General features: G+C 35.5%; 15 protein-coding genes across 19 annotated transcripts; 10 read left to right on the forward strand and 5 right to left on the reverse strand.

Annotated features, from left to right (window-relative positions):
* The first annotated feature begins 2,323 nt into the window (after positions 1-2,323).
* Positions 2,324-7,851, forward strand: LOC120782291 (aminopeptidase N). The gene is made up of 7 exons (XM_040114494.1): positions 2,324-2,929; positions 3,006-3,164; positions 4,166-4,465; positions 4,547-4,733; positions 4,866-5,113; positions 6,281-7,402; positions 7,465-7,851. The coding sequence occupies exons 1-7, from the start codon at positions 2,457-2,459 to the stop codon at positions 7,754-7,756; spliced, it is 2,781 nt and encodes a 926-aa protein (XP_039970428.1). The 5' UTR covers positions 2,324-2,456; the 3' UTR covers positions 7,757-7,851.
* A 5,091-nt stretch (positions 7,852-12,942) lies between these two features.
* Positions 12,943-17,738, forward strand: LOC120766341 (aminopeptidase Ey-like). Its single transcript, XM_040091765.1, has 7 exons — positions 12,943-13,459; positions 13,518-13,676; positions 13,738-14,028; positions 14,091-14,277; positions 14,361-14,608; positions 16,069-17,193; positions 17,265-17,738. Exons 1-7 carry the CDS (start codon positions 12,972-12,974, stop codon positions 17,566-17,568), a joined length of 2,802 nt encoding a protein of 933 aa, XP_039947699.1. The 5' UTR covers positions 12,943-12,971; the 3' UTR covers positions 17,569-17,738.
* A 2,668-nt stretch (positions 17,739-20,406) lies between these two features.
* Positions 20,407-30,125, reverse strand: LOC120766525 (probable serine/threonine-protein kinase clkA). The gene is made up of 6 exons (XM_040092095.1): positions 30,018-30,125; positions 29,744-29,859; positions 23,074-23,156; positions 21,533-21,678; positions 20,658-20,987; positions 20,407-20,588 (listed from the first exon to the last, which is right to left on the reverse strand). Exons 2-6 carry the CDS (start codon positions 29,811-29,813, stop codon positions 20,468-20,470), a joined length of 750 nt encoding a protein of 249 aa, XP_039948029.1. The 5' UTR covers positions 29,814-29,859; positions 30,018-30,125; the 3' UTR covers positions 20,407-20,467.
* Positions 30,126-34,060: 3,935 nt separating this feature from the next.
* On the reverse strand, positions 34,061-35,825 carry LOC120782702 (bursicon). The gene is made up of 3 exons (XM_040115108.1): positions 35,617-35,825; positions 35,435-35,559; positions 34,061-34,383 (listed from the first exon to the last, which is right to left on the reverse strand). Exons 1-3 carry the CDS (start codon positions 35,774-35,776, stop codon positions 34,117-34,119), a joined length of 552 nt encoding a protein of 183 aa, XP_039971042.1. The 5' UTR covers positions 35,777-35,825; the 3' UTR covers positions 34,061-34,116.
* A 1,947-nt stretch (positions 35,826-37,772) lies between these two features.
* Positions 37,773-50,216, forward strand: LOC120781222 (zinc transporter ZIP13 homolog). Its single transcript, XM_040113357.1, has 6 exons — positions 37,773-38,362; positions 47,939-48,444; positions 48,504-48,611; positions 48,680-49,087; positions 49,150-49,305; positions 49,362-50,216. Exons 2-6 carry the CDS (start codon positions 48,222-48,224, stop codon positions 49,538-49,540), a joined length of 1,074 nt encoding a protein of 357 aa, XP_039969291.1. The 5' UTR covers positions 37,773-38,362; positions 47,939-48,221; the 3' UTR covers positions 49,541-50,216.
* A 774-nt stretch (positions 50,217-50,990) lies between these two features.
* Positions 50,991-52,252, forward strand: LOC120775962. The gene is made up of 3 exons (XM_040106376.1): positions 50,991-51,402; positions 51,488-51,725; positions 51,788-52,252. The coding sequence occupies exons 1-3, from the start codon at positions 51,254-51,256 to the stop codon at positions 52,088-52,090; spliced, it is 690 nt and encodes a 229-aa protein (XP_039962310.1). The 5' UTR covers positions 50,991-51,253; the 3' UTR covers positions 52,091-52,252.
* Positions 52,250-54,482, reverse strand: LOC120775952. Its single transcript, XM_040106366.1, has 5 exons — positions 54,048-54,482; positions 53,477-53,986; positions 52,954-53,421; positions 52,676-52,864; positions 52,250-52,607 (listed from the first exon to the last, which is right to left on the reverse strand). Exons 1-5 carry the CDS (start codon positions 54,327-54,329, stop codon positions 52,296-52,298), a joined length of 1,761 nt encoding a protein of 586 aa, XP_039962300.1. The 5' UTR covers positions 54,330-54,482; the 3' UTR covers positions 52,250-52,295.
* Positions 54,483-54,809: 327 nt separating this feature from the next.
* LOC120775969 lies at positions 54,810-55,958 on the forward strand. The gene is made up of 3 exons (XM_040106389.1): positions 54,810-55,219; positions 55,272-55,400; positions 55,462-55,958. Exons 1-3 carry the CDS (start codon positions 54,926-54,928, stop codon positions 55,657-55,659), a joined length of 621 nt encoding a protein of 206 aa, XP_039962323.1. The 5' UTR covers positions 54,810-54,925; the 3' UTR covers positions 55,660-55,958.
* A 179-nt stretch (positions 55,959-56,137) lies between these two features.
* Positions 56,138-57,694, forward strand: LOC120777270. Its single transcript, XM_040108477.1, has 5 exons — positions 56,138-56,232; positions 56,294-56,469; positions 56,529-56,576; positions 56,851-56,991; positions 57,046-57,694. The coding sequence occupies exons 1-5, from the start codon at positions 56,229-56,231 to the stop codon at positions 57,349-57,351; spliced, it is 675 nt and encodes a 224-aa protein (XP_039964411.1). The 5' UTR covers positions 56,138-56,228; the 3' UTR covers positions 57,352-57,694.
* A 170-nt stretch (positions 57,695-57,864) lies between these two features.
* LOC120781534 (mitochondrial dicarboxylate carrier-like) lies at positions 57,865-59,553 on the forward strand. The gene is made up of 5 exons (XM_040113768.1): positions 57,865-58,129; positions 58,276-58,476; positions 58,533-58,770; positions 58,830-58,962; positions 59,048-59,553. The coding sequence occupies exons 2-5, from the start codon at positions 58,311-58,313 to the stop codon at positions 59,357-59,359; spliced, it is 849 nt and encodes a 282-aa protein (XP_039969702.1). The 5' UTR covers positions 57,865-58,129; positions 58,276-58,310; the 3' UTR covers positions 59,360-59,553.
* Positions 59,554-59,658: 105 nt separating this feature from the next.
* On the forward strand, positions 59,659-60,610 carry LOC120782863. 3 transcript variants are annotated; one of them, XM_040115402.1, is made up of 4 exons: positions 59,659-59,739; positions 59,806-60,177; positions 60,267-60,478; positions 60,539-60,610. In XM_040115402.1, the coding sequence occupies exons 2-4, from the start codon at positions 59,835-59,837 to the stop codon at positions 60,566-60,568; spliced, it is 585 nt and encodes a 194-aa protein (XP_039971336.1). In that variant the 5' UTR covers positions 59,659-59,739; positions 59,806-59,834; the 3' UTR covers positions 60,569-60,610. The 3 variants fall into 3 exon arrangements, with proteins under 3 accessions (XP_039971336.1, XP_039971335.1, XP_039971337.1); XM_040115401.1 differs by having other exon boundaries at positions 59,659-60,177; XM_040115403.1 differs by having other exon boundaries at positions 59,659-60,177; positions 60,273-60,478.
* A 36-nt stretch (positions 60,611-60,646) lies between these two features.
* LOC120776965 lies at positions 60,647-62,433 on the reverse strand. 3 transcript variants are annotated; one of them, XM_040108069.1, is made up of 8 exons: positions 62,200-62,433; positions 61,909-62,139; positions 61,678-61,815; positions 61,459-61,614; positions 61,083-61,394; positions 61,000-61,020; positions 60,877-60,936; positions 60,647-60,812 (listed from the first exon to the last, which is right to left on the reverse strand). In XM_040108069.1, exons 1-8 carry the CDS (start codon positions 62,413-62,415, stop codon positions 60,675-60,677), a joined length of 1,272 nt encoding a protein of 423 aa, XP_039964003.1. In that variant the 5' UTR covers positions 62,416-62,433; the 3' UTR covers positions 60,647-60,674. The 3 variants fall into 3 exon arrangements, with proteins under 3 accessions (XP_039964003.1, XP_039963995.1, XP_039964012.1); XM_040108061.1 differs by having other exon boundaries at positions 60,877-61,020; XM_040108078.1 differs by having other exon boundaries at positions 60,877-61,020; positions 61,909-62,143; positions 62,200-62,374.
* Positions 62,434-62,768: 335 nt separating this feature from the next.
* On the forward strand, positions 62,769-64,308 carry LOC120766190 (ATPase H(+)-transporting accessory protein 2). The gene is made up of 4 exons (XM_040091547.1): positions 62,769-62,883; positions 63,061-63,413; positions 63,482-63,733; positions 63,793-64,308. The coding sequence occupies exons 1-4, from the start codon at positions 62,841-62,843 to the stop codon at positions 63,976-63,978; spliced, it is 834 nt and encodes a 277-aa protein (XP_039947481.1). The 5' UTR covers positions 62,769-62,840; the 3' UTR covers positions 63,979-64,308.
* Positions 64,309-65,263: 955 nt separating this feature from the next.
* On the forward strand, positions 65,264-68,727 carry LOC120772009 (exosome component 10). The gene is made up of 8 exons (XM_040100374.1): positions 65,264-65,465; positions 65,528-65,709; positions 65,775-66,155; positions 66,223-67,213; positions 67,306-67,539; positions 67,605-67,790; positions 67,885-68,454; positions 68,520-68,727. The coding sequence occupies exons 1-8, from the start codon at positions 65,343-65,345 to the stop codon at positions 68,592-68,594; spliced, it is 2,742 nt and encodes a 913-aa protein (XP_039956308.1). The 5' UTR covers positions 65,264-65,342; the 3' UTR covers positions 68,595-68,727.
* LOC120772017 (glycosaminoglycan xylosylkinase homolog) lies at positions 68,559-72,290 on the reverse strand. The gene is made up of 5 exons (XM_040100386.1): positions 70,574-72,290; positions 70,144-70,483; positions 69,493-70,070; positions 69,202-69,402; positions 68,559-69,135 (listed from the first exon to the last, which is right to left on the reverse strand). Exons 2-5 carry the CDS (start codon positions 70,429-70,431, stop codon positions 68,928-68,930), a joined length of 1,275 nt encoding a protein of 424 aa, XP_039956320.1. The 5' UTR covers positions 70,432-70,483; positions 70,574-72,290; the 3' UTR covers positions 68,559-68,927.
* Positions 72,291-141,417: the final 69,127 nt, after the last annotated feature.

A 141,417-nucleotide genomic window follows, 5' to 3' on the forward strand; every position in this document is an offset into this window, starting at 1 on the left:
GGGCGGCAGAACATCCTTGGCCCCGGGCGCCCGAAGTTGTAGCTACGCCACTGGATATCACATAATCACAAATAAGGTCTATAAAGCTTTTTATATATTTTTAAATATTTGCTCACTGATAATTAACTGTTTTGCCATAATTGACGCTTCACTTAATATATTGCTCATTTTCAAACAATTTTATTACCTTCGGATCTACATATGTCTGTAAAAAATTGGCCTGCTTATCACCTGTCATCGATAACTAGATAATTTGTTTATTTGTGCATTTGCTCTTTATTGCCGAAATTGTCATAAAAGTGGCATATTTTACTATAAATAAGACAACAGACGCAATAAAACACAACTACAAGCAAGCATGCTACTGAAAATAATATATTGGGTGTAATCGCATTAAAGAACAGGGGCGTAAGCGGGGCTCTTGTATTGGAGGAATTTACAAAGAGAGGAGAGAATATAAACCAAAATGAAAAAAGTTTTCTAGATGAACCTTTTCTCGGTTTGTACATAGCATATATATAACAGTAGTTTCTTAAACATTTCAGAAACTTCCCTAGACATACGATTCGAAATAATACTGTGATTGGTTTGGATCGGAGAAAAATTTGTTTAATGACTACTTGGTTTTAAATATGCTGAAACTTTTCAAAACGCCAGAAGTCAACAAGCGAAGAATTGCTTTAATATTAGTTTCATTGGTTACTTACTCTCACTCGATTTGCGTCCACATATTCGCATTCTTAGAGATATATGTATGTACTTCAGCGCTCTTGTTAAAAGATCTTTGAATTGTGGTGAGCTAAACATCATGGTGTTTCTAAAATTTCATTTCATTTCTTTCATTAACAACAACTAAGCTCTTTCATTGCCTTCTTTCGCTTACAGAGAATGATTAAAGTGTTCAGAATCGATGTTCAACTCAAACATGTTTGAACTTTTGACGAGCGGACGTTGAAGTTAACTCCTTTCAACAGCTACAAAACCTTTTATATCGATTTTTTTTACGTCTCAGATGCTCCATCCGTTTAGTCCAGTTTTCGATAACTGATGTTTTGCTCCAAGGCCGGAGTTAAAGCGGAATTGTCCGCATAGGCTTTAGACTTCACATATCGCCACAGAAAATTGTCTAACGGTGTGATATCACACGATCTTGGCGGCCAATCTACCGGCTCAGAATGTGACACTACCTGCTCACCGAAGTGTTCTCTCAATAAATCCATTGATTGATGAGATTTGTGGGAAGTGGCACTGTCTTGTTGAAACCAAATATCGCCGTGACCACGAGCTTCAATTCTAGGTATCAAATAGTCGATTGTCATGACACGATAACGGTCACCATTGACAGTTATGTTCTCATCGGCATCATTTTTCAAGAAATCACACCAAGAGAAAAAAAGCGATGTCGCCTGGGAAGGTCGACCGGCTTCAGTTCTTGCACAAGCTGTATTTTGTACGCTTTCAATTTAAGATCTCAACGAAAAAGTCGTTCCATATGTCAGTCCGAGTTGCTGAGAACCGCGCCGAATCGACCGAATTCGATCGAATAGATCCCAAGACGGGTGATTGGCTTACGAATTATACACTCAGTAGGCCGATTATGTTGACCATAAGTTGAACGAAGCGCGCGAAACACCCATCTACAACACCAACCCTTCTTGGATGCCAAGGAATATAGGTACCAACTTTCATCAAGATATGTGCATTTTTACTGCAGTTATCGTTTCCATGAACGGACGGACGTATGGACTGACTTGCGAATTTCAACTCGCCTCGTCATCGGGATCATTCAAATATGTATACATATATATAAACATATATCCATCACGATAGGCTATACGTAATTATTCTCTGTGGCAACATCTTGCTAGAGTATAAAAATGTTGGAAATAAAATCGTTAAATATGTTAAAGCAGCCTATCTCGATTTATGTTATAACTTGAGATATCCAATTACGGCTCTCGACTTTGTAATCTATCGTAAACAATCGCTTAAAAGCAGAAGCTTCAAATCACAATAAAATAACGTAAATGGTACACACAGAGTTTTAGAGAACAGAGAAAGTATTTATTTATTTATTTACTTTAACTAAAATCGATTTAAGCCGCTTTAACTTATTGACACATTCATATTTAACACTTGCTTTACTTTTATTATGGACGCGACTGTTTTCGCAAATAAACATGCATACGGTTATTTATTTTTGTTGATTGTTATTTATCTCCGCTAAACAGCTATAGCCGGCCATAAACAGGTGGGGGATTATATGAAAACTTGCAGAACGCATTCAACACTCTCAGTGAACAGTTTAGCGCGAAGGGGATTTTTCGTAAAAATTTTCATTATTTTATGTTTACTTTTTAATTTTACAATTCGTTTAGTTTTAATTGTTTATATTGTGTTAAAAGCCGATAATTTGTACCGTATAAATAGTGGCTGTGTTTGAGTGTATATATTTAATGAATCTTTTAATAACAACGTTTCTGCTGCTACTGGGCTGCAGCGCTGTCATTAGTGATGCCCCAGAACCGTCTTATCGCCTAAGCAAGAATGTTACACCCATATCATATGATATTTGGCTGAGACCATATCTCTTGGCCAGCGATGGAGAACGCCGATACACTTATATTGGGGACGTCAACATAACATTACAATACAGCAAAGGGCGGGAAATCACTTTACACAAAAATATTGTTGAAATAACTGCCATTTATCTATACAAATACAACAACAATACGCCTGTAGTCATACAGACATTTGGTACAAGAGAATTGACTTACGAGAACATAACACAAAAGTTAACAGTGTCTTTAAGAGATGAGCTAAACCAGTACGAAAAATATATGTTACGCTTTGGGTTCAAGGGACAAATACGCGATGGCATGCAAGGCTTTTTCCGCGCCAATTACACTGACGAAAACAAGAAGGAAAAGTGCGTGCAACTTAAATTGATAAATGTTGATATTTTTTGTGATCTCTAAAGCATAATTTATTGCATCAAATTACAGATGGATCGGCGTAACACAATCCCAGCGTGTCGATGCACGCAGCATATTCCCTTGTTTTGATGAGCCCGAATTTAAAGCTACATTCCGCTTGGAAGTGAGTCGGCCAACCAAATACAGGACAGTGTTCAATGCAGAGTTATTAGAGAGTATACCAGATGCGTGAGTGCTTGAAGATATGCGATTCGCATTTCATAGTTGTGTAAAGAGCATGGAAAATAGAATGTCGAATAGAGCATAAAAAATATGGAATATATAATTTAATTAGGAATATATAATATAGAGTATATCATAGAATATAGAACGTAGAATACAGAATGTAGAATATAAAAACATAGAATATAGAATGTAGAATATTGAACATATAATATAGAATTTAGAATATAGAATATTGAACATAGAACATAGAATATGGAATATAGAATATAGAATATAGAATATAGAATATAGAATATAGAATATAGAATATAGAATATAGAATATAGAATATAGAATATAGAATATAGAATATAGAATATAGAATATAGAATATAGAATATAGAATATAGAATATAGAATATAGAATATAGAACATAGAATATAGAACATAGAATATAGAACTTCGAACTTCGAACTTAGAATATAGAATATGGATTATAGAATATAGAATATAGAACATAGAACATATAACATAGACATAGAACATAGAACATAAAACTTAGAATATAGAATATGGATTATAGAATATTGAATATCGAATACAGAATCGAAAATAGAAAATATAAAATATGGAGTATAGAATACGAAACATAGAATATTGAACAAAGAATACAGAATATAGGAAAAAGAAAATAGGGTATTGAATATAGAGCAAATAATATACAGTATAATTTATAAAATAGAAAAACTAGGAAACATAATGTAAAATACAGAAGATAGGATATAGAATGCAGAATGCAGAATATCTTGAATATGTAGGATTCAGAATACATAATATATAGAATATTGAATATACAAAAGAAAATATAGAATACAGTATTTGAAATATATAAAATAAAACAAGTTAACATAGCCAATTTAATATAGAATATATACTACAGAATATAACATAGAATTTTTTAATACACTTTCGCGCATTCCCAAAACAAAATTTCAGTTATACTATACCATACATATGCCCTTAGTTCCAGCCGTAACCGCTATTTGGACATCTTTGCTGCGACACCACCTATGTCCACATATTTATTTGCATTTATGGTTACTGAATACGCAACATATGGCAATGATGATATTAAAGTAATTACGCGTGCAGAACATCAAAATTATACACACTTTGCTTACGAAGTGGCAAAGCGAACTTTAAAAGCTTACGACGCATACACCCAACTGCCATACAAGCAATTAGGACTGCCTCAGCTGCAAATTGCTACATCACCGAAATTCCCACATAATGGAATGGAAAACTGGGGTTTAGTTATTTATAAGTAAGTGATCTTATGCACATATAGTACACCATATGTATCTATCAACTTAGTGTCTTGTAATCACTTGCTAATAATATTTAGAGAGGAAGTGCTAGTACACCTGCCTGACTACAACGATGGCTGGTTGGACAAAGAGTACACGATCACCATAATTGTGCATGAGACAGCGCACATGTGGTTCGGCAATAGTGTGACAATGGAGTGGTGGAGTTACTTCTGGTTAAATGAGGGATTTGCGCGCTACTATCAGTACTTCATGGCGCACCAGGTACGAATTATAAATGCATTATTAAGTGATTTATTATACCTGTACTTTATATTTTGTGACACTTAAAAATTCTTTGTGTCTTGGATGAACACTTATACTTATATATTTTATGATATGTTTATGATCTGATAGCTATATCCGGAGTATCAATTAGATCAACAATTTGTTATAAAACAATTGCATTTGATATTTGAAATAGACGCCACGAACGCTACTCAACCGTTGACCAGTCTGGCTACAAGTGTAAATAGCCCAGCAGAAATCGGTGAAAAATTTAGCAGCATCACTTATGTGAAAGGCGCCGCTATTCTGCGTATGATAGCCAATTTAATGGGTGTGCATAATTTTGATAACGCCATACGCGATTACCTAAGTAAATAGTAAGTATATTAAAGATGACTTTTCTTTTCTTTTTTGGTTATTTTATCGCGTCTTATTGCATTATGGGTTGGTAAAACCATTTATCTTTAACTTCGATTTGCCAAAGAAGCTTTCTTCCTGTTTCAAAGAAGTAGAAAAACACTCGACTTTCTTCCCAATACTGTTTGGCATATCATTATGACATTCATATCTATTTGAATTCGAGCAAACCTCTGGACGTGTTTTTTTCATGAAAAATCTATTTAAACAATTCATTAGCCATTCGAAGCTGGCGTAAAAAGTATAGGTTCCTAAGCTAATACTATTTTTTATTCACGTTCTAATTTTCACATCAAAGTTAAAGAAACAGTTCTTGAAAGCCATTTCATTTGCATCAGATATAACAGAGAATCTTAAAACCTACTTTGTATTGACTCATTGACATATGTATTTTGCTTAATGTTTTGGGTAGGAAGCATGCTAATGCTAAACCTCCAAAATACCTTAATCTTATGCAAAAACAACGTCAAGTAACGTGACATGGGTTTATGAATATGACGTAGGAACTGTAAAAAATTTTTAGACTAGCGTTCCATCGCCATGAGCCGAGACCGAACTAAAATTTGCTGAAGGCGTTGAAAGCCATCCCAGCCTAGACTTATAACAAAAGTTAAGAAATTTGGCGTAAACATTGGCATGCCTATATTGGCTGAAAGGAGCTTAATGTGGAGACGATAATATTAAAACCCAATTTTCGACGATTTTCAAGCATAAATCGGCCGATACTGCTATAATTTCACGTTCGATATCGTACGCAGTTCAACAATCGTCGCTGGCTTGTTTGCATAGACCATAGTCTTGACATAGCTCCACAGGAAATAGTCTAACGGTGTCAAATCGCACGACCGAGGCGGCCAATTGACGGGGCCATTTAGTGAGATAATACGTTCACCAAACTCAGTTTTCAATAAATCAATTGTGACATTATCTGTGTGCCTTGTGGCGCCGTCCTTTTGAAGCCACATATTGTCTAAGACCATATCGTCCAATTCGGGCCCACATCGACATCGTTTGCTGTCCCTATCGGTTTAATTTTGCAGCGTATAAATGTCATAAAACTATTTATATTTAAAACATCACTCTATTTCACTAAAAACCCATTACCCACCCACTTTTTTGCTTCGCAGTCATTTGAAAAACACCAAACCAGAACAGTTATTTAAACACTTGAAAAACTATTGGCCTTCCAGGCCGCCAGTTCATTTAGAACAGTTCTTCTCCGATTGGACCGAACAAGTCGGATATCCGGTGCTGTTAGTCAATATCATTGCTAAAGGTCAAATCCATCTAACTCAGAAGCGTTTTTTGTTGGATCCCCATGATGCTAAGACTGACATACTCACATATACTATACCACTTACATATACTACTGACATGGAACGCAATTTCGATAACCTCACAGCACGTTATTATATACAAAAGGACAACGACATGTCTCTAGTTTTTGACAAACCTTACAAATGGATACTCTTCAATCTACACCAGTCCAATTATTATCGTGTGTTCTATGATAAATCCTTATTGAGGCTACTTAAAACGGCGCTGTCCACAACAAATCACAGCGGCATACCAATCATAAATCGCGCACAGCTGATCGATGATTTATTCCATTTCGCACTCGTCGACATGGTGAGCTACGATGAGGTATTTGAGTTTACGGAATACCTGACATATGAAACCGAATATTTGCCTTGGCATGCATTTTTCACGAACGTGCAACACGTAGCAAAGCGCTTTACATTGGAACAGCAAAAGTTGTTTAGGAGTTACTTACGATCTATTATGTCTAATATATATAAGCATTTGGGCGAAACACGAAGCAATGACACAGTACTCGACATTTACAATCGCAATAACGTCATCAACTGGGCATGTAAATATCATCTGTTCAATTGTGGTCGGGAAGCATTTGAGTACTTCACTGAATTATTGGGAACCTTTTCTAAGGCGCCAGCAGATTTTCGTGAAACACTCTACTGTAATGCTATAAGGGATAGCCAACTTTCCTATTATGGAACCCTTAACAAATGGTTCAATCATGAGAAAAAGGTTAGTGAAAAACAGAAGCTCATGCGAGCAATGAGCTGTACGAAGTTTTTCCATGAAACACAATACATCAGAATACTCAACGGTGATATACCCAATGAATATGCCAGTATGAGTATAACGGAAATGTATAAACAGAATTACGAAAATGTGGAACATATCTTATACATGGTCACCACTAGTATTGAACATTTGGTACTCAGGTATTTATTTTACGATACTTTATCGTAATCTATCATTTTGTTAATGTCTCATTTTGACTTAGGGTTGGTGGCTGGGCGAACCTTGCTGACTTAATTAAAGATCTCGCGAACTACTTAACCACGCCAAAGCAGAAACGAGTACTGGAGGATTTCGTGGAGGCGCAGGCCTTACATTTCGGTTCTTCTGTTTCAGTTCTTCATGAAGCCATTGCTAACGTCAAAAATAATCTTGAGTGGGCGAATTTGCACCTGCCAAAACTAATCCAATACTTAGAAAAGCGAAATGGTGCTGGAGTAAAGAGCATAACTGCGATTTTGCTGATTTTCGCGAGCGTTGTGCATAGGTTTCTTTAGGTTTAAAGCTTATTAATTTATTTAGCAAAGTTGGTTGTTAAACTTGTAGATTTTGAAAATTGTGTATTTAATAAAAAATTGACGAGTCTAGTGCATGTAATAGTTATTTAACTAAAAGTAATTTTGAAGTCTAGGCAAAACCCAAAAAGCGTGTCAGTGGAGAAGGAAGTGTCTAGATATTTGCTTCCTCTCTAAGATTTTGAACCAATAATATGTCTAGCCGCACTGTAGGTCTATACTCTAGGGCGAATTCTCATCGGAATTTATTCATTCTAAGCACAAATATGAACCGTTATAAGGAAAACACGATCTCTCAATTTTATTAAAATAACTCACACGGAAGTTCTGCTTTCTCCAGAATTGATAAGGAAGCAAAGAAAATGGGTCTGTTAGTAAACGACTGCAAGACGAAATACATCCTGTCATCAAACAAATAATCATCGCTCACGCCTCTTGGCTCCCACTTCACAGTCATAACTTCGAAGTCGGACATAATTTCGTCTATCTTGGAACCAGTATTAATACCAACAACAATTTCAACCTAGAAATCCAACGCAAAATCACAAGTACCAACAGGTGGTACTTCGGACTGAGTAGGCAATTGAGAAGTCAGGTCCTCTCTTGACGAACAAAAACCAAATGGATGAATGCTCTGAAAGTATTCGACGCAGTAGCTGACCGGGGAAGCAGAGGAAGAGCAGGACCTCCGCTCCGAAAAGGCTAGATGGAGAAGGACCTGACTACGCTTGGATTCTCCAACTGGCGCCAAACAGCAAAGGGGAAAAACGAATTTAAAATTTTGTTATATACTTGTAGAAAGTAGGTGTAGGTGCCCGATTTCGATAATATTGAAATGTCAAAGGAATGCTATGTGCCGAATTTAGTTGAAATCGGTTGAGTAGGTCCGAAGATATGTGATTTCACCTAAAAGTAGACTGTTTTAAAGCCTTATCTCGTGGCATTGCTCCGATTACATCCACCTACGAACTCATCCTTACTTTTTTGCCAAGGAACGCGAATACCAAGTTTCATCAAAATACCTCAATTTTTACTCAAGTTACCGCTTGCATGGACGGACGGACAAACAGTCACTCGGTTTTCAACTTGTTTTATCATCTTGATCATTTATATATATTTAACTCTATATCTTTCTTGATTAGTTTAGGTGGTACATACACAAAACTATTATACTCTGTAGCAAGAAGTTGCAAGAGTATAAAAATGATCAGAATGTAAGACAATTAGTATTCGGATTTTCAACCATCTCATCGATCCTCCCAGCATTGAGTCGATAACTTGGTTAAAAATTGCAATAGAATTCTTCTATTCCTTGCTACTATACTAAGATTGGTGTTATAATTCGAAAAAGTCACTCATAAATTTCAAAGGTGAAAGGGTTGCAAAGAAATTCACATTGTAAGTACGGTTTTAAAATTCTTGAAAAGTTTACAGCAATCCGCTCTGAAACTAAACTCGCTGGAAATTTTGCATTTGTCCATTTGATACCACAGTGTAAAAATATGCTAAAACTCTTTGTGGTTGATGAGATGGGTCTAGAAATACATATTCTTATCTTAGAGTACTGACCAATCGATCTTCAATTATTAGTTAAGAGAGAAATGCAATAAAAAATGGATGAAACATGTTTATAACATTAAACAACTGAGTCCACCTAATGTGTAGAAAGTCATCCGAAGCGCCTAAAATTATAACAGTCGGTTCACTTTGGCGATTAATTTTTGGGATGCATATGGAATAATTTTTTCCGACTACTTCGAGCACAGTACAACAATCAACACTGTGCGTTATTTGAACAACTGGACATCGAGATCAAAGTTAGGTTATGGACTTTTAAGTAAGTCATCAACAAAGCAAAAACCTGTAACAATTAATGCTCCTGACCAGCCCTTTAATAAAAATGAGCTGTTTCGTCCTTACGGTTGACTCTACTCATTATACAAGGTACATTCCAAAGTAAACAGAACTTTTTGAATCTAGCGCTCTTTGGTAGCCCTATCTATATGACTGGTGTGTTAGAATCTGCTTTACCGAAACATTTCAATTGATGAAACAAGTTTATGGCGATGATTGCTTATCCCGTAGTAGAGTGCACGAGTGGTTTCAACGTTTTCAAAGTGGTCGTGAGAACATAAATGACGATCAACATAATTAAAATCCGTGATCAGCAGAAATTCCATCGAAACTGTGCGTTAATTCATCAAAACTCAGCCGAAATCATCATTGAAATTCATCGAAATGGATTTGAATATCTCCAAAACATCGATTTATCGCATTTTGACCGAACATTTGGGCTTACGAAAGGTGTGTGCACGGTTTCTTCCGCACAAATTGACTGACGACCAAAAATTGCTCAGAATCTAACACTCGAAGGACATCATTAAACCGATTATTTGAACAAGAATCACATTTTAACCATTAAGCACTGCCCGTATTCACCTGATATGGCACCGTGCGACTTCTTTCTTTTCGGAAAAATGTATTTGCCCATGAAAGGAAAACGTTATGCAGACGTAGAAGCCATTCAAAAGGTTTGCACCGGCATACTAGCGGCCATACCGGCTAACGAGTTAAAACACGCATTCGACATGCTTTTGGACCCTGCAAAATGCTGTATTGCAGCAGAAGAAGACTATTTTGAATAAAATAAATTGATTTTGCCGAAAAAACCATTTGGTCTGTTGTTTTTTTAAAGTCCTGTTTACTTTGGAACGCACCTTGTACATCGGCCAATGGAAGATACAGTTTCAGTTATTTTAGAAGACCCCCAAATATTATATATCATATTTGGGATTTTTGGTTTTCTACCAATACCGTTGTTTGACTGGATTCCAAGGCAAGTATTTTTATTTGGTCAAATATTTTAAAGAATACTCGGTAGAAAAATTATATAGCTTAAGCATAAGCTAAGTGCTTATAAGAAATGGACTTAATTGGTTTAAAATTTTAGCTAAGAATTAAAACTGGTTTTAAGCCAGACATGTTTGAAAAAACATTTTACAAACAACTGAAAATATTTTTAACTCAATACATTTCGCCCGACTTCCTGATCACGTCTGAACAAAATTTTTATCGGAGGTCTACAAAATAGGCCTTCGTAGCAATAATAACATACGAATTTTAACCCAAACTTCTGCCGGTTTAACGTTTGGAAACAAACCATCTGAGGCTGTTCTTTTTTGGAGTTCAGCTATCGAATCGGTCTAATAATTCCACATAAACGAGACCATTACCATTTTGATCTTCACTAAGTAGTTGAAGTTGATCATATCATATCCCAGGAAAAGATGGTCATTATATTTCTCAATGATGGGAAGGTCTTGGCCGACAGAACGTTATGCCTTGTAAAGTTCAGTGTTTCAACTATTCTCTGGTGTTTAATGATATATGTTTAATTGAGATCACAAAACAACAAACAATGCGGCAACTTCTTTGGATTGCGCTTAAATAGCGCCACACAGTGCTGTGAAGTGAGCTCAAGGATATGACCACCATGGTCTTTTGGATATTCCACTGTTTCATCTGTCTGGCAAACCTTCGGTTTACCTGCTTCCAAGGCCAAAACGTTTTGTTTTCTTCTTAAATTGCTTTCAAAGCACCCTGGTGTGGTTCATCAACTGTGCCACTACTCGTTAAAAAACTTTAACGGTCACTTACGAAGATGAAGAGTAGGACACATCGAAGCGCTTCTTTATTTCACTGCGCGAATTCCCTTTCAAAAACGATTTGGCTAAAATTTTCACGGTTGACGCCAAAAAAACTATACTACACGATAGTAAATTTTTCTGAGTAACAGGTGATCCAAGTAGAGGTACTTTTTTCAATAGTCTTTTTTTCACAGATCCCACGTGAGTCGTGCCAAGCTAACATGTTATTTTTGTCCAGTATTATTTAGCATTTCATCATGAAAAGACTTACGCCTGAATAACGTTTACAAATCGTTCAACTTTAAAACGATAATTGACGTTCTGTAAAGAATGTGTTTCGCTCATTTCACTCAACTTATGGTCAACATAATCGGCGTATTGAGCACCACCATCACCAATCCTGAGACCCAGCATACATTATTGGATAACATTCGACCGAATAGACTAAGTCCAGCACGCTGTGAAGAAAATGTAGAAGAGATATCTGAGAGTGTACACGAAGACCGTGGAGAGTCGATTCGGCGCCGTTCGCAGCAACTCGGACTGACATATGGAACGACTTGACGCATTTTACGTTAAGATCTCAAATTGTAGCGTACAAAATACAGCTTGTGAAAGAACTGAAACCGCTCGACCTTTCCAAGCGACATAGCTTCATTCAGAAGATACGACGATCTGGCTCAATGGATACGTAAACAAGCAAAATTGCCTCATTTGGGACGAAGAGCAAACGAAAGAGATTCAAAAGCTGCCCTGTCAACCAGAAAAAACAACAGTTTGGTGTGGTTTGTGGGCCGGTGGTATCGTTATGGACCGTTATAATTAAAAAATGATGCCGGTAAGAACGTAACCGTTAATGGCGACCGTTATCGCGCCATGATAACCAACTTTGATTAATTTCGACATTTGGCGACATTTGGTTTCAACAAAACGGAGCCACTTTATACACGTCACATCAATCAATAGATTTATCGAGAAAGCACTTCGGTGAGTAGATTATTTCACGTTTTGGTCCGGTCGATTCCCCCCCAAATCGTTCGACCGCTTCGATTCAGGTCTTAGAGCAAAACATTACGCGTGTCAATCAAACTCAAGGAATGGACCATCTGAGATATAGCCGCGGCCTTCATTTGAAACATTTGAAAAATATAATTTTCGAAAACTATATCCCAAAGAATTATTTCAAATGTTCATAAAAATTCCTCATTAAAGTTGAAGTTTCTGTGTTTTTTCTTAAAAAAAAGTGAGAATCCTTGAAATGGATCACTCTTAACTTATTGAACTACCCTCGTAATGGTTGGTTCTGCTCCAACTTCGTTATCCTTGCCTCTTTTCTCTTCTTTTTTATAGTATAAGTTTTGTTGCTCTGTTGTTGTTATTTGTCGGTAAATAAATAAACAGTAAAACATATGTAAATATAGTGAAAGACATACAGATTATAGATATAACGTTTTTAAGATTTTGCGTGTAAAAATTGACAAAATATATATTTTTTCTAAGGTGTTGTGTTTCTATGTTAAAAAATTAAATTTAGTTGTATATATAGTATAATGAAATTATACGTAAAAACTCTCCTGCTGCTTTTGGCGTTAGGCAACATACTTTCGGTCAACGCTTACAAAGGCGAACCTGTCTATCGCCTGAACACAAACATTCGGCCTGAGTCATATACAGTCGTATTGAAGCCATATCTCTTGGTCTCGGATGGACCGCATCGTTTCACTGTTGATGGTGAAGTTTTCATAACAATAAGAGTGAGAGGCGAGAACGTAAGTGAAATTACCTTGAATGCGTACCAACTTGAAATCACAGGTGCTTCGCTATCTGACAATGGCATAAATGCCGGAAGGCACATACAATCATTTGGTAGCGCCGACTTGAACTACGATGAAACTGCACAGAAGTTAACACTGAAGTTGGAGAAAGAGCTGACGCCGAACGGGTTGTATCTCCTACACCTCGAGTACATTGGTCAAATACGCAACGATCAAAAAGGATTTTTCCACGTCAATTACACTGACAGCAACGGCGAGGAAAAGTTGGTGGAAAATAATTTTAATTTATACGAGAACTAAATTGTTGGCATTACTTTGCAGATGTGTCGGTCTAACACAGGCGCAACCCATCAATGCGCGTATGATATTCCCCTGCTTTGATGAGCCCAGCTTCCGAGCGCACTTCAGCTTGGAAATGAGTCGGCCAGCTAATTACAATACCGTTTTCAATACTGCATTAATGGAGACTACGACAGATGGGTGGGTGTGTGGGAAAACAGATTGTTGTTTGGAAATAAAATTTATTTTTTGGCATTTTCAGCGAAGAACGCTTTTGGGATCGTTTTGGTTCATCTCCAGCAATGTCTACTTATTTATTTGCATTTATACTTTCTGAGTTCGTTTCTCATGGCACTGATACTTACAAAATAGTAACACGTGTCGAGCATGAAAATAAGACCGACTTCGCTTATAAGGTGGGCGAACGTGCGACGAAAGCGTTTAGCGAGTACTTTCAGATACCTTATAAAAAGTCGATATCTTACATGCAGCTGGCAGCAGCGCCCAATTTTCCATTTAACGGCATGGAGAACTGGGGTTTGATGATCTACAAGTAATTGCTACAATATTATGTTAATTGTCCATTCTTGAGTTTTTATAAAAAGATATTTTTAGAGAGCATGTGCTGGTGCACGAACCAGCCTACACCGATGACTGGTCCAACAAACAGTTCACTCTCTCGATAATTTTCCATGAACTTGCGCACATGTGGTTCGGCAATAGTGTCACATACAACTGGTGGAACCATTTCTGGTTAAGTGAGGCATTCGCGCGCTACTTTGAGTACTTTATGGCACACAAGGTAGTACAGTACAACTCAACGCACTAAGTTTTATTATTCTAAATAGTTGCTATTGTATTGCCATAATTTATTCATTATTTTAGCTCTACTATGAATATGGATTAGCTGATCAGTTTGTAGTGAATGAAATGCATTTGGCATTGAGTTTAGACGCTTCTAGAAGCACACAACCGTTGACTAGTCCGGACGAAGAAATACAGGCACCATCGGAAATTGGTTATAAATTTAATACTATCACCTATACAAAGGGTGCATGTATAATACGTATGATAGCCACTATTATGACGCAACCGAACTTTGACAAAGCCATAAGGGATTACCTTAAAGAATTGTAAGTATTTGAAGGAGAGCATTTGAAGACAACTCTTTAATTTATAACGAAAAATATACATACATATAAAGGATGATGCATTTCGAAGTTCCCTATTTTTCAAAGAACTTATTTTTCGAAAGAAATTTATTTGTCATTTGTTTTTTGAAGATTGTCTGTTTCAAATGTTGGCCGCGGCTATGTCTCAGATGGTCCATCCATTGATTCCAATTTTCGATTACTCGTTCGAGCATTTTGACTGGTAACTGGAATGACATGCGTGATATTTTGCTCCAAGGCCTAAATCGAAGCTGGATTGTCCGCATAGACTTTACATTTTACATATCCCCACAAGAATGGTGTGATGTCTCATGATCTTGGTGGCCAATCGACCAGCCCAAAACCGGCCCTAAATTTCAAATTATCCTTCTCCTGTCAAAATGGCACATCAAGTGCTAATTGAGCCCGATAAGGCTGCACTCCTACCTACCTATCCTTCTCCACCTGGTCTTTCTAACGGAGTGGAGGTCTTACTCTGCTTCCTCCGACGGGTACTAAGTCGAATACTCTCAGAGCTACAATGTTTTCATCCATTCGATAACATGGCTTAGCCAACACAGCCGTTGTGAGTGCGCAAAGAACCATGAATCTTCCGCAGAATTTTTGTCTCGAAAACTCGTAAGGCCGACACATTAGCTGTAGTCATCGACCATGCCTCAGCACCGTATAGCAGGACGTGGATGATGAGTGACTTGTAGAATTTAGTTTTTGTTCGTCGAGAGAGTACTTTACTTCTCAATTGTCTACTCAGTCCGAAGCAGCACCTCTTAGCAAGTGTTATTCTGCGTTAGATTTCGAGACTAATATTGTTGTTACTGTTAATACTGGTTCCAAGATAGACGAAATTATCTACGACTTCGGAGTTATGACTGTCAACAGAGAAGTTGGGACCAAGTTGCGTGTGCGACGATTGTTTGCTTGATAACAGGATATATTGCGTCTGGCCCTCGTTCATTACCAAACCCAACCTGGGTCGGGCATGATTTCGTCCGACCATATTCTACAAAGAAGCCGATGTATGCTCCTTATGAATTCTTCGCCGCCGTTTTTGAATAGCTCGGCCTTCAATCTATCGGCTCCCGCCGCTTTGTTGTTCTTCAGACGGATAATTGCCACTCGAACTTCACCTGATCGGTCAATGGAAAGTGGGCTCCATGGTCATCGATTGGGGTTATGTTTTCACTGCCGTTCAGCAGGCTGGTGGTTCTATAAAAGTGTGATCAGGTCGTCAAACTTTATGTTAGTCGTCGGATCTTTTCATAAAATTTCAAACACTGCCCCTGTCAGCCAGCTTTTAAATGCGTTTTTTTTTATTCTTAAAAACCATATGTCCCAAAAAAATACCCTTTATAACTCTGTATTATATATACATATGTATGTATGTATACATATGTATTTATATCTTTCATTTTCATGAATAGTCTATATAAAAGCACCACGCCAGCAGACTTATTTAAACACATCGAAAGTAATTGGCTCACCGCCACGCCTATAGATTTGGACCAGTTCTTTTACGATTGGACCGAACAGGTTGGATATCCAGTACTCTTCGTAAACGCCAGCGTGGAAGGTGTCGTTACGCTGACGCAGAAACGCTTCCTGTATGACTCCGGTGATGGTAGTAACAAGTCACTCACCTATGCCATACCAATTAGCTATGCCACAGACCATGAACGAGATTTCAGCAATTATAATTTTCCACGTTTTTATTTCTGGAAAGTCGACAACATGACCATTAGCTTTGACAAGCCCTTCAAATGGATCATCTTCAATCTGTTTCAATCCAACTACTACCGCGTCTTCTACGACAGAACTACTTTGTTTAATATTAAAGCGGCGCTAATGGAACCGCATCACAGCGAAATACCAGCCGCAAATCGTGCGCAGCTAATCGATGACTTATTCAATTTTGCACGCGTCTCCATGGTGGACTACGCGATGGTATTTCAGTTTTTGGAGTACTTAGCGAATGAAACAGACTACTTGCCCTGGCATGCAACGTTCACGAATTTACCGCGTGTAACACAACGTTTAACGCGACAGCAGCAAAAGGATTTTGCCGAATTTCTAAATGTCACTATGGTTAAGGTCTACACACATTTGGGATTTACGCTGACTAATCTCACCATCCTCGATACATATAATCGGAATGAGGTCATTAGCTGGGCATGTAAATATCATTTATTCGATTGTGATAAGCGAGCTCAGTTACTATTTGATAAGTTCAAGAAGTCTGGCACAAAACCGGCTCCAGATTTCCGCGAAACATTCTATTGCAGTGCGACGAGAGAAGGAACATTTGCCTACTATCAAACGTTGAAAAACAGGTTCGACGATGAAAAACTGATTAGTGAGAAGAAGAAGTTAGTACGCGCCATGGGCTGCACTGGACACTTGTACGAATATCATTTTGATAAGATTATCAGTGGCCTTATACCAAAGGAATACGCTATGGATGCAATTACGTCGATGTATACACAGAATCCGGACAACGTGCGATCTATATTCATTATGCTCACTAACTCCATCGAGAAGATAGCGGAAATGTAAGTTTCTTTTATAACAATAAAAAAAAATTAAGCACCATCTTTTATAATTTATTTTCTTTATCTTATAGAGTGGGCGGCTATTCGAATGCCGCCAATTTGATCAGTGACATTGCAAATTACCTAACCACACACGAGCAGAAGAAATTATTGGAAGATTTTGTGAAGACCAATGGCACACTCTTTGAGAGCTCCGTACCGAAACTACACCATGCTATCTACGTGGTGGATACTAACTTAAAGTGGGCGGAGACGCGTTTACCGAGACTAATCAAATACTTGAAAAAATCGAATGCGGCGTCTATAAGCAGCTTAACTGCTTTTTCGTTTATCGCCATAAGTCTTAACCATGGACTTTTCTACACGTGCTGTTAATTAGTTTTTTTATGTTGCTTTTGTGTTTATTTGTCGAAGTTGACATTTTATTTTTGTAATTTACTTGAGACTTGACCTTTTTAATGTAATATTATCAGCTCACAGCTTCGTTTTCATAAAACCGATACTTTGGGTATAATTTGAACTGTCTGAATATTTGTTCAAATATATTTTAAGCTTTTATTTATTTTTTATTATTTCATTCCGTTCTTCTTTATTTCCTTTTAACTTAATACAGTTAACGCAGCGATGTTCCAGCTCCTTTAATCCGCCTAAAAATAGCAGAAAAGAGAAGAGTGAGCCGGAAAGTACTAAAATGGGGCAACATTTTGTAGCCTTATTGAAATAATTTAGTCGAGCGTATGGTAGAGATGTGAGCAAATGTGTCGTCATAGTTTTTTCTGAAAACCAGCAATTATACAAGGTAAAGTTCTGTGCTCATTTTCTCCTTCTCCAACTAGTCATCGTAAATAATGTCCCATCACAGTAGCCTTATCATACCCAACATTTCATGTAGGATATGACATACCCACCTAAGCTCAACTATCTCACGCGTTTTTGAAGCAAAACTACGACTCCGTGGGTTAGGTTATGTTAGTTTGATAGCCTAATGAGATAAGCATAGACCAGCTGGTCCTTAGCGATACCAAATGAATTACAATACCAAATGGAGTGCAGTTATGTAGTCAATAATAACCTGTCATTCTTAAAGATGCCTGAACCTGAGTCGAATTTCAATAGAAAGACTACCTCACTAGCGATACCTTGCCAATACGGGACAAGTACACAAGAGACGCCCCATTGCTTCCCTGGTGTCTTGCTCTTGACATTTCCTGCAGTCTCCTCGATCTATCTGCAGTCATGTGCCGCCACCAAACTCTAACCAGTGAGAATTTCATTCATGTTCCTAACATTCCCTCTATCGAATACCAGTAGGAGCTTTGTATATTTCTGACCTAACGTCTTACGTATTTTCCAGTTTTGCGATCAAGAAAGATTGTTCCATCGATTTTTAATATTCCTTGCCATGCTTTTGGCCAAATCGTCGGGTAGACATTGCACGGGTTTACTTATGTCCATCACGTTTTCGGGTGGCAGTCGCACACCACCCTTAATAATCTCGTCCCTATCTTATTGCCCCCGTTACCTTTGTGACCTGACAGTAGAAGTGAAGTCCACACTCTCCGCTCCGGGCTGATATGTAAAGCGATATTATATAGTACATAACATTGATTGCCGTTTGGCTGTCCACTTAGATGCTAAATCTGGAATTAAATGCTGACTTCTGCTTGAAATATATTGCACTTAAAGATAGTCGATGAATATTATACCAAGAGCATGCCGATGCTATCGTTGGCACCGCTGCCGCAAGTGGGAGATATCCGCCTGCAACCGGGGGATGCAGTGAAATATCTAGGGCTCATCCTTGATAGGATGCTTTCATGGAAGCCGAATATCGAGAAGGCATTGATTTCCTTATACTGCTGCAGAAGTGGTCATCTGAGTGGTCATCTGAGTCTACGACATCATCAATTAATCCCACTATGTTCTAGGGAGTATTTATGTGGTGGAAAAGACTTCACTTGCAAAGAAACTCAAGAGCGTTCAATGGGCTGCGCTCATCAGCATGTGTGTTGCACTAAGGTCCACTCCAACCATGGCACTTAACGCCATCTAGCACACAGTGCCCGTAGACATTAACGGATGGTGTATGGCTGCGAAAGTTTCTATCAGACTCAGAGAATCTGAGTTTCTAAAATAATTCTCAGAAATCCTCACACACTTATACTTCATGCCGTATCACTTCGATCATGGAGTCGCCAAACTGAGCTTTAACGGCTCTTTCTTATACCGGCGAGAGAGATGTGGCTAGGAAAAAGCCGTTTGAGGAAAGGGGGCAAGGAGCTTCTTTACGGATGGGTTAAAGCTTGAAGGTAGGTTGGTGGAGAGGTGGAATCAACTCAACACTTCCTTCTTGACCACCGAACTGGCGGGAATCGAAATTAAATGCCTGTGTAAATTTATATTGCCTACAAAGCGTATTGCTAATTTATAAGTTCAAACACAGTAGTTCTTCTTATCTAAGGCTTCACAAAGGACTGCAGTCCACGAGCAATCTCTCTAGATCAACCATCTAACCTAACCTAACCTATACTAAAATACTGATGCTATAACCATTCTAGCCGATCTTTATGTCTTTCTACGCTTTGGAATCGCTCGGCTGACTGTCGATTGAACTCCGATGTGAACTGATAGAGCCATGTTTCATCCATTGTCACATATCGATACAAAAATTCAGTTTTATTATATTAGAACAGCTTCAAACACTCCTCAGAATCATCAATTCATTGTTGTTATTGATGGATGGTGAGCTCGCGCTGCATCCACTTTGCACAGAGTTTTCACCAACACCTTCCTTTGATATCTTAAGAGTCTCAGCTATCTTGAACAACTTCATTTTACAGGCATCCGAAATTATTTTGGGTAGTTTTTTGATGTTTTCATCGATAACTTTCTCTTTAGAGCTTCACTTCATTCAAAATTATATATCTCACGAAATAATAGTCAGACAGCTATCAAATTTGTACAAGTATCTTTTAAATATAGGGGCTAACTAAAAATCATTTGGTTTTATTATTGGTTGTGCAATCGATATATCAGCCTGTATGCGAACTTTTCAGCCAACAATTTCAAACGACGACTACCTTTTCTCTCTTGTGTTCCTTATTTGTTATTTATAAAATGGTCAAAAACAATATCTGGTTACCAGATGCTTCCGTAGACATTGAAAATACTTGCTACAATCAAATGTTTTCAAAATAAATCTATTTTATTGCGAACAAAATTTATGTGAATAAAAAAAATAAAAATACTAAATTAAAAATTCAATTATATTAAGTTAATTTTTTGTGGTGGTTGTCTTCGAGTGTACAACGCCCTTCTCGTCAATGTAACCGGTAGTGGATACTGTTTTGCTGACCGTTTGAGGTGTGTCATCACCACCGAAACGATTCTGAACACTTTAGGAAAAAAAATTGATATTTTTTATTAACTCAACTCAAGAATTTAAGAAACGAGGCAGCACATACTTAGGGTTTGCCTTATTCGATGTCACTGACTGTTCGGTTTTGAAGACGACCGGACCGCCGTTGGATTGCAATGATGAAGAGGCAGAGACCGATGAATAATGTGGTACAGTGTTGTAATTACCAGCGTTTGTATTGTCATCATAGTTACCATACTGGTTGCTATTAGCGTCATATTGACCATTGTTGTAGTTGTTGCTACTACTATCATATTGACCATTGTTATAGTCGTCGCTATAACCACCGCTATTTCCCGTGGGATAGTAAACAGCCGAATTGGGTGTATTGTGTGAATACGATGAACTGCCATCGTCACCAAAGCGCTGGCTTATGCTGAAAAGTATATAAGAAGCAAACAAATAAATTCAAAACGTTTGGAATTAATTTCTTCCAATAAACTTTATATATGGGGTACACATATTTTTTAATGCAAAAACTCTCAAATTGTCTCAACTACAGCAGCCCTTCTCCAAATATAAACCAGGTTGCTTGAATTATTACGTATACAGATATACTATATAATTTTATTTTTAGAAAAAATAGAATTTCCTTGAGAGCAAAGTGAAAACTAGTCTCTCACATTTATAACTAAGACTTTGATAAGTAACATTTAAGTAAAGACACTTAATTCCCGACTTTTGGGATACCTACGTCATTTTAAATCCCATCCGTCAATTTTCTACCCTGATCTTGCGATTTCGCACTGTGGATTACTTTTTATGTAGTTACGTCAAAAAAATTATCTAAGACTGACCGGTTATTTGCAAGAAACGACCGATCTAGATCTCATAACTTTGCCAAACTAATTAAGTTAAAACATCTATCATACCAAACATTAATTTCCACAAATGTTTCCCAATCAACTTGATTTTACTTACCTCACGGTTCCACTAGGATTGCTTGAAGTTGTACTAACATGACCAAAAACAATAGGACGTCCATTACCAGATGACGAGTATGATGACGACGAAGATGATGAGGAACTGAAAGTTTGACGACGCAAGCGGCGCAGATACTGAGCAGTCTGTGAAGAATAATACAACAATTTCAATGAATAATGACTTTGAATTAACGTGCAACATCCCAGTTTCAAAACTAACCGATAAAGTAATTCTAGCTTCGAGTCGTTTCCAAACTAACAGTTATTGGTAGAAATTCTTTAAAACTATTGCAATAGCATCGCTAGAAAACCAACGAAACAACTGATTTTTCCAGATCAAGAAGGTGATTTTATTAATTAACTATTTTTACAAGCAAACGATAGCGCTGAGAACTATTTACAATTCCAAAGCAAGCTCATACTGGAGCTTTCAAGAAAGAGCACTTTCATTTGCGGTGCAAGACTAAACGATAAACGTCTTCGCGCGAGCTTAAGGAACACTTATCAAAAATTAGGTTCGTAAAACAAAGGAGATTCATTGAACCACTTGCCCGCAGCAACGCTCATGTCGTCTTAACTTATGATTTTTAACTAAACACTCCGCATTCGGCATATATCTATGGATGTATACATAAGAGCGGTTTAGAGCGAGTTGATTCGCCTTAAAAATCACTGGCTCGTACCGGTTTTAGATCCATATACTATGGGCTATATTAAGCAAAGTTGTGGAGACTGATCCGTAGAACATTTCCCTCATACGCGACATTATAGAAGAATAGTTTTATTATGAACTCAAGATGCTTTGTCGATAGCTGAAAGTCTTCGATCTTTCGATAGGAGTTTTGGCATCACAAGGGTACCGTGTTTCAACTATGTAAATGAAATCTACGGGCCCGATGTCACAGGCATCAGTCTGAAACCTAACCTAACCTAACCTAACTTAACAGTTAAAGGCAAAATTAAAAAATGTGTATCATATTTTAACAAAACACACTTAAATTTTAAATCGTTATCTTAAAAATTCAGCTACTCAGCTCAATCAGCACCGTCAGTTTATCTTTAAACGGTTTTTCTTCAAAACTACATTTTCAAAATTTGCTAGAGTTATTATTCGGAGACAAATACTACATACTAAATATGAAATAATCAAATATCGATTTTTGGTAGGTAAAAAACAACCAAAATTTTGGATAAACACCGACTTTATTTTAAAACGCCAAGAGTTTATCATTTTTTATTTTTTTTTTTGAAATTGATCATGGATCATTGCTTCTGGAAAAGAATTTTTTTTAGGTTTGCTGCACAGAGAAGGCCTGTATCACCGCATCAGCGAAGGACCAGTTTTTGGCGCTTCGGAAATCGGATGCAACTCGAAAAATAGATCTTCTTTTCTACCAGAATTTTACTGTGTATTAATATACATTTAAATTAAAAAAAAAATGCATAATGTAAATTTTTTTTAATGCCAGAAATCGGCTTTTTAGACTACCACACTGGATGTGCCCCTAAAGCATTTCATGGATGGTTTTTTATACTCACATGTGGACTCACAGGATGAGGCTGTGTTTTGTGGCCCTCAGCATCGAGCGTGTAAAAGGCTTTCGGTATGAAGAAACCAGCATCTGTAAACAAGAAATGTATTTAATAACACTTTTAGTTTTAAAAAATTTACATTGAAAGTGAAAGGTTTGATTTTAATATGAAAACCTGCGTAGAGGTTATACAACAATGCGCGTATTTTCTTAACAAACGGCAGCTTATATGGATAGCATGTTACGTCAAATCTTTTAATTATAAATTCTGCTTTTTATACAAATTTTCAGCATTTTTAATGCGATATCTTGCCAAGTCCACTACCGGCTGAACAGCTTACGAAAGTCCAGAAAGCCACAAGCGCTTCAAAAGCACACACGCATGTGCGATTTTTTTATTTGCTTGTGCATATGTATGTTTGTGTTTATACAAAGTTTTTTTGCGTTTTCTTTGTTGTTTTTGGCTTTAGTTAAGCTGCTTTGCTTTGATTACAATATTTTTATGTTTTTATCGTTTTTCTCGCTATTGTTAATTAATTCTATTTCGTTTTGGCAACAAAAATACAGCGAAATACAACAAATACAAATTATAGTGTTCGCTATGTTTCGTATAAACAAAAAACGGCAAATTAAGAAGCAAAACAAAAAAGAAAATGCGAAAACCCCATAATTTAGATTTACTCATACGAGCGCTTGATACGCTTTAGTGGCGAAAGTAGCCCATCGCAAAACAATCTACAAGTTATTTTTTTTTTGTTATTTCGGTGATTTTCAAACTTTCTAAGCTCTCGAAATTTTGTCTCGGTCTTCTTGTCTTGCTCTTGGCATCGCACAAAAGTCCATGGAACATAGAAAGTTTGCGTTCAATTCATTGTTTTCCCATTGTTTCAGCGCTTAATTTGGTTTTTGCAAACATTTATAAGAATCTTTAGCAATCTACCGTTTTAATTGCACTTATAAATAACGGCATATGGCAGCAGGTACTTAAATGAGACTGAAAGAACACGAAGCGCATTTTACGATTGCTTTTTAGTGTTCTCATTACTGTAATGATTCTCTTTCTTATTTCATAGTATATATTTTAGTTTTGATTCTGAAGAATGATAGGAGACTGAACTTATTTTAATGGAACATACATATGTATATAAATACCTTATTTCAGTGGAAAACGATTTTTTATATTCTAGTTGTGCGTTGAAGCGGTTTTCTTTAAAAGCGAATTCATTGAGTTTATTCGCTGAAATGCTTCATTTTCCTTTGAATCATTTTTATTGTTTTCTATATAATCGCTGAGTAGATTTTCAAGTTTGTAATAAAACTTAGTCAATGTAATTGGCGATTAGCACGTAAATGACGTGTTGATTACACCACTGTACAGGTGTTTGCATACATATACATATGTAGTACATTAAGGTGAGCGATAAGAATGAACCAAGCTTTTAAAAATTTTTAATTTATTTTTTTAACGACATGAAAATGAGCAGTTTCCTATATAGGAGTAAATATACATATCAGTACTAAAAGTAACAGATATAAGCAGATATGATATAAGCAGAAAGATAAAAAAACCGAATTAAAAAAACGGCTTTGTTGCATTGGTACAACCTCTTTTTTATGTTCGTGTGAAGTTTGACCCCCATATATCAGTTTGTGTGTATTTGGTTCTTTGTGTACGACGCACAGAATTTGTCTGGTGATTATTTATATTGGGTTATTGGACTCATGTTACAAAAACAATAGCTGAGCGATGACTCCCGTGGGGTGTTTGGCCAAAATGAGTCACAATAATGCCAAATGTCATATCAAAATAATCATTAGTGTCCAATATATGATTTTCTGAAGTACAAAAAGTGCAATCGGCGTTTTAACACGAAGAATAAAATTATTCAACAAAAACTTTCATTAAAATTCGTGCGCAGAATCAAATTTCTGGTGCCGAAACGTTCAAGATGTTGGAGAAGACCTTCGGTGATAGTTTTGTGTCGCGAGCATGTATTTTTCTTTGGAACAAATCATTCAAAGAGGATCGAGAACGTGTTAACGACGAACCACATCCAGAATGGACATCAACATCAACTGATGATTAACACTTCAATTAAATAGAGGAATTGGTGCTTGAGAATCGACGCTTAACAATTAAAAATCTAACTGGCATCGTTGGAATATCGGAAGAATCAGGGAAAACCATTTTGAAAGATCATTTGGACCTAAGAAAGTGAAAGCATGATTGGTTCCAAACTCGCTAATTTTTTCGAAAAACGGCGTTGCGTTAACGTCTGAGAAACAATACTTTCCGACTACCAGAATGTCATGAAACGTATTATTGCAGGCAATGAATCTTATATCTATGCTTACGACCCGGAAGTGGACGATCAATCAGCCGAATATCGTGGCAAAGGTGAGCCGAAGCCGAAAACCCACGTCAAAGCGGGGCTAAAAATCAAGGTTATGTTGGTAGTTTTATTCGGTTTCCGAGGTGTGGTACACTCCGAATTCCTTCCGACCAGTCAAACTGTGAACAAAGAATACTATTTAAGTATAATGACATTAATCGTGAATCGCTATGCGTATTGCTTATTCCGGATATTGATATTACCAACTGTTTGGAGGATTGGAAATAACGTTGGCACAAATGTATTACTTTGAGGGGACGAGAAATATTGTGAAGAATAATTTAAGAATTTTAAAATTATGAACAAAGTCTTACTATTTTTTGCCTACAGTATCTCTACAATACCAGGACAGTGTTTTTCAAGCAAAGTTAACTCCCCAAACAACTTTCGTAACATTTTCAACGATTCCGTAGCCGTTATTTCATTTGATATTTCACACTACTATACAAAAGATTCCACCAATCTAGGGGAAAATTATGTATCGGTTCGATTTACGAGCGCATTGTAAAAGTAACAGTCCAGTTCAAATTGGATCTTGAGGGTATGTTATTTGATTTATAAAAGAAAATATATTAATCTCACCCTAATGAATATAGGAATTATACCAATTATTATGTAACCGATGTCGAATCGAATACAATATACTAAACACTACTTTTTCGCGTCATAATCATAATTCATAGCCAAACATAAACAAAGTTAAACTTAAAGTTATTTCAACCAATGAATATCTCAAAGCTTAACACGTTTTGCTCAATTAAATTATGAACCGGCAAACGTGACGTGGATGATGAAAATGAAATTAGGTTGGGTAACCTTTAAATGAAGTTAAATAGGGTAGTTAAGATCATTAAAATTGCAATTTCTAATCTTGCACGAAAACGCAACGTCACTCAGTGCAAATGTTAGAAGGACTTACCCTATAAACTAGTCGATCATCTACCATATTCGACAGCGGTCTCCCTAACAAATTCAAAAAGCAAAGACTTAACTTTATATTACCCTTTCCCTACATTAGCCGGCAGCGAAATGTTGGAAAGCCCTTATAAGCAATGCATTAGAGGGATATGATGTAGTAGTATTAACATTTCTTTTTATTAATGAAGATATTCTATTGCTGTCTCATGAGATACGAGTAATTGCAAATCTGACTTTTAGTCAAATAACTTATGGATATCTCTATAACTATGTATAAGGAACGGGAGCTGGTTCTGAATAGTAAATAGTAAATTTTGAAAAGTACCATCTACATATATAACCACTTGTGAATTTCATAAAATCGATTTTGTACATTTGATACATTTATTTAGATATATTGTTCAAAAATTTGAAGTTAATCCGACAAACGGTTACGGAAAAACTTGTGATACTTTGTTCTTGAACTCCTGTTTTCCTTTTCCTAGTCGCCCAGGCAAATGTCTCAGCAATGGTTTCACCGATCAACTTGAAATCATCACACGATCTTTTTAGATCTCAGGTAATGATCGAAGAATTAATTATTTTTTATAAATATTTTGTTTTTAAGGCCACACTAAATTATTTCACAAAAAAAGAAAGACTTTTTTCAGAAGCAGTCACTTTGCAAAAAATAAAAAGGTGTACAGGCAAATAACTACGGCGCGTGAATCTGTCTAACGAACCTTGAAGTGAGCAATCGCAGCTGATTCATTGATGAAGCTTAGACATTGGAAACCTCTACCGCAATAAAGCGTATAATTGTTGTTATTATCACAAAAATTATATCTTGTCATCATTCATTATCGAGTTCATGACAATATTATTGATTGAAAAATTAAATGAACAAGGTTTTTCCAAAAATCAAAGACATCTACAACACAAAAAGCTTGGTGGGCGGTAAAATATAAGTTGTAATTTACAATAATAACATATATTACGAATATATAGGTACGATAATTACCAGTTTTCTAATTAATTTCCTTTTTTAAATGAAAGGTCGGAATTAAAAAATGGAAACTACCAAAGCGATAATTAACCAGTAAGGAAGTTAATGTCGGGTGCAGCCGAAACTTTTTTACTCTTGCAATGTAGTTTAAGATGTAAAACGACAATCAGTGGATAGGAATCCATATTAAATTCTTTCTTTAATTATAATAAAAATTTTGAATTAAAAATTAAATTACGTTAAAAATATTAAGTTATATTAAATATTTAACTATTAATATTTTTATACCCTGAACAGGGTATATTTAGTTTGTCACGAAGTTTGTAACACCCTGAAGGAATCGTCGGAGACCCTATAAAGTATATATATAAATTATCAGTATGTCGAGCTGAGTCGATTTAGCCATGTCCGTCTATCTGTCCGTCTGTCTGTCTGTATATATACGAACTAGTCCCTCAGTTTTTAAGATATCATTTTGAAATTTTGCAAACGCCATTTTCTCTTCAAGAAGCTGCTCATTTGTCGGAACGGCCGATATCGGACCACTATAACATATAGCTGCCATACAAACTGAACGATCGGAATCAAATGCTTGTATGGAAAACTTTCACATTTGACAAGATATATTCACGAAATTTGGTATATATTATTTTCTAAAGCAACAATGTAATCTCCGAAGAAATTGTTCAGATCGGTTAACTATAGCATATAGCTGCCATACAAACTGAACGATCGGAATCAAGTTCTTGTATGGACAACTTTCACATGACAAGATATATTCACGAAATTTGGTATATATTATTTTTTAAGGCAACAATGTAATCTCTAAAAGACTTGTTCAGAACGGATTACTATAGCATACAGCTTCCATACAAACTGAACACATAGTCACTAACAGAAATGCATCTGTGAAGGGTATTTAGCTTCGGTGCAACCGAAGTTAACATTTTTTCTTGTTTTTAATTTTAAATAAAATTTAGGATTAAAAATTAAGTTTTAAAAAATTAAATTAAGGATTTAACTTTTAATCTTTTTTAATTTTAATTAAAATTTGGGATTAAAAATTAAGTTTTAAAAAATTAAATTAAATTAGGGATTTAACTTTTAATTTTTTTTTAATTTTGATTAAAATTTAGGATTAAAAATTAAATTTATTTGAAAATAATTTAAAATTTAAAATGTAATCAAAAGTTTCAAATTATTAAAAATTAAGTTTGTTTTAAGAATTTAATTTTTTATTTATTTGAAAAATTTAATATTTATTTTTTTAATTAAATTTTTAATTTTTTAAAGCTTAATTTAATTTTAATCCCAAGAGTAGAATTAAGAATTAATAAAATATAAATCGATTGAATATACGTATAAGTTTGCCGAACACTGCTTTAGAGTATTGAATAGGATGGCTCTAAGCGAACTGTAGCTCAAAATGGTAGAACACGCAGTACGCATGCGCACAAAAAAGGTAAAATCAAAACCATTTTTATTTTAATTTTTTCTTATAAACTTGGGATTACCAATTCGGTATTCTTGATTATATTAAAAAAAAAATTTAATTTTCTATGTGGTAATTGGGATTAGGAATTTAAAAATGAGTTTTAATTAAGATTTTCGGGTTTACAAAAAAAAAATTTATTCAAATGTTCATTCAATTAATTTTCAATGCATTATTTGCAACTCTTAAGATAATAATAAATATAATAAAGTCATAGTTAACGACTTGGTTTTCATTATACAAAGAATAAACTAATAGACTGAAGTTATGTAGACAACTGTATGAACAATCTTCATAATTTAGCGATTAATAATTAATTTGACTAAAAAAAATAATTTAAGGTATTATTTTAAATTTATGCGTTATTATTTTTATTGAAAAATAATCAATTTAATTTTAATTCGCGGTTCCATTATTAATTATTATGACGAATATTTTCCTCTGTATTATATAACAAGTTTCTATAAAATACACGGAAACTATGTGTGATTAATAATCAATACATCTCAATTATCTTAACACGCCAATGCTAATTTCTCCAAGTGTTAATACACTTGAACTTGATGAGCTTACTTTGAACTTGCTGCTCGACACGAGTACAAAGCAGCAATTGCTCAAAGGCAAAAGCTTTAAGAACTGCCTTAAACGCTGGTAAACCCCAAAAATGGTGATGATGTAATGGAGATGAGCGCTGCAGTATTCGTAAGCGAATATTAAAAGAAAATAATCCGAGAATTAAAAATTAGAAAGATAGAAGTTCTTAAATACCACTTCGTGTTATGGCTTATTATGAGGAAATTTACACAAACACACACACAAAAACACTTCGCAATAACTTTAAAAATAAATTCATGCTTTAACTGCCAGCAATGCTGCAGAGATTACTCACCGGCTTCAGCTGATGCGGTGGCAAATACTGACGCCACCACGATAATTGCGCATCCAACAAAAACTTGCATATTTTCGGTTCTTCCCACTTCAATTTATTATAATAAATTTATATATCTACAAAAATAAACAAACACGCTCATTAGATTGGCATTGGCGATTATGCACGCCTCTTTTATTTATTCTTATTTATTTTTTCAATAATTTCGTACAAAATTCACGCTAAAGTTTGCAACAATAAACAAATAGTTAAACGAAAGATTTAAGATACGAACTTGCTAATTACCACAGCACACAGAATGTGACGGCACACGCGGCAGATGAACGACTAAACTGCCAACACCGTGTACGCAGCGGCTTTATAGACGCTTCCAGCTGATGTGTCTGCCCGTAGGTTCGAGTTAAGTTGATTCTTGAACACGACCAGCACGAATGCCTAGCATTAGAGCCGATCTGTCGGTGTTCAACAAAAAGCACATATACATATATATATATGTATATAAACACACATATTGGCAAGTGAAGATTCGACAAATATTATTTATGCTCGTGTGTAGTTGTTTTTGCATTGGAGAAATGGAGTTCAAGTGGCAGTTGTTGTGCGGCGAAAGCAGTGCTCTTCAACCACAAAATTCTCAGTGCGCAGCGAAGCTCGTGTAGGCAATAGCATCAAGCGACAACCACATATGCCTCAAGCACAAAAATTAAAGATTCAAGAAAAAATTGTTTACTTGGATTTCCGCAGGCGATTTTCTCTCTTTCTTTAGTGTAGAGATTTTGAGTATTTGCTTTGTTTCGCTATTAACACGAATCACAATAATTGTTTGTTTGTCTTTGACTATCGACCGTTTTATTGCTTTATTAATTTATGAAAATCATTGTGTTTTTTTGTGTCGTCGAAACCCCCGAAATTCTTGTTTTTTATATACAACACGAGTCTTAGTTTGTGCATGATTTCCAAGTTTTGTTTATATTCAAATCTTGTTATGACTCAAAACAGGTATGAAGTATTAACTAAAGACTGCTTTATAGAATTTGGCGAAATTTTCAATTTATTCGGATGGAATAGGAACTTTTGTAACCTTTCAATCGGTGGCTATCCATTTTAATATATATTTAAATATATTTGAACTATTCATTATAATTTAAGTAAATATTGTTATTGTTAATCAGATAATAAAGGGTGATCAATTTCGAGGTTCCTTATTTTTAAAGAAAAAAACACTGAAACTTCATATTTAATGGGGAATGTTTATTATTATCAGAAAGAACATTATTTGGCTTTTTTTTTTGGAAGATTGTCTCTTCCAAATGTTGGCCGTGTCTACACTCAGATGGCACATCTGTTGAATCCAATTTTCGATGACTTGATCGAACATTTCGACCAGGGCCTGAATCGAAGCGGGATTGTCCGCATAGACTTTAGACTCTACACAGGATCCATAAGAAAAAGTCTACCGGTGTGATATCACACGATCTTGGTAGCCAATCGACCGATCACAATGCACAAATGCACCAAGTCGTTCCATACGTCAGTACAAGTTGCTGCGAACGGCGCCAAATCGAATCATGTTTGCGCCGATTTCTTTCAACCATAAGTTGAGCAAAGCGCTTGAAACACCCTCTATACAAAACGTGAATTTTCGTAATAAAGGTGAATGATTTGTAAACGTTGTTCCAGCGTAAGCTTTCATGAATTAAGCCGGGAAAACCATCAACATCGACTGCAAAAACAAAGCGATTCGGTGAGAAGACAATACTCTGTGTTTGGTGGGATCAGAGGGTGTGGTTTATCATGAACTTCTAAAACCTGTTGAAACTGTCAATACAAATCGTTACGGACAACAAATGATCAGTTTGAACAATGCATTTATAGTAAAACGACCAAAATGGGGCAGAAGACACGGCAAAGTAATTTTTTTACACGACAATGCACTTGCATACAAAGCGAAATCGGTTGAGGATACAATCAAAGTACTTGACTGCGAGCTGCTACCCCACTCGCCGTATTCATCAGACTTGGCCCCTTCCGATTACCATTTGTTTTCATCGCTGGGACACGCATTGGCTGAGCGGCACTTCGATTCCTAAGCAGAAGTCGAGAACTACACCGTATGTCATACATTTCGAACTTCGAATTAACTTTCAACTCTTTTCCTCCCAACAATACCATTATGATAAATATACCTTCCTCGGTTTTTAAGCTTATCAAGGGGTTATACGGGTTTCACGGCTTCAAAAATCGTATAATTGTTTTATTTTATTATATAACATCTATAGAATATTATCCTAAATTTTCAAAATAGTTTGGAAATACAGTTTTAAAAATTGCGCACTAGAGTTCAGCTTTATAGTCACTTAAAATTTTAAAACCTCAAAACTGTGTTGTCAGAGTAGAACTACTCAACCGATCTTAATGAAATTTTACGCATGTCTTCGGCCTTGATTTAGAAGGCCTTAAATGAAGGATTTTTTTTTTTGAAAAACAAACACGTCGAGAAATTTTGACAAAACTTTTTATTAAAGAGTCTTCCAATAATACAATTTTCACTTTTTTGTTTGTCCTTTTTCTAATACCTAGACCATAAGTCTTAATTTACACCAAGAGATGGTAAACTCAATTCTCCAATCCATGTCGATGGAGCAGACGTTTCTTTGCCCAACCCTACTCCCCCGGGTTATGCACTAGGTTTGGGAGGAAAAAACAAGAAAGATTAAAGCCCACCGTCTACAAACTGATTGGACCTTATCAGTGTGGCTTTAGGCCTGGAAAATCAACAACTGACGAGATATTCACCATGCGCCAAATCTTAAAAAAGACTCGACTCCACCTCTTCAAAGTTGCTTTTGACAGCGCGAAAAGGAGCTTAATTTATGCCTCTAGGTCCGAATTTTGTATCCCTGCAAACTAACACAGCTGTGTAATCTGAAGTTGACCAATACCAAAAGCTCCGTCAGGATGAAGAAGAACCCTTCCGAGACCGTTTGATACCAAACGAGGTTTCAGACACGGCGACTCCCTATGGTGCTACTTCTCAATCTACTTCTAGAGAAAATGATTGGAGCCGCAGATCTGAATAAAGAAGGTACATTCTTCTATAAGAGTGTGCAACTGCTGGCGTACGCCGATGGTATTTATATTATTGACCTCAACAAACACAGCATTAGTTCTGCCTTCTCCATACTGGATAAGAAACCAAAGGAAATGAGTCTAGTAGTGAACGAGGACAAGACGAAATATCTACACCAAACAAACAGTCATCGGACTCGCGACTTAGTACTCACGTCACTGTTGGCAGCCATAACTTCGAAATCGAAGATATTCTCGGAATCCAACGCAGAATAACTCTTGCCAGTAGGGGCTGCTTCGAACTGAGCCAGGTAGCAGGGGCATGGACGATGCCAACATCTGATGAGTCCGCGTTACGAGTTTTCAAAGGAAAGGTTCTGCGGAAGGCTTATGGTTCTTTGCGCTTTGGCAACGGCGAATACCACAGCCGGTGGAACGATGAGCTATCCAAGCTATACGACGACATTGACATAGTTCAGTAAATTAAGAGACAGTGGCTACGCTGGCTAGATCATGTCATCCGTAGGGATGAAAATACTCTAGCTCTGAAAGTATTCAACGCGAATATTTGATTTTTTTTTTTTACTTTAGATGATCGTTTAAAAAGTTCTGTTGTCAACGCGGGGGCACCTTTTTCAGAAAAACTACCAGAAATAACGACCTAATGGCCGAGTTTTGAATATTTTCCTTTTCAAAATTTCAAAACAAAAGTTATATAAAATATGAAGCTTTGGAATAACAAAATATTCCATTTATTATATGAAAAAGATTATGGAAAATGTCTACGTGGCCAATTATAATTATTTGAAATCTTATCTAATTTTCCGAACTTAGCTCTGTTGTTACCGTCAAGCTGATTCTTTTTTTCAAATTAGTAGTTGAAAACTTGTTTAGAAAGTAAAGTGAGTTATATTTGACCCTCTTGAGCTTAAGAACTTTGATGACAATGGACAATAATTGCTTCACAACTCATTATTCTACTTTTAATTGTGAATACTTGGTTATAAGATGCCTCTTAAGTGAAGTTTTTGGTTGTTTGATACTTTTACAAAGTCGTCTTTATTGTCCTCAATCGTTGTGAATTTTAACAGACCTATTGATGATTCTGCATCCTAATATATTTCACCATAAGGAAATTTAAAAATCAGTACTCATATACATATATGCATGTATGCGGCGAATTCTTTCCGCTATATAAATATATTTTTCTTTCTTTTTTTATGCAGTACATTAATTATTCTTCCCAATTTTGGCTAAACAGAAAATAAGCATTAAGTATGAAAAAAGTAAATTAAATATTTCACCTACTGTAAGGCAATACGACGGAAGTGATTATTTAATGGACCCTCGTCGGAATAGCCGGCTATTTCCTGTGGAACAATGCCAGATTCCTCAATGGATGTGCATGGGCGACACATGCATTCCAAAGGTGCTTTCGTCAGTACTTTCTTAAACTTCCGTTCACCGTGTTTAGCTTTGGGACAAAAGAGCGAGACAGCAGCTTCACGTTCACCGGACTCCTGACAACACATGCATGAACGTTCCATTTGCCAAATTTTGCTACCGGAGACCTAAACAAAAACGGAATTAAAATTAATTTTTTACAAAGTAAATTGAAGAGAAATGCTCTACAAAACATATTAAAGTAGCTTAGGTCATCTTAAAATAAGGTGGGTATTTTGAGTTCTCATAAGAAATCTTATTCTAACGCACGTTTTCGCGATTTTAGAAAGATTCTTATTTTTCGAAAAAATATCGCAAAGAGCACTTAGATGCAATATAGTATGAATCTTTTTCTTCGTTGACTATCGTAGAATATTGGTTAACTAGTTTCAACCTGGTATCGTGTGGGTTCTGGATGAGCCAAGCTCAGATGCCCAGAAAACAGCTGAAGATAACGTGACAAATTTCGCCCGATCTACGATTTAATTTGTGTGAAATTACTGAGATAGCTGGTTTCTTACTACATAGCCCACATCCTGATTGAATTATTAGATTAAGAAAACAATCGGCGCGATGGATGCCACATTTGTTTACCCCGACAACAAGCTTACCCGTAGACCAATTTCCTTCAGTATTTCATGCTGTTTAAGTGCAAACCGAAGGAGTTTCTGTGTCGTTTCGAAACTGTAGATCAAACAAGAATCGACTGGTAAAGACTTGGTATTTAGTCTACTGGCGAAAAAGTGGCCTTCACTGGCGAACTCACTCCGAAGAAGGCAAGATTTGCCCTTTCAGCCTGAAAAAGGACGGTCACTCTATTCTGAATTCCCAAGATGTGATCTACGTCGACTACTTGATAAAGGGCAGAACGGTCGTATGGCTCTCCTTTTCTATAATATATCACGGCAAAATTGATATAACCTTCAACATTCTCATATATGTATATGCTGATTATCAGGAGATAACGCTAGGAAGGAACTATAGTATATCCGATATAATAAACAACAACCACAAATGTACCATATTACGCTCACCTAATAAAAGGTGAAGAAGAAATTAAGGCTTTCTTTCCGAATATCCGTTCAATAAGGAAAGGGTTTACCTTAGTTCTTTTATGTCGACTACCACTAACTTGGCAGATTATAATTTATAATTAACAATATTATGCAACGCACTCACTTGTATATAGCTGGCACAGCGTCCAACACAGGCGAACGAAGGTATCGGCTTGGGCACACAACCAGGATATTGAAGAACATGAATGACCGGGGTCACTTGGCAGTCGTCGCCAATGTGGGAGATGTCTGTAAAAACCAATAGAACAGTACTACCAAAGTTATAACTGGACATTTTTAACTTACCGTTATCACCCGTTATAACGCCTTCCTCTGCTTGAGCAGCGCTCATTCTTAAGAAAATGAAATAAATACAATATAAAAGAAGTAATGCAGCAAAACGGTGATTAGACGCAGCTTTGGTCCTTGACGAAGAATGGTTGCCATTCCTGAACTTGCGTAACATATTCACTTTTCTAATTGTATAATCCACCGTTAATCTCCACTTATTTTTTTACCACTCACGTTGAGTTTTGAGCGAATAAAGGAATGTTGCACGTGCTACGCAGCATTTTATACCCGATTATAACAAACTATGGCAAAGAATAATCCAACATCCTGTCTAAGGAGCTACATATTCATACGTATGCACTTATGTATATATGGACTTAATGGCATCTACTCTTGTCAAAATGCTCGAAAATTGTTTTCTAATAGCTGCAATTTAGTGTATGCTCTCAAATGTAACTAAGCGTTAACGGTAATCGAGCACCTCGGGCAGCTCAATTTTCCTCGTGCGCATGGCATGATTCAGCTGAATGATTTGTGTTGCATAATTATGGACACAGGAATTGCATTAAGCGCTAAATGTGTGTTGAGATTTTGTGGCTGCCACATGTGGAGTGAAAAAATTTAGCGCATATTCATACATAAGAATACATATATACTGCTTACGGTTATATAATACGGTGTATACTAAACTAGAGGCTAGTGTATAAGAGTGTACGTTTGTATAATTATCACCAAATTCATGGCACACATACATAGATACATACAAACATATGTATAAATGGAGGTGTTTACATAGAGCTTTTTAAAGGGCTGTTATGACTTTTTCTTCAGTTGAGTGTTGATTTTGCTTTCTTCCTTTAGTATTTGTTACTATAAAGCTCGTCATTATCACCACACGCCCAAATAAATATACCAAGGTCAAGTTGAGACTATATATGTACATATGTATGTCGGTAGCGTATCTGAAAAGTTTCACACGTTCTTTTCTCCCCAAGAAGCTGCTTTGTCGAAACGCTTTTTTATTTGATATCTTCACGAAATTTGGCATGAATTTTTACCCAAACAGCGCTACAATCGCCAAATATGTAAATTGTTCACGTCGGAGAACTATACCCTGCAAGACGGGTAGCTGTTGGCAAACGTGTAAGCGACTTGTTATTGTTCACTTTTGCATTCGTTAAAATATTTGTTACTTTTGTTCAGAGAGTGGAAAAACAGTAACACATACATAGCTATTTAATGTGTAAAATTCAGTTTTTTTTTTATTATTTCGCTTTATTTAATAATAAAATCAAAATAATCAAATATTTACTTAAACTAATAGCGAGCTCCACGTAATGCTCGTCCTCCAAGTCACCGGTGATGCGGCTAATTGAATGGTGTGTCTTTGTTATACGCATCCAAATGCTCCAAATGATTTCTGTAATATTAAAAATTTTAATTACACACACGACATTCATTTCACAATTCTTACCTTTTTCTCCTTGTTAAGCTTTTTCGTTTACTCTATATAAAAGAAATTAATAACATATACATATACATATGTATGTATGTATATGTATTAAAAATTAATTATGAAATATCAAATTATCAAATAACGAACTTACCTCTTTAAAATCCAAAATAAAGTGCGCTTTTCGTTTTCTTCTTCTTGAAAAATTGGGCATTCGTCTCTCCTATTCTAGCAAGTTAATATTACAATATGTTGAGAATGTCGATAATTTTTCTCTGTCTTACTTACGTATTCTCCCATTCAATTGATAAATTCCAGAAAACAGTGTTACTGAACAGCTGAAAATATTTCAATGCGTTTGTGTAATCTGTAACCCTCCGTCTTGCACAATAAAAATACTAAAAAATACTTAAAAAAATGCACCTGTAAAGGATATTCTAGCTTTGGTTTTTTTTCCTAGTTATATATTTCATTTCCTATTAAATAAATGATTTCACAAAACCGTCCAAATTTGAGTTACCTAATTGCTGTAAAACTGAAATTCTTATTTGCGGTGCTCCACAATTCCTCAATTGCGTGCTGAATAATTGGAAACCTGATAGGGTGGCAACATTTCTGCACACCGCTCTTTATAAATCAGCTGATTTTCACAATTCTCCATGTTTATGCGCCTGACCACATGTTATCTGATAAAAGTAGCCATATTGTGTGTTGTTTATTCGCACGGCACAAGTAGAATCCCTATAGCAAAACAACAAAGACAACTTGTATTCGTATAGCAGCTGTGAATAGAGAAAAACGTCAACAAAAGACGAAAATAAAGACGAATTTGATCAAATCAGCTTGTGATACGAACGGCTACATTTGTACATTCGCGCTGTTTTATTCGCATTAAATTGTAGATGGAGTATCAAATTCACATAAGAAAGTGAACAAGTTTGAAAACGGAGCAACAAAAATTCAAGGATTATCGAAGCTTTTATTGAATATTGAAAAGTAATTGATTTGATTGCGCCATACATTTATTGATAAGTAACCTGGGTATGATTATAATTACATTTTACCATAAACTGTGAAGTCTGTTTTATTGTGGTGCCTGCGTAGTGTTCAAGCTGTGGAGCCACTCAGTTTCAGTGGAGGCTAGTGGATCGTGGCTATAAACTCATTTATACTTCTTTCTTTTGTGTACGCTTCGGGTGCATATATACTCGTATAAACTTACAAACAACGCCACATGAATTAGCAAAATTTTGTTTACAAATACGACTATTTCTCGAAATACGCAAAATACTGTCAACTGCAAATCAGGTACGTACCTATTTGAAGCTCAATTCCATAGCATATATGCATAAATACGTATTAGGTATACCAATTAAAAACATATGTATGTGACTATACTTTATACAATTATTTATACATTATGTGTTTGAAATTACTTATGTACATATGAATGTACAATTGGCTAGTCTTTGCACTTGCACCGCTAGTTCAAATGTGACTGATCCAATAATTCTTAAAAAATTAAAAAAAAACTACAAGAAACGTTGACATCGTCTGTACCGAAACAAAAAAACCTTTCCGGTGCATTTGTTATATTCTACAAGGGTATAAAAAGATCTCTATCTTGATTTTGATCGGCCAGTTTGTTGGCAGTTATGTATATGATGTTTGTAGATGTCCGATGTGAAAAAAATTCTTCAATATTGTAGCTTTGCGTTAGAATTGTTGGTGAAGGTATCTTGTCAAATAAAAATGTTTTATGTATCATATACGAATTTTGATCGTTCAGTTTGTATGGTAACTACAGTGGCCCGATATCGGCGACTCCGACCGAAGGGCAAATTTCTTTAGAAGAAAGAACGTATATCAAATTTCAGATCGATATATAAAAAACTTAGGAACCAGTTCGCTTATATACAGAGCGTCAATGTGATTATTAGGTAAATGGATAAATGCCCCCTTTTCGGCTTTAAGCGTTCACTCTGTAGGCACCCTAAATTGATTTAGCTGATTCATGCTGATCATTTATAAATTTATATATATACATACATATATGTATGTATATGATTTATAACGACTGTCTCCTACGTTTCCTTCTAGATGTTAAAAACTTTGGCTAACTTGATGTACCCTGTTCAGGGTATAAACACCGAAAATATACGCCTTAGAATTTTTGTTTATTTTAAATATTGGCAATTTTCAGCTAACTGACAGAGAGACTAATAGCAACGTTATATCTGTGTACATAAGTATGTATGTACATTGGTTTGTTAAGACCCTAATTTCTTTGTCTTCATATTTATATTGCTTTCGATAGCTTCTTAGTTCGAAAACGTCATTGATTTGAACTCATGAACGAATGTACTTTAGTACGAGGGCGGTCCGACAAGTACTTATCCTACTCTGATGTTACATCCACACTATTGACGAAGCGATGCTCCAAATTCGTTAACGTTTCATTCGTCTCCAGTTTCGAATGAATTTCTCAAAGAATTTTAAACAAAGGGAACACACGGTATTAAATTTAGGGAAAATCATCGGCAGGTCCAATGCCAAGATCCATGATTCATCTATAGCCGCGACACAACACAGTAACTCCGTCGTATTAGTTCAAATATATTTTTTACGATTGCTACTGTCTCGCCTATCTCACTCTTCAATCAACTCATTTACGTTTTTCTAAAATCCCGCAGACACTTCCTCTTTGAAACTCGCTCAAATCACAATTATAGTACGAGTTATAGTATATAGGAGTTTTCGCAATTTCGTAAATTTCCCCCATCATCACTCTCCCGATTGTCTAACACCTTTGAAATCGCTCGTTGCCTACCGTTGGATGACTTCAATTCCCATTAATTTGTACTCTCCCCCCAAACGTGGTCTAGATACTGCGTTGTACATATGTATGTTTACATCGATTTTTTGTAACTGTAAGAAAACAATTGATATACGACATAGTTCTACATTTAGTTCAAGATGATTTCATCATGGTAATGACGATATGATTTCACCTACGTGAATTATACGATTATTATATATTAAATATTATTGTCTCATCCTGAATATCCATAACACATTAGACGTATTTTGCGAACGAATGAAACACCACATTGGCGTTGCTATTATAATTGCCACGTACTAAGTAACTGGCGAGAAACGTTAAATTGTTAAAGTGTTGCATATCTAATAGAAAAAATATTCTTATTTTATAGCTTTAATTCTAAAAGACACCTCATATTGTTGTCACAGCAGTGAACTAATACCTATTTGGGTCGCAACGATAAAGTTAATTGTCATCGAAATCAGCTAACGGGAGGCTCAGAAAAGTATTGTTCGCGTAGTAGCAAAAGTGGGATTCATTGGGCATGCAAAGAGGTAGATAGAAAAATGCAAGTACTCATTGCATGCAGGATATTTATTTGATATAGTGAATACGATTATGGATAGGTAAAAGTTTATCCTACTACAAAATCCGCAAGTTAAGCAAGGCTGACTTTAGATTCGCTAGGCAACTCGAGCTCTTCATCTGCAAAATGTAATGAGTTGACTGCAACTAACCATTCACTGGGAGATTTTGTTAAAAGACACCTCATCGTTGTACCCCGGCCATTCACTACAAATAATACTATCTCTATTTCTCGGGAAACTTTAAAAATTTAAAGTAGTGGAGAAAACTATTTTGTAATTATCCTTTTTGGAGAAAACTCATTGATAACCACATGATATGAAGCGTTTATTAAATGACCAGGGCCAAGTATTATACAATAGCTTAATGTTTGTTACTGAACGATGCATAACCTCGCTATTTTAGTATATGTATGTATATTATATATCAGTATATACTTTTAAACAAACCGCGCTTTATTTTTCTCAGTGTTCGTCAAAAAACGTGCTTAGAGCGTTATGATCATGTCTAAATGATCACAGCCGAATTTGTTTTATTTTTCTTTTTGTTTTTCTTTTTCTCACTTGATAATACAATCGGCTGATGGTGCTACTAAGAGCGAGAGTCTGAAAAGGAATTAGTACGTCGATGCTTCTCATAGTTTGTACACATATCATTATATATATGTATATGTATAGTACATAAGTATATTCACACATGTAAGAGGCTTTAATTTGCCAAACTAATTCGCTGACAATACAATAATTCATTTCAACAAGAATATAAGCGTCATTTGATTGATATTGCAATTGTAAAAAAAAAAGGTGAAACGAAGAAGATCAATCAACCAAGCAGTAAACTACAACAATAAAACTTGCTTACTAAAATATATAAGTATGAGAATATTTTCAAGAGAGTTTTAAATTGTTGCTGTAAACATATTGACTATTTTTAATTTTTATGTTGATTAAGCGTACGTGAGATAGCTTGCGAAATCTTCCCGTATGCGCCACTAAACGTGAAATGTCAACAGTCAGTCGTCGGTGGTACTTGCGCGGAAGCTAATATATATTAGAGCTAATCTCCAGTTCCATATAAATGAATAACAAAATATTTTCGCCCATAATAATAGTCTTTAGCAAGTGAGATGGTTAGTAAAACATATTTTGTGTCATAAATATATAACATGTACATACATATACAATATAAAAAGTGCAATGATGGCAACAACACACGCGTTCACATGTACTTAGGTGTATATTTAGTCTACGCAACCGCTACAATATCGTTTCCTTGTTTGCTATTTAATAACAACAAATTTGTACAAAATGAAATGAGGCTTGTGCTATTTCTTTTTATTTACTCAACTGTTTTGTTTTGAGTTCAGTGCTCGTGGAGATGAAAATTTACCGATTTTTTTTAAATAATAATAACAATAAAATATCTTGTGCTAGTTTAGTTTAGTTGTGTATTAATAATTAGCACATAATAATAAAAAAGTTATAATAAAAACAGTCGTCTATCTAGATACATACATAAGTAAATGCTGAGGAGTCTGGTGAAATTCGAATATAAACAAAAACGTGTGAATTCGCATATTTGTTGTTGAAATTAATTATAAGTATTACTTGCGGAAGCATTCTCCGACTGTGTAGGTGCTTATTTACTCTGGAAATGAAAGTTCAAAAATAACTCGACATTGCTACATTCTACTATACAAAAACAAAGAAAACACGTTAACACCTAGTGTAGTGTGACAGCATAAAAAACATCGGTTTTCGGAAATATAAAAATAGAATACTGTATCGATTAGTTTGAAATACATGTTTCAAGAATACCAAACCATTTTTTCTTTTAATTAAATGTTTTTAGAGTTGTACGAGATCTCCGACGGCGCTACATTGAATTCAGCCTTCTTCGTGTATTAAACTTAAAAATAAAGAATTCTCGTTAAACTAGAAGATATTCACCGTACAACAAAAAATCAAAAATTGACAAAAGAGCGGCGTTAAAAAATTTTTAAAAATTGAATTTTACCCCAAATTTTGGTAGATTTTGGCAAACAAAAATTCGATTTATCATCAGATAAAAAAAACCGATAGGTATATAGAATTACATAGAGAAGAGGAAAAAAATCATAATCGGTTCATTTGTCTTCGATGCTGTTTCGAGAGAAATGCGTTTAAAGATAACTGTTAGAGCTGATCGAACTGAGTGGCTACACTTTGGAAGGCTGTAACTCAAAAAATGTTTAAAATATGTAAAATAATAGTATGAAATTTAAAGATATGGACTATCGAAATATTCAAAGATTTGAAAAAATCAAAATTTCACACAATTGTGAAGATAACTTGTGAAATAAAAAAGATTTCCATACAACGGCATGATTTCAATGGTTAAGTTTGTATGGTCGTTACATACTATCTTGAGGTCGTGAATATAAAGATCGATACTTGCTGTTATTCAAATTTCTTATTGTGAAAATTAATTTTCAATTCTTTATATACTATACTTCTCAAAACTACGGTTATTGAACCCTATAAGCTTCTTTGCGCACACTTTTGCTGGGCAGCTGAGGCAATCTACATAAATCAAACATAAAATTATCTAAAGCTGTTTTTTTCCTACATTCAGTATAACATATGTATATCTACGCTTGTAGTCATGGTGCTATAATCAAAAGAGTTATTGTCGTGGTAGCATCATTGGTCTCGCTGATAAGCGTGACACGTCAACGCTGGTGAGTGACCAATTCATTTGTTTAGACCAAAATAATGCGACGTTATAAATTTGTCGAATTTAATAAATACCTTGACTGATTTGTTGTTTTCCGTCAAAGGTGACTGGTATCTTAAAAGTTTATATCCTTTAACTATATTATATTTCTTCGACGGCTTGTACTTAAGCTATTAAATAAAAATATTATTATTAATTTTATTGCTGCTATAGTGCCAAAGTACATTCATTAATAATTTGCAAATTTTTGCATACAATTTCGTAGAAAATCCTTTTACTAGAACTTATTTGCAATACTACTACAATATGGCATTTTTTATAATCGTATGGCTTCAGACATTCATGCTGCGTACTTAGTCACATTTATTTTTAATCCTCAGTGATATGACATTGTTAATGAACTCTTAAAAATTCAGAATCACCAATGTTTTTCCAGTATTAATATCTTATTGCTGTCTGTCAACACTTTATATATGTATGTACATACATATATGTATATATTTACTAATTTTATACTGCTAGGCAAGCCTTTATCTAATCAAAGCATTTGGTAGCACAAAATTTATAATTACACTTTGATGACTTCTTCAATTTACACACTTTTCGATAAAACAAATACTTCAACATACTTAAACTAGATATATTTACATATATGGTACATATCAGCGTTGCCATTTTGGTCCGATCAGACCAAAAGTGATAGTTTCATTTGCTTTTGGTAGTTTGCTTGGCACAAGGGTCACTCTAGCTTATCGGGCCAACTCGAGCAAACTCGTGCACTATAGGTGGTGGTTTAACTCCTACTAATGGTTTCTGCGAAACAATCCCAGCAGAAACTGCTTGAAGAGAGTGTATTGTATTCCTTGAGCGGAAACATGCAGACCTCACTATGTAGGCGTTGGACAGGAGACATCAAGAGGCATCCTTTAATAGTATATTCTGATACATTTGAAGCTTCTTCGTCTGCGTTTCACTACATCCAGGTGACAATTTCAATGCAGCATACTTGATGACCGGCTGTCTGATTGCCTTGAATGTTACCAGCAACGTTTTTTTGTCCTTTACCCAAGAGCTGCTGGCTCGCAACTTGAGGATTTTGTTGCAGGTCTGTACTTTGGCATTAAGCTCGGTCGTATATGAAGAGAAGAAGCACACAGGCTGTCAAATGTAACGCCTAAAATCTGAGGGTCGTTGACAGTCGGACGGATCACAGCCATCGACTGATAATAAGAACCAGTCTGTACTCCTTCGTCAATGTCGTTAATATGATCGTTTAGTTGGGGAGAGTTTCAGACGCCTGAGAGAGATCGGTGCACAAAAATTTTCTCAAGTGGCAACACTGACATACATATGTACATATACTCAGACTTCTATATTCTACTTTTTTGGTTTAAATTGTTAACTAAGTGAGCTAAGCTTACGCATTTCACTCAGATGTCAAATTGCCGTAGTGACAGAAAAGTGTCACTCATTGTCATTGATTTGGTCTCTTGCCTAAATTATGTTTCTTTCTTCTTTTATATCAAAATTTTATTTAGTCAAATTTAACACTTTCAAGTGTCCACAATATAAGTTTATTTTACAAAACAGCAGTGATTTTGGTGGTGAGTGCAGAACTCATAAAGATTGAAATTAGATTGCGATTGCGCTGTGAATTCTTTTGAGTTATTAAAAATAACCGTTATTGCAACTAGATAGATTAGAACTAGTGATAGGAGTGATCTACTTGAAAGCACCAAGTTTACACCAGTTGGGGTAGTTAAAAGAAGATGAATGAAAAACGAAGCCAAACCCAAATTGAAAAAAACACTTATTTCATTAAATTTTTAGCAAAAAGTAAACTAGATTTAATACTTTTTTAAAAATACAATATATTTCTTGCAATAAATTGACTTTGATTGGTAATTTTGTATGACAGATATATGCTATATTGGACCAATCTAAAGATTTTTTCGGAAATTGCACCAAAGCCTTGAAAAACAAATTTCAAATTTCTTGAAGACGTCTTGTCAAATAAAAGAGTTCTCCGTTCAAGAACTGGATTTTGATCGATCAGCTTGTATGACAGCTTTGTGTTCTGACCTGAACAATTTGTTTAAATTTTGTTAAGATATATTGTCAAATACAAAAGTTCTTCACACAAGCACTACATTCCTATCGTTTAGTGTATATGGCAGCCATACCTGTATTCTATAGTGGTCCGATAACGATGATACCAACAAATAAGCTGCTTCTTGGGGAGAAAAGGACATTCATAGCTAAATCGACTCAGCTTTTCATGTTGGTAATTGTATAGGATCACCGCCGTTTTCTTCGGGGTATAACCGTTATTACATGAGCTAGTAAAGAAGTACTGATACCACTTATTTCTTTTATATTTTAATAAAAAAAATTACCAGCAAAAAGTCTAAAATATTTTTTTATATGACCTGCAAAAAATACGGTTGTGTATATCTGAACCAATATTTCTAAAAATTACATTTTTATTGTAAAATTTTCGAACACAGATTTAAGAGCTTAATTTTTATGATTTGGTATTTGTTTATAAATATTGATATTTCCTTTAAAGAAAATATGTACTTAAATATTAACCTTTCTTAACATATTAGGTACATATGTATGTATATAGGAATATACGTCTACTGACTATTCGTAATATCCAGAAGTATATAAATGCTACAGATTTCTTTATTTGCATAAAGACGGTGCAACAACCTGAAGTCATAAAACACAATTTTCTTGACAAATAACAACAAAAGTCATGTTCAGCCAATAGTATATATGTACATACATACATCTATATATACATTATCACAATCGTACTTAGATGTATGTACATACATATATATATATATATATATGTGTATATACATATGTATGTACGACTGTACAACAGTAAGAAACTAAAGATATAGATATAAACTTACGCCTATACAAAACTCCATACACTCTGGTTCTCCTTGATTGACGCAATGGAACTATGAGTAATGAGTCTGAAGGAGAACTTCATTTAAAAACGCACATTCTTATGTAAGTGATAATGCAGCATGCGTATGCATTTATTTGTACACAAACACATATGTGTATGTATATACATATGTATGTGTATTGTATTAAATCACTTGCATTTAAAATAATTAATGTTGATAGCAAACTTCTATTCACCAATATGTGTATAAATTATCACCGTTTAACTCAATATTGTCAAGTTTTTACAAATGTACATAACTTACATACATACATACATGTATAAAATCTCGAATATCCGCGCGAAAGAAGCTGGGTTGTCTACGTACTATATGCACGTAGTAATATTTGTATGTAGTGAAAGTATATGACCTGCGCAATAGTCCGAATGGAAAGCTACTTACGTTGCTGAAAAACGATCAAACACTATACATCGCCCAACGCGATATTTAGTTTGAAATGGCTATCATCAATGTTTGAACTCATTCCCAATCTGCCCAACCCGGGCACTTCGAAATTAGCGGGTCCCGCAGATCCCGCGACCAGCTTCATTAATCATATACATAAGTATGTATGCATGGATTGAATTCAAGTTAGATGAGAAATAAATTAAACTAATATGATATTCTTGTCTTTATTACCGTTAGCAGTTAAAAATATTTTACATATAAAACTTGTTTTATTCCTCTATATTATTGTTTTAAATAATTCTATTAGCCTACACTTTCACAAGTTGTCAACTTGTTTCAAATTTAAAGCGCTCAATATTAGCTGAATTCATTGTCAATTTCTATCTTATCTTGAAATAGTCAACAACTAAAACTGGGATTCAACTAAAGGGATTTACTTGTCATTTCGGTAATACCTTTCAATCATATGTATGTACATATTCTCTCGAAGAAATGTAATATGTATGTTGCCAAGCTGCTTTTCTTCTATCTTTGATGAAGTGAATAAATTCTGGTAGTAAAGCGACAGCTTCTTCCAAATATGTATGTAATCATTTAAAAAATCAAAAAACCTTAACTTCAGTTCCACCGAAGCTATAATACCCTTCGAAAGAAGAATTCGATTTTGACTTATATATACATACATATGTAGTTGTTGCTATAGTGGTCCAATCTGAACAATTTTCCTTGTCAAATTTCATGAAGATACTTATATTGTCAAATGAAAAAGTTTTCCATACATGATCTTAATTTTGATCGATCAGTTTGCATAGCATTTATAAACTAATAGCCGATTTCAAGGGTTCCGACAAACGAGCAGCATTTTGACAAGAAAAGAACATGTGCAAAATGTCATATCGATATTTCAAAAACGGGTTCCCGTATACACAGCCAGACATTCGACTGAGCTCATTACGCTGGACGAGGATTACGTTTACAAATTTTTTAACTTTAAATAGAAATATCTGGAAAACTATGAGTCTGAGGAGGGTATATGTGTATACATTTTTTAATCCTGAGGACTTCCTCCATCCATCCGTACCATCAAATCGCGACGCCAAAAGAATCGTAATATTGCCGTTACGCTGATCAATACTATATACTATACATATGTATATATTGAGTGTTTGAAATTCCATGTTAAACTTAATATACCCTATGTGTATAAAAAGTTATTACTTATTGATTTTCAATCTTATTAAACACTTAATATTGAAGTATAAAGTATAAATAAATAAAAATATTCACGTTTTTCATGTTGACGACAAACATGACAATTCGAAATTTTTTTATTTTTAATTTATAATTTATAAATATTAATAATTAATTGAACTTTTCTAATTGCAGATTTTGAAAGTGTGCTTGAAATTCGTTCCAGTGTGCAAATAGGCAAAATTTCACATTAACTCCAACGAAATTCCAAACCAAAAGCCAAACTACAAAAAAACGGCATGATAAAAATATAAAATACATACGGCTCTCAAATACGTTCGACTGACAAGTTAAAACATTAGCTGTTTAGTAAAAATTGAATGTGATAACTATATCTTAGAAATATAGAAACCAAGCTAAATACTACTACATACATATATTCTCATATAAATATAAGAAATCGTCTAATCCAGTCAAAATGAATAGCACTGGCAATTTTTTCGACGAGCAGCTCGTCCATATCTACACACATTTAGTGCATAATTATGTGCCAGATTTCCTACTCACAATGAGCAACCATTTTGTGTATACGCCGTGGGTGTTCTCCTTGCTGGGCTCGGTGGTCATCGGACTAGCCGGTATACTACCGTTGATCATAATACCCACTGATGAAAAGCTTAAGGAGGGCGGTTACAAAGATCGTAAGTTAACAAATAATTTTCCTAAATATTTTTCTAATACTAACCATTTTTCTTGGTAGCTGGTGAATCCAAATTTCTCAAAGTACTGCTAAGCTTCGCAGTGGGCGGCTTATTGGGCGATGTTTTCTTGCATCTCTTACCCGAAGCTTGGGAAGGTGAAAAAAATAGTAAGTTTTCAATTATCAAATGAATATTTCTCATTTATCGTATTTTAACGATTTTATTTAAATTTCAGCTCCCTCCGAGCATCCTTCCTTACGCTCTGGCCTTTGGGTTCTATCGGGTATACTTATTTTCACCATAGTTGAGAAGATATTCTCTGGTTACACCAATGCCGATGAAGAGAATCCTCAACCAAAATGTGTGGAAATCGCTAATTGTTTATTGCGCAAAACGGGCGGAAAAATACCCGACGGTCATAACAATTCGGAAGGCTGTGCGGGATCATGTGACATTGAAGATGTGCCCAATGGCTGCTTCTTACGTGAACGAGAACAAAAACAAAAAGAACAGCCCAAGAAAGTAGCAGGCTATTTAAATTTAATGGCTAATTCCATTGACAATTTCACACACGGCTTGGCGGTTGCGGGTTCATTTTTGGTTTCATTCCGACACGGAGTATTGGCAACATTTGCTATTTTGTGTAAGTCTAAATTACTAATTTAAATGTATTTATCTTATTTATAATATTTATGTTTCGAGTAGTGCATGAGATACCCCACGAAGTTGGAGATTTTGCCATACTTTTACGATCTGGTTTTAGTCGATGGGATGCTGCACGTGCCCAGCTTTTAACCGCCGGTGCCGGTCTGATGGGTGCATTGGTTGCGATTGGTGGTTCGGGCGTCACATCGGCAATGGGTAAATTTATATTTGCCTTTACATTTTCATTTAATATTTATAATGTAAACTTTCAGAGGCGCGAACCTCCTGGATTATGCCTTTTACGGCTGGAGGATTTTTACATATAGCATTGGTGACAGTATTACCAGATCTCTTAAAAGAAGAAGAGAAAGCTGAGTCCTTGAAACAGTTGCTTGCGTTGATTTTTGGTATTCTAATTATGGCTTTGATGACGGCATTTTTTGAGGCGTGAGCACTGTAAATGTTTAAAAACCTAAAACATTTGCAAAATTTGTTGTAGCACTTGTGTGTGTATAAAATTAATAAGCCAAAAATAATGTAGCTACCAAGCAAGGAGTACAATATAAAACACATTTTATTTGGCATTATGTAATATAATCGTTAAAAAATAGTGGAAAACAAATACACAACCAAGTGCATAATTTTAAATTTAGTTGAAATCTGATTTGAATTATTGCAAGAACACAGAAACAAAATCACTATGTACCGAAATGGTATTAAACGTTATACAAAAATTGTTAATATATTTTTTTAATATTTCGCCAAATTCATAATTTTACTTACATTAATGTAACTCATTTTACAAAAACTATTTTGGTAGTCAAGGGCATAAGGATTGCCTACAACATTTATTTCTGTAAAACTGTTTTAACTTTTCTGAATTTAATATAAATAAATTTACTTTGTCAAAATTTATTAAGTAGCGATAGTAAGAGATAGTTGAATTAAACATAACCGTAACGCAAGAAGATCGATATTGTTCATTTGTGATATTGATCTTTTTAAAATTCTTTAAGAAAATGCCATTAGTTATAAACGACTACAAGATATTATGTGTGAAAGATGACTTGATTATCGACCACTGTAAATACATACATTTATAAATATACTACTATGAGAAAATAATAGCAAGACTTTGTTCATAATTTTAAAATTCTTAATTTATTCTTCAAACTTCAAGTTTCAAGGGTCCACCTCGAAGTAATCCCCCTTGGCCACAATACACTTGTGCCAACCTTCCTTTTTTCAATCCTCCAAGCCATCATTGAAGTCAATTTCCGGAATACCCTCCAATGTGGGTAGCGTTTATTGACTTCAATTGGCTCAAAACGGTTTACCCGTAGCGATCGTTTGAGTTTGCTAAATAGCCAGAAGTCGAACGAAGCTAAATTCAGCTACCATCTTTATTCCACCTTTCCGGCAATTTTTAGATTACTACCCAAAATAACTGCATCGGCTTGGCGGGTGAGAATGAATCAAGGCAATTTTTGATACCCTGTTCTAAAGTAAACCATAGTCCAGTGAGTTCTGCATCGAACAGAACAAATGGTTGTGAGAAGCGGCTATGAGGCGGGTGAGGCAAAACTCCCCAATCACTCTTCCAAATAGTTTTTAACTGGAAATTACTCTCATTTTTAGTCGGAAATTCTGAACGTTTTTCAGCAATAGCTCGCTTCAATTTAAGATTGTTTTTGATACAGAAAAGACTTCATATTAAAGTAATGAAGAAGAACTCCCCGCAAAAACACCTAAGATAAATTATAATAAAATTACCTTTGAAATGTTCACGCGACATAAATGTATTCAATAAATGGTATACCAAAAATTTGATGGTAACTGGGTATTTTTAATTTTGTAATGATGGCAACTCATGTACTTCATTGACATTCCACTGGTTATTTTGTGTTATTTGTACATATTTTCCAAAGTTCGTGTATAATACCGTCTATCAAAAATTGCAAGGGCTGAGAAAATTATCTTAAAATTACCTAAAAACAAGATGCCGAAAGACAGAATTACAATAATTGAGCGCATTAATAACACGTTATGAAATTGGCCCTTAAAATCTCAAATCCTATTGGTAATTGAGATCAAAAAAATTGTGAAGAAATTCTTGTTCTAGCGCTGCGCTTCGGTGCGTTATCTGCAGTTTGCGGCGCCTGCAATGAGCATTGCAATGGGTCGTATAAGGAACAAAAAAATATGGCTCTATTTCGATAGAATATCAGATTATGCAGCACGTTGTAAGAATTGTAAACTTAATCTATCCTGCAAACACACTTCAGCTAATTTGGTGCGTCACCTGTATTACAAGTAGGTCGTTTTCAATTAACATATCGCTCAAATACTTCACCCAACGTTGGTGGCCATATTTGCCCACAATTTTATCAATTCACAGACACCATGTTGATGCGAGCTACTATGGTGCAGAACAAACTGGATTTCTTAAACAAAAACGTGGAAGAATAAATCAAAGATCTGGTGTTACGACCAATGTTTCGCCTCCATATCTATCACCGGTCGTTGCAACAAATGACACATTTGATCCACTTGAAGAAATAAAACAAGAAGTTGTGCCCTTGAAACTTGTGCGTTGCGATAGATCCGACGAAGATCCTGATGTTGATGATGACACGGTATAATAATTATGGCATATGTCTGCTTAATATTTAACATATTTTCTATTAACTACTTACAGCGTTCGGCACATGAATATCAAAGACCAACTGCGTCTATATCTTCACCATCACAGCATACGCCATCTACAGAAGGTTCAAATGAAGATATAAGCTGTGGTTATGCTATTGATACACATCATGCTAATGAAGAGGAGGCAATTAGCAAGCAGCTTTTTTTGGACAACCCACATTTTAAAGAAAAACTTAAAGCAGAAACTCGATATTTTAATGAGATGGCTGAACTAGCTCGTGCTAAGAGAATTATGATCGAATTGCAAAGTAAGAAGCTGATGTTAGAAATGGAAACTATGCGTTCCAACTGACTAGGCCTTTTCAATCGTAAATGCGTTATTAGCATTTCCATAATATATTGCTTAACTTGAGTGTTACATAAAATTTAATGCTTGGAATTTAATGTATTTCCCCCCTTTTAATATAGACATTCTTCTATTACTATTAAATTAAACCATATTAAACTCAACTAAGATCATAGGTATTATTTTTATATTTTATATGTTATTGCTTTCATTAAATGCTGGAGGTCGACGTCTGTACATTGGGCATATCTATATTCACATGGTATGCGGTATCATTTGAATTTATATTTAGTAGTCGATCTAGCTCGATTCGAGCTTTCTTAGCCTGCAATGCTGTAAAATATTTTTGCATACGATAATACCCTGCTTTTTCTTTAAAGTATTCAGTTTCCATACGTAAACGTTCTTCATTTAATTTCCGTAATCTACTAGTACTAGTTGACATTTTGAAAGTTCGATCTGGTGATGCGTCAAAACTGGAAGCAGCGGATAAAGGTCGTGCCATGGGATAATTATGCATCATCTATAAAAGCAAATATATATATATTAATTTTAGTGTACACATTAAATAAATATATATTTAAATCGTACATTTGGGTCGAAAGGATCTTCATCACATATAATTTGACCAGCCTGATCCTCCTCTATTATATCATCGAATGTCGTGTGGTCCTTTTTTATATTCCCATCATTATACTCTATTGTAAATTCCTCATTTTCACCACGCCAATTATCCTCGTCATGTTCGTATTCGTAGTCATCTGTTTCTTCACAAGCATCCTATCAATAATACGTAAGCCATATTCGTTATGGAAAGGCTGAAGTTTACAATTATAACGAAGAGGCTTTAATGATAAAAAAAAACTTACATCTAATCCTAAATTTCCTCTTCTTCTTCTATCGCGTTTAACTGGAGGGGTCGACGTTATTGCATGCGTTGTTGTGAGGTGTGTGCGTATATCTTTAAAATCCTTATCATCAAAGACACTTTTACACATGGTACATTTAATTTTACCATCTTCTGTGTGCTCACAATGTTCCCATATTAAAGTGTCATCAATTTCTGCAGCCTCTTGTAATAATTCACCGAACACACGCGTTTGTGTCACCACCCCGTGCATGCGATGTAAGTGTCGTTGTAAATTACTTGTGCCTTGAAAGGATAGATTCTTTTTACAAAAGCTACAACGCACGACATCTGGACCAAGTCGTGTACAGTATTTCCAAACAATGCTTGTTGCCGCCGTAGATCTTCTGCGTCGCTGCGCAGCTGCCTCTTGATCCTCCTTCAAATCTGCTATTGCGTTATCTTCATCGCCGACATTATTTAACCTTGCCTATTTAAAGGTATTCATTAAAATATTTAATTAATACAAAGAAACGCGGGCTCACTGTTTCACTCTCTACACGTCCAACGATATTGTGTCTTCGTTGTAAATGTGTTATTACGTTCGCTGTACCATGAAAACTCATAACCTTTTTACAAAGTTTGCATCGAATTGTGTGCCTCGAAAGTTTCTCACAATAATTCCATACATAGCTGCTTCCCTTTCGTTCTTTTCGCATACGCCTTCCTTCAGAATTGTTTTCATCTTTCACTTTAACCAGTTCATCATCGCAACTGTTCATTGTAGAATCTAGTTGATTGGATGAAATAACTGCCACGAATTCTTCTGCATTATCCATAGTCTTTGCGCGACACAATTCTCTGCTGGTAATTACGTCTGAGTGTTTACGCCTTAAATGTTTTGTTATATTTGCAGTATTTCCACCGCCAAAATATAATAATTTATCACACAAGTGACAACGTGCGTATCGATAATCTTCTTTGGTACAATACTTCCATATAAAACTACAGCTTGGCCGACCTACTGCGCTGACAGGTGCACTTTCTTGGGTATCCTGAAGGAAAACATTCGGTTAAGAGAAACATTAATGTTTTTCAATAGCTAGATCTTTTTACCCCTATATCGGTGCTCCTGTTAATGTCGTGCGCAGCAAACAAATGTCGAGCCAAGTTGCTGGTTTGTTTGCTTACACTGCTTCCACAAATTAAGCACTCTAATGAACCGTTATTGCTATTCTCTAAATGGCGGAAGTATTTCCATACAAAACTGGACTTACGTTTCTTACAATTTCCAATATTCACATAATCTTCTGTTGACTCCGGTTCAATGTGTTCTCCATGAATGGATATATTTGTAAGCTGCTCTATGTTCGTTTCTTCAGCAGAATCAATTTCCATTTGTTTGATTTCCCCAGCTTACGCTGCTTTTATAAAATTAATGCTTTATATCACTTAATTTAATCATATAAGCCCAACAATTGTAAATTAATCTAGCAAACTCTCAAAATACACAAACTTATTTTTGACATTTTAACAATTATCATCGATATACATATATGCAATATCTTTGGCGCAGACTCCAAAAATTGTGTATGTATTGAGTTGCATTAATGTGTTTAATTTTTATATAAATATTCTTAAGTATTATAAAATGTTACATTCCATTTTTTTTAAGATTTGTTTGTTTATTTTCCAACCATTGATTGTTTTGATTATCTCTGCACGATACATATAATAAAAATTGCTTTGTTATTTGTCATATGTCATTCAGAAAAACGAATTAACAGCCCTATTTCTTTGTAATAAAAACGCAACCCTGGTTGGAAACTATCTAAAAAGGTGAATAGTATTTTTACCAAAGTTTTTGACATTTCATATATTGTGTTTTTAAAGTGCTAACAGCTGAGCAAGGTCTTTTGTTTACAAATTCGTTGATATTGAAATAAATATTATTACATTATAAATAAAACAACTAAATTATAAACTTATGAATTATGTCTACGGTAAGCGCCGATTATGAAGATCAACAAACCGATATAAGTTTAAGCGTGCGAAAAAAAGTCAGCATTGTATGGCGATATTTCGAAAAGTTAGACAGGTTGCGAGTGCGCTGCAGACTCTGTCGCCATGAGCAAAACTATCAAGGCACAACAGGAAATATTTTGCGGCATTTGAAAAATAAACATAATATTGACGCCACTCTAAAAGGGCAACAAGCTAATCCCAATATGGCTAGTAAATTCGTAAGAGAAATTGAGGAAAAGTCAAACGGCAGAACGGCGGACGAGGTAGGTTGTACGTGATATAATTGATTTGTATGTCTAACAATGGCCTAAGTAGGATTGCAGCGAAAGTGATTTTCTTAAAATAGAACCCACAGACGTAAGCTCCTCAAGTCGAAGAGTAGATGATATAAAAAGTAAAGAAACACTTGGCGAAGAACTGGATCCATATACGGATAACACGTTGGTAAAAAAATTATTAGTAATATTGCTGCTGCTATTTAAATTAGTTTATTAAACTCTTTCAGTTTTATAATTACGTTGAGGATCCCACGGGTAACAGCAATGTTTTAAACATAGACGGAAATAAAAAATTATCCGCTCAAGAAGAGCGAATAATGGCTGAAATAGAATATTTCCGTGAAAAGGCTGGGTACTATAGGATGCAAAAGAATCTCGTAGCGTTACAAGCAAAAAAGATTAAACATGAACTCAAAAATTTATAACGATTTTGGATCGTTAACATTTTCGGAAATTATCCACCATTGACAGCACAAATATGTTTTAGTTTTTCCAATATTATTGTACAATGACTAGAATAAGTTTGATCTAAGATTATGTTTTTTGTTTCTGCTTTTGTATTCATGCATCAATATATTTTTTGTATAAAAAAAGACCTATCATCTCTAAAAATATGAGAATCTCTTAAATCAATAGCCTTAATAGTTTTGAAACCTTGGCTTTAGCAGTTAATAAAATTCTGAATTTTATTTGCTTTAAGTAAATTTTTCAGATAAGACAGTAAATGCAAATATAATGCATACTCTTTATGTCGAAAATATTAATAATAAAAATCGAAATATAAAGAAAAAAAATTTTCCATCTATAAAAATATATGTAGCTAAACTTTTAGATAAAGTTCTTATTATACATACATTTGTATCGCTCCGTGTATACCTCAAGCTGATTTGTGTTTAGTTCGAAGCACCCTGTGTTCATTTAGAATCCAGAGATGTGTAGGTAAATATTTATTTATATTTACAATTTTTTGTTGTGTCGCATCTTATTGTGAAACATGGGTAAAAAAGGACTTATTTCTATATTAAAAGTGTAAAAAAGTCTCACCATTTTTATCTATAGAACCTATGCAAGATGTGAAATATATTCCACATAAATCAAAGGCAGAGGATAAGAGTTCAGTGTGGTATTATTTTCTGGTTTCTGCTTGTGGAGGACCGACAGCTCAGTGCAAAAGCTGCAGTAAAGTGTTAAAGACTTGTTTTGGATCTACTAAAGGACTCTTAACACATTTAAAAGTATACATTTAAAAGTACACAGTAGTACTTAATACTAACATCTAATTATTGTTATTTAGTACCACAAAATCGAGTTGGAAAGAAAGCCAGACAAACCGCCCCAAAAGGTAAATAATTCATACACTTGGAATGACTCCATATTTCTCCATTTAAGTGATGTGCAAAAAGTCAATGCATTTACTTCTAAACTTGTACACAAGGGATGATTTAAATGTGATTTGCTATAATGTATATAGTAATTAGAAGCCTTTCAAAACCGATTATAATATTTAATTTGTATCGCGTACCTTAAAATGTCTGAGTATGAGAATATATTGATATTGAAATTATTTTCTAATTGTTTATTTGATAATTACATGAATTATATATTTATTATTTTAGAAATCCGCCAAAATAGCTCCGCTTAAGCCAAAGTATGAAATAATTAATGGAAAAATAGCTCCTCCAAGTCCCACTCGAAGTAACAATTCCTCTATGGCTTTCGAGGGTGACATAAGTAACTTATACGAACGACAAATAGAGGTATACAGTGTTTGTTCCCGATATCCTTGTGCTTTAACATTTATTTATTTACAGTTTGTCGATGGATATCTTATCGACAATCCATTTGTACATGAAGATATTGATCAAAATTTTGAACAAAAGCCGCCGAAGATGCCGAAACGTGAAGATTCTTATCAAAGAAACCGAAATTTAGAAGATCTAAAAACCCGCGTGGAAATTCAATGTATGCGAGCGAAAACAGCATATTTTAAAAAACAAATGGAGAATCTTGATATAGAACGATCCGTTATGTTATTAAAAGCGAAAAAGTTGGAGTTAGAAGTGGAACAATTGCGAAAAGAGGCCCAAGAAAGCACATTGCGAATCGGGCCAAAATGATTCCGAACCATTAGTAATATAAATATATATTATATATGTATTATAAACTTTATATTTTGTAAACTAGTACCAACTAACTTCAATTTAAATTCGTAAATTAAGTACAAAATTGACAATGAATTATTATTTTCAACCAACACACACTTCACGGCTAATAATTAACTCGGTTATTAAACACTTTGAAGTTGACTAATCGGTAGGTTGAGACTTAAAAGTAAATATTTAATAGGTAGGCACATTTTTACCTATATTGTCAATTTAACGTAGATTTAGTTATCTCGTTTATAATAATAATAATAAACAAATTTTCAAAGTCCATATATAATTAGATACGTATACGTGATAGTAGTTGTGTTTTTATTTACATTGCATAAATACATTTATGTACGTGCTTAAAAGATTTATATTTTAATTTTTTAAATAATATATTTTACATATATTATATTGTTTTGGTTATATTTGTTTCGTTTTTATATTGGGTATATTTTGAGTTTGCAATGAATTTCGTAACACCCAGAAGGAAACGTCGGAGAGCTGAGTCGAATTAACTATTTCTGTCTGTCCGTCCGTCTGCCTGTATATACGTGAACTAGTTCCTCAAAGATATTTGTTTCCTTTTCAAGAGGTTGCACATTTGTCGAAACCAAAACCATGCCCTTGTATGGAAAATTTGTTTATTTGTCAAAATGTCAAAGCAACGTTACAATCTCCGAAGAAATTGTTTATTTCGGACCACTTTAGTATTCAGCTGCCATTGAAACTGACCGATCAAAATCGAGTATGGAATCTTTTGTATCTGCAAAGGATATTAAAGCTTCTGTGCTGTTTAAAAAACTGACATCATGTTTTTTTTTTAAAATTGACATCATGAAAAATAAATTCGCAGTTTAATTGTAGAAATTGTCATTTCTAATATTCCTATAGGTATGTATATATATGTACATATGTAAGTAACATAAATGCATGGCCAGGAGAAGGTTGAAGCTTATTGGTTTGCTGGTGCTATTGCCAATACTACTGCACAAATCATAACGCATCCAATTGATTTGGTACGAATGTTGGTTCAGTCAAATGCAAAAAAAGTATCGTCACGCGATATTGTTAAAGAAATCTTGGAAAAACAAGGTCTAAGAACTTTAAGCACTGAGTTCGAAAACTAATATTTGCTTAATAAATTATAGGAATCTTGGGTTTCACATTTAGCTTGCGGACCGCAACTCAAAGACAAATTGTCTATTCGATAATGCGTTTTGGTCTCTACGAAATGGGAAAACAAGCCGAAAGCTCGGATCATTTCTTTCACAAAGCCACAGTAGCTGCAGAAAGTGGATTGGTCGCGGGTTTCCTTGTCACGCCTTTCGAGAAAGTAAATGTGCGCATGTGTACAGATATTATAAAATCGCCGGATAAAAGCCGAAAGTATGTTTTATAAATTCAAATAGATATAAGTTTAATGATTTTATATTAATCACTTGCAGGTACTCATCAGTTTTTAATGGAGTTATAAGTTCGTATAAAAAAGGTGGATTATCCAAAGTGTACAGATGCGCCTTTATATCCTCGGTGCGCGGAATGTTCATGTCAGTGGGGCAGTTGGCGGTTTATGATGAGGTTGCTAAAAAGCGAGTTCTTACATATGAAGTAACTCCTAATTTTAATTTTATCCATTTCACTCTTCAAATATTTTGCCTCAAAGCTCAGAGAAGTATTTTTCAAGACCGAGCGGTTTAAGGAAAACTGGCATTCATGCTTCATGGCTTCATTGATAGCGGGTGGGGTCACCACAATAATAATAACACCCGTCGAAGTGGTTAAACTAATATTTATGGATGCAAGCAGATATCAATATCGTAGTAGTTTGGATGTAATGCGTACGCTTGTACAAGTCCACGGCTATAGGGGATTCTATCGTGGAATATTTGTTTCTTTTCTGCGCATTGTGCCGTCTACTTTGCTAACTTATTTACTCTACGAGTGGATATGTCTGGAATTCAATTTAGGCAGTTGAGTATTAATATGTATCGCTTCGGAGCAAAACAAATAACAGTGCTTAAACAGATTGTTTTAGCGATTAGTTTTTTGAAAAATCACACCAACGGGTCTACGTAACCAGAATGAAGCCGAAATTGTATCATAGTTATTTCTGGAATGTTTTCTGTTTTTACAACAAATATATTTATTTTATATATGTACATATATTACTACAATATTAACTACAAGTCAAAAATAAAAATCACATTATTGTTAAGTAATTTTATGAGTTGTCCTTATTTAGAATACACTACATTCGATTAAAGAAAAGTCAGAAGTCCGTGAGCTGTGTGCAACTGTGAGCTATCCTAGCTAAGAGTGTCAAACGAAATTTTCTGTTATTTCTGAATATTTGAAGTAATATTTTTAAAAATAAAATCTATTAAACCACGTACTTATTTCACATACATTTACATATATAAGATATTTTTTAAACAACTAAATAAACGGGAATGGCCCATAATACGGATAGCACCAATGACTTGGATAAATTCCAAAGGGAGGATCATGATGACCGTTCAGCAAATGTGCCAACTTCAAATCCGTCGCTCTACGACAAATCACAATCGCTAGTAGATATCGCGAATAATACGTTTAAAGAACTGTGTCGTACTTTAGAGAACGAGCAGTCCAAATTAATGGAATTAGAAGAGCGGCGCAAAAAACTACAAGAAGAAATGCAACGTCTCAAACAAGAAATTGAGGAAGAGAAACATACATACCGCCTCAACTTGGTGGAATCTCTAACGGAGAATGCGGAGGCAATGAGCGCGAAGAGTATGGAAATGGATGAAGGTGGGTGCAAGATTGGCGCAAACTGACTGAATATAAAATAATAAGTTATGGTTACTTTTACTTTTGACTACGTTCGAAATTTTGTCCAGATTCAGGCTCTGAAATACAAAACAAATTGTATACGTGTTACGAAGCCGATGAAATAGCTAACGCTACAGGAACATCACCTGCCAGCTACTCGGCGGATGAGGATGATAACAAGCATCCCAATGAGATAGCGCGCAATATACAGAAAAAACTTCAGAGCGTAGTTGCAGAGTGCGTTATTGAACAATGTGCTTATGATGAGCCAGCGCTTGAGGTATGTGTATTTTTGGAATAATATTGTTCTATTGTCCTTATTGTGTTTTAATATTTTTAGACCGAAATTTTGGACAAACCCTCAACTTGAAGACGGTGCATTTATATGTATACTTGTATTTTTATAATCCATACAAATTTTGTTGAAGAATTGTATATTTTATTTCTTAAAATATTTACAATAATTTAAAAATCATCTATTTATTTTGTACAAAGATATTGTGGTTAAGTAGCTTTTCAAGTGCGTTGTTAAGTTTGACAAAATTTTCGCTTTCATGAGTATATGGGGAATGTTGAAGTTGGTATTTGAAAGTCTCTAAAATCGTTCTAACGATCTAAATAAAAAAAGTTATAAAATTAATCAGCCTTGAAAATGCCAGCATTTACTTATACGGTTACCTGTATGATTTCAAAATCCAGCTTATGAGTGATTATAACTTCCATTAACACAGACGTAAACTTTTCGAGAAATGATATTAAATGTGGAGCGATTATTTGTAAGTCAATTGGCAAAATACAAACCAAGTAACATTTATGCATTTCCTAAAAACAAATGTTAGTAGTGATAATAAAATATTTCTTTGTGTATGTAGTTCAAAACCAACCAGTAAGAATTTCTGCGACATTTCTTTCTCCTGCATTAATTTATATGACTCCACGTTTAACATAGTTAGAATGCTTTTAGCCCACCGAAAAATTGTGTAGGAATTATTGGTTGCACAAATATTTCGGCAATGTTCTATCGATGAAGGAATATTTAGACCTGCTTCGCAACAAGCTTCGATTTCCTGTTGGTTTATTGCAAAATATGCCGCCATTTTAGAGACTTGTTGCAAATTACATAGTGATATCTGACTATTGGAGGCCATTGTTACATTTTTAATGGCTTTTTCCATTAGATCATCGAGTTGGCACCACTACAGGAAGAATCGCAATTAATTGAAATAAAATTTTCAAATAGAATATATATGAATATATTACATTAAAACTGCTTAATTCTTTACAGAATTTTAAACATTTATGTAAACATTTCCAAACATCTGCTGCTGTCTCTGCACAGTCCATAAAATCAACATCTTTGATTGCTGACTCGTATATGACACCATGTATATTTTGTTCTTGAATATATGCGAAATTCTGCAGGAAAAATTATAATATATTTTATAAAAATCTTATAATAATTGCTTCATGGTTACTTACACCACTTTTCAATATCAGTGCAAATATTAATATACCAATTCGTTTACAGGTAGGCTCGTGGCTTTCGCGTACAGTTAGACCCACGGATAAGCAGAAATTAACCCATTGTCTTGGAAGCGTTTTACACGAATATTGTAACTAAGAATATTAATTTTTAACTTTACTTGTTGGTGATATGTCTTCATGTAATTTCGATTCAATTATGTGAAGATAAAATTCTTTTTAAATTACCTCTAAATATCTCACGAATCCATGCATGGAACCCAATTGTTTTTTCCATACATCCTTCTTAAGTTTGTTTTGGTAAAATTCAAACAGAATTTTTTCTACATCTGCTATATTTACAGGTGTATGTTCTTGTAGGATACTGTTTGCATTCCTTTGAATATTTTCATTTGATAAGCGATAAATTGTTGACTCAGCGTTAATCTCGCACAATAAGATGATCACATTCGCAAATACCTTTCTTAAATAAAAATGTTGTGTTAAATGTTGAATATATTATTAGTTGTAATCTCATACCTCATAAGAGTCTTGATCTTCTCCACCAAAAATCCAGTGCCGGCTTTGTTGCAACATGTCGTAAAGGGTCGGTAATTGTATTTCCAAAACATTTCTGTATGAAACAAAATGTTCGCTACTTAGAGGCACATTATCCAAATCCTCCTTTAAAGCCGGAAGGAAGCATGATGAAATTAATTCCTTTAGATATTTTAAATGTTCGGCAGAACAAGACATCTTAGTTTTACACAATGTACTGTTTTATTTTCATATACATATGCATGTGTTTTGTTTACAATCACCTTATCTAAGGCTACACATACACTACACTATTTTTCATGTCATAACATTTACGTTGAAACATATTTTAATCCAGCGAAAGGTATCGAAAAAGGCTTAAAAAATTGAGTTTCGCTGAAGTATTTTAACGTAATTTTTCCGCCTAATTTTTATAACATCCAAAACTATTTAAATAAAAAATATTTTTGTGCAATTTCCGAATATCTCCTACCGACCACAACTACCAACTTAAATCCATGAACACCTTCCACAACTGCAAAGAAATCCACATTTTGACTTGTGACATTGTTGTTGTTGTATTTCAGCCGTCCGTCGTAGTTGTCATATGATCAATTTTCATTGAGGGCCAAGAATAAAGAAATATGCTGCGAATTTGTGCATTTTTAATGTTCTGCTTTTTAGCAGGTGAGTAATCGAAAAATAATTCATAGGAATTACATAGTGGCAGCATTAAAAGTGAAGTTAAAATAAATTTGTGTCGACCAAAGAAAATATAACATTTTTCTAATTGGTGGAGAATACGTGCTATTGATTTTATGTGTAACTTAGAGAATAAAAATAATTCATTCTTTTATGTTTCAGTCAATGCCGATGGTAGTTTCTACGTGTTAAATACACCAGAATCGATATCCTTCCAACGCATACCAACTGTTCTGCCAAGTGAACAGGTGGGCGATGTTATCAAGGCAGCAAGAGGTTTGGGTGTATCAGACACTGCTGACTTTCCTGGTCTTGTGATCAATGATCCCTTCGGACTACCACAGAAGACTGTCGTTGTAGATGTGGTCGGATTGAATGAACTTCCACTGAGCGAGGAGAATATTAGCTATAAGATTGATGGCAAATCTGTCCAAGCCTCATTGGATGACCTGAAACTTACTTCGAACGAAGATTCCTCAGACTGTGCCATTAACATTTCAAATTTTAAGGAAAATGTACGTAAATTGTGATTACATATATGTATATTGATTAAATCAATTATTTTTAATATATCTTATTCCAGGAATTGAGCAACTGCGTTTTAAAATCCGATAAGGAGTTCGTTTACGCCAAAATCGACTTATCCAACTTGAAAGATGATGCAGAGAAATCAAAAGTAATTTCGGCGTTGACCAACGAACTTGTAAATCTGCAACGACAAATCGAAGGTGATGCATCGTCTCAATCATTGTTAGCTGTAATTGTGAGCCATGAAGATGACAAAAATAGTAACTTGTCACGTAAACGACGTGAAACAATTGCTGGATCAACTACTGTAAGTTTATATAATGATTAAAAAGACAACATCTAAAGTGAATATTTAATTATAAACAGAACACATACAATCTTGCTGCCTACTATGACCAAAATTACCCAGTCATATTCAACATAATTCTATGGTTCATGGTTGCTTTGGGCCTCTCATTATTGGCCGTTTGCTACGCAATTGCCGATATGGATCCCGGCAGAGACTCGATTATTTACAGAATGACATCTACAAGAATGAAGAAAGATAACTAAATAATTATTTCTTTATAGCGAATATTGTTATTATACTCTAAATTTATTCAGAATGTTTCAAAACCATCACCAAATCAGCAGAGTATATAAGAAATAATTGTAAATGTTAAAAATGTAAGTATTATAATACTTTGAAGATTATTTTAAAGTAGCAGTTCCATCTTTCTTTTTGGTTTTTTTTTGCCTACCTCTAAGTAATACAAGTGTGTGTGTGTGTTGTTTACTTATTCAGAAAACATCTCTAAGATTAATTAGACGAGGTAGTGCATGTATTATATATTCCACAATAAATGTATAGTGGTGGTTATTAAATAAATACCTAAAAAGAAATTCCTTCAGTTTTATCTTTGAGCAGCTTTTATAAACGCATCTCCAATGTGCTCCATTAGCCGTTTCTTAGAACTTAATAAGTTGATATGTTTTCTCATATAATGATTCCAATAACAAAAGCGTAGAACGTGAAGGTTAAAAATGGAAACTATTGAAATGCAAAGTTACTTTCAAAAGACAACTGGGGAAACATGAGTCATCAGCATTGATAATTCTTTAAGGAAATCCACGAAAGCTTTGGTTACTAGCGATAATAACATTGTAAATAAATTAAAAGACATTGTGACTTTTTTTTAGAAAGCTCAAAACATATACATTGGTAAATAAGGAGTTAAAATAATCAACAGTAAAGAGGAGTATTAAGAATTATGAAACCGTAAAATACACCACACATTTAGAGAACTGCAGCGGTGCACCACACAAAGAGTACATCGCATGCTTAGAGAATGTTCAGACGAGGGCTCTTTTAGTCACCCGGTATTTGCAGATGTGTGGACGACGACGGGTTTTTCTTTATTGGCGTAAACAACGCTTACGAGTCCGAGCCAATGCAAGGACCTCTGGATAAAAGTCTTCCGTTTATTACAACATGATCGCTCCGGTTGGGAGCTTTTCTGTCCGGAGACTGACAGAAGACTTTCATTATCAGATAAATAAATAAAAATAAATTTCTATCATATAATGTTGAAAATTAGATATTTCTAAAATTATGTTAATATTTGCAAATAAATATCAACATTTTCAATAAATTATATATGAAGAACTCACAACAATTTATATTTTGAATTGATTTAGAAATTCTAAATTAGAATGAATTATTTCTTTTTTAATATCTGTTCACTTGTCCTCTGGCTGTATTTGGTATTTTTTTCCTGCAGATGTCGCTGTTAAATTATACAACCCTGCAAATATGTCTATGCTATTTGTTTTTGTTACATATGTCAAAAATAAACGTGTATCAATTTATAGAAATAAGTACGGTTTTTAGTGGTTTTGATTGTATGGAATTTTATTAAATTTAAGAAAATAGCTAAATGACGCCCACTACAGCAACTAAAGATGAAACCGAAGCATCACATTCAACTTCAGTACAAAAGAAAAAACCACCGAATGTTACACCAATAGGCGCTTTCCCATCAATCGAAGAATTTGCAAAAGTCGGTATAGATAATATGTTTAGCATAAAAAAAAATATTTTATTCCGGAAATTTTGTTATAGAATGGTCTAGCTGAAATTGTAGAAGCTACCAAAGCAGTGAACTCTTTTCCACAAGGAGCCGCACGTGACTTATATTGCGCGTACCCGGCATTTGGTAAAATTGTCGATGCACAGTCGGACCGCATATTTGGGCTGATGTCTAAGGTGTTGAAATGGCAAAATGTTAAGGGTAACATACAACGGTAAGTATCAGTGGCATTTTTTAAAAGGATCTTATTTTGTAATATTTTCACAAAAATATTTTTAGGCGACAGCAAGATGAACAATTTGAAATGCTTTTGGAGTGCAATGATGCTATAATGGAACGTTTGAATTCGAATTTGGATGAACTAGCTGGTATAAAGAAAAATCCGCAAACTATTGTGGTAGAGTCCCATCTAAATATAGCCAACAATATACCTAAATCTGGCTCAGGTGCTGGTAGTTGGAATTTAAAGAAAAATGAACAATCACCACTAGCTGCACGATTAATTACTGCAAAGAATATTGCAAGACCACAATTAAAATTTAAAGTTATGGTGGATAATAGTGCTTTGACACCGTTTGTACCAAGAATAAAAGATAAACCGAATTCGTTAAAACCGTTAGCCGTGTTACCCGAGTATGATGAAAGTGGCAATATTGCCAGGTACTGGTATTTAGTTATACTTTGTTGTGAACGACTTTTAATCAGTTGTATGATTTATTAATTTCAGTTATTTACATCCTTATGAGTTTGAATTGATGAAATGGGAAGTACCCGCCGCCCAACTGTCACGCACAAATCCAAAGGAGCCTAAAAAATTAGATGACACAGAACTGCTTTATGTGGATACTGTACCGAAATTGAATGCCGCGGTTGAAGAGTTGCGTAATCAACGTGAAATTGCTATTGACGTGGAACACCATTCTTACCGGACATTTCAGGGTTTTACCTGTCTTGTACAAATTTCCACACGTAACAAAGACTACCTTTTCGATGCTTTAGAATTACGCGATGATATGCACATACTAAATACGGTATTTACGGACCCGAAAATTGTTAAAATATTTCACGGCGCTGATATGGACATTGAGTGGTTACAACGTGATCTTTCTTTGTATATAGTTAATATGTTTGATACACATCAAGCGGCTAAGACTTTAAATTACGCGAGATTATCATTGGCGTATCTACTCAAACACTATTGTGAACTCGACGTCGATAAAACGTTCCAATTGGCTGATTGGCGCATACGTCCATTACCAAAAGAGTTGGTATCATATGCCCGCCAGGATACACATTACCTTCTCTATATTTTCGATCGTTTAACCAATGATTTGCTCGACGCGGGCAATCAACATTCTAACTTGCTGCGTAACATTTATCAACGTAGTACTGAAATCTGCAAAAAACGTTATGTAAAACCACATGTCACAGCAGATTCACATATGGATCTTTATCGCAAGTCGAAACGCGTTTTCGACAATCGACAACTCTACGCATTACGGGAAGTTTTCCAATGGCGTGACAACGTTGCTCGACAGGAAGATGAAAGCTACGGCTATGTCCTACCCAATCACATGTTATTGCAGATTTCCGAGAGCTTGCCGCGTGAAATGCAAGGCATACTTGCTTGCTGTAATCCCATACCGCCATTAGTTAGACAAAATCTGCACATATTACATCAAATCGTGCTGCGAGCGCGTGAACAGCCATTGGTGAAGGTGAATACGTATATATATATATATACATATCTGTTAAATATTGAACTTCATGTGCAAACAATTTTTTTTACACAACCCAATTTCAATTTCAGCCTGTACTGGAGACGGAAACAATCCATCGCGTTGCCAGCAACAACACCAAGGATTATAATAGCAAATTATATTGCCCGCATGATCTCTCGCATAACGAGGAATTCCGTGATGATCTGCCAACACTGCTAAACTTCCGCAAAAACCCATTACTGACCTCACCAACTAAGGCTGACGTAAAGATGGCGAAACCCGCATTGAGTATTTATGAAACACCAGAGCCTTCAGAGGATGATGTAAGCATTTCGATAAATTATAAATATTGAACTGCGCTAATTACATTTTTATCGTTTCCTAATAGGATGAAGATCAGCGAAAGCAAAAACAGTTACATAGCAACATAAAATTCGTCAGCCCATATCAACGTTATCTGGCTATGTTACCTTTGGTAGAAAAGGAAAAGGCTGAAGAAGCGGCACGCATCGAAGCAGAAAATAAGAAACGACAACTTTGTCCGGCTGCCAAACCACCGGCGGGAAAAACAGCGGTAAAATATAGATTTAATTTACATATGTTTACTAAATTCATATATTTCGTTTTGAATTCATATATTTTATGTTAAATTCGTATTTCAATTATAGAACGAATTAAAAGTTGAGCCTACGGGCGACGGTGATTACAGCTTGCCGATAAAAGAAATATTAAAACGCACACACGAAGAGGCGATCGTGAAGAAGGCACAGTCAAAAGAGTCAGAGGAACCTAAAGCGAAGCGTTTCAAGACCGATGCACCAAATGACGATAAATTGAAGTTTGTTAATTTACCGCCGACTAAAAAGGAAATGCGACTGGCTAATAAACAAAAGGTCGCAGAACCACATAAACCCGCCGCTACCAATGTGGCTGCGGACAAATCAAACAATTCTGTGCACACAATTAGTGATGACTCGGATAGTGGACCGGAAGAGGCACCATCCACATCGCAAGCTCAAATGTCACAATCACAAGCAAACCAGCAGCAAAGACAAAGCCAAGGTGGCAAAAAGAAATTTAAAAATAAGAATATAAAAAATCGCCAGAATCGTAACCAATCTTCAAGCAAGCCGATTGATGTGAAAAATTTCGACTACAAAAATGTGGACTTTCGAAAATTCCAAGGTGGTGCACAACGCGCTAAGGGCATGGAGTTAAAACCACAATTTCATGGAAAAGTAAGTCTTGTAAACTGATTGCAAGCTAAATTTATTCACTTAATTTTTTTGTTTTTTAATTTCAGAGCAATTCCAATAAGGCCAATAATAAGAAGTTCAATAAATTATTCACATTTAGCAATGTCAAAGGTAAAAAATAGTAACATGGCTTTATTAGGACTATATAGCAATTTGTTTGATCAACTACATTAGAAGTCTTGGACGTAAAGTAACATGAAATTCATTTTTTTCTAATTTAATTTATAAAATTACATTATCTTCAACAAGCTTAAATGTATTTGTCTACGTTATATATTTTACAAATTTACCCAAGAGAGCAGTGTGAAAATACTTTTGCTGAAATTTCATATCTCCTTAAATTTAAATATGTACATTTCTAAACTACATACTACTAGGTAATAAAATATAAGTTTTTGAATAAACATTTACATACAAACAACTTACTTAAAACTCAGAATTGATTGCATATACGTCTATAGCTGCTTAAACATTTTATCACCTTCCCTGTCCATACAATATTCGACAACTGCATAGACAACCAGTAGCCTACGTTCTACGCCTCTTTTGTGCTTATCTGTGATCAAAGGAAAAAGCGCATCGTGTTTGGAAAGACGATCAATGAGCTCGGTAAGAACACCACCCGAAAATACTTGCAGTCGGTCCCAGGTTGTTTTTCGTATGCTGTGGAAAATCGCACAATTTTTCAATTTAGAAAAAAAACTAAATATTTTACCTAAATTCACTCACAGACAACACTGATATAGTGGCGCCAATATGTCTAGATGATCCTTGTTTGGATTCCCAAATGCTTTACCGTTGTCTATGAGCACTAAGCGCTCTTCACGTGTCTCATAGTGGTGCCGATCGCCATTTTGGATGAGATAATCAAAAATTGCCGCATCAATGAGGTCCAATAAACGCATTGTTTCCATTTTATCTTTTAGCGGTCTATAGGGAAGGAAGTCAATGAAAGTTTAACGTACATATACAATATGTTTAAAATTGTAAGCATATGCCACTTGCTACATTTTTGCTCACTTGCAATAGTTCATATCATCCTCCCAGGGCGCACGTTTATCCTCTTTGTAAGTACGTTGCCAAGGCGAACGCCGTTTTGCCAAAGAGCCTGGCACAATGTATATGAGAACACCCTCTATGTTATTTTGGTCATCACCGCATACAGTCTCCTCTTCGTTGCAATAATGACACTTGCCGAAGAGACAATATTGTTCCGTACCATTCTCCGTTTCTGTGATTGTCATGGAATTCTTCAGCTCGCTATCACCTTTGTCATATATATCTGTCTTCAAATTGACGACCCGTCCCACCACAATAGGTGTCCACCTGAAGTCCAGCACAGCACCCAAATAAAATGCATATACTTCCGCAGTGTGACGATCTTTTCCCGCATAAACGGCACCTTCGATTACTGCATCGCGCTCATACCATTGCGGTTTGAAGATCACTTTTTGTTTATTCGCCAAACGTACGAGCAATTTCAGCTGTGTGCCTTTTGCCAAATTTGTGACTTTAGTTATAGGTTCTAGGCGCAATGTTTGCAGCAGTTGAGCCATGGAGGTATCGTAAATTGGATATATTTCATTTTCTTGTGGCCACTTGAATTGAAAAAACGGTTTCGAATTATAAAATAGGAAACAACAATGAAAACTTGTGGTTTGTAATAATTACCCAGTTGGCAATGTCCCACAGGACGGTTGCATTTTCATATGGCACAGGTTTATAGTTTTTCAACAATTTATTACGGTACATAAAAAGTCGAGGATTACGATTTAAATACACAGGATGAAGTTCACGAATTTTCTGGCGTATCATATTCTCCAACGCCCGCGTGCTGCTTACATGTGGAGCTTCTTCAACGTTAAGATAATACATGAAATACAAGTTGGCGCCAGCTACTACGCATACGAGTATGACCAGAGCAACAATTATGCCAACGGTGCGTTTATTTGCAGCCATTGTCACACTAATTATGTTATATTACTGCTAAAATTGCAAAATTACGTTTCAGCTATATTTAAGGAAATAAAATGTAATTAATCATTGTGCAGATGCGTTGTTGTTAATGATCATTGTGATCTATCGCGGCGCAGTCACTCACCTATCAACAAAATCTATCTCACTCTCGGGAACTTATGCAGTGAGTAATTTTTGTTAGGAAGATCTCACAAATAAACATGTGTGTTTGTAAACTAGGCGGCAAAAATGTTTATTTTTTGTTTTGACCAACAAATCACAAATGACGGCAGAATGCTTAGTGTTGTCATTGGCGTTTCGCTACAGAATCGCGTTTTTATTTTTGTAATATTTGTTGATATATTCTGCGCGCCGTCATCACAGACAGCGTCATTACATGCAATATTTGCCGGCAGCTGCTCTTGTTGGTGTTGTAACGTCGTTTTTTGTTGTTGACAAAATCATCAACGTATGGCTAATTGCAACAGCAACAACGAAATGTATCAAAATTTTCTTTTTTAATTATGGCCCTTAAAAATTTCGCACATTTTCCCGCACTTTTGTTTGTTCGTCTCGATATTTCGTTGGCTGGCATACATGAAGGTGAAGTGTTAAACGTTTCAAATAATTTATTTTTAATTCAAACTTAAATTTGGCAATGAAGGCCTGTAGCAATTGCTCTTATTGGTGTATTAATTAATTTTATATCATACAAAAATACACGTGGCATTAAGACTGACGATTACTTATACATTAGTTAACAGTTCAATTATGTTTTTGGTTGGCCAAATTCTTCTACCATGTGTTTATCAGAGTTTTGTTTTTAATTCCAAAATTATAAAACTTTTTCGATGTATGCTGTATTAATATTCTACATATTTTTTATTTGTCATAAGCAAGCACGTTTAATCCATTTTTCGCATCACTTCAGTAAATGGTTATATAAATTTAGCAGCAGGAATGTAGCAAGTGCGAATGAAAATATTATATAACAACGCGGTTGCATATATTAATATAAATTTGTTTGCACATATATTACAATTTTAAAAAGATTAATGTGCGTAAATAACAGTTTTTCACAAGGGTTGTATGAATTTTTCCACGTAGAAAATCACTCCAAACTGATAGAATATTTCAAAAGCACTTTGCCTGTACAAATATATATTTCTTTTTCCTTTCCTTAAATTTTTATATGCTACATCTTTTGCGTATCGTTGAGAACGTCTAAGTGCGTTAACGTGTGGCAAACTTATGTGCCTTGGTTTGCTATATCCGCCGCGTTTGTCTGCCGTTGGGCTTTGGGCTCATTTGCCATTGTCTACGCCGACGTTTTCGTTTTGTTTTGATTTTGAAATAACTCATTAATTATGGCACTTGACTTCAATTAAATTAAATTCTATTGTAACGAAATTTTGCGAATGTCCGCTTGGTTGCTGGCAAGACAAAACATTAATGCGTATGCAACAGCTGCTGCAGCGCACCTTTGACTAATGCAATGACAATTTGTAATTGGCAAACATAATACAGAACATACTGCCGGGTGTAATGTCGTTGCTCATGGCCAACAATCTTTACGTCGTATAGTGTTTGTACATCCCCTTTCAGCTTTAGTGTACACACTTCTTTGCTGTCTGTGGTTATTTTAGGCCGTGGCGAAAGTACGATGACGATGAGGAGTCTACAATTGATGCGAACCGGTAACGGTTTGCATAGACCTGTGCCCGCCAAAATATTTCCTCTTAGAAGATTCTCCTCTCAATTATTCAGTTCAAACTACAACAGCTTATTATGTTCTATGAGAACATTTTGTTTACATGTTTTTTCTTTTTACAACGGTTTGTGTACCTCATTATATCGTACTATCAATGTGCCGAAAATAAACGTAAACTTTCGCAACAAGTCAGCTGTTTTTTGTTTTGATTGTGGGCAAGCTTTTAAATGCTGCCATATTTTATTTTTTTTTTAACAAATAAGAAAGTCACTAATTGAGAAATATAATTCTTTCGCGAAAAATTATTCGGCTATAAAAATGAATTGATATAATTTTTAATATTTTGATATAAGTAAATTATTACGTTGCAAGTAATACTTGCTTATGTGACTGATTGGGCCTTACATTTTTGGAATTTATACGTGGAAATAAATTTTTTGTATTATATCTAGATACACCCTCTAATTATTCTATTAGTCTGATTATTGATTTATTTACTATAATTATAATATTTTTATTAACATCTGTCTAATTTCACACATAATTAGTTTTTTTAAACATACTGGCAACTCTGTTTCCAGTTCCGCTTAACTCAGTTTCCGCCGCCTTTTCGAACGCCGCGCATTTAATTTCGTGTTTGGTGCAAGAAATTAGTGAAACTTGTGCTTTTTAGTGATAATTAAATAAATTAAGTAATTAATCAAAATTAATACATATAGTGTTAAATTCACATATTTGATTATAAAGATAATATTTGTTTAAATAGCGTATTTTATTAGATAATATGGTACGGAGGCTTGAATGAACTGGGTGTGCTGCGCGGCTGCAATGGCAGAAGATTGTACCAGCGCATGAGTGGTTTCTTAAAATGCTATTTGAATACATACATACATATTAGCGGAAAGTGTTAAAGGTGTGCAGTTAAATGGAAGCAGCTTCAGTTGAAGATATCAGAGGTAAGTCTACAAATTTTCTAAACATTTTATTGCAATGTGTGTATGTACAAGCATATACATAGGTATTTTCGACAAGATGCTGCCGACAGCGCTATCTAGTTTTTATATTTTGTTGTTGCATATGTCAAAAATTAAAATTACAGCAACTTCTACAAACACTCGGATATTTGTCGTTTACTTTTGTGATTCTTCAAAGTTTACATACATACATACATCCGGGTGACTTTACTCCATATGATTGGTGATGGTATCTTAGTACCTTAATGAACCTCAGTGAACATTTTATTAGTATGTGGCATATTAATACATGCCGTTATATACATATATGTACATATGTATATACTACATTTGAAGTTCCATAACTCGAACTCTCGAATTGGCAATAGAAGTGCAGTTTCATATAAATTTCCTTCCATAACTCGAAGTTTCTCTGTGATCTCACTTTTTATACCTTGATTTCAGTTCGCCATGAAGTTTGTAATACCCAAAACAAAACATTGGAGGCTATATAAATGATCAGCGTGACGAGCTGAGTCGATTTAGCTATTTTCATCTTTCTGTCCGTCTGATACTTCTCAGATTTTGAGATAACGGTCTGAAATTTTGCATACGTACTTTTCTTCACAAGAAAAACCACTATAGCATATACATATGTATGTATGTAGCTGCCCTGTATGGACAACTTTTATATTTCCGAAACCGAAGTTAAGGTTTTTCTTGTTTTTGTATTTTTTTAACTTGATAATGTTTGTTAATTGTCTCATGCTTTTCGAGAAAATGTTTGTGCATCCAACTTAGGTACCTTCGAGCAACTAAGGAATTTGGCGGGCGCCTCTCCAAGGGGTTTAAACTTATTAGGTGGCCACCCTGGAAGGTAATCATATGAATATGTGAGTTTGGATATATACACATAACAGGCCTTAGACCCCCCATTGAAATTTTAACAATTATTCCCATGGTGCTATTACTTTTGATTTAATCGATTGCTATTACATAAATACTTCTGTACTTTTTATTAACTGTCCACAATTTTTTTTATATATTTAATTATAAACAGATTGAAAGCATGCGCTAAGTCTTACATTACATTTTATTACTCCGAAAGTAATTGACTACAACACTAAATTTCTTCTCACTTCTCACAATACCAATTCACCAACCATCAGGCAGTGGAATGTTAAACGCCGGACTTACTACGTTGGCCATCAAAATTAATCCAATTAGTGAGTGTGCGCGCAACATTTAAATCCGCAATGATCCCGGCCATGTGGCGGAAAATACTGCGGTGCTCTTACATAGGCACATACATATAGATGTATATGTATATGTATATACATATATGTATGTGTTACTTCCGCCAATATAGTTATGTGGTTGACTGCCGTTATGCGGCCACAAACTCAGTGAGCCGACACATTATACCAGCTAATAAACACACATTCATCCGCATATAATATACGTCTGAGTTCAGATCAATATTTATATATTACATGTAAAATATATATGAGTTGTGTTCAGTGTTTGGCGACATTTAAGTGCTCCCAAAGGAGTGATGGACAAAAGTCTTATGAATTTTTCGGGAATTCTAATACTGTAACTGTTAATATTATACTTAAAGTATATGCATACTTGAATGTTTATAAGCAAACATAAATGTAAATAATTGTAGCGAGAACCAAACTTTAAGGAAAAAAAGAAGCACAGTCCTTTTATGATAAAAAAATCGTGTTCTAAAAAAAAGATGTGCGAGAAAAGTCGCAGCTAAGCACAGAAAAACCGAGATGATGGAAAATATATTAGCCTACGTTAATGTCACGTTAAATGTCATTATGGTGACACGTTATAATCACCATGACATTGTATGAAACAATAAAGCCACAGCAAAAAAATGTAATCCAAATGAAACAAGAAAAAATGAATTCAACTAAAACTTTGAAACCAATAAATTTTTTTCCTACTTCATTTTTATAGCTTTAGTTATGCCTAAACACTAGCCTTTTGAAGTAGACCAATTTTTTCTAGCTAAAAATAGTGTAACAAATCGAGAAAGCTCGTGTCTAGTTAAACATAGCGAGATGCTTTGTGAATCAGTAAGAAGTTACAGACTCCGAACACCTATCTTTTAAAAGTTTGTCTGAATGAATTAAAAAAAAAACTAAGCAAGGGCTAAGTTCGGGTGCAATCGAACATTTTATGCTCCTGCAGCTTCCAAGAATTAAAGCCGCGGTAATACTTTCAGGTACATAAGGCTTGTTAGTTATATGGGGTCTAGGACGGGTTTTCACCCGATTTTATTCATTCTAAGCATAAAAATGAAAATATAAACATGCTTTTTCAATTTTTTTTAACTTAAACTCACATATTGGTCGATATACATTGTGACAAAAAAGTAAGTGGCAAAATATGAATTATTAATCAATATTTGTTTTGACGCCTTCAAACAAATCTCCATTCCTCGAAACACTTTTCATAAGCACTTTTTGGAATGGCCTCAGCTCCTTTAGCGAATTTTGTTTTATCTCATCGATCAACTGAAAACGGGCTCCACGGAGCGGCAATTTCAGAAACAAGAAAAAATCAAACTGAACTAAATGCGGTGAATACGGTGGTGGAACGATAGCATTCATTGCGTTTTTGGCTTTAAATTCGGTCACAATCGTACTGTTTTTGAATAAAATTCAGCTTTGTCGGGATGAGTCGATAAAAACCCGTTTCATACCCAAAATATCCACCAAAATCGTTCGAACGGACTCGGGAGAGATGTTCAAGTATTATATCTTTCTTTTTTAATATTTTCAATAGTTGAAGAGGACAAAGGCCGTCCAGAACAAGGTTAGTCTTCAACGATTTCTCGACCGTCTTTGAGGTCTTTGTACCACTCGTAGACTTGTGTTTTTGGTAAAACTGAATCATCGTGCGCTTTTTGAGACAAGTTCTTTGTTCGATATTTTTATCCATTGTAAAAATTGCAATTTTATTATTTTATTCAACCCATTTATGAAACAGGAAAGGGGTCTCGCCAAATTTCAATTACTCGTATATACCTCGCACATTGATCGATATTTTCGGCGAAAAGTCAACTACAGTTACTAGGGTCCATATATTCGGTACCCAGGGGCTTGAACAGTTTTGGTTCCATTAATACAATTTATGGTTATAAGATGGCATACTCCAAGGCATTATTCGAGCAAGGTTTTATTCCGTTATATTAATTGCTTCTTGATTTGGAAAGGTGAAAGTTGAATGAGATTTAAAATTGTGTTATGTGGGAAGTAGGGTGGGTTTGCAGTTCGATTTCGCCCATTTTCGCAATTTTACATAGGTATATTTGAAGAATTTTATATCCTGAGATATGTGATTTTACCTACAATTGGTAGTTGGCACGCCCAACGTCCAATTTTTACACAGGCTCTTTTAAAGCCGCCCTCTCATCCCAGGAGTAAAATGGCTAGATGGGAAGTGTGCGGGGTTGTCTTCCGATTTCATTAATTTTTACAATGTCTTAAGGAGGAATTTAAGAGATTTGTCTTGAAACAAATTAGATGGCGGGGCCACGCCCACTTTTTCAAAATTTTTAGCCCATAGGTACTTTTTGTTTCTGCGGTTCATTGTGCGTTCTTGGTTTGGTGTTTAGTTATGACACTTTATAGGTTTTCGCTCAATTGCGTTTTCTGGTCGAGGCAGCGTCCCGATTACGCCGTCTTACGCTGCTAAGAAACATGTGTACCAAGTTTCATTAAGGTGTTTCGAGTGTTACTCAAGTTACAGTTTGCACAGACGAATCGACAGGTAGTCAGCCGATATGAACTCTTCATACTGATCATTTTTATATGTAAGTGATACAAACTGTAAAAAACTAGTATATTCTGTAGCAACAGGCTAATTCTATCACATTCTCATTGCATTTTCTACTTCTAATCGCAATCCTGTCTTTAAGCTTATAAGTCTTTGCAAATTCCTGTTTAAGGATAATTCTTTGTATGATAAATACTATCCAAATTACATGCGGTCCGACTAACAGAGTTTTCCTTCGTATGCTTAAATGCGGATTAAGAGAAGGAGAGCTTCTTAACAAAAAGAACGCAGAAACTGAAGCAAAAATTCGGAAATTTCCTTCTATTGGCGCTACTAATATGTATGTGCGTATCCATAATTTACCGATACAAATGCACTTTAGCACGTGCGCCTTTGTAAAGCCAAATGTGGTGTTTTTTTTATCGCTTTTTAATTACTGTTAATTGCCGCCGCTGAGTTAGCTACCCGGCGCCAGCCACAAATATCCTAAAAGTTAAGCACACAATTACTGAAACGTGGAGCAAGAATTTTGATGTACGGTTTTATTATTGTTATTGTTGTTGTTAATACATAAGTTCGAGTACTTAATTTGCTAAATGTTTGCTCTTAATGCTTTGGCCTTACTTCGATTTCATTTAAATGAATCGAAAGCTTTTGATGAGTAGTAACCGCCTGTGTGCAGTTTTAATGTGTTCCTGTGCGGTGAGAGCGGCAAAAAAGCAACGAAACCCTACACAGTTGTTTGGTTTTACTTGTCGGAAATGATTAATTAATAATTGACTCGTCGCGGTTATGTGGTGGTATGCGAGTGAGCATGCTTTTGTCGTAAACCGTAGCTTCAATAATGGAAAAATTGGGTCAGAGCAAATAAATGTTTGTGGTATTGATTCATTGACTCGATCTTCAAAGAATGTTAGTCAAAATCTCAAGGCTGTCAAAGTTTCTCCTCGTGTTTAGTTTTGGAATAATGAAGAGCGAAATAGCCTGAAGAAGGCTATTGAATGGCTTCATTGGCATATATGAACAGAGTATACTAAGTTTGCTACGAAGTTTTTAACAAGCCAAGCACCCTATAAAAATATATATAATTGATCAGCTTGACGACCGGAGTCGATGTAGCTATGCTTGTCTGTCTGCCTGTATGTATGTGGGAACGAATAAAGGACAGACTAGAAGTGGGCGAACGTACGGACAGTAACATGCGACACTGACTGCAACAGACAACGAGTAGCGACGAAGGAACGGGTAGCGAAGACTTTGAAAACGACAGTCAGTCGATACGCGGACGAGCACGGTGCCAGTTAAAATTAAAACTAAAACATTTTTAAGAACATTTCATGTAAAATAAAATAACAACATTTTGTTAAATAAACACTTTTCTTATAATAAATACGAATCCACCCCTACATGTATGCAAAGAAGTTTTTGAGTAATCGGTCTGAAATTTGGGTTCTTTCATTTTTCATCAAGAAGCTGCTCGATATCGGAGGTTTTATACTATTTCAAGATATTACTGCCACACGAACTAATCGAACAAAATCAAGTTCTTATACGAAATACTTTTTTACAAGATATCTTCTAGAAATTTGGCACAGATTTTTGTTTAAGACAACGCTATAACCTGGGAACAAATTGTTCAGATTGGACCAATAGGCATGCACCCGCATTCACACTGGCCGAACAAAACAACGATCTTCATAAGTGATCTTTTTTTAAGTATGTAAGCGTAAGGGGTTACATGGGTTTACGGGTTTCAAAAAATCGATTTTTATTGTCTTATTAAGGGGGTATTCTAGTCTAGAAATGCTATTTAACGGCATTTTTTAAAGTCCAATAAGAAAAAGCTAAGAACATTTTTACTATCGAATTTTTTATCAGATATTTATTGATATTTTAAGAATACGAAAAAAAAAATTTTTTTTTGTGATAATTTGATTAATTGCGGCGTGGTGGCGTGGCGCGGGTTGAAAATAAGGGTGCGCCCTTCCTGAGACGATTCCAATACTTTGGGTGATCTGAAAAAAAAAATTTTAATCAGTACAAATGCCGCTATCGTCTGAACTAGGATAAATAAAAAAAGAAAACATTTCAGTAGACTGTTTGAATTTTTTGCCCGTTTTTTGGCAAAGATCAAAACTTTTTAAAAATAGTAAAAATGAAAATTTTTTAATAACCCTAGTTCCAACCATAGAGAGATATATAAAGAAGGTCCACACCAAATTTCAAGTTAATCGGTTCATTAGAACTTGAAAAATCATGTCAGAACTGTTGAAAATAGTAGTTTCGAGAAAAACGCGATTAAAGATTTGAGTCTAACTTCAGGAGGTAAATAATAGGAGCTTTAAAAATTTAAAAATATATTCTTAAAGGTTCAGTCTTTAAGAATATGCAAAAAAAATCGATTTTTTCAAAATTCTAGACTAGAATACCCCCTTAAATTCTATAACACCTCTAGAATATTGTCTTAAATTAAAAATCAAGTTGATCCGTGTAATAGTTTCGGAGTCACAGTGTTGAGGACTTATGTGCTCGAGGCTAGCTAGACTAAGTGCGTCGTCTTTAACCGCTTTTTTCTCGAAACTGAGGTTTTGAACACGGTTGGCAAGATTTCTCAATAACAACTCAACCAATCTTCATGAAACTTTATATATGTAGGTCTTTGAGATACGATTTTTAAAGACTTGGACGAAGGATTTTCTTCGATTCCAACTATTAAAAAAAAAAATTCGCAAAAATTTCGCAAAATTTTCATTGAAATTTAATTTTTTTTGTAAAAATGTCTGCCAAAAATCCAATTTTCAGTTTTTTCCTTTGTTCCAGTTCTAAGTTAAGGTTTTAACTAAAGCACGTATTTTTCACTCACTCACAGATGATCCAGTAAGGAGTTATCCTGCCAACGCGGGCGCATGCATCTTTTTTCCAAAATAAATTTAAAATATGTTTTTTGCAACATTTCAGAATTTCTTTGATAATAGTGTATGTTTGTAACAATAAAAAATTATAATAAAATATTTATTTTTTATATGAAAGAAAAATTGTTGAGAAAGGGCTGTTTTTAACCCAAGAAAACAACCCCTTAATTCGATTCGATTACATCAAGATCATCGAAGTCATTTGTTTTTGTTTTAACTTTTGTGAGATGATCGGGAAAATATAAATTATAAAATATCTTTTTATACCTTATTATATTTATAAATTTGGGATAATTTTTTTTATTTCTCAGTTAGCCTTTTGGGATAAATAATTGTATTTTTAATCCGATTTTCGGGAATATATTTTTTTAAGAATAATTTAGGAATTAAAACTTCAAAAAATATTTTTTGGATTAAACAAATTAAATTCAAATTACTTCATTTAATAAACGAAATTAAAAAGATTAAAAATTAAGATTAAAATAAATCAAACGATTATTTTAAATCACAGCACCATCTACAAACTTATATACCTTAAATAATTTACCGTTTACACAAATTTTCTCCATATAATATATTTGAAACTGGCTAATTAGTTAAGTAAGTGAAATTCGAATATTCCCAGTGAAATGAGAGCCTTTTCGTAGATTGCGTGCTGCGTGCCACTTAATTATTTACTTAAACTTTATTTATAACACATTTTATATACGAGCACATTGCTTTACATTTAAAAAATATTGCGGGTTGACTATGCGTATGAGTAACATCCAAGTGAAAAATAATGATGGTGTCATCTCTCAGCAAAAATGTATGTACCTACTATGTATATATGTATATGTATTAAATATTTATAAATACTAATTTATATTTTCGAAGTCACGAAGTTTAAAACAAAATTCTGATTTCAACAAATTCATATTTTGCAAAACAATTCTTTTTCCTTTTAATTGTTTCGGCATTTTTACCACCCTCTGTAATAGGTCCGTAAAGTTATGATCCACAGTTCTCTTATTAAATATATTTTTATAGTGTCAGATATGCCATCGGATCAAATTTGACCCGGACCTTTTTTCTGTAATACAAATCTTTACTGTTGCCTTCAAAATACGCTGCTTTTGAACCAAAGCAAGCCAATGCATAATTCGATTTTTCATATATTTGTTAAGTTGGCTTGGCTGACCTTCAGTGCCTTCAGCGAATTCCGTTTTCTGTTTTGGCTCGTTGTTGAGTGAGAGATTGTTGCACTGTTTCGTATTCATAAATCTAGGCCTTGTAACCAGTAATAATGTGCTACCCAAATGCTGGGACCTTAGCTACATCGTCAAGCAACTCATTTGCGACCTCTACTTGACTTTTGTTTTTGTAAAAGAATCGGGTCATTCAGTACGAGACTAACATCGATACGCTTCATTCCCAAAACATTAACCAAAGTGTGTTGAGTCGATCCAACAGATTTGTTAAGATCCTCTGCTATCTCTCCGATGTCCAGACGACGATTTTCAAGCACTGTTTTCTTAAAATATACTCTTCAAAACTCTGTAGCAATGATTCCGTAGCCGTGATTAATTGATAATTGACATATTGTGATTATCGTTCGAAAATAAAAGAAGGTTGTATCAAACTAGCGAATTTTTCTTTTATCTATTCGATTTGTGCACGTAGTTTGAATGGACCAGTCCAGGCTAAATTTGATCAGATATTCTAATCTTACCTAAAAATACTTCGTGGAAGCTTGCAGACTGTTTGACATGTTATTTTTTCAATGTAAGCTTTGGTTTTTACTGAAAAGTTACATTCTGGGTTATCTTATAAACACTTATATATATTATATATTACATACATATATAAGTCCTTTTTGTTTTATCATATCATGCCGTGATAACAATACAGAAACCAACACTCGTACACACATACATATTTTAATTACTATTTAATTATGAAAATACTGCAACTGATATTCGCGGCTACTTTATATGCCTTTTGCTCTTTACAAGTTTCACTTGAGAACTGTTTAAGCCATTTCATACTAATTTATGCTAAAAGTATGCAACTATGTCGTGATATATAATATATGAAAAAAAGCAGAAACAAAAAAACAACATTATAAAGATACTATCAAAAGCAGCAAAAAATTCAATCCGCGTGTAGCGGTAAATACGAAATTATAAACAAACACCCACATGCCACACAATGTTGGAGTAAAAGCTTGTAACCACGCGGCTACTACAGAAGAGCGCACATAGTCCACTGAGCTTTTAGTTTTTTGTTGTGAAAGCGTAATTTTTGGCTAAATCGATTTAAGAGCGTATAAATGCAATAACTTAGAGAGCTTCTGATATTTATTAAGTGTTGCCACGGTAAAAAATTATATTCCACTTGTAAGTAAAATAATTTTTTGAGCAAAATTTTAATGATGTTAAACTTTCATGATATGTGTTTTTAATTTTTTTTAATAATCTATAATAAGTTTTCTGACTAATTTATCGTCAACGTTTTTTTTATATTTTCTGCAAATACGTAATTTCGAAGTATCACTGAATTATACGTCAGTTTTACTTTTTGCAGTAATTTTTATTTAATCTTAATTGTAGACAAGGCCTAAACTTGTTCTTTTCAGTATTTATTAGCCTTGAGGGTTTTAAATAATAGAACAATTAATTGGTCCAAAGCCATATGTAAAACCTAATTTCAATTTCAACCAAGATATATAATTTCCTTGTACTATTTTCTGTGGGTGATGCCTCAGAGACTCCGTAGTACTATTTATTCATATCCATTTTAATACCTTGACCAGGGTACGCTAATAAAGATGAATATCAGGGTATATTAAGTTTGCCACAGAGTTTGTAGCACTAAGGAGGAAATGCCGGAGGTCCAATAAATTATATACAAGTACTCGTACATACCGGGGATTGAACCAATCCTTACAATTCTTCAAAACTTTCAAAATAGCCTCCTTCTGCATTGATGCAGCGCTGCCAGCAATTTCTAAGCATTGGAGGCATCACGGAAGGTATTCTCTGGAATAGCCTTGACAGCTGAGGCCTCTTCATGCAAGGAAACAGAAAAGAAGCCACATCTGGGCTGTTGGGCGGCTGCGGAAGTGTTGGGATGCCGGGCTTGGTTAGATAGTTGTTCATAAGAAAGGCCTTGTGTGTCAAAAAAGGCAATGAGTATCATTTCCACTTTGATTTTGCTCACTCATCATCTCATGATCAACATGTAAATAAATTGTTGCTTAAGAATCGACGATTAACAGTCATATGGCCCTATGAAAAGAGAATACACGATTCGTTCCATCTCTATTTTTTTTCTCGAAAAACAGCGTCACGTTTACGCTTCTGAAACAATGCTTTCTGACTACAAAGATGTCATGAAACGTATTATTACTGGCAATGACCGAAACCGACCGGCCAAACTGTCAATAAAAAATGCTATTTGAGTGTGATGCGTCGTTTTCGCGAAGCTATTCGTTAAAAGAGACCGGAATTATGGGGCAACAACTCTTCGTTTTTGCCCCACGATAATGCACCGTCGCATACTGCATTAATTCTTCGAGAGTTTTTCGCCAAATTTTGTACCAATATCGTCCCGCAACCACTGTATTCGCCTGATTTAACTCCCTGTGACTTTTGGCTATTCAGCAAACTCAAACGACTGCTTCGGCGAAATTGTTTTGAGTAAACTGAAGACATCAAACGTGAATCGTTACGCGAATTGGAGGCTGTCCGGGAAATTTACTCCAATAACTGTTTCGTGCATTGGAAAAAACGTAAAAGTATATCGGAGCCAAGTGCAATTACTTTGAGGGAGACGATATAGATTTTGAAGAATAAGTTAAGAATTTTAAAATTAGGAACAAAGTCTTACTATTTTTTGCTCAAACTAGTAAAGCTATCCTCATATCATTATTATCATTAATCGAACCTTTCGCTTATATAAATAAATATATATAATTACTAAACAATTGTATTGAACCAAAAAATTCAATTTAAAAATATGAAAACAAAATACCTTAAAAATGTATAGAAAATCCCAGAAACTCATAGAAATATTTTCTTTTCTATTGAAAAGCTCTTCTCATCTAACTCTTTCATTTTCTCTCACTATGACTCAATCAATAATTGCTCTTCTCTTTACATAAACTCACATAGTATCAGTGCTCTTGGCCGACTTTTGCTTTGTATACAAATCTATGGTTGACTCATTGTGTTTGTGAAGCAACAGTTTCCTGAAGCTTAGCGAATACTCACCGACCTACTGGGCTATCGAAGCGTTTGGCGGTTGGTAAAGAAAGCCCCTACTCCAACTTGTCGTTAGTGTGTACATTTCTAATGCAGGTTATCTTTTAATTCCACAATGTACTTTTGTCTTGTGTTATATATTATTTATTATTGTGCTTATTTGCTTAGAATTTACCTCCAAATTTCTATTCTATTGAACGAAAATATTAAATAAACGTATCATTCCTTGCAATGGCTAGTATCTTTCCCTTTCCACAAGCGCTTTGTGCAGGGCCACAATCGTCAAGGGTGCTCTTCCTGTGACGTTGAAATTGGTGCTAAATCAAAACCAATACAAAAAGAGCGTTTACTCGCCAAAAGAGAGCAACAATTGTGTACAACATTCTAATGGTTTGTGCGTTTGGCTGTTCCGGTAAGTGTAGTAGCAGTTATCCAGGCGATGGCAATTGTGGATTTAGTAGGACACGCGGCGCTCCAAGTGTGGTGTGTTCACTAACGGAATTTCGATTTGATGCGAAAGTTTCAGTGCCTGGATTGTTTGTTATTTAGTCAGGAACGCGTCGTTGTTGTGCGAGCAGGTGTGCGGAACGCGTACAAATTTTATATAAGTGTATACTGTTGTGTATATGAGCGCGTATATATATATGTACATAACTATATACATAGAGCAATGTTAATATTTAAAAAGTCGTTTAAGTGAAACGTGCGTGCATTTGTGTGAAATATTTGTTTAAACTTACTTGCCTGAATATATGCAGTGAGCCAATATGTGAAAAGTTAATGAGAATTAATTAGAAAAGTAGTTGGATTGGAATTTTGTGAATTGGAATAAAACAAAATACTTAAAAAAATATATAAAAAGGTAATAAACGGTGCAAAGAATGATAATAAATAAATAAATTTTTAAATATTTCTTAGGGTGTTAAGTTTTTAAATGCATACACACCTTTTCTAAGTGAGGTGAAATTAATATTTTAAAAACAAACCAGTTATCTTGAGATTATTTTTATTTATTTTATTGTTTAACTATTTCTTAGTTATATTATTTATTTTCAACCTTCAAAGTTTTAGAGACAAAATCGAAAAAAATAAAAGTAAAAAAATTGTTAAAATAATAAAAATATTTTTATTACAAATAAAAATAATTAAATAAAAAAATATGTAAACTGTAATATTAAAAATAATTATTAAAATAATTAATAATATTTTTATTGTTAATAAAAATAATTAAATCAACTTTTTATAAAACAAAATTTTTGAGCGTGTTTGCATAATTTATGAATATCCATGATTAATGGCTGATAAGCACTTATTAATTGTCCTTAGAGACTGTTGTGAGTAAAAGTGTCTTTCTCAATTTTAAATAAGGAACTCAAAAAGAAGAAAAAAATATTAAAAAAGTGGCTTTTTTCGATTTAAAAACTACATTCAAAAGTAAAAAATATTTATTTTTAATTAATAAATTTGTCAAAATTAATTTTTCAAAAAGAGGATAGATTGAGAACTCATTCTTTAGTGTCACTTTAAAATTTTTTGTCTTAAGGATTCTAAATTATCAACAAAACACAGTTAATTCAGCGCCAAGATTCTTAAAAAAGCTCCTGTATTTCGCAAAAAAAAAAAAAATTGAAGTGCTAATTGTTTGCAATTTTAAGCATATTTTGGCTTTAAACAGTGAACCTTTCAAAAAAGCAAAGACAGAATCGTAGAATAAAAACAAAAGAAAAATCAATTATAAAACAGCATGTTGTAAAAATATATTAATTTTCATTTTCAACAATTGAAATTTTTCAAAAAAGACACAAAATGATTTTTAATAATTTTTTAAAATATATTTTTTATTTTTATTTAATTATGCGAATATTCAGAATTTAAGTTAAAAAATTAACAATAATAATTTTTAAAAATATTTTTAAATTTAATCAAGTGAATATAAAGAATTAAAATTTAAATAAAAATTTTATAATAATAAGTTTTTAAATATTTTTTTTTAAATTTAATCAAGCGTATATTCAGTAGCACTCATGCTTCGACCTCATACACATACCACCCCACTGCACTAGCTGTTTTAATATGCACGAATAACTGTGAGCAATAACGACAGACATATACATTCACATACACAAACAAACGAGCGTAAAAACTTATAAGAGGCAAACTTTTCAGTCAGACAATCGGGTGAGTCCGTGCGTTGTCTAGCTCAATCATGTCACCCTATAGCACACCTGCGCGGTTGCCTTGCTTCTACTTATTCTATTGTTTTTTCACTTTACTTATTGCAATATGTAGATATGGTCACCATAGCCTTTATTGCTGTTGTTGCGACTGTTGCTCCGCTGTTGCTGTGGATATTGCCATTGTACAGCCAATACTTGGATACAACCAAACAATTGTATCTGTTGCTTCGAGCTGCTGTGCTTTCTGCCATGAAACCAAGCAAGCATTGCAAAGCAACGAACGTCATATAATTTTGTATACACGAATTCCCAGCACACATAGCCAACGTATTTTTATTAACCTGCTAAATCTCCTAAAAGTAGGCTATACGCCACACAATTCATGCATATTTCGTGCGCTTGCAAATACACGCTACCACATACATGCACACATCCGGCCGCTTTGTCTTATTTCATTCATTTATGCTTTGTTTTTGGTGTTGAGTATGCGTTACGCATGTGTGTGTGTGTTGACCGCTAGCTGCTCTTCTTCTTATTATTATATTCGATTTGCTTTTTTATTGTTATTATTTCAGTTGTCTGTGCGCGGTTGCTTTTGTTACGGTTCGGTGTGGAGTTGAACAAGTAAAAGTTACACACTCATATAATATATATACATATATATACGTATTTGTTTTTATGTATTTCGTAAAATGTGTGCACACCAAACATCGTGTATTCCCTAGACACTCTGTCGCCGCAACACGTTTTGCTTCAATTGTCTTTTGACTGGTTTGTTGAGCTAGAAAATGCCGACAAAGGACACAGTAAAGAGTAATGGTCGTTTAGGAAAATTGTTGCTGAAAATGTATGCTTTATCTGGGTTGCCAACTGTCAAGCAATTGAATACCCAAGTGATTTGATAAGAGAGCAAAGAGTGCGCATGTGAAAAAGAAAATTTTCCACCGAATAAAGTTAAACCTTGCGGTTAAACAGCCAACAATTAGAGGTTGGTTGGATAAAACCCAAGATGAAAAAAATATTTTTACATTTATTTATGCTAACGTGATCTAACAACCAAACTGGTAATGTTTTTAGTACCAAAATCAGTTAATATGACCTATATTAAACGTAAGCTTATGGGCTTAATCATTATTAAGTTCATTATGAGGTTCTTAAACTGCTATAATTTTCTTTTCAAAATAACCTCTCTCGATAATCTCATTTAAATTGCTGTAGGATCTGTTCAACTTCGAGTTGTTTCTTGACATTACCAGGGACACGTAGGCTTATAAGATAAGATTATAAGGCCATGCTCTATTCAAACTAATGATAGATTTGACGATCAACTGTTTTACTATCTGTTAGTAATACACAGATCTCATATTCAAATCAGTCACGATGCTAGGAAGTCGTCACACACCTAACCCAGGGGAAATTGAGTTATTTCTACCAAGCTCAGAATCAGATTTTGTTTCCAAACTGTCGTTAAAAAAGTATTTTGATCCCAAAAAAAACATCATCAGCAAAGATTAAAATTTGGCAATTTTTTGACAATTTACAAAGAACAGCAAGGTTGACTTTTAATATTTTGTTCACCATATATGACATGTCTGTCTCTTTTCTACTTTCTACTCAGCTATAACCACAAAAGCGGTGTCCACGCCAATAAAGAAGAAGAAGAATAAAGTCTGACTCTCATAAAAAAGTAATTTTGCAAAATACAAAAAATTGTGATAACTTTCTTACGCCAGAATTCTCCCACTAACATGTTCTCAATATAAGAAACAAGCAAAAATCTTAACTTCGATTCAAGCGAAGCTATAATATTCTTCACAATTAAAAAAAAATAAAAACAAAAAAGTTTTCCATAGTCCGATATCGCTGGTTTCGACAAATAAGCAGCTTCTAGGGGAGAAAAGGACATGTGCACAATTTCTGATTGGTATCTTAAAAACGGAGAACCAGTTCGCAAACAGACAGGCGGACATGGCTGAATCAACTCAGCTCGCCTCGCTTATCATTTATACGTATACTATACTTTATAGAGTCTCCCACTTTTCTTTTTGGATGTCACAAATTACGTGACCAAGTTAATATACCCCGTTAAGGGTATAAAAATAGTTAAAGGAAATTAATTTAAAGGGTGTCTTATAATAAATGATTTAACTAAAATTTGCATAGTTCAAATAAACGAAACTGCCAAGCAGCAGGCAAAGTAAGCAAATTTTGTTTATAATAAGATAAAGATAAAGATGGCAACTCTAACAACTCAATGCATTGTGCTCCACTCTATTAACTCAAATTGCAATACGCTCTCACAGCATCACAGAACCAAATTTGCGCTCTTTACAATGTAACACACAACAGCTGTTCTCTTAAACTTTACTACTAATTTCAACATGCCGCTTACTTTTTCATTTCTACTACCTTTTAGTATGCGCTCATAATGAATTTCGCGCACCTTTTTACAACATTAATTTAGCAGACAAAAACTCACATACCTATAGTAATAGCTTACACAAAGACACTTGAAACTTGTGGAGCATACTTGCACTCAAATATTGCTGGCGTTTTTAGGGTTCCCCTGTCGACGTGAAATGTGTTTGCCTGCGTATGAAAAAGAGCAACAGGCAGTGGCGGCAAACCAAATGGGCACATTTGTACATATGTACGCGTACGAATGTAAGGCAAACCACCAGGCGGACAGTCATAGGAGATCGGCAAGGTCCTTGCACCGCTAAGCGGATTCGTGCACAGCATAACGGAATCAACTGTCAGACTGGCAGGTTCGTTTGCGCGCAACCAACGAGCATTCTAGTGAAAAAGGAACTTTCGTCGCTTAGCGCACGGCTCCTCCGTATATGTGTGTGTATGTGTATATGTGTGTGGTGCGCTTAATCGTACTGGTGTAAAGTTGTTTGTTATTTTTGCTTTTGGGCAAATAATTGTTATGTTATTTTTTGAACTTTTCGCTTAGCGAAATTTCGTCGGCGCGACGGTGAGTGAACCTTGTGCAGTGAAGTGACAGTGTATATCGGTGTTTCGGCATTTCGGTGAAGTTCAAATGAAAATGTGCAAATAAGCGAAGTGATGGCTGAACGTTAAGCAGCGGAAGCGGCGATAAATGAGGTAGGCTGGCGCTTATAGCGATACTCTTGAGAATGTGTGTGTTTGTATGGCTGTGCTGTTTGGAAACCCGGCAAGTGAGGAGTGGAGCTGCTCATAAATAATCAAGCGCAACGAAGCGTTGTCGTTAACAACTAAATGAAAAACACATGGCCGGTGCGCTGGCCATAAAAAGCAGCTAGTAATATTTATACCTGCCAAACACTTGTGAACACAAAAGACATTATAATGAACACAGCAACAGCACAAAGTGTAGCGAGAAACTTTTAATTTCTACTATATTTTCATGCGAAAAGTTTTTTCGCAAAAAGTTGCCATAGCCAGTTCAAGTTAAGTCGACTTGTTGGACATCGTCCTTGCCGCCACACGGTGGCATGGTGTTCTATTAGTGTTCGGTGTGTTTTTTGTTGTTTTCGTTAACCGAACAAGTTTTATGTGCTATGCGTTGTATGTGTGGTTGTGGGAATGCTGTGAAAAGGCTTAATGGCGCACTCGGCGGGATGCAAATGGTCAATTGTTGCGCGCTTTTTGTTGCATACTTTTGTGCGCCATCACCATTGTTCTCCCATTCGTGTTATTTTTATGTATATGCAAATGGGTCGCCGTCATTTAAGACCCCATAGGACGCTGCTTGAATATGAAATTGCGTGCATTTCGTATTTTTTTGAGAGTTTTTCAATGGTTGCGCTCCTCAATGCGTTCATTTAACGATCCCATATAAATTATGCAGAAAATTGTTAATTAAACTTTTGTTGTGAAAAAATTGAAATTAAAATAAGGAGGGACAAAGGCGGTGGAAATAATGAAAGAAGTGGAGAATATTTAAATTAGAACAAGAGAAAAGGGAAGGTGGAAAAATAGAAACAAATGTGCACTAAAAGAATATAAGTTGCGGAAAAATTGCTGGTACTGTTTGACATCGTAATTTTTTGTCCCACATAATCGCGTATAAATTCTATTTATGCTTCAAGCATAATTCCAATAATTTAAAAAAAACAGCGTCATTCAAGATTTAACTGCATCCAAACGGGGTTAGATGGCGTTCTAGGAGTCAAACCACCACCCATCGCAGACGAAGAGCTCGAGTTGCCGCGAGAAACGCGAGTGACCCTAGCGCAGCGTCGTTCTGGATATTGTAGCAGGTTAAACTCCTACATATCCAGAATTGACCCAGACATACCTAATGTATGTTCTGCATGCAACGAGTCTCCGCACGATACTGACCACCTCTTTGCATGCCCTACCAACCCCACTCATATAACACCCATTTCCCTTTGGTCCGACCCCCTCGAGACAGCACGTTTCCTGGGCCTCCCGTTAGATAACGTCGATGACAACACAGATAACCCTTACCATCCCAACGGGGACTGATAAACCGTTAAAACAACATCAAAATTTAATTGCATGTGAGTCAGGGTTGCAAATAATGCATTGAATTGACATTGAAATTTATTCCTTTTGGTTTTGAACCTGTGACTAGAACATTTTTAAAAAGTGAGTTTAATGTTTACATCTTCCAAACCAATAAACCTAAATTTACACAAGACACCTAATGTAAAATTTAGACAATGGGCTTGGCACCGCCACATTAGGTAAAAATCCATATGGCGGAATCTACTCGACTAATTTAAGGGGGCAGCATGGTAAAAGCAACCTTTTTTCAATAATTTCTTTTTCAGACAAATTTTTATTTGAGAGTTCAGGTTTTTCATATCTTATTCTACATGTTATATAGTACAGATCTCAATTTTTCTTGATATCCGGTGGAGATGTGGTTGACCGGAAGATGCCATCTTTAAAAGTGGTACCCGCGATTTTTATATTGTGGATGATTTGAAAAGAACGGGATAAATTTTTTTTAGAGCACATATGAATATCTATCTAATGACCTTCGATTGAAACAATTCATTGATAAATAAACAAATAGTGCAACTTTTATTTTTTTTCGCCTGTTTTTTTGTTACTAATTGTGTCATAATGTTGTCAAATATCTATTAACAATGATGATTATAGGTCATTAGATAGCCAAGTCTTTTCCAAAAAAAAAATTATACAAATCGGCCAAGGAGATTGGCTGGAATCGTGGGTACCAGTTCAAAAAACACTGTTTCGAGAAAAACGCGTTCAAAACTTTTTTAAAAACTTTTCGTTACCTTCAGAGTCAAAGGAAGGTTTCTACATTATTATTAAGGGTTTAAAGTAATCCAAACAGAAACTTTTTTTTCGATGTTTTGAAAAATTTTTACCATAATTATATTTTCTAAAATAACATAATGAAGACGACCTTTTCGGTTTTTTCTATAGTTGAAATTAAAACGTCCGACTATGTAGTGTATATAACCGGGAAAACTCAGTTTTTCGTTGTCAGAACAACCCAATTTGATTCGAAAGTTACGTATATCACCCGTTTTATTTACATAGCGTCACCTAAAATGCAAAATAATGTAACATCACTATCCATAAGTTGACAGACGCAGGAAAACATTATAATAGAAACCACTCATATTGAAATATTGAGTAGTCGAAAAAGTCTTTTCGTATTTCTAATCAAACTTCAACTTAGTTCGTTTTTATGTTTACAATAATAAATAAATAAACAAATTTGTACCATTTTGGTCGTCCACTTTCTGCCATTTTGCCCCTAGAGACATTATTCCATCAGCGTAAAACTTTGATCTGTGTAAAACGAAATTTCCAAAACGGAAGCGAGCAAACCATTGTTGTGCTACACTAACTGGTTTCATTGATGGCTTGCGTGGCATACTTCCCTTTTTTATACTAAAATTTCAAGATATAACGAATTTTTTCATTATTTTCACTCATTTTTGAACAGCTGTAACTTTTTTTCAACTTCCCCGAACTTAATTTTTTTTGTTAAATGATGCTTAAAATTTCACCTTTCCAACACTACGGTATGATTTTGTCATCTATTGACAAATTACGAAAAGAATTTTTCGACTACCCAATAGAATGTATGTTTTGGTTATAAAATGGTTATTTCTGACAGCGGAAGCTGAAATTTTTTGCCTATGTATGTATATGTATATGTATAAATTATGATGTAGTGAATCGTAAGCAATAAAAAACTGAATTTAGATTTTTTTGATGAAGCATTGTTTAGCATTTTAGGTGTCAATAGGTATTATAAATCAAAATGGGAATAATTCAAATTCTTAAAATAATGCCAATGCACAGTTCATAGAGGTAAATAACACATTTTTGACGTGTTTTGTATTCTGTTTACTCTCGTGTTATTATAACTTTCAAAAAACTTTTGCGAGCTGTTTAAACAATGTCCTGTACATTTCTTTAAACCAGCTTCGAGGATGTGGTTCGAGTCAGGCCCGACTTTTTTCCTAATTTATGGTAATTGGAGCTCAAAATATTAAAATTATTTGAATAACAAAAATCCTTTTAAAGACACATTACATCACTTGAATTTCCGTATATAAAGAACTTTATTTAAATTACATTTTCTTAAGGTTTTACATGGGTTTCCTCATATAAAAAATTAAATATTTTATTAGAAGTTTTAGTTTTACAAACATACACTATTAATTCTGGAATTCTTGGAAAAAATATTTTAAACTCGGAAAAAAGTTGCACCCACGTTCGTAGGATAACTCCTTACAGGATAATCTAAAGTGAAAAATAAGTGTTTTAGTTAAAACCTTAACTTCGAACTTGGACGAAAAAATCTGAAAATTGAATTTTGGCGGAAATTTTTACAAAAAAAATAAAAAATTCGCACCATACTTTTTCAAATAGTTGTAATGGAAAAAAATCTTCGTCCAAGCCTTTAAGAATTGTATTCAAAGACCTTTGTAAATTTTCATGAAGAACGGTCTCGAGAAATCTTGCCAAGCGACTACAAAATCACAGTTTCGAGAAAAACGCATTTAAAGATTTGAGTGATTATATAGCTGACCTCGAGCGCCTAAGTTCTCAACTTGAAAACTTAGGGCGAAATTCTAGAGGTGTAGGTGTAGAATTTAATAAGACAATAAAAAAATTAGTTTTTTTGAAACCCGTAAGCCCATGTAACCCTTTATTGAAATCAATCTCAAAGTTCCTTTTTGCTGTTAAGTTAGCTTTTATCTAATGTGCGAAATATTAACAATTTTTGAACTATATAAGCCGCTGCCTTGTTTATACAAAGAACGTATTTTATATATCAGATTCCAGACTTTAACATAAGAAGATGACAATGAATGAATGTGACAATTAATTTAATGTAATATAAATGAATGAGAAATACAGGGTGGCGAACGAATGGCACAAAATGTTATAATTTTTTTAATCAATGCATTACATTTTTTGTTTTATACAATATAAATATATTTAATATATAATAGCGAGTTTTTTATATAGCCATGCTCAGCCATGTATATGCGACACGTTATTAGAAAATTATTATTTGCAGTCTGAAGGGTTGAAGTCAGGATTGCCCCAATTTAGTTAGATTCCTGGGTTTTGTTTTGTACACCACTTGCTTGACATAATCCCATAAAAAAAGTCATTTGCAGTCCTGTCGAGTGACCTTGGAGGACAGCGGAAAGTGGAACTTTTTGGTATTAATTTGCTTTCAAATTTTCGTTGGAGCTCCGCAGTAATTGGTCTGGCTATGTGCGAAGTTGCTCCATCTTGCTGGAACCAAATGCTATTTACAGTGATACGTCTTCGACGCAGTCTGGGTAAAACATTCGTTCAACATATTTAAATAACGGTGCCCATTGACACTTATACACATTTTTTTTTCAAAGGAATATGGCTCGACGATACAACTTGAGGAAACTGCGCACCATATAGTGACTCATTCTGTGTGAAGGCATTTTTGCTTGTTTACATTTCCATTTAGATCAAAATGAGCCTCGCCGGACAAAAACAGACAATTTATCAATCATGTTTTGACAAAACTCCAAGCGAATAGGCAAACCTAGAGGGTTTAACCTACTTGTTAATTGAACTTTGCACGCAAACAGGTTTAAGTCATCATGAATCCATTGTATTGACCGTCGGCTAACTCCAAGTTGCACCAATTATTAGCGAGTCAAACCTCTTGGATTAGCCTGAATTGATGATGGAACAGTCGCAGTTGTTTCTTGTTTCTTGAACATACGGCTCTCGAGGGTGCAGTCTTCTTGCGATACTTCCAGATTCGGCAAACATGTTTACCAAACTTGTAATGCTCCATCTACTTGGGGGAGTGTTGTGTTTTTGTACCGTACATTTGTTTGCCTACTAGTTTTTAAGGTTTTATAGGTACCTTATATATTTTTAGGAGATATTAAAAAAAATATTGCAAACAAATTTCTAATTGAAATTAAGTTTACATTCACTACATCATATTAGGGGTATTCAGACTGAACTTGTTAATCTGGTAATTCGTTAGCTGATCCTTCGTTAAAACACTTAACTGTGAACATACTTTTTTCTCTACTTTAAATGAGGATATGTATATTTTTTTATGAAATAAGTAAGTAAGTCTTCTTGCTAAAATATTACTGTGGTTTCTCCTTCTAACAACGTCATTGCTCACACTCTTCAAAACGTTATAATACATTAAAAGTTACCCTTAAAATTGAAATCGTACACAAAATCAAAAGCTAAGTGCTTTGTGCAATAACCATAATGAAATTACAATTTGCGCATTTGAGCGGAATTATTTAATTTCCTGTTTTGGAACTTAAAGCGCCTACATCTCTGGCTGAATGCGCTCGTGTAACGCTAACAATATAAAAGAGGTATGAAATATGTTTACAGAGGTTAACTTAGTGTGTGAGTATGTACAGTCTGAGTTAAAAGTAAAACAACACTTCAATAAAATGTTCTTTACCCGCACTTATGAAAGAATACAATGCATCCTTCGGTCGAAAGCTAAAGGTCAATATTGAAAAAAAAAACATTTTACATGAATTTATTTTTGGTGCTTTACTTTTGATCAGACCTATAAAGGAATTTTCCCTTGCATTCCTCTTCAGTTTAGCTTCAGTCTGGTCGCTTATTTTATTTGTTTACTTACCAATAATAGCAGAGCACTTGTAATTCATTCACTGAGCTCTTTTATATGGGTGTATTTCAATTGTGTGGAAATGATTTGAGTGCTTCCAAGAAACGCTGACTCTACAACAATTTTGTACAATATAATATCGTTTACTTTACGGTAATTACACGTTAAATAACTTAATACTGCATTAATATTGGATAGGAAATATTTGTAGAAGACTATGCTTTAGTAAGCAATTATTGGTTTATTTGAGATTTGCGACACACATTCAACCAATGAGAGAGAGAGAGACGTACGTGGAAGGTAGTCAAGAGAGCTTTGCACTGTTATATAAACCAAATCTGTAATTTTAGAAATATTTTCCCATCTACTTTTATTACTATTAAATTTAATAAATAAATTAGATATGTAGTACAACCAGTAAGAGAGCTGGACCCTCAGTATACTATACAAATATGATGGTGAATTATATCCATGTCTGTCTGATGTCTCTGCATTCAAAACTATGTTGATAACAAAAACGAAAATTTATAATCTTTCTGCTGCTATTTTTAATAAATATGTATATAATTAGCTTTATTTGGAGCTTTGGTTTGAGAATCATTGATAAAGAAAGAAAAGGAAAATATTTTTAATCGAATGGGATGGGCTTGGGATAACCATAAGTACGTATCGTATTAGCTTCTCTTTATATTTTTAAATTGAACTTCTTCTTCTTTTTGGCGTAGACACCGCCTACGCGGTTATAGCCGAGTTTACGACAGCCCGCCAGTCGTTCGTCCTTATCGCTGTTTTGCACCAATTGCAGATTCTCAGTGTAGCCAGGTCCTTCTTCACTTGGTTTTCCAACGGAGTGTAGGTCTTCCTCTTCTTCTGCTTCCTTCGGCGGGCACTTCAACGAATGTTCTTAAAGCTAGAGTGTTTTCATCCATTTGGACCACATGACCTAGCCAGCGTAGCCGCTGTTTCTAAATTCACGGAACTATGTCAATTCCGCCGTATATATTATCTCGTACAGCTCATCGTTCTTTCGACTGCGGCATTCGCCGTTGTCAATGCCAACCTGAACAAAACAAAACTAACGGCGCGATTGTTATGTCCAATGATATCGTTGCCATTGGCATACGCCGCTGTACATTGTATCTTCTCTATTCAGATCTGTAGCTCGAATTATTGTCTCCAGGAGTAGATTAAAGAAGTCGAACGATAGGGAGTCGCCTTGTCTGGAACCTCGTTTGGCATCGGACGGCTCGAAGAGGTTCTTCCCGATCCTGACGGAACTTTTGGTATTGCTCAACGTCAGTTTCCACAAATCCAGCTTTGAAATCGACGAAGAGGTGATGTGTGTCCATTCTCTTTTCACGAGTCTTTTCCAAGACTTGGAGCATAGTTAATGTCCGGTCAGTTGTTGAATCGCCAGGTCTAAAGCCACATTGATAAGGTCCAATCAGTTTGTTGACGGTGGGCTTTAATCTTTTACACAATTCACTCGATAGAACCTTATACGCGATGTTGAGGGGGCTTATTCAACGGTAGTTGGCGCAGATTAGAACCCACAATCTTTTTGTGAATTGGGCAGAGCACACTTAAATTCCAATCGTTGGGCGTGCTTTCGTCCGACCATATTCTACAAAGAAGCTGATGTATGTTCCTTATCAGTTCTTCGCCGCCGTGTTTAAATAGTTAAGCTGGCAGTCCTTCCGCCCCAGCCGTTCATGGTCGAGCAACGGAACGTTTGAACACCATCTACTGGTGTTATGCTTTCACTGCCATTCAGCGGGTTGAAGAAATGTTCCCTCCATAATTTCAATATGCTCTGGTTATCAGTCACTAGATCACCCCTGGGGGTTCTACAAAAATATGCTCCGGTCTTGAAATCTTCTGTTAGTTGCTGCATCTTTTTATAGTATATTCGAGTATTACCCCTGTCGGCCTCGAATGCAACATTTTTCAAATATATTGTTCAGATCGGAGCACTATAGCATATAGCTGGCATACAAACTGACTAATCAAAAGCAATATAAATACCATCATAAAAGATTCCTTCGTCTTTTTAAGTAACGTTTATTCGGCTTAATGTCAAATAAAGTAGCTAAAAAGAACTAACAAACAACTAAAATTACGTTAAGTTTTCAGATTTTATTAAAGTGGCTCTAAGAAATGAACCTGTGAGTGTTATTATGGCTTCGGTGCAACCGAAGTTAACTTTTTTCCTGTTTTTATAATTGTTTACTGTTATGCTCATAATAGCAGTTTTCATTAATTTATATAGAGTTTTAGAACTTCGCCTAATTGACTTTACGCAAAATGTATGTTACCGTTAAACAATTCACAAAATTTCCTCAAACCACAAGTAACTTTTAATTTTAAAATCAGCCTTAAAAGATAAACGACTTTAAAACTTTCCAAACTACAAAAAGATGATTCGCTGAAAGCTTTCCTGGCAAATGAAACACGAGCCTGTAGATTAGGGCAACAAAGTTGCAGATTTGCGTAAAAACTTCTTGAGAATTTCTTAATTAAAGTTTTCACTTTTACTACAAAATGCGAAAACATTTCGAGTTTTACGAGTACATGAGCGCACTTATTGTGGTTAATAATATCGAAGTTATACCAAGCAGTACAAATAACATTCACTTAATTGAAGGTGTACATTTGTACCATAAATTTTATGTCAAACATGTGCAGCAAAGTGAGGAATGTGTTGTAGAAGAGTGCGTAATAACATTTGATAATTAATTAACAAATTAAATAAGTAAAACTAAGCAAATGTTTACTATTAATTTAAGTTCGAAATTCGTTGGACATTTTGATATTTTTGGGCATTTGTATATGTTCTGTTCCCTTAACTGTTTTTACGTTATGAGCATATATGCAAGAAATATACTATTATATATACAATATTTTGTGCTATATATACATAGGAATCAGTTAATAGTACATATGTATATGGGTGAAAGGGTTAGAGGTGAGTTTTATAGCTTTCGAATTTTAAGGTGTTACATGGGTTTCCTTTTTTCAAAAATGTTTTCCCATATAAAAAATTAAAAATTTTATTAAAATTTTTCATTGTTACAAACATATACTATTAACAAAGAAATTCTGAAATTTTTTTAAGAAAATATTTTAAGCTCGGCCATTGCTACGCCATTTCCGGTGACCTCTCAGAATAAAGATGCGCCCGCGTTGGCAGGATAACTCCTTACAGAATCATCTGAAGTGAAAAAATACGTGTTTTAGCTAAAACATTAACTTAGAATTTGGACGAAGGAAAAAAATTGAAAAGTATTTTTTTGACAGACATTTTTATAAAAAAATTAAAATTTCAGTGAACCTTTCGCGACATTTGTTTTTCAAATAGTTGTAATCGAAAAGAAACCTTTTTCCAAGTCTTTAAGAATTATATCTCAAAGACCCATGTAAAATTTAATGAAGATCGGTTGAGTAGTTCTCGAAAAATCTTGTCAATCGACTTCAAAAACACAGTTTCGAGAAACACGTGTTTAAAGACAAAGCACTTAGCCTAGCTAGCCTCGAGCGCACAAGTTGCCAAGGCTGTATCTCCGAAACTATTACTCGAATCAGCTTGAAAATTTAGGAAAATGTTCTAGAGGTGTTGTAGAATTTAATAAAACATAAATCAAAATTCGATTTTTTGAAACCCGTAAACCTCATAAGACTATCTGTGTTGAAAAATCGGGTGGGGCTGAGTCGGGGCACACGGCCGTTGGTTTTAACGTGAAACGTCTATGTTAGCGAATCGCTTTTAAAGTAAAAGATTGAAATGAAAACAACAATATTACGATTAATATTCGACAACAATTTTATTTAACATAGATCTGTGATATGTGAAATTAGCAACATACGGCATAATGTCATCCATAGCTTTGTCAAACACACTCCAGTCGATCTTTATGTCATAGTGTTTGTACAGCGGTTGGTTTACCAAATAACGCAGCCAGGCCTTGATAACTGATCTACGTACGAAATCACTCAAGTAATTCGATTTATGAATAAGTTTTTTTTTTTTTTGTTGACATTAAAAGCAAAATTGTCGTCTATCCGCCTCGGTAACTGCTGCACCATGTTGTTTACATCGACAGGTACATTGATTACCTGGCCAACAATACCATAGTTACCTTCGTAGCGTAATCGACGAGTTTGCATAAATGGTAACCGCGGTGAAATCAATCGAATGCTGATCGGGTCAAGCAGCGGCAGTCCACTCGGCTTTGGAGGATAACGAAAACCGTTTGAGCGCGACAGTGTTGGAATTATATTGGCATCTATCGATTTTCTACAGGTACTGCATAAGCGAAATTTCGTCACATTTTCATCGGGTAATTTTGTTTGAAAGAAAGAAATGTTGCGATGTTTCACTTTCTTTAAGTCTCTTTCGAACCAAAGTCGATGACAAACGCTGCAAGATAAACCAAACGGATTGGCTTCAAATACCGTTTTGGAGCGTTTGTCCGCTGAACGCCAATGATTTTGCATTGCTTCACTTCTACTGATATTGACATCTCTCAGTTCCGTGGCAGCTCCAATAGATATATCGATCGTCTGTTCATTCGTTATGTGCATAAGTATAGGTATTCTAGTGGTAGAGGTACTCGCGAGGTCGGCAGCAGCAGCTTTGCGACGTTCCCGAAACCGTCTCGCTCGCTCGACGCCGAACATTGGGGTACCTATGCGTGGCCCATAGCCCCCTCTTTGTAACGATAGCCGTAATTTATATTTCTGGTTAGCTCTTGCACGAGCTGAGGCCGACATACCAAAATTTTAAAATATTTATTATCATTTTCTGGTTATTTTAAATATAAATACTGTCCAAATTACACTTATTTTTGTATAAATCAATCGGTTTAAATAAACTTGACAAACACACGAAAAAATCACCGCGTTATATAGTCGGAGTCACGAGGTACACTGAATAGAAAGAAGCGAGAGCGCCGGTTTCGCACAGTTAACGTAGTATGCCTCCCCCGCCGCCCCGCTCGACCACGACACGAACTCAATGTCATAACAGCGAGCTGACCACATAAGCGAAATATTCACACCACATTTTTGTTTCTAAGACTAATAGTTTTTTAATTATTAAGGTACGATGATATAACGTTACGTTACGCTCCACTTTTTAAACCTGGTACCCGTATGTTTCGGCGCGATTTTAAAGACGTTTCACGTCAAAAAATCGTTACGAAATTGGACAGACAGGATGGTTTTGGTTATACAAGGTCTGTCGCAAAAGAAACAGAACTTTTTAAATATAACTGTTTCTGGTGGCGCCACCTATTAGTGGGTATATGAAGTTTGATTTCTTGTTCACATTTCGTACAAATTTTAAGATAGTTGGATAACTACAATCGATGTTATCGATCAAAAAGTGACAGCAGCTTTTGGTCATCGGTCGTAAAATGCAAAGAGCAAATATTAAATTTTGTTTTAAACTTGGGAAAACGTTTACTGAAACATTTCAAATGATGAAAAAAGTTTATAGTGATCAGTGCCTATCCCGTAGTAATGTGCATGAGGGGTTTAAGCGATTCCAAGAAGGTCGTGAGGACCTCTGTTACGATCAGAAGTCGGGCCGGAAAAAATCAAAAAAGAAGTCAAAAATAAAGACAATGCTGATTTGTTTTTACGATTCCGAGGGTATTGTACACCGAGAGTTCTCCCCATCTGGCCAAACGATTAATGCTGTGTTTTACCTTGGTGTTATGAAGCGTCTTTTGTCACGCATTCTTCGTGCTCGACCACAATATGTACCGTGAGGCAGGGTCCTGGGCCTGTTGCACGATAATGCGCCGTGTCATCGGTCGACGCTTGTTACTGATTTTTTGACAAAAACTCCATATTAACCACTAATCACTCACCCTACTCACCTGATCTGGCACCCTGTGATTTTTACCTATTTGGAAAACTTCATTTGCCCATGAAAGGACACTGGTTTCAGGACGTTTCAGCTATCCAAAAGGCGGCGACCGATATTCTCAAGAGCATTCCGAAAAATGACCTTAAACACTCATTTGAAATGCTAATTGACCGGGCTAAACGCTGTATCGAAGCACAAGGAAACTACTTTGAATAAAAAAACATAACTTTTGAAAAATATTAATTTTTTGTTGTTTTTTTAACAGTCCTGTTTCTTTTGCGACAGACCTTGTATGTAGCAGCAGTATGCCCAAAATGCCACTTCATTCGTTTTTAGTCTTACTCCTTTACGGGCTTAGACACCGTTTATGCGGTTATAGCCATGTTAACCAAAGCGACCAGCGCCGTTTCTTCTCTTCGTTATTGTGCGCCAATTCGAAATACCAAGTGCAGTCAGATCCTTTTCCACCTGATTTCTTCAAGGGAGGGGAGATTTTCCTTTTCCTCTACCTCGAATACCTTCAAATCTGCAGTGTTCTTATCCATTGGGACGACATGGCCCAGCTAGCGCAGCCGCAGTTTGTTAAATCGTTGCACTATATCAATATCGTCGTATATCTCATATAGCTCATCGTTCTATCGAATGCGATATTCGCTGTTGCCAATGCGCAAAGGAGCATAAATCTTCCGCAAATCCTTTTTCTCGAACACTCCCAAAGCCGACTCATCTGTTGATATCATTTTCCATGCCTCCGCACCATATAGCAAGACGTTAATGTAGAGAACCTATAGAGTTTGGCCTTTGTTCGTCGTGAGAGCACTTTACATCTCAATTGCTTATTCAGTCCGAAGTAGCATCCTTTAGCAAGAGTTACTCTGTGTTGGATTTCATGGTGTTAATACTGGTTCCAAGATGGACGAAATTATCGACGACTTTCGATCTTTTTTTCTAAAAAAAAATATTTTTCAAATACACACATTCCTAGCAAACACTTCAAAAATTCGCAAGAGTATACATTAATTTTTGTATGTTTTTTGTCATATGTAAATACATATTCCCAAACCCAAATGTATCCTTTCGCTTGACTCGTGTTGCATGCATTAAAATGCATTCCCCAATGTGCCATATGAAATGATTGGGGAATTTGTGGTGCCACTCATATGTGTGCGAAATTTGTACATAAGTTGGGATGTATGTATTTCCGTATTACAAAAACATGTCAAATATAAATATATGCATCTACAAATACCACGCATGAATTACTTAATATTCGTGACCTCAAATAAAGTTATGAACATTACATATGTTTACGAATTAATGAGTGTATGTGCATTGTAATAACAACGGAATAATTCATGGAAAATTTTAATCCGCTTATGTATTCGGCAACAAAATCCAAAAAAAATAGGGAACAGGTATTGATAGCAATTAGAGCCTTTAGGGTCTCCAAGCGAATGGTGTATTCGCAAGGGATAATCTGGTGGACTGGCACCTGTTCAAAATTTAAAGTTCTAAATAATTAATGAAGAATATATAGCAAAAGAATTAATATATTAAATGTATCAAACTATACAAGTTTAAAAAAATGTATAGTTAAAAATATTTTTGAGAGGCGTTGCGATCTGTTAAAAATTTAAGTTAGAGCATAAAGTTTCTGCCGGAGATGATTTTGGTATCCAATGAAAGGTATTTCACTTCTTAATTAATAAGAATTGGAATATTGGAATCTTAGATTAAATTAAACGTCATATTTTTAATAATTAGTGATTAGATTCTAAAAATTTTCCTGATCTCACAGCTAATCTCCAAGAGAACCTAATTCCCCTTGATCCCAATACACTTATACCAACGTCAATTCCGGTAGCGATTCACGTTTAATGTCTTCAATTGACTCAAAACGGTTTCCACGGAGCTGTTGTTCGAGTTTACTGAATAGTCAGAAGTCACATGGAGCTAAGTTAAGCGAGTACGGTGGCTATCGCACGGTATTGGTTGAAAATTTGCAGGAAACTCACGAATAATTAATGCAGTATGCATTAACGAGGTGCAAAAACCAAGAGTCTTCGGCCCATAATTTCGGCCCCTTTTTACGAATAGTTTAGCGTAAACGGTGCATAACACTCAAATATCATTTCTTGCTTGGCTTCGGCTCACCTTTCTCACGATATTTGGCCGATTGATCGTATTTTTCCGAGTCGTAAGCTTAGATCCAAGACTCATTGCCAGTAATATTAAGTTACATCACATCCTGGTAGTCGGAAAGCATTCTTTCACAGACGGTAACGCAACGCTGTTTTTCGAAAGAATTGAGTGATTTTTGCGCCACGATTGCTTTCACTATTCTTACGCCCTAATGATCTTTCAAAATGTTTTTCACTGACCCTTCCGATATTCCAACGATGTCAGTAAGATCTCTAACGGTTAATCGTCTATTCTCAAGCACCAATTCCTTTATTTTATTGATGTGTTGATCATCAGTTGATGTTGATAGCTGCCTTGGACGTGATTCGTCATCAGTGCGTTCTCGACCCTCTTTGAATAAATTGCTGAAAATGAAAAATACAAAAACACGTGCGACAAACAATTATCGCCGAGGGCCAACATTCTGAACATTTCGGCACCAGAAATTTTATTCCGGATACAAAATTTAATGGAACTCCTTTGTTGTCTGCAGATATTTCTTAAAAAATACAAATATTCAAAAATAAAAAAAAAACTCTTTACATATTGTCTTTAATTTGGATGATATTTCTATTTTAATTATTATATTCCTAATCGCATCGAAATATGTCCTTTAATATGTATAGTTTTTGGACCGGAAGATATCCACAGCTTTACCACTCAAAAAAATTTAGTAAAATATGCTCAGATACCATGATAATTGCATATTTCTATTAATGCTTAACTCGACTCTTCTTGTCCAACATAATATAGACGACATTATTATTCAATACCGACTGGGCAATCACTGCATCGACTACTAAGAATACGAATAATAACGAAGCTACCGTTCACCTTGTCCAGACGATTGACCAAATCGGCGAAGAGCTAATTGAAGTGCAAAATCGCTAAATGCACACATTCAAATAAAAGTTATAGACCCAGCTATTTCGGTACATTTACAAGTTCATTCAATTGGGTGTTGACGTTCAGAAGAAAGCTATTTATATACAAACACATACATACAGTCATGTGCATATATAAATATGCTGCAATACAAGTGGTTTATTGATTTTCATGCGAATTGGGTAGTGGATGTCTAATAAAGGACGAAACCATTAAGCTGCGCACACAGCCTGTGCAGTCAAGTCTGTCTGGAAGTTTGTGCTGGTTTGGCGAATTGCCAAAAATATGGCAGACAACCAACACTAACAAATGCACTAAAAATAACCACCTGATGAATATGAAGGATATACAGTTATGTATATGTACATATCTATATATGTGTTTTTAGTAGTTGGTATTTGTGGTAGAAGCTTAACTTGTATTGTTTCAGTAAAGCTCTTGGCAGACAGATTTAAGTGTCGGTGTTCAGTTGTCCTTAAACATTTATATTTGTGTTGTTGTATGTTCAACTAATAAATAAGTTTTAAAACTTATGAAGAAGAACGTATGAATATATATCAGTTAGATAGAGTGTGTATAAATAGCAGACTGAGAATTTCATTTCGATTTTCAGTAAGCTGGATTAATCGAATGCTCTTCATCCGGATATATAAGCTTCGTTACGCGGAATATTCGTACATCTTTCTCGGATAATAGGATAACAGAAACTAATAGACCCTTATAAATCCACAAAGCTCTATATGAGTCATCACAAACTCATTAAGTCTTCTAATATCAATTTCTCCAATGTCTGCTGGTTTGCCGAATGTAAGACTGCCGAGATATTGCAACCTTAGTCTTTCAAATGCTGGACAATGGAGCAGAAGTGCCTGGTTGTACCCATCTGACCCCTTTTCATATAACTTTCAAAACTTGCGTCCGTCAAGATCATAATACCACAAGACCATAGGAATGCATATAGGACAATTTTCAGTAAGTGCGCCTATGATTGCAGCAAGATGAACTTAGATAACGACAAGTAGTTCAGAAAAAGCGTTCTACTCTAAGTCAAAAGGATCTAGTAGTCGCATCCGCGCTTGCTTATCACACGCGAGGTCTATCGGTCAACTCCATCATCCCTTCCATTTTCGCACACGTTGATATGTGCGCAGAGAAAAAGTCTCCACGAGTAGCCTCTGCAATGCAATGATCCAAGTTTTCAGGAAAGTAGAGGTTGAACAAGTAAAGGATTTCCTCGTTGATCGAAAATCGTTTAAGCCTCACTTCGCAGCAATGCACCTGCCGAAAATGTAAAAATATGCTATGTTTAAAATGGCATTAAGTGCTACTGTTGGTGTAGTTGCCAGCACACTGTATATGCCCATGAGAGACGCTTATATACAATTTCAGGCTTCTTAGCAAATGAAGCCATTTCGAGCGTGCTGTAACAGACGAATGCTCCATAGAACATTGTTGGCTTGATAACGGTTTATAGAGTCAAAACACAACCTTCGGTTCCCCACCTTTCCCAACTTTTTTTCATAGCTCTACAGCTATTCTTCAACAATATATGACAATCGATGTCTCCCTTACTCTCTCCTCAGTTTTGGCCGCCATGAAAACTTTCAATCAATAATCAGCTCTAGATATTCGCCTCACGTTGAAGACGTGAGCCTGCGAATAAGAGTAGAAGCTCTTCTGGAATCTTATACATCCTGGTAAATTTAAATTTTACCTAATCCGCTTCTATTCGCCCAATTGGATATCACGTTGAGGTACTCTTCGGCTCGCTCGTGGAAGGTATTAAGAATCTTCATTTTAACAAAAAAACAACATCAACTACGTAAACTGTCACCCAACAAACTCGTTTCTCAAGTTCTTTAAGTAGGTCATTAACTAGCAAGATCCAAAGGAATAGGGAAAGCACTCCAACCTGCTGAGTTTCCCTGTTAATTTTTCATTTCAAAGAAGTCTAAATATGAGGTGCTTGAGCCGTTTTAACCTGTCTCCAGGCTTTCGCAACATGGCTTACCTCACAGAGTTTGTGTAGATAGGGTTCAGCCAGCTGTAAGACATCTTGACCGTCAGCTGCAGTTCTGCCATTCAAGATGTTCAAGAAATTTGTTTTAAAAATAATAATAACGTGATGGGTTTAAATGGGTAAAATTTGGGCAAGACTTTTTCTAGCTTCCATATACTAATATATAATGATCTAGGAGTATTTCCCAGGTTTTGATAGTTTTAAATTATATTAAAATTAAACTTTCGGTTACACCGGTTACATCGGTTTAATTTATTATAATTCCTACTTTATCGGTTAATCTGTACGGATATGTGGAATATGAGCACTGATTAAGCGTGCAAATATTTATTAAGAGGTATTAATATAACAACTATTAAATTTTAACCAAAAATTCGTATAATTTTGAATATATATTGTAAATTAACTCATTATACATACATATAATCCGTAAAAACTGCAAGAACTGTTTCGAGAAAACGCTTTTAAGGGTTAGGTCATAGTTCCGAAAATATTTGCCGGATCAACTTTAAATTTGCAGAGAATATTTTCAAATACATGCACATTCGATAATACGCAAAAACAATATTCTATTTTTTAAATACCAAAAGAGTATAAGCGAGTATCATCTTAATACGCCTTTTTCCATTAAGATAATAGTCTGGTAATTTATGCCTATTTTCTTTCATGACTTCTTTGGAGGGTGGTTTTTTATAGGAAAATAAAAATGAATTATCTTGAATATTTAGAGTGTTTTTATTAACATATTGAAAATATAAAAAAAATTTATTTGAAAAATGTAATACTTTATTACTATTATTATTGTCACTCGAATTAGGAACCTCAAAAAAAAAATGCACGTGGGTGGACCGGGTGATTTTGGCTCTTGATGTTATCTGAAATTAAATTTTCTTGATTATTCTTAATCTATAGACATGTCATTCTGGTCGGAACTACAGAAGTTAAATTTCAAGTGTAAATAACAAAATGGCGGACTTTGAAAAAAAAACGCTTTTATTTTAGCAAAGAAAGGGTTGTAAAACAAAAAGTTAGGGTGAAAAAAATTCTCGTTAGTACCGACGAGAACTATGAATGTGTAGAACAACCTGTTTGAAAGCAATCGGTTCAGTAGAAAAAAAGTTAGGACCCGGGCCGACCAGAAAAACAATGTTTTGAGAAAACGAGTTTAAAGTTCAACAACTCCAAGAGAGAGGACTCCGAGGCGCTCAAGGAAACTCGGTATAACTCCCGAAATAATTCGAATTTCTCTCTGAAATTTTCACAGTTTGTATATTATTCTGAAGACATTGTACTTTCAAACTAAGCAAAAAAAAATTTTTAATATTTTTGAAACCAAGTTACCAGACTACTACCTTAAGTTTTGTGAAACTACGTTAAATACTATCCTAAAACATAAAATTAATCGGTGTTTTCTTAAGCTGAGGGGCTGAATAAGTATATTAATCGATTTCCAATATTATCCGGATTTTATCCGTAATAACGGATAATCCGTAAAGAATATTAATCGGTGGTTTACTAAGCCGAGGAGCTGAATAAATGCATAAACGAATATCAGTCGATTGCTAATATTATCTGGATTTTATCCGTACTAACGGATAATCCGTTAAATTATCCAAATATCCCCTATTCGCAGCCCTAATGTAAATACACATGAAAAGAGGCAACTAATCGATTTTTCATTACATTTCAACTAATTGATATCAATATTTAGAACTTTTTGTTAGAAAAATTAGCATGGATTTAACATAAAAGTATTTTAATTTTAGTGCATATTTTAAAAATGCATGACAATTTAACAGCTTTACCATATAGCAAGCTCATGGGGAAGTGCTAAATTAATTGAATTCCAGAAAAAATTATAATAAAAATTGTATGACATTGTTTAAAATCACCATTGAATCATTTCATCACAAAGGATTTAATTTCATATTGAAATATACTTATGTACATACTCAAATCTGCGAATTAAGCAGTTGTGTGCTCGCTTGTGCGTAATTGAAATAATACAATAACAATAAAAAAACAATAGCTCAATAAAATCGAAAACGTAAACTTTCCAATACAGTAAGCATCGTGCACAGCCACACTCTCGTGGCAGCAGCAAGTTTATCAAAATCACAAACACGCACACCATTCCAATTGCCGCTGAGCTTTCGTCGGTTCTGCTTTAATACTACTATTGGCAGATATCAATAAAATTTATTTCATTTAACTAATGCTGAAAACTGGATAGAAGGAAGCTTAAGATTCTATTTCAGATTTTTTTAGTTTTTTTGTTAATTTGTGAGAAATCAAAATACTATATTTAGTTTGTTGAAAAGTTTTGATACTGCATGCAACTAAGCACGGTACTGAGGAAAAATTTTAGTTTCACACGTTTGGCTTTTCGGTAACTTTTAATCCCATTTCATTGTGAACTAGGTTATCTCTTTTGTGAAGCTAGAAAAACTAGTAGGATCTAACATCTTATCCTGGAAGCCTCAACAAAGCGCATTGAAACTCTCTGTTCAGCTGGATATCGAAGGTGTGCGATCCAAGTTATTTCAGCCTTGATTGCAAAGGCGAAATAATAACAAGGAAAAGGTGAAGTTTGCTGAAAGCCTATATGAACAGAAGCCATATCAGAAGATCTGCTGTTATCTTAAGACTCTATCTCTAAGTTGCAGCGTTGAGAAAATCTGAAAATATAGTTTCTGACAATATTCTCATCACTTAAGTTTCCTAATAGCTTCTTAAGGAGCCCCGAAACAACTATGTTATATTTTTCAAATTTCATTTCCAGTGTCGGTTTGCAGACAACTTAATGCTAGATACTGATCTTTTGACTTATAGCAAAATTATTATTAAAGTGTGATCCATTTCGAGGTTGCCTACATAAAAAAAAACAAAGAAACTTAAAGTTTAATTGGGAATGTTTATTATTATTCGAAAGAACATTCTTTGGCAATTATTTTTTGGCGGCTCTCTTTCAAAAGTTGGCCGCGGCTACGTCTCAGACGGTCCATCCGTTGAGTTCAATTTTCGATTACTCGTTTGAGCATTTCGACTGGTAACTGGCGAATGACACGCGTGAAGGCCTGAATCGAAGCGCGATTGTTTGCATAGACTTTAGACTTTACATATCGCCACAGAAAAATGTCTAACGGTGTGATATCACACGATCTTGGTGGCCAATACCGGCTCAGAACGTGAAACTACCTGCTCATCGAAGTGTTCTCTCAATAAATCCATTGATTGATGTTTGGGAAGTGGCACTGTCTTGTTGATACCAAATATCGCCGAGATCACGAGCGTCAAGTTTAGGCCTCAAATAGTCGGTTATCATAGCGCGTTAACGGTCACCACTGACACTTACGTTTTAACCAGCATCATTTTTAAAGAAATGTGGACCGATGATTCTACCGGCCCACAAACCACAACGTTACTTTTTGTCCCAAATATGGCAATCCTGCAATCACATACCCATTGAGCCATAAACGGACCTCATCGCTGAACACAAGTTAGCTCGAAAACGTCAGAACTTCTTGGAACTTTTAAAGAGCCCATGGAGTGAAGCCATGTCACTTGGGGAGGTGGAGCAGCTTCAGTTATTGCACAATCAGTATTTTGTAAGCTTTCATTTTAAGATCTCAACGTGAATTGCGCCAAATCGTTCCATACGTCAGTCCAAGTTGCTGTGAACGGCGTCAAATCGACTCTCCACTGACTTCGTGCACAATTTTAGCTACGACTGCTATATTTTCTTCGCTGTTTGCTGGACGTCATCTATTCTGTCGTAAATTATCTCAAGAATATTGACTCAAGATGGGTGATGGTGTTGCGAATAGTATACTCAGTAGGCCGATTATGTTGACCATAAGTTGAGCGAAGCGCGGCTTTGGTATCGAACGGCTTGGAGAAGTCCTTAACGATCCTGACGGGGCCTCCTTTTTTGTGGATTGGGTAGAGCACACTTAAATCGCAATCGTCGGGCATACTTTCGTCCGACCATATTTTACAAAGAAGCTGTTGCATGCTTCTTATTAGTTCTTCTTCGCCGTATTTGAATACCTCGGCCAGCAATCCATCAGCCCCACATCACACTAAATAAGATACTGCAAAATTTGTTCCACCGAAAGCCAAAGTCAAGTTTAAGGAAATTTTAAATGTTTGAAGACAACAAATATTTTTATATCCTGAGCCCAGTATATTAAGCTTACCACGAAATTTGTAAAACCTGGAAATAAGCCCTCTAAATTATTAATATAGTAAGAACATTTTTTTTATATTTAATTACTCGTATTAAGTGAACAACTTTATTCTTTATTCGAAGTGGTAATTTTTTCCCACACATCTACTTCTCAAACAACACAGTTTTTATTGGTGTGGACGATGCTGCTTGTCTAAAGATTTTTTGCGGCTCCTCAAATTTCTGTCGGGTACTCGGCACGTCATGTTCTCCAACTCTGACCACAAACTGTAGTTCACCGGACTGAAATCTGAACTTCCAGACGTCCAATCTTCTGCAGCTAAGTGGTTTCCTACTTCTTTTCCTTTACTTCAGTCACTGGTTAGTGGATTTTGCATTGTGTCCTGAAGCAGAATCTTTCTGGAAGATCCCCAACGCTTTGCATCGAAGAGGATATTAACTCTTGACCCGGCCTTCTAAAGCAGTACACGCTAGTACACTTGAGTCCAGTTTTAGACTTCCGCTCCAAACCGCTTCCATTTGTTGTGCCTAATTCGTTTTAAGCCGTTGCCGGAATATGGAGATTTGACAGACGATCGGCTTTCATGTAGAGTTCACCTTGAATAAACCTAGACATTGATCTGTCGATATATCCATATCGCTTCGGCGAATTCGAAGTTCACGTTTTTTCTTGTTTAACTCTGTTATGGATGCACTTATTCTGTCAATTATATCATAAGGCTTGCGTTTTGTAATTCCTCACACTATTATATGATAGTTCAAACGCTTTGGAATATGATATGTATAAATAATTGGCCAAGCTTTGATGAAGATCTCAGTCAATGCAAGCAAATAAGCGATTGATTGCTGAAGCGACCATTTCTTGATAACTCCATAAAGAGATCGATTAGAGCCCTGAGCTATCTCCTAAAAAATATATTTCGGAAGATATTTGATGAAGGTGGCTAAAAACTCAAACGAGTGTGCTTTTATGGTTTTCACTCTTTTCTGAATATGTCTTTGATGGGAGTCAAAAAGTGGCATATTTAAAGTTATGTAGCATTATTTAACAACAACTTTTTCAATTTGTTAAATATCTCAAAGGACTTTTTATGGAAAGTTGAAAACAAAATTTCCTTAAAATATTCAAAAAGTTTTTCGTTTAAAGCATTAGCCTAATTTACTCGCTCTCCTCAGCACAACTGATATTTTCTGTTAGAAATATTGCTAAAATTTTTCAGAAGCGCATACATTTTTAAAACCCATTAAATTAGGAAGCTGCTTGTCAGCAACAACGACAACAACAACAATACAGAAGACGCATAACAGACAGCGACATTAATGTCAAGCATATTTCACTTAGTCGAACCACTTGAGCATTAGACACTAACTAATGCAATAAGAACAACAAACAAAACTAAAATCAGCGTTTTAAAATCCAGCTGAGATAGTAGCTTCGAGCTACATATTACATATGTACATATGTATATACTTGTGTAGTATATAAACACAAAAACGCACGCGAATACTAGCAAACCCCTTGCAGTTCGCTGGTTTCTTCTGAAGACACGGTGAAAAATTGGAGCGCAAACTGAGACACTTTAATAACACCATATACATACGAGTTGGCATGAAAGATGAGACCAGCTTAGAGATACATACATGTATACTTAAACCCTGCGAAAGCTGTGTGAAGTTTTCAGGGGCATCTTGAAAACATTTTTTTGCCAAGTCAAAGTTGCGGCATGTCATAAATGTTGGCAACGATGAAATGTGGAGAATATAGTATATACAAAAAAAGAAACAGAAATGTCTTTGACGAATATACGAGCTAAAAAAAGGTGAAAGCATGAACGGAAGAAATGAAAGCGTGAAACACAAAAGCACGGTAAAAGCAATAACGAGAGTTGCAGAGAAGATGACATAACAGTAAGGAAGTTTGTTGCAGCGCGTGTAATTTACCATTGCGGAAAGGAAAGTATCATAAATCCCTATCTTATTACGCCTAGAAGTATAACTGCATCATAGTTGGGAGAGCAGCGCAAAACGAGATGTGGGCCATTAAAAAAGGAAGAGGAAGGGGCTTAGCTCAGGCGTACTCGAACTTCTTATATGCAAAGGTTATAGTAACTTACCGATTCAACTCTTTGTTTGAATGAAAATGGAGAAACAGCAATTTTTCGATTTGGACGAGAGTTGTTTTTTAACCAAAAGCTGGCTTCGAAGTTAGGACTGTAAATAAAATCGGATTTAATAGATTTTACGATACTTCGCCTTAGAAATTTACATTTACAGCAAGCCGTCACCGGGTATTCTCTCAGCACCGACAATATTTCCTCCTAAAGAAAGCTTCATTCATAATTGAACAGCCGCTCGGAGGCGCTATAAATTTGCAGAAATGCATATCGGATTTATTCATTTCTAAGCATTCAAATAATTCGTGCTGCAGAGCTGAATAGAGAAGGTACAATCTTCTACAAGAGTATACAACTGCTGGCGTACGCCGTTGACATCGATATCATTGACTAGTAAACCGCGCCGATAGTTATGCTTTCTTCAGACTGGATAAAGAAGCGAAGCAAGTGGATCTGGTAGTGAAGGATTGCAAGACGAAATACCTCCTGTCATCAAACAAACAGTCGTCGCATTGGCGACTTGACTCCCACGTCACTGTTGACAGTCATAACTTCGAAGCCGTAGATAATTTCGTCTATCTTGGAATCAGCGTTAACACCAACATCAACGTCAGCTACGAAATCTAACGCAGAATAACTCTTGCCAACAGGTGCTACTTCCGACTGAGTAGGCAATTGAGAAGTAAAGTCCTCTCTTGACGAATAAAGACCAAATTCTACAAGTCACTCATCATCCCCGTTGTACTATGGTGCAGAGGCATGGACGATGACAACATCTGTTGAGTCGGCGTAAGGAGTTTTCAAGAAAAAAGTTTTGCAGAAGATGTATGGTCCTTTGCGCATTGACATTGACGAATACCGCAGTCGATAGAATGATGAGCTGTACAGGATATGCCATGCCATTGACATAGTTGCGTGAATTAAGAGACAGCGGCTCCGCTGGCTAGGTCATGTCATCCGAATGGATGAAAACACAAGCTCTAAGAGCATTCGATGCAGTTTTGGATACAACAATGTCTTTCATAGAGGTATAAAATAATGAAGGAGAGTACTTGGATTAGTTTTTCTCTCTGTATCTCTGTATAAATTTCTGTCGTAAGGAAGTGGAAGACACTAATCTTCAGAACGGGAATTAGTTAGACAAATATTTTAAACTATCATATAAAGCAACCAAGGATTTGTTGTGCTAGAAAAAGATACAACTCATTTTGACCAAACAAGTTAAATACGAATTGAGAGATCTCTGGTAGAACAGCTTTCGTCTCAACTGTGCTTTTTAAATATTAACTGTAAATTTTGTAAAAGTAAGGTGAAGATTTTTTCTTTCTATATAAGACTTAGTGGAACAAAAATTCCGCCTATGCGGGACTTTTTTGGTTGCGTAACAAATCATAACCTCACTCCCACAAGAGTTTCCACAACTCTGAGTTTGGAATCATATCAATTAAAACAAATACAGGACAGTATTCCAAGTGTAATCACAGACAAATACCAAATTAAGCCAAGACAAACACCTTAATTTGTTACATTTGTCTAAAGATCCTTTAGTTTAAGATATTAAAAATACCAGTAGAAAAATTGTGCTCTGGTATAAAAAGGTGGCCCTTAAATTTAGGTGTAACGCGGGTAACGCGGAGTCGATAATAGGGAAAGCAGATACGGGGTGAGGGCGTCTTGTCACGCACACACACAGGCATATCTTTATATTTTCCAAACTACTTTATGTGATTGCGGGTGCACAGGTAGTATCATATAAGGACATAAAGAGACACGCTTTCATCGGTTTGGCGTTAATGTGATGAAATGCGTTAAACTGGCTGGCAAGCAGTTGTTGAGGAATTTCTTGCAGCAAACATTGTTAGGGCGGACGTCAATGAATGTGTGTTGTATGCGGGGATACAGTAGAAACGTAAACCCAGTTCAATACTTAAGCGAATATAATGCCTTAAGCAAATATAATTCTTCTCAAAAATCAAAAAAAGAAACATGTTTTCGCACAACAAGTAAAGTAAGGCGTGTAGAAGCGCCCCGTCTGAACAAGTTTAGCAGTAACTCAAAGGCGCCCAAGCAGCACGGCCTAAATATCTGTCTTGCTTGTAGACGCTATACTATTACTTTGCTTAATATTATCGTTGATGAGCGTGAGCGTAAGTGTGAAATATTGATAAAGATGCCGTCAGATGAGCGATGGCTGTTGCGAATACACACCAATTCTCTGCGCACCTTGCTACATGTGCTCGCAACGAAAAACTGTTAGCAATTTAAAAGTGATCAGATAAATCATATAATTAATCAAACTCATAAATATGTATGCGCTGATGTGGCAAGAGAAACATAATGCGTAAAGGTGTCAGACATTCCGATGTCAAAGTTTTCGGGGAAGCATTGAGGAGTAAAAAATTAGTGTGTGGTGCTAATGATTCTTTCAGCAACCAAAAAGCATTTCCCACTCAAATTCTTACAAAAACAAAACACAAACATACATACACACATCTTCCCACAGGGGTGATGTCCTTAATCGTAGCAATTTCCTTTTATAAATTATACTAATTTATTAAATTTCAATACAACCGTATTTGCTCGACTTGAGAGTGGAGAAAGCGTATCCTCACACACATATCCAGTATATCTACTTACAAGGTGATACCATGAAATATTTATGGTGTGCTGTCAATGAGTGAGCGTATCACCATAAAGTGAAGTGTGGATGCCTGCGTGTCCTTCGTCGAGGTGTCAGCTGTGTGGGTGGTGTTTACCCAAAATGAAATTCAATACCACATCTGAATCAAAATTATTCAAACACCAGATCATATTATATGGCACGCCTACGCATACGCGAGCCAAACAGCACGAACAGTGGTTGCGCTAGTTGTCTGTCTGTCTGTGACTCGGTGGTTGCCTGCCAGTACTGTTAGTACTGTTGCTCTTGCGGTTGATTTGTGGGCAAACGTTATGCAGTAATCCTGTTTGATGCACGCCTACGGAAATTTAAACTGTGAAAAGAAAGTAAGCAGCTTTTTTGGCGGCATTATGAAGTATCCTCTATAATACCTAATAAAAATAAATAAATAGGCAATAAAAATAAGCGCATAGGTGGAAAGACACTTCTCTTTTCGTTTATTGAAAAATATCAATTCTTTGTTTATATGGCTTAAGAGATCATAAATTGATGCTTGCGTAATGTTTTTGCCTTCCCTTTCGACTACATAATTTCAAAAATTGAAATTGAGTGCCAATGATGTTGGTGCAGAAAGCGCTTTTTGGAAATGTCAACACATGTCACACATATCCTCTAACAATAAAGCCACTAAGCTGAAACAACCAATATGTAGTTATTTTAAGGAAAAACAGACTATCTTAGTGTCGCTTACACTCACTTATCATCTTAGTACCAATACACCTACAAGGCTTGTTGACCATTGATCCCTGCATTCCTTTAATTCATCAGTTAGGATTTATCGATAATTATTCGTTTTCCGTTAATTCCAAAGGAGGATGAAACAATTTTTTAGTGAAAACTTGATTTCATGCTGCTTAGTAATGAATTTAATACCCTTCCCACACAAAAGCTGTTGGTAGACGCCATCGTCTCTCACCGTTCAGGACAACCGCAGACCACACATCGGTTGCGAGTCCTCAGAAACTCTAGGCGCTTGGTTGCGGGTTTCTTATGCATCCACCTTATAATCCGGACTTAGTAATATGCAATTATTATCTGTTTCTATCTATTACGATTTTTTTATTTTTTTGGTGAAAAATTCGCCACAAAAGAAGCTTGGCTCAGTGCTTTGCCACTAGGTTAGGATTTCTATGACAGTGACATTATGAAACCACCTTCATTTTGGCAGCAAGTTATCGTACAAAATGATTCACTTTTGATCTAAACCCGATTATGTTAACTATACTAAATACAAGCTTCAATAAAGGTTAAAGGATGCAAAAGGTTAAAAAGTGATCCATTTCGAGGCTCCCCATTTTTTTTTTAAAGCAAAAACACAGAAACTTCAAACTTAATGGGCAATGTTTATTATCATGCGTAAGAGCATTTTTTGGCATTTATTTTTTGAAATTTTACTCTTTCAAATGTTGTCGCGTCTATGTCTCAGTTGGTCCATCCATTCAGAGCAATTTTCGATGTACCATTCGAGCATTTTGATTGGTAACTGACGAATGACACGTGAGATGCTTTGCTCCAAGGCCTGAATCGAAGGGGGATCGAGATCGCCGAGATCGCGAGCTTCAATTTGAGGTATAAAATAGTCGATTTCATGGTGCGATAGCGCTCGCCATTGATGGTTACGTTCTCACCGGCATCATTTTTGAGGAAATATAAGCCGACGATTCCACCGGCTCATAAACTAAACCAAACTGGATGAAATTTCAGCTTTTGAATCTTTTCAGAAATGGGCTTCATTACTGAACAAAATTTGGCTCGAAAACGTCGGATCTTCTTGGAACTTTTCAAGAGCCCTTAGAACGAAGCGATGCCACTTGGGAAGGTGGATGGGTTTTAGTTCTTGTAGCAGCTGTATGTCGTACGCTTTCAATTTAAGATATCGAGGCAAAGTGCGCCAACTCGTTTCATACATACATGTCAGTCCGAGTATCTGCGAACGGCGCCGAATCGACTCTCCACGGTCTTATTGTACACTCTCAGCAACTGCTTTACTGCGTGCTGGACGTGGTCTATTGGGTCGAATATCATAAAATAATAAACACAAGTACTGGATCTCAAGATAGTTGAAGGTGTTGAGAATAGTCCGCTCAGTAGTCCGATTATGTTGACTATAAGTCGTGCGAAGCGCGCGATTCACATTCTTTACAAAACATAAATTTTTGTAATAAAGTTGAACAACTTTGTCATAACATGACTTACGCGTGATCTATAAAAAATGTCTGTTGAACCTCTACTTGGATTACCCGTTGTAATACATATAAAGGTTTGTTGTTGGTATTTTCGAAGGTGTTTCTTTTAATATTAAAAATAGTGAGTTTCGTTGGTGAGATTGCGAAAAGTTTGTCGGTATACAAGACCTTGCCTAATCCGAAGCTGTAAATGGATTTCCCTTTACGTGGGTACAATCTTTGTTCGTTTGTTCTTATCTTCGCTTCGAGGTGGTCTGACTTCAGTTGCAGTTCTCCTATTGCCTGATATTTTTATTAAAAGCCATTCGTGATGATTCATCTCTCTTTCTTTTTGCTACAAAGCAATCTTCGGCGACGACTGTAGCGGAGTTAAGAAGTTAAATACTTTCCAAAATTAACCGAACTACTGTTGTGGTTGTAACGGTTATCTAAGCTAGTAAGGTTCAGATAAGTTGTCATCGAATCATCCAATGGCAAGAAAACGTGCTGTTTGACGGGGTTGGACCATAAGGAAAGAGGTGTCAGTTGTGTAGGGTTGGCTGGATGGCTGCGTAGGGTTACGTGGTTAGAGTCATGCAGGGACTCGTTACATGCTGAACAAAAATTTTGTTCTTTTAGGGATCGATTCTAGATAAGTAGGAGTTTAACCTGTTACAGTATCCAGGACGAAGCAGCGCAAGGGTCACTCTCGATTCTCGCGTTAATTCAAGCTCGTCGTCTGCAATGGGTGAGGGTTTGACTCCAACTAAGTCAAGGTGTTAATTGCTCCACTGTGAATGACGATCAGTGCATGTCTGAAGCTTGTTGCGTCCGAAGTATTGTCTTATGTCGTCGACGTAGTTAAGGTAGGATCTCTTGATGTTCCTAGGGGTGGTCTCTCTTTAAACAGGCCACTACAGGGATGATTTCTACGAAAACACCAGCAGAAGCTGCTACTCTTAGTTTTTGGCTTTATTTTTTGACTCAGACAATATACAGCATCTTATTTTTAGCTTATATAACGCAAGGTTGATAACGTTTTAATAAAAGCATATGTTATTCGAAGTATTCTACGGAGAATGCCGAAAATTATTACTAATTTTTACTGAGCTCTTTATTGTCTTTAGTAAGAAGAGTCTAGTTCAACGCGCTTTTATTCAGTTTCTTTCATCAGACGGCTCATAAACTTGTAAAATAATTATCTCAATAGATCTCTTCATCTTCCTTTGTCTGAGCATTAAATTATGTCATCATTCATCTTGTTTCCTTTCTTCTCTTTCTTACTAATTTTAATTCCTCACTTTACCTCAAAGTCTGCATTTATTTCGCTGCCTCTTTATTTAAGTTAAATAACTACTAAAAGCTTAAAGAGTGCGCTGAGTTGATCACATCAATTTGTAAATGACATTCATTTTTAAACGGTGACGAATGTGGTGGAAGTAAGCATTTACCCACATTGCTGCGACGATTAAGTGCCGACTACGATGTGGGAAAATCATACTGCTCTGCTAATGATTTAATCGATAAATGGATGGTGGTAGACTAGCTTTCTATGCGGCCACAAGCAAATGTAATGCCAACAACGACGACTACCAGCAACATTCTGCCACCGAATCGAATACTCCCTCCACCCTGCAAGCAAATCCAAAGAGCAAACAAGCCGTCGTGAATGTGTGTGTGCGCGTAGCTGTAGATAAGGAAATTTGTATCGGCAGGCAAAAAGCGAAAAAGGAAAACTCCAACCATTTCAAACTCAACGCAATGCTTTACAACGAGGCACTCTGCTAGAAGTACGCTGGGCTTTCAGCTGCCATTCAGAGTACATTTCATTAGCGTTGGCTGTGCTGTGTAGTGTTTTTCCGCCAAAGCACACCCCAACTGAACAACACTGAAGTGAGCTCATGAAGAGCACTCTTTAATGCTTAATTATGAGTATTCGCTGAAAAGCTGCTGCTGCTGTTGCATCTGGCTTTGGCTGTTGGCCGCTCACTCATCCCCGACTCGCTGCGCGCAATTTACATCAATGGTTGCCGCGAATAGGCTATTCATACTAGTTGACTGGCAGGCATCGGAGAAAGCGCTGAGTCCTGGTATTGGCTAACCAATTTGCTCGTCAACTTTTTCGCTTTTAATTGACTGAAACTGCTTGTTGCATACGCGCCTGCTGTTGGGTTTTGTTTCGTAAAAGTTCTTTTTAGCCAACCGTTGTTTTTTGTTTTGCTTGTATGTTTGTTGATGTTATGTAACTGCTTGTTGTTTTATGCTTGCCCGTGTATTGTTGTTGCTATCGCCATCAGCTAATCTGTTGCGACATCAATAGGTTTTTATTGCAGAATGCTGCACTTGCACACCGTCGCTTGTCGGTTGGTTTGTTTTGTTGTTTTTTGCTGCAGCGCTTCCGTTACAGCGATTGCAACGGATACATTTGTCATTCGCTTCTGGTTTCCTTTGTGCGCCCGACATTGTGAACCAGGCGCATGCCGCGTATCTGCTATTGACATTAGAGACTCGGTTGCACGGCTTTGACCGGAAGACAATAATTAGTGTGGTAATGATGCGCCCATGGTGAATATGTATGATGTCGACCGGAAATTGATCTACAGAGATTTGTTTAAGGTTGTTTTATATATTGTATGATTTGATTTAATATATTGAGGTAAATTGCAAGCGAGTGCTTAGTCCTGTAGATTTGAAAAAGAAATATTTGAAGTGTTTTATGGATAACAATGGGAAGCAGGAGGCCCATATAGCGGTTCCGTTATAAACTACTAAAATCGCTATGAATTTATAGATAAATGCTCAAGAGGCATTGAATTTAACACCTGGGTTGATAAAAGAGGTCTTTGTAGGAGCCGGGGTCAAACATGGACTATGGGCATGGCACCACACCCATTTCGATGAAAGCCATGTCTCAGGATTTTGTATATAATGTTACTCTGACGTTTCTATATTCCAGTGCGTATGTAAAAGAAACGAAATCGGACTACAATCACGCTTACTGTCCAACTGAACGAATTTTAAATGAAAACTGATTCTTCACTTTCCCAAATGGAAATCTAGCATCAATGAATGCATCTTTGCTTCAAGTATGATCAAAAAGTGTCCAAATCGAACCAAAGTTTATCAAGTCCTCAGATACCGAATATGTGGTTCAAAGTTCCAATTACAAGCTTTTTAACGAAAATATCGGTCAATTTGTGAGATATAAAAAAAAAATCGGAAAACATTTTTTTCCAATAATTCGGAGAGAATACTTATTTGCCTAATGCTCGGATTGCCTTAGACCTCGATCTATAACTTAGAAACCATTGCATCTGAAGGTATTTCCTTGACTTTGACCTTAGCAAGTTGCAAGAGTATGAAATGTTCGGTTACTTCTGAACTTAGCGCTTCCTTACTTGTTATGTTTTCAATTGTTACATATTCGTTATTATTTGTGACAAATTTCGTTTCGATATTTTTATTGATGCCTCATTTATCTTTTTTAAATTGAAATAAACTTTTCTGATTTAATTTTTTTTTGTATGCCTGATCATAGGCCGATGAGATAAACTGCATAACTCATATCCCTGGATCACATGTTCACAGTTTTGTTACGACAATCCAATTTTTACTCAAATCATTGTTTGTACGAAAAATGAACGGCGGTACTGTCAGATATCCGGAAATCAATTTGTCATTTTATTACGGAGATTAATGATTAACAATATTTGTTTCGACTAGTTTTACAAACAACTGAGCAAAAATAATGAATAATTCAATGTCCTTTGTTGCTTGGAGAGTATGAAAATGAGATTTGATGTATAGAAAAGTTTCACTCATCACTAAATAATCTTCATAGAAACCCCCCAACAATCATGTCTTGTTCCATTTTTCAAGAATTTATGCATTTTTGTACTATTTTTTCCTTTCGCATGCATCAAAAGAAGTAAAGTTACTTCTCATCATTAGTTTCCGTTATTTATTGGCAGAATGAGGTGCTAACTAGGCGAATGATATCTCCTGGCTTACCAATAAAATAATTTTTTCAGCCCAAGGAAATTCCACAGCATTAATAGAGTTATTGCAATCTGTTCCAATAAACTAATTTTTTCAGCCGAAGGAAATTCTACGGCATTAATAGAGTTATTGCAATCTGTACCGAGCAAATGTCAATTCGATTTCCACTGGTGGTATGAACTCAATTAACTTATTCGAAGAACTAGGTACATTGGAGCCTTAATGAATGGCACTGTTACCGCACATCCAAACAAATCGAATACGGAAAATGCTATTGATAATGAGATTATGCACTCTTTGACTAGCTTTGAGCGCTCAGTCAGCGAGTTCAAATCCAGTACACAAAAACGCTTTTCTGTTGGAGTGAATGTAAATCTCTCTGAAGGTAGCTGAATTCGGAGCAGTACTGCTACCTTGACAGCAGCTACGTTCGTTTGAAAGACTAGCAATCGAGTAGTCTTAAGATAAAGTCGATGGACAGCTCCCGACAGAGAACTCCACCTCAAACCCCCACTCGTAGCTTTAGCTTTATCCGTGAAAAAGCTCTCAAATCCTTCTCAGGCATGTAAGCAGAGAAAGGACCACCAGGAGAAGGTACCGCGATGCCCAGATTATGAGGAATACAATTGAAGTAGAGTGGAGTTATTTGTCTTAGGTGAACCACTAAAAAAGTGAGTTAAATATTAAAATATTTTTTCTTATCCGACGGATGTCGCTACTCAAAGTCTATTCATAAAATGAACAGAGCATAGCAAGTTTACTAAGAAATTTGTAGCTCCCAGAAGGAAATATCGAAGGATCCATAAAATATATGTATATATAAATGATCAGCGCGACAAGTTGAGTTGATGTAACAATATATTACTGTGCCCAAAAAATAAGGTGACATTGTATTTATTTTCGAAAATTCTTTATTTACTCTTCCAAATCAATTTCATCCCCTTCAAAGTAATCCCCTCCCGATGCAATGCACTTATGCCAACAGATTTTCCAATCTTCGAAACACTGGTTGTAGTCACTTTCCGGGATGGCCTTCAGTTCCGTCTCGCTGCGGCTTGAATCTCCTCTATCGTATAAAAACGGTGTCCCCGGAGCGGTCTTTTGAGCTTGGTGAATAGCCAGAAGTCGCATGGCGCCAGATCAGGTGAATATGGTGGTTGCGGAACGATATGGGTTGAGTTTTTGGCGAAATGATCACGAATTACGAGGGCAGTATGGGATGGTGCATTATCGTGGTGTAAAAACCAAGAATTGTCTTTCCACAATTCCGGCCTTTTTAGGCGGATAGCGTTACGCAAACGACGCATAACGTTCAAATAATATTCCTTGTTGACTGATTAAGCGGTTGGAAGGAATTCATAATGCACAACACCACGATAATCGAATAAAACAGTCAACATGACCTTGATTTTTGAGCGAATTTGGCGCGATTTGGTCTCGGCTCTCTTTTGGCACGATATTCGCTCGATTGATCGGTTGTTTCGGGGTCGTAAGCATAGATCAAAGTCTCATCGCCAGTTATAATGAGTTTCATGACACCCTGGTAGTCAGAAAGCATCGTTTCACACACTTCAACGCGACGCCTTTTTTCCAAAAAATTCACTCTTTTCGGTACCAGTCGAGATTTGACGCGCTTGAGGCCCAAAACATCCTTCAAAATGGTATTGGCTGAGCCTTTCGATATGCCAACTTCATCAGCAAGGTCTCTAATTGTTAATCGACAGTTTTTCAACACCAAATCTTTAATTGTTGAACGTGAGGTTGATGGTCGCCCTGGACGCTCTTCGTCTTCGACACGTTCACGGCCGGCTTGGAACTCACTATACCACTTGTAAACATTTTTTTTAGACAAAGCTTCATCACCAAAGGCTTTCTGCACCATCCTCAACGTATCCGCAGCAGAAAATTGATTCCGTAAACAAAATTTAATGCAAATTCTTTGCTCAACAAATTTCGACATCGCAAAAAACGAAAAACTCACAAAACGACTCGTATCTCAAACACTAATTAATATTTTGACATGAAATTTGACATAAATTTGATTGACAGTACTACCAACCTAAAAAAAAAAAATAATTCTCCAAATCCTTCTACGCCCGCAGTTTAAATTCAAATGTCACCTTTTTGGGCACAGTAGTACGTCTTACTGTTCGTAAAATGTTATGTAACATTTTTTTATTTGTAGAGGGTATTATAGTTGCTGTGCAATAAGTACTTAATATACATATAATGCAATAAAAATATATTTTTGCGTCAAAACGGATATTTTCCAACAAGAAAATACACAACTAATATGTTTCTAATATGGCAACTTGCAATACGTTTCTACAAACATCTGCCTTATATACGGATGTAAGCATAATCTATATTCAGGAACCGCATTTCTCCACATTACCATAAATATTCGACCCTAAGGCCAAAGTATACTAGCCTCTCCGTACATTGTAGACTGTGTAATAGCAACATCTAAGTGCAGCAACAGCTGCCACATAACCTCCACCACCCTAACCCCGGGAAAAGCGAATACATATGTCCATATTAAATACGCCTGCAGGTCGCATATTCATGGTGGTGGCGCTACATAGTAAAATGCAACGAAGCAACAGGCAAATCGAGTGCCGGCACGGCGACTGAGCACAGACCACACAGGCGACCAATACGAGATAACAACAATGCAGTTGGAAGACTTCACCCAAAACGACAAGGTGCTTGCTTGGTCATCTTTCCGGTTGCATGACTTTGCGTTAAGGATTAATCGATATGCAACAAAGTAACTGTGAGTGGTCCTCCTTAGTATGCAAATGCGAGTGTGTGTGAGGCCTTTCCAGAGGAGCAACAATTTGTTCGGTTGGAAATAATTTGATTACAGATTGTAGGTTGTTGGGCCAATTGCTTTAGCTTCTGCGCGCCTTTTTGTGCTCTCTACATTTCACTGGCAGGTATCGACTTCCTTGTGTGCATGTGTGTGTATATTTCGTCTGCCTTACTACTCAAATTATAATTTATTATCTATGTGTATGTGTTTGTGTGCATGTATGCACTCATAATGTTTGCCACAAATGTCTACTGTACTCATGTGCATTTCTTTTACTTCAGTTGCTTTGAAAATGTCCGGATGTTGTGACCAATTTTGTTAATCTCTACTTTCGTTATTTTTCATTTTCTTGGCTTATTTTGTTTTTGTCATTTTAAATCTCTGTCCAACTCTGCTCGTATTTTTGCATTTTTAATTGAATTATTTTATTTTATTTTGGTTGCGGCAGTGCAAAGTTTAAGGTAAATTTAACTGTGTGTGTGTGTTTTTGACACCTACTTTAAAGTGGATTAAGTTTAAAGTGGTAAATTTCCAGTTAGTTGTTTGAATAAATATTTTGGTATTTTTATTAAATAAATTAGATTTTCGTCCTTAGCCTCAGGCTTATTTGTGTAGGTGGTAATCTTTGCTTTGAGTTTTGCGGTTGCCTGAAATTTTAATCTGCATCAAGCGTATTATTGCAAAATTCTTACAAATTCTTTAACTTCTGATAAAGAAAATCGATTTTAGTTAAAATGTACAAAAATATGCAAAGGGTGATCCTTTTCGAAGCTCTCTACTTTTTTAATGAAAAAAAAAAACACAGAAACTTTTACTTTAATGAGGAATGTGTATAATCATTCTAAAGAATATTCTTTGGCATTTATTTTTTGAAGACTATCTCTTTCAACTGTTGCCTGCGTGAAATTATTTGCTCACCTAAGTGTTCTCTCAATAAATCCATTGATTGATGCGGTGTGTGGGAAGCGGCTCCGTCTTGTTGAAACCAACTGTCACCGAGATCACGAGCTTCAGTTTCTGGCATCAAATAGTCGGTTATGCGTGATAACGGTCCCCCATTGACGGTAACGTACCCACCGGCAACATTCTTGAAGAAATATATATCGATAATCACACCGACCCACAAACCACACCAAACCATTTTTTTCTGGACGAAATCTCTTGATCCTCTTGAGGTTGCTCTTCGTCTCAAATGTGACATTTTCGCTTGTTTAAATACCCTTTGGGCCAGTAATGGGACTCATCGCTGAACAAAGTTTGACACGGAAACGTTAGATCTTACTGGAACTTTTCTAGAGCCCAAAGGGCGAAGCGCAGTCGCTTGAGGGTGTGATGTCGACTCCTCACGGTCTTGGTGTACACTCTCAGCTACAGCTGCTTTATTTTCTTCACTGCGTGCCGGACGTGGTCCACTCGGTCGAATATTATCCAATAATGAATGCTGCGTCTCAAGATGTCTAATGATATTGCCGAAACAATACTGAAGAAAAATAACCTGACAGGAAGCAGATTGGCTGCGTCCTAAAAGCGAGCTAAATTCTCAATTTTTGAAATATCTAACGGAAATTTAAAATTGAAACAGAAGCGGGCTTCTTTTTCCATACGCAGAAGGTAGTTTTAAACTAAACAACTAGAATTCAGACTTTCAGGCTGGTTTTGTCGGCATAACAGAAAATGTCAAATGGACTCCTGCTCTAATCACCAAGTCCATAAAACTTTTAGGGAACTGCTAAGCGACAATTATGGCTATCCGTAGCTACCCTAGACCACTGAGCTTCTTCAAGGGTTGTTTGAAGCAAGGGACTGTTTTGGAACACTAGCCTAACAACACAGAGCATACCAAAAAATTACTTTGGGTTAGTGTTGGTGATGGCTAAACCAAAAAGCTTCCATTTCTAGGCAAAAAGGAACTTAATAATATTGTGGGGGTTATCACAGGGCACCTACCCTTTAGATCACACCTTTAGTAATTTGGTAAAGTGGATTCAAAGGAATGCTGAGTATGCACGGAGGATGAAGATTTGCTGTAACATTATCTTTGCGAATTCCTAGGTTTCAGGTGTCTGAGACGAGATATCTTCCACCGATCTCAATGCCACAAATCACATGCATTTTTTATCAAAATCCACAGAGTTGCTGGATAAGGTTTAACTGGTTACCACTGTTGAGCACATAGGGCCTAATGATGGCCTAAAAATGCGGCCTTCTGCGGTTGGCGATCTTGCGCTTCTCTTTTCAATCAACCAAATAAGCGACCGGTGTAGGGTGTTATACTTCGGTGCAGTCGAAGTTAGCATTTACCCTTGATTTCATTTAACTTTACTTTTATTTTTTCCAAAAGTAAATTAAAATATTAGCTATTACTTTGGGATTTCAAGAAAAAATTACTTTTTAGATACGGAAAGTTCATTTCGAAGTGGTTGCATACTAAAAATATTTTCAAAAAAACAAAGTGATTTTCATATCCCGTGTGATTTTATGACCTTCTAGCCTAGGTTTATAAGAAATTTTTTGTTGAATTTTGCAACATAGCGACCTCTGATGGCGAAGAGGACCACAAATAAAAATTTATATTTTTGTAATCGAAAAAAATATTATCGTAGTTAGGTTGTAAGCTTTAAGTTTATCTTTTATCTAACATAATTCCTATTACACAATTCTTTTTGACTTGGAAAGTTATAGAAAATGAATACGCTTCCAATCATCGGTAAGCAAAAATTTCAAAAATTATGTCGTTGCAGCAATTCACATATTAATTGTGAATGTATTATATGAGGAAGCTGAAACATTTTCGGACTAAATTTCTAATAATTCTATTCATAGATCTGAGAATTCAACTATTTTCTAATTAAACTTTTGCAAAAAAAATGTGGATTTCAACAACTAAAGGGCTTGATAAAGGAGTTATCTACATACAGAGCTACGAGTTGATTAAAGAAAATTTCAAAAATTCAGAGGAGAATAATTTAGATTTGTTCCGCTTCCACTTTGCTTGACATTTCCTTCCAAGTGGTTAATACGATATGGTTGAGAAACAATTTAAAGTTTCACCCAAATAATGTCACAGTATGTGTGTGAAGCCTTCACTTGCATCACAGCATTTCCAAAATTCTTAAAATTTTCTACCAACGCCTCGTGTGTTAAATTTTCCAACAGCAACATCTACAGAACTTTCTCGAACATACGTTTGTGTGTGTGTGAGCTTATGTGATTCACGTATGAGGGCGGCAAAGTACTTTTTTTTGGTTGAAAGCTGCACAATGCCTTTTAAATCACATTTTAAGTGTTTCCAACTGAATTGCTGGCAGTGATGTCTTATTCACTAAGCAGTTTATTCAAAAAATGCGGTAAAAGGGGTAATGCGTGAGTATACACGTGTAGACATATGTACATATGTGGAGACATAGAGAAACGATGACTGTGATTGAGGTTGCATAATGTGTTGTGTATGCGAAAAAGTGAAACAATTCACACATTTGAATGAGAAAACTTGCCTTATGCAGGAGACCTTTCTTTGTGCCAAGAATTTTCAAAGAAATTATAAGCATGTGTAGCGTGATTTGGATGAGAGAGAATAGCAATTTTTGTATAAAATAAGTAAACATATTCTACTGTTAAATTAGACACATAGAAACCTAAACACTAAAGTTTAAAGATTAAATCAAACCTGTTTTTTTTTTTAAATGCGCCCATTAATGTAGGTAAAACACTCCTCATATAATTTAAAGAAAACACAAGGGCAACGCAAAATACAATATGTCGAAAGGAAACTTAATAGACGCAAAAGGAAATGGCATAATCTTATAACTGTGGCAAACACTCAGAAACCTTAAACACTCAGCCATTAGCAGGCACAGCAAAAATGTTCAGCATTGTTGGTAACTCATACGACATGTTGGCCTTTTTTCATACACCATCAAGAAGCTGCTTTGTTGTTTGTTCATATTGTTGCTTGTAGCATTTTTCTGCTATCTTGGTTGACTACCCGCCACTTGTGAGTGCGTGTGTGCTAGCTTTGTTTTTCTTACTTTTCTCGGCGTTGTTTTGTTTGCGGTCATGCTCGCAACGTCAACAAGCGTTAAACAATAGCTGTGACAGAGTTTGAAAACTGCTTACCACTTGTGACAAACTGAAATAGAAGGCCATCAATGTGTATTGTGCGTGGTAGTAGACGAAGTTTCTTTTAAAAATGCCATTCGACTTTTTTATTCTTCAAGTACAATGAGAGAGAGAGACATGCGCGTACAATAGGGAACTTAGAAGTTTCTCATTTGACTTTTTTACGGTCTGAGTTAGGAGAAGAGTTTGTTTTGTGTCTTAGAGATTTCTGATTTTATGGCATTTGATTTTTCAAAAGAATTATTGTATTCATTTGGTTATCGAGTGAAAACAGTATTATCTCGCTCTTTAAAAGGTATCCCTTCATCTGAGTACTACTTTATAACGAGTGATTTTTGAAGATATTTTAAAGAACTCAATTAACATCTCTTCGAGCGAATTAACATCTCTCTTAATGAAGTTGTTTTTTCCAAATTTTGTTTTCGTTATTTATTAATCATGTATCTGCTATAATAAAGTAGTCAAAATTGTTTTTACACGCTGACAATTTAAATATTTTTTATCTCATAACTCAATAGTTATAGGTGTTCATTGTAACCTTTTTCAAAAATAATTTTGTTGCTTGGTGTGTTAGAGTCTTAAAAAGTGCTTAAACAATTAAAAATATTTGGTCTTTCTAAAAATCTATAGGGTAGTTGAAAAAGTCTTTTCGTATTTCTAATCAAACTTCAACTTATTTTTTTATATTTATAATGAACCGTAATGAACCAAATATGTAACATTTTGGTCCACCATTTTTTGCCATTTGTCCGCTAGAGACATCAGTCCATCAGTGTAAAACTTTTTGGTTTCTCGGCGAAAAACTGCGACGAGCAATTTTCTCAAGCTCCTCTTCAAGACAACTTTACTCCATTAAGGGGTTCTGCATTGACCGAAACAAATGATGGTCTGATAATGTAAGGTCAGTGCTATAAGGTGGATACATCAAAACTTCCCAGCCAAGCTCTTCCAGTTTTTGCCGAGTCATCAAGGATGCATGTGGTCTAGCGTTGTCCTGATGGAAGACGAAGCTCTTTCTGTTGATCATTTCTAGCCATTTTTTTCGATTGCTTGCTTCAAACTTATCAGTTGTTGACAGTAAAATGTAGAATCAATTGTTTCACTAGGCTGGAGCAGCTCATAGTGGAAGATTCCTTTCCCGTTCCACCAAACACTCAGTATAACCTTTCGAGGCGTCAATCCTGCCTTTGCGATCATTTGTTGACGTTCACCACGCTTGGACCATGATCTTTTTCACACATTATTGTCGTATTTGATCAACTTTTCGTCTCCTGTCACCATTCGCTCTGATTTCATTTCGTTTCAGTAAAAAATCGCAGATGCTAATGTGGTCCATTAAATTTTTCACAGACAATTCTTGTAGTACCCAAACATCGAGCTTCTTTTTCCAGCCCGTCGTTTTAAATGATTCAAAAACGTTTGATGATAAATGTTAAGTTCCTTAGCGATATCATGGCTGCTTATTTGACGGTCTTCGTCAATATTTTCCATAATTTCTTCGAATTTTTCAACGATAGGTCGACCAGAGCGATATGCATCTTTCACATCGAAATTTCCAAAACGGAAGTGTGTGAGCCATTGTTGTGCTACATGAACTGATTCAGCATCGTCCCCATAAATTTCACAAATTTCATTGGTTGCTTGCGTGGCATACCCACGAAGCCCAGCTATCTTGTAGTAGAACACAAGAGGATACGGGAGCACCGACCCGCTCCCATTCTACTGATAGAGGTTTTAGTGTGGCTTTCCTTCCTGCGATTTCGCTGTGGCCTGGCATCTATTCCAGTCTTCTCACAAATATACTCGACGTTATCGAGGTTGGGCATTCTTTGACCAATCCTAAACACACTGTTGAGATGGATGATCACTTCTCTAAAGGAGGCTGCTCTCCGGAGCAGTAAATCTACTGCTACCTTAATAGCTGCAATATCGGCTTGGAAAACGCGACAATAGCCAAGAAGTCTGAAGCTAAAGTTGATAGAGAGCTTCCCCCTCCACCAACCTTCCCCTTAAGTTTTGAAGAAGCTTACTCTTCCTCTTCTCCAACGACTTCTTCCCACCTACAACTCCCTTGTTGGTATATGGGTAGAGAAGGAGCCGCCAGAGTTCGGTTAGGCGACTTCATGATACAAATGATCCAGTATAAAGTCAAAGTGTGTAAGGATTGCCGAGTGTTCAGACATGTGTTCTTTTTGAAACACAGATTCTCTGAGTCTGATAGCAACTTTGGCGGCCAAACACCTTCCGACGATATCTACGGGCACTGTTTGCATGATGGCGTTAAGTGTCATGGTTTGAGTAGACCTTAGTGCACCAGACATGCTGATGAGCGCCACCCGAGTCTCTTTGCAAATCTGTACTATGGTGTCGTAGAGCCAGAGGACCACTTTTGGTGAGATACCCCACCTTTTGACAATGCCTCCTCTGCAGCAGTATAAGGCAATTGATGTCTACTTTGCTATCTCTTCGATATTCGGCTTCATTGAAAGCTTCCTATCCAGGATTTAGTTCACTGTGGCCGCTGGTTGCAACGGATGTTTTCCATTTGCGGTAGGGAAGGGTTTAGTTTGAAGTTACTTTGCTTGGTCTAAAATTAGGTTAAATATCTTCATTTGCTTAGCGATGCAAGTCTATAATCATATAAAGCAAAATTTGAATTATTTTTTCAAACTAATTCTTCAAATCAGCAATTCTGATTTACTGGCCGAACTTTTGAGTACGGAAAAGCTTTATTTTATTTTATCTTACTGGGTTTAGTTTCAGCCGTCCAACAAGTACTTTACTTAATTGTCCCATCAATCGCTTTCTACAGTTTGCTTAGAGCGAACAGGCCGAACAGAAGTTTAAGTCGACCGATGTGGTGAAATTTTCTACTTTGCAAACGTCCAGGACACATATTTTTCAGATGGGTTAAAAAACTTAAGCATCGCTAGGGCAAATGTATCAAACTAAATAAATAATTATTATGTTGAGAAAGAATCAGCTTTTATCTAATATTTTCCTTTTCCGTTGTAGACATATTACTTATTCGACGCTTAATAATGTCTCCTGCAAATTTCGAAAGTGTGCGAATTGCGTCGATTGGTTTAGTATTACTAATTATATCGTGCAATCGTTAAAAATTTCAGTCAAACTGGCATAAATTCTGACCCCTATATGCCTAATGTCGATCTCCTAGATATTTACCTCAGTGCAAGATGAGTATTATCTAGATATCCTCACCTACTAAGTGCTCGTATGTTAGTATAAATCTGCAACAATGTAACAGATGCTTACACCTATTGCCCCGCACAAGCTCTTAAAGTGTCGAGACAAATGCATAGTTGCTGCATTGTTAAAATATAGGTCAACCAAGGCTAACTGCTTGTGTGTCTGGTTTTTGCTTTTATTACCTCTGCATGCGTGAGTCCGCGTACTAAGTAGTGCTTAGGTAGCATTGTGAGTTCCTCGTATTGTGAACATGAATAAAGTTAACTTGCATACATACGTAAGTATGTTTATCTACAAGGAAATTTTAGTGCTCTGTCATTCGCTCGCACAAATAGATTATAAAGCAACAGTCGGACATACCAAGAGACTCATTTTTGAGTTTCGGACACAGGCAAAAGATCAAAAAATTTGTTTTGAATTAAGGTAGCAAGTAATTGCATATATTGAATTATTATAGGAATATAAGCGGGTAAAAGTTTCCTGTAATACCCTCGAACAGTTGGGTTTATTTTAAGCTTGGCGATCACCGAATAATTTACAGTAATTTCACTGTTTTAAGGTTCCTCTAACCTCTTGTGAATCGTAGGACGATGTTGTTGCAGTAGCGTTAGAAAAAATACTTATTTCCCGACTGTCGAGGAACTGTATTGTTGGAGCTTTTAGTCGCTTCTGAAGCTCAACATGTTAAATGTCTTTTTCAATGATCACTATTTAAATAGTATAAACGCACTAAGCAAAGACTTTGTCGAACAAAGTTCCCAAGCTCTTGGAGTTTGGTTCCCAGCCTTAGCAGATGGTGATGGACTCGAGACGTCTCGTTGACAGACCTGAGAAGCTATATTTATTTCAAGAATTCCTGCATCAAAGTACAATAAATAAAATTGCTAAGTTATCTTATTCAATAAAGACAGCTCAAATTATATCATTAACTCGAAGAAATCAGATTGCAAACTATTTCACGTGATTTTGGCATATGGGGTATACTACAGTTATCAGTAAAACTGTTGAGGTAAATATTGCCTACATTTCGGCGCATTCAAAGAAAACTATGTTATACGTCCAAAGAAAAACGGGGGCGCAGAAGTGGGATAGGACTGCTTGTAAATGTTCTTAAGTAAGATCTTATAATGGCGTACAACTTCTTGCTTGGTTATTCCTTGTAATAACATCGACGGTAGTAAGGAAAAAGAAGAAAGTGTTTAATAAATAAATGTAAGGAAACACTGCTGAAACCAAAATTGAGGGGGGAGTCCTAGTACGAGTGTTGAGCGAAAAGCAAACACAGCGCCTGAGCGTCAACTCTTCGCAATTGGTGAAAATCATAGTAGAAAGTGTAGCGCATTCAGGTCTTTTGGTACGAATCCAGTACGAACAAGATTCATACCCAAAACATTAACCAAAATATGTTGAGTTGATCCATAGGAGTTGTTAAGATCCCCCGTTAGCTCTTTAATGTCATTATGTTTATTTAACAGAGATAGTAAGATGACTAGCTGAGTGTTTTTCGTAGACAAAAAATTCGTTGTTAAATTTTTCCATTGTAAAAATGACCAGACAGGTGGCAAACACAAACTATATCGAAAACTCACTTTACCCTCACTATATAAAAAAGAACGTTGTCTTCTTCCAACCCGCTCTATTCCATACTTCGTTCTTCAGTATAGTTTAACAGACGTTTGACATGCATATTTACATGTAAATGCACAGCATAGTTGAAAATAATATGTCTGAACATAGCATTGACAATCAAAACCAGGTATGCCTGTGTGTGTGTCTTGTCACTTGTCTTCTATTTTACTTGCGGCAAAAACGTGTAAGTATTCACTTAACTTCACACACTTGCACACACTTATACACGCAAGTATGCTTTTACAATGAACATTGCATTTATGTGCGTATGTATATGTAAGTACAGAGGAATGAATGCAAATAAGTCGGCGTGTGTGAGCTCGTATGATTGCCCGTGTAATTGTTTGTTTGTTGCTGTCAATTTACGATAAAGACACGAGTTACACAAAAGTTTACACACTTCATGCGCTTTTACATGTAAATGAAGCTGCTTTTGCGCAAACTTTTTGTTGACTGGTCGGCGTACATTGTGTTGTGTGGCGGGTGCTACAGTGCGTATGAGTTATCTGTGCAATTTACACTTAACTTTTGTGTTGCCGGTGCGTGTGGGAAGTGTGCATTCATAAAGAAAAACATATTACTAAAATAATTCTGACACTTTTACTGACACTTTGTTGTTAATTGGAATGTAATGTACCATAATTTTATGTAGATATAGACAAGCAAAAAAACTTTAATTTCGGCAGGACCGAAGCTATGACAGCTAGCTACTTATGCTATAGTGGTCCCATGTGAACGATTTGTTCAAGGATTGTATCAATGCTTTGTAATAATCTGTGCCATTTTTCGTGGAGATACAATGTCAAAGAAAAAAGTCGTCCATACTAGGACTTGATTTGGATTGCTCAGTTTGTATGACAGCTATTTGCTATATTCATTCGACCTGAACAATTTCTTCGGGAATTAAAGCATTGCCTTAGACATTAATTTATGCCAAATTTCATGAAGAATTTTTATTAAATAAAAAAGTTTTCCTTACCAGCACTGGATTTCGATCGTTCAGCTTGTAAGGCAGCCATAAGTTAAATTGCTGTGATCTCAACAAACTGTTCACAGATTGTAGCAATGCTTTGAGTAATAACCTATGCCAAAATTCCTGAAGATGCTTTGTCAAATAAAAAAGTTTTCCTAACAAAAACTGGATTTTGGTTGATCAGTTTGTATGACAGCTATATGCTATATTGGTACGATTTGAACAAATTCTTCACAGATCGTAGCAATATTGTAAGCAATAACTTATGCCAAATTTCGTTAAAATATCTTGTTAAACGCTGAAGTTTTCCATACAAGGACTCGATTTTGATCGTTCAGTTTGTATGACAGCTATATGCTACAATGATGCGATATCAGCGTTACCCATATATGAACAGCTTCTTGAGGAGAAAAGAAAGTGTACAAAATTTCGGAGCGATAGCTCAAAAACTGAAGTACTGGTTCACCTATACACAAACAGACAGACATGGTTTCGAGGCATTTATTTTTGATATAACTAAGCCTAATCTCATTTAATGACTAAAATTGACCACAGATAAGCCGATATCATGCGCAGAACTAAATAATTGGAGGTTTAGTGCAACATTAACACCAATATAATTCACTTGAGATTTATCAAATATCGCTTTCAATTCAAATAAAAGTATGTGCGTTAATTTAAAAAAAGTTTTTAATTAACACAATTTAATCTGCTCATTTGTGTTTACTGCTGTAACTGTATGGTTGTCTTAAACCCAGCGCTATAATGCTTAATTAAGCGTTAATCTCTACTGGAAAATATTGACTTTTAATTAAGCTTGTCATAAGCATCTCCAAGCTGCAACAGCAGCTTATTTCTCTTTTTGTACATACTCATACACATGCTTGCATGCAGACAAGTGTGTCGCTGTATTGTTCTTTTAAGCGCTTACTCGCTTATTCCACTTGAGTTCATTTAATTGCTGTGTTTCTGTAGGTGATCAAGCGCGGCTGTACAACAAGTTGCTCGTATTATTGAAGCGTCTGTAAATTGCCCACTTGTTTGCGCAAATTGAGGCTAATGAATGGAAAAGAAAACACAAAATGGTGTGAAAATGTAAATGTTAGCTGGTTAAATTTGTTTATGTGTAATTTAAAGGCGGAACAGCTTAAAACGCTTTATAAGCGTGTTATTATGGATGTGAGTGTGTGTAATATTTGCATTTAAAAATTTAATTCATATTTTAAGAATTTATGCAGTCAAAAACGTGTAGCTTGGGAATAGAGACTAATTCTAAAGCATATTTTTATGAATACCTGATTTGAAAGCTCGCAATTTGAACATTTAAATTTTATGATCCTACAGATTTATGAATTTTTGAATTTATATATAGGTAAAGATATGATACTTCATGGTTTTTAGTATGTGAATACAGAAATATAAAGTACTAGCTGACCCCGCAGTCGTTGTCCTGCGTGAAATTATGTGTTTAGAAATGAAAAAGTTGAATTTAACATTTCACTTTTTTTCAATGTATCGCAGCTTGATAAACAACATTTTTTGGTTTCTGTTCCGGTGTATAGAAAAGATGGTTTTCCAACTCGTGAGCAGGCCACGTATATCTGGCCGAGTGAAAAACATAGCATTTCCAAATGTATACCACACACTATGCGACTATCCTTGTGTCTCAAATGCAATTTTCACTGGAAACTGAATACGTTTGAACTGAAATGGCAAATCGTTAGAACTCAGAGGAATTCGTAATTCGTCGTCAACAACATCAGTGTTTTTGGCAGCTAATATTGCGCGTGCACTTAAGGAATTGTAGTTACGATAATTTGTCCAATGTCCGAATATTCGTGATGAGTTCATCTTTGGTGAATTGGTAAAGGGAAGATGGAATTGATATCAAACCACCGGAAGTATCAACCGGAATTTACCGATTTCCAATTCTTAGCGAATACGATGTAAAATGTCTTCAGCAATGCCATATTTGTTCGTATTCCATAATTGACGCTAATTTGATGGCTGATCATCGCGAAAAGTGTGCGAACTTCATTCCAGTGATTATCATGTTCCAGAAATTGTAATTGTACTATGTATAATATCAAGATATTTCCGAATAGAGCAAGTTCTCGCAAACGGTTCATTGACGAAAGTTGAGAAAAAACTCGTAAATGTTAATTTTGTTGCTGGGGGTGTTTTTTCTGTCTGTACTGTATTCTCTGTGTTGAAATAGACTATTTGGTCATTCTCCAAATTAACTGCGAGACGCACAACAGTCGGAAAACGTTTATGAATCGCAAAAGTAAATATCATACAAAGCGCTTTATTGCAGTTCACGTATCGACCGTATCGTTCAAGATCAGTAACCGCCATGTTGCTTCCTTTGGTGACGTATTTACACACGTATTTTATCGATTACACCAAACTGCAATACGCAACATTGACATGACATAGACAACAGTGGCGAATATAGTACGATCCATATGTTGTCGACTTCGATGTGTTGTTAACTTCGATATTCACGCCTCTAAATTGAATGCTAAATGTTCTGCCATTGTCATCTGGTGAGCGACGCTGATACATTGGATATCCATCATTTCTAGTTTGTGTTTCCGAAAGAAAAGCACCTGGATAGTGTTTCGTACATTTATTGTCAGACATACAAACCGAAGTGGTATTGCGATGTCCGTAAGGTACATTAACCATATTGGTTTCGTATAATTCTGCTTCTATCTCTGGATCAGGAATTTCCGCCGAAATGATTTCATCAATTTGATTTGTTGTAACCACCATCCACCATCCCAAGAAGAATATGTGCGTGCCGCAAACCTCTCTTTTGCCACTCAACAGAGTACATCCAGTATCTAACAGCACCACATATACGTTGCTTTAAGATAAAGTTTACAAAACATCGCAACTGAAAAGTTGTCCTCTGACATCGTGACGATCGCTTGCTGATTGCTCGCAATCCATAATTTAATTCGTTTGTCATCGCATCCTGGGAATACTCGGTCATGTGCCATGGGCTGTCAATACTATACATACTTATGTTGATGCCAAAACGAACGCGACCTCTTCGTGGCATCGCAACAAATTTCAATCTGTAATTGAGCACTTTGTGTGAAACACACATAACGTTTTCACGGAATAAATTTCAATAATTTTTTTTTGAATAACCGGAATAAAGAAAGCAAACGACAAATTTTACAATTGAAAAACAAAAGGAAAAAAGTTGAAAAAAAAAAATTTTGTATGAAAAAAAGTTATTTTTTGTGGAATTGTCCAACTTTCCGACTTTTCCTCACGAAAAGCATACGGTTTTTTTATTTCTAAACTTTTCTCGATCCACAGCGAACAGCCTCTGAAAATTTCATCAAGATTGGTTCAGCTGTTTTCGTGCATTAGCGTTACTAACAGCATTCATTCGTTTGTATGGGAAAAAGAAAAGGGCTCTTTTTAGGGGTTTCCCGGCAATTATTCGAATCCCATCCTTGAACCTCAACGAACATTTTAAAAAAAGAATTGGTAAAATTGGTCCAGGCGTTTTTGAGTTATGCGCCAGCATTTAAAATCATGTTCGTTTTTATTTCCTTTTTAAAATCGTATTTGAAAATTTATTTGCTTCACAATTTTTTTTTCGGAAAATTAATAAGTATTCTCCTTGTTTGAGCGGAGACCTGTCCGAATTGGTGATAATCACCGAAATTGTTCCAGGCGTTCGCCAGTTATAAGCGTAGTAACTAACGTCACTTTCTTTTATATACATATATAGATACTATAATAAAAACTATAGTACAAAGAAATTCGATTTTTTTGATAGCCGATTTTTACACGATTAATTCACCACAAAATTCATTGGAACAGGTAGTAATTATTTTGTTTCAGATCTGGACTACAAGGTGGATGCATAAAAGCTCTCTAAAATAACCTTCATGAATTTTTGACGAGTTGTACGGGACTTAGTGTTGTCCTGATGAAATATAATCAAATTGAATTTTTAATTTATACTTCGCGTGTTTTTCGAAACGCTAATTTTTTTTTTCTGTAAATTGGTAGTACTTTTTGTGACAAAAGTTGAATCGAAGAAGGTTCTGATGGCCATCACGACGGAGGATTTTTCCAAGTGCTATGATGACTGGAAAATTCGTGGGCATAAGTGTATTGCAGCGGGAGGGGATTACTTTGAAGGATATGTAATGGACAAAATTCATGTTTCAATTTGATCACAGTAATATTTATGTACACATAAACAACGTTTACAAATTATTCAATTTTATTATCAAAATAATCGTTTCCAATTGCAACTTTTCGTCCGTTTTTGACATTTTATGATCGTAATAATTCTCTACCTGCGCTCGTTTTCGTCGACATGTTGAATTGATTTCGAGCATACATTTTCTTTACATAATGTTAAGCATTTGATTGAGCTTGCTTCTATATAAAATTCTTCTTACTCAAGAACTGAAGCCATTGGACCGCCAACTAATTTGCCTTCGAAAAACTTGAAAAAGATAACTATTTTTTTAAAGAAATCATCCTCTCCGATGAGGTTCACTTTCATCTGAGTGGCGCAGTAAATACACAAAACGGCCGATTTTGGTGCGAACAGAATCCACAAATTATTAATAAACTTTCACCCAAATTGACAGTTTGGTGCGGCTTTTAGTCTGGTGGAATCATCGGTCCGCGCTTCTTTCGAAATGAAGCGTCTGACACGGTTACTGTCAAGGGAGTGCGATATACAAGGTCTGTCGCAAAAGAAATAGGACTGTTAAAAAAAAACACAAAAAATTAATATTTTTCAAAAGTTATATTTTTTTATTCAAAGTAGTTTCCGTGTGCTTCGATACAGCGTTTAGCCCAGTCAATTAGCATTTCAAATGAGTGTTTAAGGTAATTTTTCGGAATGCTCTTGAGAATATCGGCCGTTGCCTTTGTGATAGCTGAAATGTCCTGAAACCAGTGTCCTTTCTTGGGCAAATGAAGTTTTCCAAATAGCTAAAAATCACAGGGTGCCAGATAAGGTGAGCAGGGTGAGTGATTAATGGTTAATATGGAGTTTTTCGTCAAAAAATCAGTAACAAGCGTCGACCAATGACACGGCGCATTATCGTGCAACAGGCGCCAGAACCCTGCCTCACGGTATTGTGGTCGAGCACGACGAATGCGTGACAAAAGACGCTTCATAACACCAAGCTAAAACACAGCATTAATCGTTTGGCCAGATGGGAAGAACTCTTGGGGTACAATACCCTCGGAATCGTAAAAACAAATCAGCATTGTCTTTATTTTTGACTTCTGAAGACGACCGACTTCTGATCGTCACAGAGGTCCTCACGACCTTCTTGGAATCGCTTAAACCACTCATGCACATTACTACGGGATAGGCACTGATCACCATAAACTTTTTTCATCATTTGAAATGTTTCAGTAAACGTTTTCCCAAGTTTAAAACAAAATTTAATATTTGCTCTTTGCATTTTATGACCGACGACCAAAAGCTGCTGTCACTTTATGATCGATAACATCGATTGTAGTTATCCAATTTTCTTAAAATTTTTACGAAATGTCAAGAAGAGATCAAACTTTTTATTTCATATACCCACCAATAGGTCGCACCACCAGAAACAGTTATATTTAAAAAGTTCTGTTTCCTTTGCGACAGACCTTGTAGATCGATAATAACCAATTTGGTATGGCCGCAAAAAAGTTGATCCTTACAATAGCTGGTTGCAATAAGACGAGACTACGTGCAACACAGCATGTGTAACAACCGAATTATTGTGAGAAAAGTTTGTAGATTCGATCATTTCATGCAATTGTGACATTAAATGGCCATCTAAGCAGTTGTGGTTAACCACCATTAGACTACTCTTGTGGGGTTATATGAAGTCATTGGTCTTTAGCAATAAATCAGACAATTGTAAAGCTTTAGAAGTCAATACCGAAAGTGGCATTCATAACATGATTTAATGGAAAAAGTACTCGAAAATTGGGTTCATCGAATTCGTTCCTGCAAAGAAGTCTTGGAAGCCGTTTGAATGATCTTATATTCAGAATTTGACTGGATCGGTTTTACTTCTCACTAAAGATAAAACATTTGAATTTCTTTAAAAATTAGTCTTTTGTTTTAGAGAAGTCATATCATTCTTTTTAGAAAACCCTGTAAAATATTCGCTGAGATTAATTAAAAACATAGCATCACCAATCATATGGAGTAAAGTCATCCGTATTTTATATTTTTGTTATATGGGGCTAGGTCAAGTTTTCGTAAACTTTAAACCATATAACTTACGTATTGTTCGATATATGCAGTATTGAATAATTTCTGGTCATAAATATAGGCAATATTCGTGAAAAGTTTTATATTGTTATGTTAAGTATTTATTGGTACTCGAAAATGAAGGAATCAAATGGAATTAAAAATTGTGTTTTATGTTAAGTAAGCGTGATTGTATTTCGATTTCGCCCATTTTCATACAGTGACATTGCGCCGAGATATGTGATTTCACCTAATTGTGAGCGGCGTCACGCCCATAGTTCAGTTTACATGCAGGCTTCTAAAAAGCCCTTTCATACCATCTGGAGGGTACAATTTAATGCTACCGACGCATGTAGTTTTTGATGCAGCTTTCAAAAGAAAAGCATTCGATTTTCACTGTTGTTATTAGTAATTCAGTAATTTAGCTGCAGAATGGGTATGTATTTATATTTGTAATTCGTATTGCTGCGCATTTTCTTCAATTTCGTGGGCCACCCAATGCTAGCGCTGTCAGTTGAATATTGAAAAATGCATTATTCATTTACCCAAAATCGACAGCCATTTTTTCCTACTTTACTTCGTACTCGATTTCATACGCATTACTTACACGTCATGGAAGTGTCAATGTCATGTCAAAATAGCTTGCTTCGGCTGCGCTTTGACGCACCGAGGAGATCAGTTGTTTGTTTGCTGCCAAACATAATTTTTTCTACTGCTTAAAATGCTTTCAGTAAAACACACTTGAAAAAAATTAATTCGTTTAAAATGCTTTTTCCTTTTTTAAGTATTTTTTTATTATTTTGCCATTTTCAAATTTATAATTTTTTTTTTTGTTATTTTTCCGTCTTCTGATTTTTGTTTAATTTTTTTTTAATGTTCGTTAATTTATTTATTACATACCCTGAGATCCTTTAAATATTTAACTAAACAATTATTGCTGCTCTTTCATTAATTTATTTTATAATTAAGTTTTAATCA

Source organism: Bactrocera tryoni, chromosome 1 (assembly GCF_016617805.1).
Source record: "Bactrocera tryoni isolate S06 chromosome 1, CSIRO_BtryS06_freeze2, whole genome shotgun sequence".
NCBI classification, from domain to species: Eukaryota; Metazoa; Arthropoda; class Insecta; order Diptera; family Tephritidae; genus Bactrocera; species Bactrocera tryoni.

What these genes read in the sequence shown, in the direction of transcription:
- LOC120782291 (XM_040114494.1), top strand. Translation starts at nt 2,457, where the DNA reads ATGAATCTTTTAATAACAACGTTTCTGCTGCTACTGGGCTGCAGCGCT. An exon ending in TGGGGTTTAGTTATTTATAA is followed by an intron (nt 4,466 to 4,546) that starts GTAAGTGATCTT and finishes AATAATATTTAG; the next exon opens with AGAGGAAGTGCTAGTACACC. An exon ending in ATTGAACATTTGGTACTCAG is followed by an intron (nt 7,403 to 7,464) that starts GTATTTATTTTA and finishes ATTTTGACTTAG; the next exon opens with GGTTGGTGGCTGGGCGAACC.
- LOC120766341 (XM_040091765.1), top strand. Translation starts at nt 12,972, where the DNA reads ATGAAATTATACGTAAAAACTCTCCTGCTGCTTTTGGCGTTAGGCAAC. An exon ending in ATGGAGACTACGACAGATGG is followed by an intron (nt 13,677 to 13,737) that starts GTGGGTGTGTGG and finishes TGGCATTTTCAG; the next exon opens with CGAAGAACGCTTTTGGGATC. An exon ending in ATCGAGAAGATAGCGGAAAT is followed by an intron (nt 17,194 to 17,264) that starts GTAAGTTTCTTT and finishes TTTATCTTATAG; the next exon opens with AGTGGGCGGCTATTCGAATG.
- LOC120766525 (XM_040092095.1), bottom strand. Translation starts at nt 29,813, where the DNA reads ATGCAAGTTTTTGTTGGATGCGCAATTATCGTGGTGGCGTCAGTATTT. An exon ending in CACCGCATCAGCTGAAGCCG is followed by an intron (nt 23,157 to 29,743) that starts GTGAGTAATCTC and finishes TCTTGTTTACAG; the next exon opens with ATGCTGGTTTCTTCATACCG. An exon ending in TCGAATAAGGCAAACCCTAA is followed by an intron (nt 20,589 to 20,657) that starts GTATGTGCTGCC and finishes TTTTTCCTAAAG; the next exon opens with TGTTCAGAATCGTTTCGGTG.
- LOC120782702 (XM_040115108.1), bottom strand. Translation starts at nt 35,776, where the DNA reads ATGTTACGCAAGTTCAGGAATGGCAACCATTCTTCGTCAAGGACCAAA. An exon ending in CGTTATAACGGGTGATAACG is followed by an intron (nt 35,560 to 35,616) that starts GTAAGTTAAAAA and finishes TGGTTTTTACAG; the next exon opens with ACATCTCCCACATTGGCGAC. An exon ending in GCTGTGCCAGCTATATACAA is followed by an intron (nt 34,384 to 35,434) that starts GTGAGTGCGTTG and finishes GTTTTTGTTTAG; the next exon opens with GTCTCCGGTAGCAAAATTTG.
- LOC120781222 (XM_040113357.1), top strand. Translation starts at nt 48,222, where the DNA reads ATGAATAGCACTGGCAATTTTTTCGACGAGCAGCTCGTCCATATCTAC. An exon ending in GGAGGGCGGTTACAAAGATC is followed by an intron (nt 48,445 to 48,503) that starts GTAAGTTAACAA and finishes TTTTCTTGGTAG; the next exon opens with CTGGTGAATCCAAATTTCTC. An exon ending in GGGCGTCACATCGGCAATGG is followed by an intron (nt 49,306 to 49,361) that starts GTAAATTTATAT and finishes GTAAACTTTCAG; the next exon opens with AGGCGCGAACCTCCTGGATT.
- LOC120775962 (XM_040106376.1), top strand. Translation starts at nt 51,254, where the DNA reads ATGAGCATTGCAATGGGTCGTATAAGGAACAAAAAAATATGGCTCTAT. An exon ending in GTGCGTCACCTGTATTACAA is followed by an intron (nt 51,403 to 51,487) that starts GTAGGTCGTTTT and finishes ATCAATTCACAG; the next exon opens with ACACCATGTTGATGCGAGCT. An exon ending in CTGATGTTGATGATGACACG is followed by an intron (nt 51,726 to 51,787) that starts GTATAATAATTA and finishes AACTACTTACAG; the next exon opens with CGTTCGGCACATGAATATCA.
- LOC120775952 (XM_040106366.1), bottom strand. Translation starts at nt 54,329, where the DNA reads ATGGAAATTGATTCTGCTGAAGAAACGAACATAGAGCAGCTTACAAAT. An exon ending in GACGTGTAGAGAGTGAAACA is followed by an intron (nt 53,422 to 53,476) that starts GTGAGCCCGCGT and finishes ACCTTTAAATAG; the next exon opens with GCAAGGTTAAATAATGTCGG. An exon ending in AAGATCCTTTCGACCCAAAT is followed by an intron (nt 52,608 to 52,675) that starts GTACGATTTAAA and finishes TTGCTTTTATAG; the next exon opens with ATGATGCATAATTATCCCAT.
- LOC120775969 (XM_040106389.1), top strand. Translation starts at nt 54,926, where the DNA reads ATGTCTACGGTAAGCGCCGATTATGAAGATCAACAAACCGATATAAGT. An exon ending in ACGGCAGAACGGCGGACGAG is followed by an intron (nt 55,220 to 55,271) that starts GTAGGTTGTACG and finishes TGGCCTAAGTAG; the next exon opens with GATTGCAGCGAAAGTGATTT. An exon ending in CATATACGGATAACACGTTG is followed by an intron (nt 55,401 to 55,461) that starts GTAAAAAAATTA and finishes AAACTCTTTCAG; the next exon opens with TTTTATAATTACGTTGAGGA.
- LOC120777270 (XM_040108477.1), top strand. An exon ending in GACTCTTAACACATTTAAAA is followed by an intron (nt 56,470 to 56,528) that starts GTATACATTTAA and finishes ATTGTTATTTAG; the next exon opens with TACCACAAAATCGAGTTGGA. An exon ending in CAGACAAACCGCCCCAAAAG is followed by an intron (nt 56,577 to 56,850) that starts GTAAATAATTCA and finishes TTATTATTTTAG; the next exon opens with AAATCCGCCAAAATAGCTCC.
- LOC120781534 (XM_040113768.1), top strand. Translation starts at nt 58,311, where the DNA reads ATGCATGGCCAGGAGAAGGTTGAAGCTTATTGGTTTGCTGGTGCTATT. An exon ending in AGAAATCTTGGAAAAACAAG is followed by an intron (nt 58,477 to 58,532) that starts GTCTAAGAACTT and finishes AATAAATTATAG; the next exon opens with GAATCTTGGGTTTCACATTT. An exon ending in TCGCCGGATAAAAGCCGAAA is followed by an intron (nt 58,771 to 58,829) that starts GTATGTTTTATA and finishes AATCACTTGCAG; the next exon opens with GTACTCATCAGTTTTTAATG.
- LOC120782863 (XM_040115401.1), top strand. Translation starts at nt 59,835, where the DNA reads ATGGCCCATAATACGGATAGCACCAATGACTTGGATAAATTCCAAAGG. An exon ending in GAGTATGGAAATGGATGAAG is followed by an intron (nt 60,178 to 60,266) that starts GTGGGTGCAAGA and finishes AATTTTGTCCAG; the next exon opens with ATTCAGGCTCTGAAATACAA. An exon ending in ATGATGAGCCAGCGCTTGAG is followed by an intron (nt 60,479 to 60,538) that starts GTATGTGTATTT and finishes TAATATTTTTAG; the next exon opens with ACCGAAATTTTGGACAAACC.
- LOC120776965 (XM_040108061.1), bottom strand. Translation starts at nt 62,415, where the DNA reads ATGTCTTGTTCTGCCGAACATTTAAAATATCTAAAGGAATTAATTTCA. An exon ending in AAGATCAAGACTCTTATGAG is followed by an intron (nt 62,140 to 62,199) that starts GTATGAGATTAC and finishes TATTTAAGAAAG; the next exon opens with GTATTTGCGAATGTGATCAT. An exon ending in TGTCGCAGAAATTCTTACTG is followed by an intron (nt 61,021 to 61,082) that starts GTTGGTTTTGAA and finishes ATTTGTTTTTAG; the next exon opens with GAAATGCATAAATGTTACTT.
- LOC120766190 (XM_040091547.1), top strand. Translation starts at nt 62,841, where the DNA reads ATGCTGCGAATTTGTGCATTTTTAATGTTCTGCTTTTTAGCAG. An exon ending in AATGTTCTGCTTTTTAGCAG is followed by an intron (nt 62,884 to 63,060) that starts GTGAGTAATCGA and finishes TTTATGTTTCAG; the next exon opens with TCAATGCCGATGGTAGTTTC. An exon ending in CAATTGCTGGATCAACTACT is followed by an intron (nt 63,734 to 63,792) that starts GTAAGTTTATAT and finishes AATTATAAACAG; the next exon opens with AACACATACAATCTTGCTGC.
- LOC120772009 (XM_040100374.1), top strand. Translation starts at nt 65,343, where the DNA reads ATGACGCCCACTACAGCAACTAAAGATGAAACCGAAGCATCACATTCA. An exon ending in GAAAGTGGCAATATTGCCAG is followed by an intron (nt 66,156 to 66,222) that starts GTACTGGTATTT and finishes TATTAATTTCAG; the next exon opens with TTATTTACATCCTTATGAGT. An exon ending in CAGAGCCTTCAGAGGATGAT is followed by an intron (nt 67,540 to 67,604) that starts GTAAGCATTTCG and finishes GTTTCCTAATAG; the next exon opens with GATGAAGATCAGCGAAAGCA.
- LOC120772017 (XM_040100386.1), bottom strand. Translation starts at nt 70,431, where the DNA reads ATGGCTGCAAATAAACGCACCGTTGGCATAATTGTTGCTCTGGTCATA. An exon ending in TGTGGGACATTGCCAACTGG is followed by an intron (nt 70,071 to 70,143) that starts GTAATTATTACA and finishes TTTCAATTCAAG; the next exon opens with TGGCCACAAGAAAATGAAAT. An exon ending in CCACTATATCAGTGTTGTCT is followed by an intron (nt 69,136 to 69,201) that starts GTGAGTGAATTT and finishes GATTTTCCACAG; the next exon opens with CATACGAAAAACAACCTGGG.